At 38.9% G+C, this 143743-nt stretch overlaps 8 protein-coding genes across 21 annotated transcripts in view; 1 reads left to right on the forward strand and 7 right to left on the reverse strand.

Annotated features, from left to right (window-relative positions):
* Nucleotides 1-434: 434 nt before the first annotated feature.
* On the forward strand, nt 435-14695 carry pcsk1nl (proprotein convertase subtilisin/kexin type 1 inhibitor, like). Its single transcript, XM_053503179.1, has 3 exons — nt 435-608; nt 9926-10395; nt 11579-14695. Exons 1-3 carry the CDS (start codon nt 531-533, stop codon nt 11955-11957), a joined length of 927 nt encoding a protein of 308 aa, XP_053359154.1. The 5' UTR covers nt 435-530; the 3' UTR covers nt 11958-14695.
* Nucleotides 14696-15689: 994 nt separating this feature from the next.
* Nucleotides 15690-22206, reverse strand: lhfpl4b (LHFPL tetraspan subfamily member 4b). 3 transcript variants are annotated; one of them, XM_053504477.1, is made up of 5 exons: nt 22032-22206; nt 19499-19947; nt 17642-17869; nt 17045-17099; nt 15691-16045 (listed from the first exon to the last, which is right to left on the reverse strand). In XM_053504477.1, the coding sequence occupies exons 2-4, from the start codon at nt 19926-19928 to the stop codon at nt 17074-17076; spliced, it is 684 nt and encodes a 227-aa protein (XP_053360452.1). In that variant the 5' UTR covers nt 19929-19947; nt 22032-22206; the 3' UTR covers nt 15691-16045; nt 17045-17073. The 3 variants fall into 3 exon arrangements, with proteins under 3 accessions (XP_053360453.1, XP_053360452.1, XP_053360451.1); XM_053504476.1 differs by having other exon boundaries at nt 17636-17869; XM_053504478.1 differs by lacking the exon at nt 22032-22206 and having other exon boundaries at nt 15690-16045; nt 17636-17869; nt 19499-19943.
* A 3617-nt stretch (nt 22207-25823) lies between these two features.
* On the reverse strand, nt 25824-48384 carry hdac6 (histone deacetylase 6). Its single transcript, XM_053504760.1, has 28 exons — nt 48131-48384; nt 45671-45756; nt 44570-44683; nt 43745-43830; nt 43503-43587; nt 41271-41311; nt 41078-41174; nt 40882-40979; nt 39767-39871; nt 39605-39673; nt 38565-38691; nt 38380-38445; nt 37398-37457; nt 37161-37250; nt 36823-36929; nt 36665-36732; nt 36186-36315; nt 35728-35856; nt 34643-34811; nt 34350-34552; nt 33002-33194; nt 32725-32874; nt 31713-31887; nt 31261-31625; nt 31036-31170; nt 28067-28213; nt 27730-27858; nt 25824-26745 (listed from the first exon to the last, which is right to left on the reverse strand). The coding sequence occupies exons 2-28, from the start codon at nt 45743-45745 to the stop codon at nt 26677-26679; spliced, it is 3282 nt and encodes a 1093-aa protein (XP_053360735.1). The 5' UTR covers nt 45746-45756; nt 48131-48384; the 3' UTR covers nt 25824-26676.
* A 9226-nt stretch (nt 48385-57610) lies between these two features.
* On the reverse strand, nt 57611-63038 carry gata1b (GATA binding protein 1b). Its single transcript, XM_053504800.1, has 6 exons — nt 62863-63038; nt 61231-61462; nt 59661-60155; nt 59206-59351; nt 58940-59065; nt 57611-58163 (listed from the first exon to the last, which is right to left on the reverse strand). Exons 2-6 carry the CDS (start codon nt 61436-61438, stop codon nt 57882-57884), a joined length of 1257 nt encoding a protein of 418 aa, XP_053360775.1. The 5' UTR covers nt 61439-61462; nt 62863-63038; the 3' UTR covers nt 57611-57881.
* Nucleotides 63039-69539: 6501 nt separating this feature from the next.
* Nucleotides 69540-75888, reverse strand: cdk20 (cyclin-dependent kinase 20). 2 transcript variants are annotated; one of them, XM_053503368.1, is made up of 9 exons: nt 75842-75886; nt 75612-75694; nt 74929-75042; nt 74401-74589; nt 72797-72918; nt 72513-72575; nt 71600-71723; nt 70684-70839; nt 69540-70349 (listed from the first exon to the last, which is right to left on the reverse strand). In XM_053503368.1, exons 2-9 carry the CDS (start codon nt 75684-75686, stop codon nt 70158-70160), a joined length of 1035 nt encoding a protein of 344 aa, XP_053359343.1. In that variant the 5' UTR covers nt 75687-75694; nt 75842-75886; the 3' UTR covers nt 69540-70157. The 2 variants fall into 2 exon arrangements, with proteins under 2 accessions (XP_053359343.1, XP_053359344.1); XM_053503369.1 differs by lacking the exon at nt 70684-70839 and having other exon boundaries at nt 75612-75888.
* A 2608-nt stretch (nt 75889-78496) lies between these two features.
* hcfc1b (host cell factor C1b) lies at nt 78497-96006 on the reverse strand. 11 transcript variants are annotated; one of them, XM_053504180.1, is made up of 29 exons: nt 95756-96006; nt 93576-93775; nt 90995-91143; nt 90734-90894; nt 90340-90548; nt 89926-90010; nt 89630-89736; nt 89341-89520; nt 88823-89149; nt 88029-88180; nt 87673-87867; nt 87336-87365; nt 86941-87165; nt 86654-86755; nt 86235-86451; nt 86006-86142; nt 85712-85850; nt 85331-85536; nt 83966-85229; nt 83301-83440; nt 82760-83005; nt 82232-82478; nt 81826-82128; nt 81481-81599; nt 81232-81369; nt 80937-81122; nt 80538-80835; nt 80202-80265; nt 78497-79019 (listed from the first exon to the last, which is right to left on the reverse strand). In XM_053504180.1, exons 2-29 carry the CDS (start codon nt 93766-93768, stop codon nt 78980-78982), a joined length of 5859 nt encoding a protein of 1952 aa, XP_053360155.1. In that variant the 5' UTR covers nt 93769-93775; nt 95756-96006; the 3' UTR covers nt 78497-78979. The 11 variants fall into 11 exon arrangements, with proteins under 11 accessions (XP_053360155.1, XP_053360156.1, XP_053360162.1 ...); XM_053504181.1 differs by having other exon boundaries at nt 86247-86451; nt 88817-89149; XM_053504187.1 differs by having other exon boundaries at nt 85406-85536; nt 88817-89149.
* A 3680-nt stretch (nt 96007-99686) lies between these two features.
* On the reverse strand, nt 99687-122310 carry irak1 (interleukin-1 receptor-associated kinase 1). Its single transcript, XM_053504842.1, has 14 exons — nt 121923-122310; nt 118499-118666; nt 116861-116989; nt 116458-116558; nt 114937-115125; nt 114557-114621; nt 114060-114174; nt 112138-112250; nt 110368-110575; nt 109124-109192; nt 108806-109033; nt 108164-108638; nt 104343-104453; nt 99687-101198 (listed from the first exon to the last, which is right to left on the reverse strand). Exons 1-14 carry the CDS (start codon nt 122032-122034, stop codon nt 101131-101133), a joined length of 2151 nt encoding a protein of 716 aa, XP_053360817.1. The 5' UTR covers nt 122035-122310; the 3' UTR covers nt 99687-101130.
* An 8659-nt stretch (nt 122311-130969) lies between these two features.
* Nucleotides 130970-143743, reverse strand: part of mecp2 (methyl CpG binding protein 2) — a 15934-nt gene continuing 3160 nt past the window's right edge. Inside the window, exons 2-3 of the mRNA XM_053504167.1 lie at nt 135897-136271; nt 130970-135119 (exon numbers count right to left, since the gene is read on the reverse strand). Of these exons, the coding sequence (XP_053360142.1) occupies nt 133910-135119; nt 135897-136271 (1585 nt within the window). The 3' untranslated portion in view covers nt 130970-133909. The remainder of the gene's footprint in view (nt 135120-135896; nt 136272-143743) is intronic.

The following is a 143743-nucleotide window of genomic DNA, read 5'->3' on the forward strand; positions in this document are numbered from 1 at the left end:
AATGAATCAATTAATGGATGGATGCATGAATGGATGGATGGATTGATTTATGAACGCTTTAAAAGCTTTTCTGCTACGTGATCGATGTGAGGCATGAACTGCTTTTCCAATTTATTTGCTCCTCACATCTCATCATATTAAGTTACATTTGTATGAACCCGAATCATATTTAATATGTAAACATTTTTCATGGTAGTCTCCTCCATGTTAACTTACACCTCTGTCTCATGCAAACCACACTCACACTTTTTACATGTACCCTTCTTATTCTCTCTCTCTCTCTCTCTCTCTCTCTCTCTCGTGTACTTTCTGTTCTGCTCATTCGGCGTCTCGTTCTCTCCCAAGAGTGCTTTCTCATCCCTTTTTATTTAGAGACAGGCTCCTCCCCTTTTCTTCCTTTCTTCCTCTCCCTCCCTCGCTCTTGTTCACGCTCTCCCCCTCCCTCCATCTGGATCGCTCCATCTGTGGTCCAGGGCTCAGTGACGGCGTATCTCTCTGTCGTAAGGGGCAGCTTCATTCTCGTCTGCAGGATGTCGGGCCCTCGTACCAGCTCCATACTGCTCCTCTTCTGCGTGGCTTTCCTCCAGAGTCCGCTCTTGGAGGCCAAGGTAACACACACATACAAAACACACACACATATACACACATCACAATGGGGTGTTTACAAAGTCACACAAAGTACAATTTTTTCATATGCTTTATCTATTTTGCTTTATAGAAAATTTCTATATAAAATTGACTATAGAATTATGCTTATGTGATCGTAAATTAATGCATTAATATATATATAAATATATTATTAACTATCCTTTTATTCGAACCTGTTAAACAATGTATAAACTATCTGAAATGTGCATGAGTGAATTGGGTTGTAATTGAATATTTATCCATAATCATGCATTTCATGGTACATCTACATACCGTATAAAGGGCATCTAAATCGCCTCTCAGAGCACCTCCAAGCATTCGCAGTAATGATTTAACCATGTGACCATCTGGTCGATGGTGTTCATTTGTGCTGGGCGGATATTTGACCACTATTGCAAGGTGGAAGTAAACGCAGCCACGTCCATCACCAGGCAACGCAGCCATGTCGCCTTCATAAAGTCTGGAGAGATCTGGGAGGAGAGCTGCGTACTTCCAAGGCAACAGAAAGGTTATAAAGCCTATATTTAGAAGCTATTACAGAGAAGGTTAAATATCAATCTCGAGGAGTATTAATGATTAACAATATGTTTGTTTTTTTGCCCGAAAAAATCATGCTGTCTGGATCTGGGAGGATCTCAAATCAGGGAATAACAAACACAATAATGTGTACGGTGTTACTGGGTAGAGAGATAAGAGTGTGTGTTGATTTATGCTGCGTAGCTTAATTGCCATGAGTGTAAGCACAGGATAAGGAAAGACAGCCTGCGTTTTTAGATATTGATGGGTTGTTGTTTTTTTGAGTCTATTGATCCTGGTAAGATGAATGGACATAGGAAAACATAAGGATAATGAATACTATTATCTAACAGCAGACCAAACCCAGGTCATGGATGATGCAAGATTCAATATTTTTCCATTAAATATTATAGAATAAAAAAAAATCCTTATGACCCTTATATGAATGATGATGCCACATATTGTATACATGTCTACATTGTCTGCTACATTATATGACAGAAAGAATTATCTTGTTCTTACAAGTTATTATTTGACCAGATACAGAGTGAGCCAAAAAAATGTATACACACTTCAGGAAAAGAAAAATAGTATTATGTATATTATATAAATATAATATTAATGATAATATCATATATATCAATATTTAACCTATACAAATAAATTTAGTATTAATATATATATATATATATATATATATATATATATACTTATATATATATATATATATATATATATATATATATATACTTATATATATATATATATATATATATATATATATACTATATATATATATATATATATATATATATATATATATATATATATATACGATATATATATATATATATATATCATATGTATGATCGGCTGACTTGTCCAGGTATATATACATATCTGTTCCAACATATATACACACACACACACACACACACATATATATATATATATATATATATATATATATATATATATATATATATATATATATATTGTGTGTGTGTGTGTGTGTGTATGTTGGAGCAGATATGTATATATACCTGGACAAGTCAGCCGATCATGCGGCAGTAGAGCAATGAGCCGATCAAGTGCTTTCATGAACTATTTATGTTCACATCTAACAATGAAATGTGTACAAATCTTAATCTTATTCTTGGTGCCAGATGGGCTGCTTAAAGCATTTCAGAAATTGCAGATCTTGTGGAATTTTTTTGCACATGTGAGTCGTTATGCAAAATGGTGCAAAAAAAATAAAAATCCCAAAAGGAACATTCAGTGCACAGCAGTTCTGCAAGTAGAAATGCTTCAGGAGGTCAAGACAAGGTCCAGAGTGGGTTCAAATAAACCATTCTTAGAACCATGCTGAACAGAAAAGCATCTCAAACCATTGTGGTGTAAATCAGCAGAAGACCACATTGTGTTTCAGTCTTAAATTTAAAGTCGAAAGTTGAAAAAAATTTAAGGCACAGGGTAACTAAAACTGGGCTGGTAAACTCTGGCTGGTCAATGCTAATGAATCCTGATGCAGTCAAAATATGGCATGGACAGCATGAATCCATGGACCCACCCTGCCTTGTTTAGGCTTTTCAGGCTGGTGGAGGGGATGTAGATGGTGTAATAGGAATGTTTTTCTTGGCATACAATAGGCATCTTAACACCACACTCCATTTAAATGCTACGGAGTGTTGTTGGTGACCATGTGAGTCACTTTATAGGCAAAATTTATGACTCCGTACCACCTACATCCAGCGAGATCACTCAAGTAACCCGAAACTGGTTCCATTAACATGACAATGAATTCAGTGTACTGGATCAGTCGCCTTCAAAACCATAACTGTATCCAGTAAAGCACATTCGGGACAAGATTTGGAACATGCATGTAGAGCGAACAAATCTGCAGCAATAATGTGGAGCAGTCAGGTCAATAGAACGTTTCCGTCATGTTGTGGAATCCGTGCCTGGTCCTGAAAGAGAAGTGGAGTCCCACCCAGACGTTCCTAATAAAGTGGTCAGTAAGAGTATTGTCGTTTCTTATCATCTAGTATAAGAAACACACCATTTCACTAAATCATGTCATCAGTGTGACATCTTGTTACGACTAATATACGTATGAGGGTTTATCCTTTTTCATTAAACGATATTAAATAATTAAAATGCGAGAAAGAGGGTAAATGTGCACAGGATACACGATTGAACAGGAAGCCCCGGAGCTGCTGTACAATCTAATTAGCTACAAACACGCCGTCGTGAGCCGAGGAGCTGTGCTGTCATAGCAACAGCTTTCGGTGGGTGCGCACACACATACGCACACACACACACACACATACACGCACAGATACAAACAGTGATAAATGTAGTGAGGTAATAGCTCATGTATAATTGCAGTTCTTCCATTCTGTGTTAAACCAGTGTTCCTCTGGGTTATTTCATCTAAACAGCGAGCTGACCTTTTCCAGCTCAAAAGAAAAATCAATAATAATAGTAATAATAATAATAATAATAACAATAATTTTTAAATATATAATGATAGTACAATCTGTCTCAACCTTGCTAGAATTAATTCTAATCCGATCCTATTCACAGCTGTAGATCAGCAATAATATATCATTTTAAGACAAAAAAAATCAGTGCATAGCCTTTTTTTTTTTTATAATTTTTTTTTTGGTTTTTTGTTTTAATTTTCTTCAAACTTCACATACTCACCCATTGTCTTTACTGGACTGAAATGGTTTTACAGGAACCATTTCACTAAATCACTTCACTTAGACTTATGGCACAAGGCGGGGTACAACGTGGACAGATACACACACTACGAGCAATTTTATTAATGCCAGTTAACCTAATCTGCATATCTTTGGACTGTGGGAGGAAACCCAGCAAGCATGGGAAGAACATGCAAAAAAAACAAATCCTGGAGGTGCAAGGCCACTAAGCCACCATGCCGCCAGCAGCTTCAAACCTTTATAGCAGAAATCTCAGGACAAAATAATTGAATTGAATTCAATTTTATTTGTATAGCGCTTTTAACTATTGACACTGTCGCAAAGCAGTTTTACACAATCAAAAGAATTATTACATTTATATAAAATGTGAATGTCTATGAATCAAAGTGATAAGACTGACCCATATGAGCAAGATGAGGATGACGGCGACAGTGGCAAGGAAAAACTCCCTGAGATGGCAGTAGGAAGAAACCTTGAGAGAAACCAGACTGAACAGGGAACCCATCCTCATCTGGGTGATAACGGATAGCAGGGATCGATCTGCATTATACTGTGTGAGACTGGAAGTTCAGTATAGCAGGAGATGTGTTAAAGTTAATATGGAGTTCAGTTCAGACATCTGGTTGTTTTGTCTAAGAGTTATTTTTATTATAATTTGAAGGCATTTTTTATCACTAATTAAGCCATTGATAGCAGATGGTGTTTTTTAAAAATAATTTGGTTAAATGATTTAATTTGCATTACATTTCTGGTCAAACAAATGGCTCAGACTAAGAATACACACTGTGTATGTGTGCTAATTCACAACGTGGCTTCTACGAAGACAGAACATAAAGCAATAGAAAATGAACATAAATATAGACATAACATTTACATTAAAACCACCTAGGATTTAGGTTCTCCTTGTGCCACAAAACAGTTCTGATGCCACGAGGCCTGGACTCCACAAGACGTATGAAGGTGTGCTGTTGTGTCTGGCACCAGGATGTTAGCAGCAAGGTGGAGACTTCATGGATCAGACTTGTTTCTCCAGCACATCCCATGAATGTTTGATTAGACTAAGAGCTGGTGAAAATCCAAAACTTGTCTGCTAAGCCCCATACATAACAGGCTGTGATGCACTTGGTGTTCTGGTATCTTTTCATCATTAACTTTTTTAGCAGTATGTGCTGCATTGGCTTTTCTGTGGGATAGGGCGAGGCAGGCTGGCATTTGCTCCACACAGGAATAAATGAGCCTTGGCTGCCCTTGGTCCTGTCCCCAGGTTACTGGCATATCATTGATAATAAATGTTATTCAATTCCCCCGGCAGCGGTGCTAGTGTTATGGCTGATCGATTTACATGTGGTAAGCTGGGAAAGCCATCAGACACGGCTGTGGCTGGACACCCACACATTTCGGTCTGTATACATACTCAGAAATCTAAACTTTCAGAAACCATAAGCATTATATTTTTTAACCAAATCTGCATGTAAATCTTTCTATTTGCTGTAGGAAGTTTGTTCGTAACCTGATTTATACTAGCTGTTAACTAAGCATGCACATACTCAAGACAGCCACAGCATGGTTGTTTGGCACGGTGCTTGTGCATGCACTCAGAAATTAATGAGATGCGTCGATATGGTGCGACAACTGAATAAATATTGTCAGGATTATATAGGATCATATGGCGTGATGTCCAAAACTAAATCAACCAAATAATGTGGTATCGCAAATGCCATACTTACAGTATGTAGACTGTTATAGAGTGCTGTTACTATTTCTTAAAAGAAAGAAAACCCTTTAGTCTCCTGTAAGGTCTGTTTTAAGATTTGAAATGCATATCAGTTATAGAAAACAATCATCCTTAAGGCAGAAGTGAGCCTAGTCTGGCTTAGTGACTAAGTATTCAAATCGGCACGTTCCACAGAGACTGCCCTTCTGTCTGTCACTGAGAAGCTCCATGCTGCTAGATCAGCTGAAATGTCATTTATGATCATCCTAAATGATCATCCTAAATCTCTTAGCAGCATTTGACACGGTAAACTACAAGTTTCTCTAGTTTGTCCTTGCAAGCCTTGAAATCTGTGGCACAGCATGGCAATGTTTTGCCTCCTACCTAGAAAATTGGTCGTATGATGTGAAATGAAGGGAATCCACATTTGCCCCATGCAGACTCTCCACTGGTGTCCCACAAGGCTCAGTACTTGGTCCTCTAAACCAAGTATGATGAGGTCATATCTTCGCATGACTTAATACCACTGTTATGCAGATGACACTAGGTAATATCCCAAAAATTTTTAGCTTAAAAGGGGTCAGATCTGTCTCAAACAAAATATGAAGGTTAATGAGTGTACACTGAAAATTGAACTAGGGAACATAGGACCCTGGAAACATAGGTCAAACATAGCAAGCTAATTGTTATTCCCTCTCACAATGAACATCAGGCTTCGAGCTAGCTGTTGAATAGCTATGCAACATAGCAAAACAGACAGCAATCATAAGCAATCATCGTCTCAACGCTTGAGGAAAAGTAACTCATAGCATATACTGTACACTCGCATGATCTCTGTTCCTGCTAATGTCCTTGGGTAATCACACGGATTCACTCAGTACTCTTCTATTGGCTATTGATTTCCTTTGAATCTTTTATTATTAGTTAATTTAAGCAATTTGTATAAAATGTGTAAGTGATGCTGCCATCACCATGTTTCACTGTGGAGATGTGAAAATTAACCATAGCGCTCCTGGGTCACCATTAGCAATAGCTAACACTTTTGTTTCACTTTTAAGGGCTACGAAACTTGCAAACGACTTTATGACTTTGACTTGTGATTGCAAACCATGCAAAAGGGAAACGCCTTCAGATTAGAGGTTGGTACTTTTCTAAAAACCTATATAGAAGAAAATGCCAAAATCTCACCACGTGAATGGTTTCCATAGCAACCAGACTAAAAGAAATCAAGGTCATTATGCATAGGGACCCTTTCTAAACCATAAGGGTTTGGTATAAGACTTTATTTAATTAATTATAAGAACAGACTGAACATTGACATAAACAAAACCATGCACACACACACACACACACACACACAGCACACATATGCATGTCTTGCGAGGCTCAGACGTCATCATGCGCCAGAGTGACTCAACTGTGACTCACTCGCTGCCTCCTTCGCTACACCTCCATACGTCAGTCGCAGAACAATCTATTATCCCTCATCCCGGTTATTCTAAGAAACTCCTTAAAGTCACACACACTTCATTAGGAAATTCTGTGAAAGTGAAGGAAAACAACACTCTCATTACACATAAAATCATTAAAGAAGCTTTCATTTGGTTCGGAACAATTGTATTGATCGTAACTCTGAAAGATCTGAGCTAACTTTGCCCCCAAAGCATTTTAATTAGGAGAGAGAGTGTGCAGAGTGATGCTCGCTCTACCATTTAGTAATGATATAACGGTGCTGGGATGCTTTAGGGACACTCTGCCTTCATCATTAGTCGCCTAACAGTGGAATGGCTGCTCCAGATGAGGCGGACTATAAAGACTCTTAGAAAAAAAGAAAGAAGGACGGAAGGAACAAATAAACAAAAGAACGAAAGAAAGAATGAAGGAAGAAAGAAAGACAGAAAGAAATATAAAAAAAGAAGTAAGAAAGAAAGAAAGAAAGAAAGAAAGAAAGAAAGAAAAAAGAACAAAGCAAGGAACAAATAAACAAAAGAATGAAAGAAAGAAGGAAGGAAGAAAAAAAGAAATGAAAAAAAGAACAAAAAAGAAAGAGAAAGAACAAATGAAGGAAAGAAAGATTGATAGAAGAAAGAAATACAGAAAGAAAGAACAAAGCAAGGAACAAATAAAAAAAGGAGCTAACTAACAAATTGAGTAGAATGAGATCAAGAGATTCAAAACAAGTCCATTAAATAAAACTAAAAAGATCTGCCACTCAGCTCGGACAAAAGTAATGGCACCTTGCTGGAGGTCATGAGGCAGTGGCTGAGCTGCATTACTGCAGGGTTTTAGTGCAGTGAACCAGTAGTGAAGTGACGGTGAACAGATCCTGAATCTGGATCCTGATTGGTGCTGAGAGTTTAAGGGGTTAATATTATTAAACAATGCATTTATTCTAACTCAGTGAGCCCGTTACATCTCTTAGGATTTTATTTCTTATCCTGAGGCTCACACGATTCTGTTAAAAAAAAAGCATTTGCTCATGTAAATCAGATTTAGACATTCGGCCTATTATTACTCAACGTATGCAGTAATATTTTTTTGCCTTGAGCTGGAATACTGGATTAAAGGCACTGAAGCGCTGTGCTGGCTGATGTATTTCAGGAGCTGCAGCGTGGGTGTGTACGATATTGTAATGCACGATGTGTAATGTAGGGTGAGTTTAAGTTTTAGACTCATTGCGTCTGAAGAAAGAAAGAACATAAAGGAAAAGAAAGAAAGAAAGAAAGAAAGAAAGAAAGAAAAATGTATTAATTAGCTGACTAGGTAACTAAACATAAGAAAATGAATGCAAAAGAAGATTAATTAAATAGAAGGCGATAAAAGAAAGAAAAAAAGAAAGAAAGATTTTATAAAGCTCCACTGCACATACAATATAATGTCCGTTGTTCATCAGCTGTATTTTCTAGCCTGAATAATCCTAAGCCATTTTATAATTAGGCAGTATCGTGGTGTAGTGGTTAGCACTGTCACCTTGCACCTCCAAGGGCGGGGTTCGATTCCCGTTTGTGTGCATGGAGTTTGCATGTTCTCCCAGTGCTTGATGGGTTTCCTCCAAGTACTCCAGTTTCCTCCAACAGTCCAAAGACATGCAGATTAGGCTAATTGGCGTTCCCAAATTGCCCGTAGTGTGTGTGTATGTGTGTGCCCTGTGATGGATAGGCACCCTGCCCAGGTTGTCTTCTGGGATAGGCTCAAGGCCCCCCGCGACCCTGAATACAGGATAAAGCGGTATAGATGATGAGTGAGTGAGTGTGTGAGTGAGTATTCTGTAATGACACAAACACACACACACACCACGGGCAGCACTGAGAAGACCCCAGCTGTGTAAATGTTTCAGGATAAAGCCGTCACTTCCATTTAATGAATTTCCTCCGACACTCATAAGAGAGATCCACAGCTCGGTCTCAGCGCTCCATTAGCGTGTATAAAAGCCTTTTCATCCTCTATGAATCAGACGCTCGCTTTAATGCGTCTGCGCTCGTCACTCAGCTCCTCATCCTGCAGCAGGAAACCAGTGCAGCCAGTTACTGCCGCCTTTTATTCCATAAATACTTCAGCTGGAGTTCGATGTGTGTGTGTTTGTAGATTAGATTGACTATTCAAGTGTTTAAAGAGTCACATAGTCTTAAATTTGTGAAGCGAAACTGAAAAATAAAACAAAAATTAGCTCTGGATTTTAGGGATGTGAGACAAAAAGGAAATAGCGGGCGGGTGGGCGTAGGGGTGGGCGATCAGTGGGGCGGGCGATCAGTGGGGCGGGCCTGTGGACAGGCGGAAGGAAGGAAAAAGATATAAAGAAATTTAATGTAATGATTACTGATTGAATGCATTAGCAGTTAATTACAGTAATCTATTTTTTATATTTGTGCTTAATTAGTATATTGGTAGTTAATTACTATATTAGTATTTAAGGTTAATTGATGTATTTGAAATTATCTATTGTATAATAGATAATTGGTGTATTAGTGGTTAATTAATGTATTAGCAGTTAATTTGTGTATTTGAAATTATTAAGTGTATTTTTATTTTATTAGAGTTAATTATCGGTTAATTTGCGTATCAGCAGGTAATTAAGGCTTAATTAGTGTATTTAAAGTTAATAAGTGTATTTAGTGGTAAAAGAAGAGAGGCTCTGTATAAGCAGGTATGTAATAAATATATTAATCACTACACACAGTCTCCTATCTCTTATGGCTGAAAACATTTTTAATAAAACTGCTTTTGTGCCTCATGGAGCAAAGTTAGAAAGAGTTTTATACAAGTCACTTAATATTTTAATATTACTCTCTAACCATACTATCTCTCTCTCTCTCTCTCTCAGCCTCTCTCTGTCATGCATGGGGGAGGAACTGCACGCCTTCGCCGTGACCTGCGTGATGCAATGCCCTACGAGGCTCAGATGATGTCATACCCTCCTGCTGGGTTCAATGGACGGGGCAGCGATGTGTACTACCAGCCAGAGGCCCTGAGAGCGCAGGGATTGGGCCACGCCCTGCATCACCTGGAGAACGACCAGAGGCAGGAGCAGGAGGCAGTCTACCTGGCAGGGTTACTGCGTCTCCTGAGCGAGGCTGAGAATAACGGCCAAACAAGACCGGAGGAAGAGGAAGAGCAGGTGGAAGGTGACTTCCAGGAATCTTACCCTCCAGACTATGATGAGACGGATCAGACCGTGAACATGGCGAAACCCCAGGCACTGCTGGACCCACAGCTCACCGAGGCTCTGCTCAACCGCTATAGGCAGGAGAGGATGATCCAGGCAGGGCAGGACCGAGACCAGGAGATGCTCCGGTGAGAAAAATACCTTTTAACATTTTTTTATTTCTTTATATTATAGTACTTGCTCATCATCAATACTTGCATGGAGGATGCTTCACATAATTTAACCACGATAAGAAACATCTTAAAAAACACCAGAGTCTCCAGTGTCAGCACTTTTCATGTCTGAAAAAAGTAAAAAAAAAAAAAAGTGAGGATTAACTTTTAACAGTGTCAAAAGTGATGACAGGAAGAGGAAGAGAGAGTCACAGGCTTGTGACTGCAGTCGCTTAATAGTTTAGGATTTAAATTCCCATGTACGGTTTTGTCCCCGAGCCTCCATCAGCGAAAGTGGCCTTCATGTTGACCTTCAACACCTATCCTGGTGTAATGAACTTTCAATATAGATGGTGGAAAAAAGCCAAATATCCAAATATAGCTAGTCAATTGATGTGATTTGATTACGCTACAGATTTGCCATGTGCCAGTTAGGCCAATGTCTATACTTGGAAACAAATAGCTTATCTCCCCTTCAAAGATCTTAAAAGCAGTGACGGTCTAAACATGATGGCGATTTCATCCCACTGCCAGAACAGTGTTCCCTTTGGGCCAGTGATTACCTCTCTAAGCTTCCATCAATGAGTTTAAGCCTTTTATAATTCAATTCAATTTTATGTGATGTATGCTGCACTCTCAACAAAGCAGCTTTATGAAATTCCGGATGGTCTCTTACGGTGTATAGCACCCAGATGAGACAGGGGTGTCTTCCTGAGACAACCGATTGAACCCAGATTTAAAAGGCAACCCATTTGACACCACAGTGTGTGATGATAATTCGTTATTCTTCTCCAACCGTAGATTATAGAAACAAACAGTACTAAAATCAATAAAAACAGAGTGTAAATAAGGGACAAGACAGCATCAGTGTCCACTTGATAAAAATGGTTTCTGATCATGCACATCATCAGAAGGAATGCATGAGATACAGTATGGTAATGGTTGTTGTTGTTGTTGTTGGTCTTTTGAATTGTCGCCTGAGCGGACCATCTGAACCGCAAACGCCTTGGCACAGGTTTTATGCCGTTCCTGATACAACCTTCTCATTCTCCTTCTAATAGAGAAAATCTGTTGAAAATCAAAGTAAATAAACATTTACTCCACATATGCATTGAACCAATATTCGCATGCTCATCCTCATTCCTAATGCCTTACCCAGGTACCTAGTGGAGAAGGTCATCTCGAATCTGGCAGCCGAGAACCCATCCAACCATCGAGGCAAATGGGAAGTGGCAGCAGCAGCCAGCATTGGACGTGACAGATCTACTCCTCTGAGACGGGCTAGGCGATCTCTAGACTCCGCCCCTCCAGCCGCCCCCGATGCCGAAGCCTCGCTCCTGCGGGTGAAGCGAGTGGGCGATGAAGACCATGACGATTTTGGCGGTCAGAACAACCGGTCTCCACATGTCGGCCTGCAGAGGATGAAGCGAATCGACGCAGATCTGCCTCCATCTGCAAAGCACAGCCGCAAACGCCGCTCTGTGACCTACGACCCCGAGCTCATCGCTCAGCACATCATCCAGTACCTGAGAAAGTGAGAAAGAGAGAGAAAGAAAGAAAAAGAGGAAAAACAGAAAGATTGCAACAGTTCACATGCAGACAGAGAACTCACTGTTAACTGCTTATGTCTGGCAAACCAATGTATCTGCTTCAGCGCTATAATAAAATCTTAAACACGCCCAATGATCTGTTCTACATGCTAATGCGTATGAGCAAATAACATTTTTATTTATGGGTTTGCAGTAGATGCGGTGATACACTGTGGTTGGCAACCTGTCAGTCCTGGTAGTTCAGATATTGATATTGACATCTCTTGAGTTCCAGTCGAAGACCAAATTCTTCTTTTCTTAAATTTAGATTTCCTCTAAACCTTTAACCCTGAAAGGAGTGGAAGTTTCAAGGTCATCAGCCCCTTTATTGGGATTAAATAATGCTCCACTTCTAACATCACAGGACCTTTTAAAAAACACCCCCCACCATATTAGCTCTATGAGTAGGGTTAATCCCAAATAACCTTCTGGCAAGCAGGTTCTCATCCTCGTCTTGATATGCACCACAAGTTATTCTGCAAATTTAAGTGTTCCTCTCAGCACAATTGATTCAGTTACAACTCTTTTACAATAAAATGTATAGGGTCAGGAGGTTCCCCAGGACCAGGGTTGTGAACCTGTGCCGTAGTAGATACCATCTGGATGTATCTGTTAAGCTGGTGGTCCTTTCTTTTGTTAGGGCATTGGGAAATTGATTGATTGGAGAGTTGTGAGTTCAAATCTCAACTCGCTTAGCTGGCAATGTTGGGCCCTCGAATAAAGCGTTTTACCCCTCCTCTGCTTAGTATTATCTAGTCTCTAGTCTTGTAAGTCACTTTGGATTAAAGCAAAAGAGGTAAATGCAAATCAAGCCCTTGGTCATGAACATATATGGTTTTTCAGACACTATATACTGTACTAGGGCGTAACTTAGCGGTGTTGAGATCTCGACCCATGTAGGGGTGTCTGAGGACATGTTCAACCCCCTCAAAACACAACCAAGCATTATTATGGCAATGGCAATTGGCAATTGCACTGAATTTAGAGAGTCAGCCAGAGTAGGGTGATTATGAAATGATATATGGGGGGGTTGTACGGTCTGTGTGCATGTTCCCCCTGTGCTTGGTGGGTTTTCTTCCAGGTACTCCAGTTTCCTCCTACAGTCCAAATACATGCAGTTTAGGCTGTTTGATGTTCCTAAATTGTGTGAATATGTGTTTGTGGCCTGCCAAAAATTGGCCTAAGTCTCGTGGGATGGGCTCCAGGCCCTCCATGATCCTGTATACATAATGCAGCGGTACAGACTACAAGTGAGTGAGTACAAACAAATGAGCTTTCTAAAATACATTCCCTAGCCAAAACAAAGGTTTTAATGTCCCAGATAAACTTTAGTAGCATTTCACTTATTCTAGCATGTTAGACATTGTGGGATCAAAGTACAGGGTCACCAATGATGCAGCACCCCTGGAACAGAAAAACTTGACAAGCCTTGTTCAAGGGCCCTACAGTGCCAGCTTAACTGTACCAGGGATTGAACTCACAACCTCTTAATCAGCATCCCAGAGAGAAAGACTAACCGAGACACCACGTCAACTTATAGGCAGGATACTTATATATCTGTTCGACCTTCAGAGCTGTGATGACTTGGCTGTTTTTCAAGAGCGACTGGTGGGCTGAACACTTTAATGCTTTTCCATGGTTTAAAAAAATCTGGCACTGAGTTGCGATAGGAATTGAACTGCATGGAAAATGTTAAACTGTTCAGCACGGAGAAGCTTCATAGAATTGTCCTTTATGATGACCTGTGATGTGTGTAATAAATAATATCCAATTTGCCATGGCCGCACCAAAGATAGCATGACCCAGTGGATTGGATACTGGTACTCAGCTTTAGATACTGAGAACATCATTGAATAAAAGATACTTTTAAACGCATCATCAGACCAAAAATCCAACCAGGCCAGGAATTACGACAATGCTTATCCATTTATCGTTGAGGGATGGATATTTTAAAGGTAATGTTCAGAATAAAACACTACAAGAGAGACAGTTTTAACTGAAAACCTTTTATTGATCAAACTACAAGATATCTTGATGTAGTTGAAAATGATCGAGATCACAAAACACACCGGAGAACGTCTTGGCCCCTGCAGCTTTAAACAGCCATGCTGAGCCTAAGCACGAGGGTTGCTGAGAATGTTGTCCATTACGTTATTACTGTTTAAGTATATCAAATTTCACTCAATTCAATTCACCAGCCGGTGAGCCACGAGATAGCAGACCTCTCATGAAAAAAGACCTCTGACGTTAACAGTGATGCAGTGAATCTTTCCCAGAATTCCTTATCTTTTTGATCCCGGCTGGATGTAGCCCGTTAACTGAGCACTGTGTTGGTTGCGTTTGACCTGCGTGTATTACTGACCCCTACTCCGACCATCCTCGCTGTGGAAGAGTCGGTCGCCGTTGTTCTGCTTCCTCTTGCTTCGCCAGTGGCTTTCTTACATTAACGTGCCATAACGCTGGCTATGTTTTACACTTCACCTCTCTGATCACTCAATATGAGAATATGTGCAAGTTTTAAGTCATAATTATTGTTATATGCTTTATGTTTCCTTATACGTGTGTGGTTATGAAATCTTAATCTCATAAATTTTATGCATCTGTGAGCAGCAGGTGGAATCGTCAAATAAAATGAGAAAAAAATTGTGAAATGAGTTGTACAATAAAGATTGGATGTTGGTGTCAAAGGCTTGTGTCGGTTCTTTCGTTATTCACTGTGGAGCTTAAGGCTTGCTTTGTGTCGCTAATGCAATGTGTAATTAACATGGAACGCAATGTTTCTTGAAAATGCACAAAAATACAAAAAGAATAAATTAAGTCATCTTTTAATTGAATATTCACCTTGTACAGTAACTGCAATTTGGAACTGTTCTACACAATAACACTAAACTATATTCATCGATCAAACTACAGTTGGCCAAAACACAGTAGTGGTTCTGATTACATTTGTTTTATGTTATACATATAATACAGAAAATGTGTTTGCCAAAGAAGTAACTTCTAAAATTTACGCAAAATGATTGCAAAGTGACCAATATTGCTTCCCTAAAAATTTCAAGTAGCTAATTTTAGCCGTTTTGAAAAGATGGTTTATACAGTATGTCATGCAAAAATGGCGATTTTTTTTAGCATTATACAATTTTGCAATAATCATTTAAAATGTTAATTATTGATATTTTTTAAGTATTGATACTAAAATTGGTGTAAGCTTGGCGTAATTGTTGCTATTTTAGCATTCTTTGCAAATGTAAGGATTTGTAGTGTCCGTAACCATGTCAACTTCATGTTGCAATATCTTAACAATTTTGCATTTAAAAAAAAATACACTTTTTTATGTGAAATATAAGTTTTATCTGAATCACAGGGCATGAAATTGTATTCAGCAAATGTGTTTCCTATCTGATAAAAATATAAATATGTATGAATATTTACCCAAAAAATAAAGCATGGATCAGAAAATGAAAAGCATTAAGTATCTGAAAATGCACTTTTTCACCTAGGTGAGACACTTTTTAACACCAATACCATGTTTATGTAAATTCTGATTAATGAGATTTCTGTTTGAAAAAACAAAACAAAACTAAATCTAGTTCAGATTTTTTTATATTCATACATTATAGTTAGTATTGCTTAATTTGTTCAACATTCATCTTCAACATAAATCCTTAATATTAAATAGATTGTTTATTTAAAAATAAAATCTACAGTTTAGACCATACAAAAGTACACAGGAGAATACGATGGGACGATGGGTTAAATGAACAGAAAAAACACTAATTCATATCTATGATGACCTCTGTTCAGTTATCAGCAGGCGACATAGAATGAAAAACGAGTGTCGTCGTATTTCCCTGCCTCCACTTACAGCTGGAGTCAGATACGGTTGCCAGGTGACTGTTTCTAGTTTCTATGCAGTTTTTATGTACGTGTCCGGGGGATGATGTCATGATGTAGAGAAGGAGGAGGAAGTGAGCTTTTCTAAATGTTGTCCGTTTTTCTCCATCAGGACCAAGAGATCAGCACCAGATAAAAGCAGGCTGATGAAGGATGATGAAAAAAGGAAAGAGAAAGATAAAATATCACTGAACACATTAGAGAATTTCAAAGCAAGCAGTCAGTGGCCCTTTCATCAGGGGCTCCTACTATAGGTACAGTACAGGTCTCAGGTCGTAAAATATTTATGAAAGGGGCCACTATAGGATGCTGTCTGAGTGGTGGATCAATGGTGGTCTTAATGGTGGTGTTTTTGTTTGATGAAGTAAAAGTGTGATGAGAAATGATTTAGGTGAGCTACAGGCAGAACACGTGAACAATGTGTAGTAGTGAACATGTGAAAAGAAATGTGGAAAAACCACATGTATAAAAACCATGAAAAGAAATTAAATAAAGTAAAGGAATTGTCAAAAAAAGTGAAAAAAAAAAAGCATTAAAATTAATAATGCAGAGGGAAAAATCATATATGAAAAGTAGTAGCGTAAAAAACAAATGAATTTGGAAAATCATGTTCGAAAACAAATCAATTGTAGAAAGTCACACGGAAGTACATTAATTAGGAATAATTACATGGTAAATAAATCAATCATGGCTAACGATGTCCTTATAAATGAACCATGTGGAATGGCACATGGAAATAAATCACAAAAAAACACAATATGAGAAAATAATTTAATCATATGGTTAAATCACATGTAGAAATTAATAATATTAATATTATCATGTGAAAATACATAATGAAAATAAAAAAAAAATTGGGGCATTTACTTATTTACTTAAATTAAATATACAAATTATGACTCATTAGCTACTTAAGTCTGATCAAATGTCTAAATAAATTAGTCACATGGAAAATATATTCATAAAAAACAAAAATGTGAAAATGTAACATGATTCGTGAGATTATTCATTGACTTATTTATGACTTGATTAATTATTCATGTGACTTCTGTAAGTGTACACAGGACGAGAATGGCCAATATTTATGTACAAGAGAGCTGTACCTAATAATCTGGACTCTTATTTTATTTTAACATCCCTACCTGTTGTATCTCTTCATCACCATCTTTATCTACGCTTCCAGTAACAATCCAGTCACTGAGGAAAACAGAAGAGAAGCTTGTCTAAATTAACAAGTTTAATTCTTATTCATTTATAACATTTAGAGTATGAGTCAAAAGTTTGGACACACCTTCTAATTTAATGTTTTTGTTTTTTTTTTGTTTAGTGATTTATTTCTAAAATAACAGGACATTTGGTAATTAAGTAAAAACAGTCAGTTCTTATTTTAGGGCACGAAGGTCAGCTGTTATGGATCAGTTTTTGCAAAAACAGTATTGTGTCACGTGTATTTGCAAAACCCATCAATCCTCATGAAACTGGCTCTCATGAAAACCTTCACAGGAAGGCAAGACCAAAACTTACCTCTACTGCAGAGAAGTTCATTTAGACTCATCAGCCTCAGAAATCACTAATTAGATTAGAGTCGTTATGAAGGCTTTACAGAGCATAAGTAGGAGACACATCGCAATATCAACAAATAATGATAGGCCTTGGAGTGAGTTAAAAGTCCAAACCTTTGACTCGGAGCGTATATTATATTACATAAAATTAGATGAATGGGTTTTTTTTACCCTCACCATCCTTGGCATCATCTGGGAGGAGCGCATCCTGACGGTTGCCCAGGACGAAGGCAAGTGTGGCGAGGATGCCGGCATCCAGCACTCCCAACATGGCCAGTATGTAGGCCCAGTGCACGGTGCAGTTCCCTGGAGAGAAACTCTCGACGCTGTCTCCGCACAGTGCACGCATCTCAGCGCACTCCCACGAATCTGGGAAGAGCACGCAGGCCAGCGCCAGACAGAAGCCTGCAACACAAGAACCCAATCTTCTAATCATCACAAGTAAATCGAATTCATTTCAGCAAACACTAGCTATAGTAAAGCGTCAAACCAGACAGTGTATCTATGACGCACAGAACCATTTCTGTATGTAGATAGTATTACCAGGATAGCATTCTTTCACCTTAGAAATATTCGCAAGTTAAGAAATATATTGTCGCTAAATGATGCAGAAAAACTAGTTCATGCTTTTATCACCTCTAGGTTGGACTATTGTAACACCTTACTGTCTGGTTGTTCAACTAGGTGCATAAACAAGCTTCAGTTAGTCCAGAATGCAGCAGCGAGAGTCCTCACTAGAACCAGAAGATCATCTATTTTGATCTTCTGGTTCTATTTCTGGCATCTATTTTAAAATACTACTATTGACGTAAAAAGCATTGAATGGTCTCGCGCAGCAGTATCTAAGTAAACTGCTAGTGTCTTACGATCCGCCACGCCTACTTCGATCAAAGGATGCAGGCTGCTTATCAGTACCGCGTATTATAAAACTACAGCTGGGGGCAGAGCTTTTTCTTACAAAGCCCCAAAATTATGGAATTGTCTTCCAAATAGTGTTCGGGACTCAGACACAGTCTCAGTGTTTAAGTCCAGGCTAAAAACCTATTTTTTTAATCAAGCATTTTTATAAATAGATTTGTCTTGGGTAAAGGAGCAGATCTGGGGGACTCATGGACGTAGAGTATTATGGTGAACTGGTATGTTTAGATGCTGTCTTCCTCACTCTCATTGATCACTCAGGTTTGTTGACGGTGAGGTGTTTGGTTGCTTTACATCTCAGGAAGCCCTCATGTCTGTGTTTCCTTCTGGCTCTCCCTTTTAGTTATGATGTCATAGTTAGTCCTGCCGGAGTCTCTGCTTGCACTCTACACTAAATATATATTCACATTATACATTGTGTGACTGGGACCATACTTAACTGTTATTTCTCCGCTTCTGCTCTCCCCTCTTCTGTTCTCTCTCTCCCTCTCTCTGTCAAGCTACACATGCCGTTCCTGAGCTGCCAGTGATTCAGACTCCCTCTGCCCCCTGGACCCGTCTGTGTCTCTTTGGGATGCGTCTGGTGTCTGGGGACGGTTTCACTCTACCATGAAGACGGTTCTGGCCTCGACTGATGTTGACAGCTGTTTCTCTGAGGACTTGACTTGGCTGCAGTTGCTCGATAGTTCAGGACTGGAATTTCCCACAAGTCTACCTGAGTCTCCAATAATTAACTGGACTCTATATTAACATCAATTAACATCAACTGTTATACTGAACTGCCTGTCACCTAACACACATTATGACTGCAGATCAATTCCTGCTCTCTGTTTCACCCAAATGAGGATGGGTTCCCTGTTGAATCTGGTTCCTTTAAAGGTTTCTTCCTACTGCCATCTCCGGGAGTTTTTCCTTGCCACTGTCGCCCAGGGACGATCTGCTCATCTTGATTCATGCACACTTACATTCCATACAAACTTAAATAATTCTTTTGCTTGTGTAAAGCTGCTTTGTGAAAATGACAATTGTTAAAAGCACTATATAAATAAAATTGAACTGAATTAATTGAATTTCTGTTTTAAAATACGTGTACTGTAAATACACCAACTCTCTTACCAGCCGTGAGCTGTAGCCAAGCGCAGATCTTGTACACGGTTGCGGCGTTGCAGAACCGAAACAGACACAGACACCCAACGCTGACCCACACCATGGTCAGGGAGATACACACCAGCACAGCCGGTGACTGAAAGGCCGGAATCGGAGTCAGCGTACGTAAGGAGCCTGTGCACTCGGGTACTGGCCAGTCCGACTCCACACACACCTCGAACAGACCCAGGGTTCCAGCCTGAGGTGGCGCCTTACCACTGACACTGCTGACTGGATAACGGAGCTCACGCGTGCCTATCCAGGATGGCTGAATTAGAATGACGACCTCGATGACGGCAAAGCAGAGCGTGCAAATGGCCCACAGGACACCCATTGCTCGTGCGCTCCGGATGAACTCGGTCTGGTAGAGGCGTGCCACCTCCGCCGCATGGGGCTGCATGACTGCTGCTAGAGCAGAGCTAAATAAAAAGCAATGAGATTAAATTCTGATTCTTGCAAACATTATACTAAATACTGTATGCATGAGTGTGAGTGAGGTTTGTTGGATTTGTGCTGGAAGGTAATTCTATAGGATGGTGCATAAAGGCATTCTAAGATTATTAATTTTTGAAAATATATAATTTTGTTTAAAGGACCCATATTTTACGTTAACAGGTCTCAGTCCAAGGGGTCAGGGTAGATCAGTGGTTAAGCCCACCCCGTGTCCACCAAGGTGACACTGTTGGGTCTGCAAAATGCTTAAATGCAATGTACTTTTATTTCTCAAACTCCCTCTGTTTCTCTTCGCCACGCCTCATGACTGCATACTTCCTGATCCATGTGCAGGGAATGTTAGATAAGGCAACATCCCTCAACAAAATTCCACCATTCGGAACAACCTGCGAGATCACCAGCGCAGACATCACTTCATCTGTGCATTAGCCTGGTAGCATAAGTACCTCGGATGCCTGTTGCTGCTACCGTGGAAATTTCACACTGCGGAAATTATAAAACATATACTACTTTCGGCTGCTCCTGTCGAGCAGTTGCCACAACGGACCATACATGATTCGCATACAACTTTAGCACAGGTTTTTCACCGGATGCCCTTCATGATACAAACCTCCCATTTGGGACCGGCACTGGCTGCGGTCTGGACGTTGGAGGGAATCAAACCCGGGTCTTCTGCAAGGCAGGCAAGAAACCTACCACAGAGCCACCAAAGCCTCTGATGTGCAGGGTATTTCAAACCGATCGGAGTGCGTCCTAAGAAACAAGTCAGGGGGAGGGTTTTCCTCATATGAGGTCACATTAGGGAAGAAATCTAACTGGCTTGTTCAAGCTCTGGCTGATACAAAAATGGAAAAAGAACAAAAATCAGGGAATGTATTCTTCTTTTTATATATATATTTTTTGACTGAGCCAGAGCTTAAACAAGTCAATTAAATTTTTCTGATTAGATAAGATGTGACCTCATATGAGGTTTTCATCTGGCCAATACTCTGATGATATACTGTACCACTTTTTTCTGTATACAGGGTCACCAGGTCCTGGAGCCTATCCTAGGAGATTGAGGGCACAAGGCAAGGTAGAGCCTGAATGAGGTGATAATCCATCACAGGACACACACACTACAGAAAATCTGGGAACGCCAGTTAGCCTAATCTACCTGTTTTGGTAGTAGACTGTGGGAGGAAATTGGAGTGCCTGGAGGAAACCCACCAAGCACAGGGAGAACTCCATGCACACAGACCCTGAGGACAGGAGTCGAGCTTAGAGCCTGGGGGTGCAATGCAACAGTGCTAACCACTGAGCCACCGCGCCGCCCTTCTGGCCAAACTTTATATTTACTGCATTGTTTTAATTATTGAAATTGTTTTCAATCATAACACCCTTAAAGTGTCAAAATCTAGTTTTAAAGATGACCAATAATCATATTTGGTAATTGTTGATGGGAAAATTAATTTTCAGTTTGTGTATATATATATATATAGCAGTGCTAAGTTCTGGGTGGAGGCGGGGCTAATTTCTGGGCAGGAAAAATTTTATAACAAAAACCTAAAAAGAAACAAACGGAGATGAAACAAGCAGTTTCAAGGCTGTAAAATATAAATTTTCCAAAATATCCTTAATGACTAACAGTACCTTAAATTTAGTTCAATTTGCCTTCAGACAGCAGAATATTCGTGCATTTCCTTTATCCCTAAAAATCTCCCGCTATATTAAACCGACCAGTGTATATTAAACGCATTATTCAGCTGGAAAGCTGTTCTGTCTGAAAGCTCAGCACACGGCCTGAGGAGCAGGAGATCAGAGAGAAAACCATCATAACAACCTCAAAGAACTCAGTGAAAACAGCAGACCAGCAGGGGGTTAATGACGGGCAGAGACTCATGAGGATGTTTTCAGGTGCAGTATGGCTAGATGACAGAAATGATGATGATGATGATGCTCACAGACAGGGCCGAAGGGGGAAAAAAAATCAACAACCGAGATGTGCATGCTGAGACGAACGAGCAGATGAGATGAGATGGAGATGCGAGCACGGGATGATGTAGATCACCTCTCTTCTCCTCTGGCTCGTCTTCTGCGACACTCTGTCCTTCAGCAGGAAGCGAAAAAAAAACAAAACATCAAAATTCAATTACCGAGAGCTGCATTATCGGCATGAGAGGGAGTGAGACAAGGAGAAAAAAAAAAAGAGAGAGAGAGATCCTTCCCTCCTCCTCCCTGTGGGGTTGTGGTGGCAATGATGCAGGACATTAACAGCAGGCCAACACCAATAGCAAGCGATGTTCCTTCAACATGCACCGAGGGAGGGGTGATGAGGACAAAGAGGGAGGGATGGAGGGAGGGATGGAGGGATAAAGGGAGGGGGGAGAGAAAAACAGAAATGATATTATTCTGCTCTGAGAAAGGATTTTACAGAGAGCACTGGTGCAGGGAAGAATAAATCGTCTTGTCACTGAAAGGGAGAGAGAAAGAGGAGAAAGAGAGAGAGAGGAGAAAAATAGATAGAAAAAGCAGCATCAGCATCCTTCAAGAGGAAAAAGAAGAAAGAGATAAATAGAAGAAAGGTAAAGAATTCGAATAAAAATTTGAAACGTGTTATATTGCGCAATAAATATGTTAACTGTGAACCCTTTAAAATATAAAAGTCTCATAAACGTATAAAGGAAGCTGTTACGGAGAACTCTGCACCATCACCTGTACCTTACTCCAGTACATCTATCCTGAATTCTTTATTTTTCTCCCCATCCCAAGACATCTGGAGATTGTGCCAGTAGACAACCCTGTGAAGATCCTGAGGCATCCAGAGAAGGACCAGCTCCAGCTGGATTCTGCTTCATGATGGTTTGGAGCTACACATGCTGCTCCTGAGCTCCCAGTGATCCAGACCACATCTGTCCTCTGCACCTTCTGACTCATACCCTGTGCTGACCTGGACTTCATGTTAATTTAAAGAACTTCTGTTATATTGTACTCTCAGCTGCATAACACACATGGTGTTATATCATCTCTATCTGTTATCACCCAAATGAGGATGGGTTCCCTGTTGAGTCTGGTTCCTCTCAAGGTTTCTTCCTATTGCCATCTCAGGGAGTTTTTCCTTGCCACTGTCGCCTTCACCCTCGGCTTGCTCATTAGAGACACATTTTTTCCACACATACACACTTCCATAAATTTTCTTTTTTGTGACGCTGCTTTGAGACAATGACCATTGTTAAAAGCGCTATATAAATAACATTGAATTGATTTGACTTCTTGAGTGTCATGTGCGGGTAACGCTTTGCTTTCTTTCGCTTTCTGGTGAGCATCTGGCTAGTTCCAGATCTTGCCTTGGCATCTGCCTGGTGCCCAATCTGCTCTTTTTAATGCTATTTAAGTGAACAGTACCCACTACCTGGAAGCTTTTCTTCTTTTTACAGCCTTTTAAGGATCACTCACATTGAGGTTCATTTTTAGATCCTCTAGAGCCAACTGTTTGAAGGATTTGATGATTGTCAAAAGTTGGCACAAAATGTATACTGCTATAGCACTTATTACCGGAGCTGGGAATCAAACAGTATGTAGACTGGCCCTCTGATTCCATTAGATTTTTGGGCATTGTGATTTCTAATGTAATCTATTTCAATAGACCTGAGGTTTATTGTCTGGTTGTCTCAAACAGTTGTTTCTTACAGGTTTTCTTACAAGTATTGAAAGCGACTACAAGTATCTAATACATTTTAAAATGCTGGTGTTAAGTGTGTAAATGTCATGTCCTGTACAATGTGATATTTTTCTTCACATTTTAGTCCAGTAAGCTGCCCGTAAACTCAGAAGAAGAGGAATCTTGAAGGGGGTATATATATATATATTGTGTTGTCAAAATTAGTGCGTTAACGCATGCGATTAATTTGAAATATTTAACGCATTAAAAAAAATTAACGCAATTAACGCGGTTGCAGTTTTTTTTATTTCCTGTTGTGGCCGACGTGTGTTCAACGTGCAAAGAAGTATGGATAAGACCAAGGAAGGACTTTTAGACGGAAAGTTTCAGTATAAAACTCTGCCGGATGGTTCTGTGGATAAAACAAAAGTAATCTGTACATTTTGCAAAGCCGAATTTAAATTCCAGAGAAGCAATTCGTCTTTGACATATCACTTAAAAGCAAAACACCCCACCGAAACAATCTCTACAGGGCCTCGCCAATGTAAATTGCATTGATTGTTTTGAAATTCAAATGACACAAATGGCACATACCTGTGTTTTTATTTCTGTAATAAATATGGCTTTCAAGCCAACAGTTAATTTGGAGAATATTGATGGTTTATTGCAGGTATGTTGTTTACATGAGAAAATCTGTGTTACAAGTTAAACAAAAATTCCAATAAACAATCATATTTGAATTTAAATAGTTTCATTGTCTTGAGTTTACATTAATTATTTACATTTACATATCCAAAAAGTTTCAGTCTTTTAATTGATTAATCGCGATTAATTGCAAAAAATTGTGCGATTAATTAGTTAATTTTTTTTTATCGATTGACAGCACTAATATATATATATATATATATATATATATATATATATATATATATATATATATATATATATACAGAATTTTTCGATTTTAGACAATTTAACATTTGCCGATAGGTTTATCTAACTAATTTTAAAAGTATGAATCAATTGTGAATTTTAAACCGATCCAACAAATTAGTTTAAATCTGAACAAAAAAAGTTACAAAATTCAATCAGATGCACAGCTCTACGAAGAGGCGTTTAAGTCAAAGCAGGACTTTTTTTTTTATTCTACAGAATACAGATATTCAGATACAGAATAACAGAACAGTTATGAGAATAAAAACTCCCTTTATTTCTCTATATAATCCCCTGCTGCACTAATGGACTTATACAGACTGTATGGAATACAGTCAAGGTAGAACTTTTTCTCAGTAGACCGGAGCCATGATCAAGCTGCCTTCATTACGTCTGAAACACAAAACAGCATATGAAGACTAAACATGTCTGAATTACTTCCAGGAACTCCTTTAATGACCCTAAACATGTGGAAATGGCTTGGAGCGAGGTCAGGACTGTATGGGAGAGGTGGTAAAAACATTTTAACGGTGAAAAGGTTGTACGTCCATGAATGATGATCCTGGTCGAGGTGAACATTCAGTGAGAGAAATGCCTTATTTTTTTTTAAAAATCAACAGATAACTTGTCACCAGCTTGTGCAAGACACATTTGTGTGAACTGTACACACAATCATTCACCAACACCACTCGTACATTAGTGGTATGGGAGTTATTGCCACGTCCCCCGTACAGTCGTGACCTCACTCTAAGCCATTTCCACGTTTGGTTAGTTAAAGGAGTTCCTGGGAGGCCGGGGTTTCAGACACAAATTAGACAAGTGTACAGAGCAAACTTTCTACCTTGATGGTGTCCAAGCACTAGTGAAACCCTGAGATAAGTGCATTAGTGTAGCAGGGGATTATATAGAGAAATAAAGGGAGTTTTTAATCTCATGTTCTGTTATTCTTCTGCACAATACACTCAGGAATTTTGATTCGCAATTACAGCTCATGACCTGCTCTACGAGACATAATGAGCCAGTTAAGGGCTAATGAGTTAATTAAGTCTGGAGACTCTGCCTCTGCAAAGGGTGTCCAAACATTTGCATCTGCTCCAATTGCTAATTTATTAGATTTTTGTCTCAGTCGTTAAAAAAACAAAAAACATATTTAACAAATTAAGTGTTGCATATTTGATGATATGCAAATATACAAATATAAATTGGATTTTATATTGTATATTATGTATGTTTAATAATAAATTGAAAAAAAATGCAGAACACAGAAAATGCTGCGCATATTTAAAGTGTATTTGAGTAAATGAAGTTTACAAAAGCTTTACTCACAATTACAGTTTTACAGACAAAGTTTGATCAAAAAGGTCAGAACAGAACAGAACAGAACCTGGAAAGTAGGAACAGAACAAGAGAACATTGAACGATCAGAACTACGTTATGTTACAGAAACCTCTGCATTAGATACTGCTTGTGAAGTAAAGGAATGGTATGAATTTCGGCCTGTGAATAATCCTTCATCATCATCATCATCATCATCAAGAACATGATTAACAGTGTGATGAACGCTGGGCTTGGTGCTGAATTCCAGACGTCTGTCTGGTGTTAACACTGAGGTCACTGTTTAACCTTCTTCTTTTATTCATTATTAAATTAAACAATCATTTGGAAGCTGCTTCATTTATCTCTGAGTATCAGAAGGACGAGGAAGCTGCTCCTGTGCTGTTTGTACGAGGAACGCGTAAAGAATGGAGAGATTTGTTGAAACGATTAACCTTCGCTCAAATGATCTGGGTTTTGGCACCGGAGCGGCGGAGGAGAAACGCGTGATCTCTCTCACGCTGGTCCGGTGGAACTGCAACAGGATAATGAGGACGGCTCTCCTGCAGAGTGGAGGACGCGTAGGAGTTTGGAAATGAAGACGAGTGTTCAGTGTGAAAACAGTTTCTCACTCACTCATACACACACATTCAGCTGCATCCTGTAATAACTGCTCGTTACTTCCTCATAGATGCATGAACAGGCACAAGCAGACACAAACATTCACACACATACACACGCAAACGCATCTCTCTTTCTCTCCCTCTCTTTTTGTTTGCACAGGAATCTTCTCATCTTCAGTGCTGGATTAGTTGATTGGGGGAATCTCCTCCCCGAACTTAGCAAGATGAGCAGCGTTTTTGGCTTCATACAGCACCTACAGAGAGAGAGAGAGAGAGAGAGGAATAAAGACAGGACATGTGAGACGGAGAGGGAGAGAGAGAGAGACAGAAAAACAAAAAGAGCAGGACAAGGAGAAAGACAGACAGGGCAAGAGACACACAGAGATGGATGTGGAGAGAAAAGTAGTGAGAGAAGGGAAAGAGATGGACAGATGGAAAAAGGAAAAGCGACACGGAGACACATGACGAGGGAGAAGGGACAGACAGACCGAGAAAGAAAAAAGGGACAGATAAAGAGGGGCAGGACAACGAGGAATAAAGAGAGAGAGAGAGAGAGAGTGAAACAGATAGACAAAAAGAACAAGAAGGGATCGAGGGATAAAAGAAAAAGAAAGAAAAAAATAGAGGGACAAGTGAGGGACGAATAATGAGCAAGAGAGAGAAATGGAGAAGCAGACAGACAGGGAGACAAAGAAAGGGGCAGGACAGAGGGGTGACAGAGAAAGAGACAGAGAGCGAGAAAGAGAGAAACAGAGACAGGAGACAGAAAAGAGAGGGATGAAGAGAGAGAGAGAAAGAGAGATATAGAGGGACAGATAAAGTGAGGAACAGGAAGGGAATGAAAGGTGAAGTGAGGGATATATAATAGAGCGAGAGAGATAGAGACAGATAGACATGAAGGAACAAACAAACGAAAAACGAAAAAACGAAAAAACACAAAGAGAGGGATAGAAAGGACAAAATTACAGAAAGAGAGAGGGACAGACAGCGAGAGGGACAGAAAGAGACAAAGAGAGATGAAGAGACAAAAGAAGAGACAAAAAAAGGGACAGAAGAAAATGACAGAATGGCCGAGACAGCAATTGAGATGGAGAGCGAGAGAGAGAGAAATAGACAGAAAAAGAAAGGGACAAAAAATGACATAGAGAGACAGAAAGACGGATAGATACGACAGATGTGAGAGCCTGATGATTGTTTTATTTTTGATCATGTGAGGCTCAGAGCTCATCCGCGCTCACCTCGTTGTGGACGTAGGACTCGCAGGAGTAGCACCACGCTGATAGATCGGCGAAGCTCAGGACCAGAGGGTGAGAGGACATCTGCCCGTGGGCCACCATGTGCTCGTTCACAAAACGCCCACACAAAACCTGCACAGGGATCACACACACAAACGGCCTTTGCTCGACGTATCATACGGCTTCATTTGTTCATTTGTTTAGAAAAATCAATAACAGAACAACAGACAAAATAAGTGTGTAGGTGTGTGAATATTACTTCTCACTCAGTACCACTAAATGGTGTTTTTTTTAAAGGCACAGGCAGTTAAGGCTCGCTCCTACGGCAGAGTCCTGTTACCTTATAGCAGCACAGACAGATCCAGTTCTCGTTTTCAGCGCCGCACTCCTCACACGGCCGGAACACGTCGATGCCCCCTGCTGGCACGGCACGCACCGACTCCAAGTGTGGGCACCAGGCCAAAGGGTCCACTACGTACATCGTGTCCTAAAAGGAGGAAGACACAGGATGAGATCCTGGCATGTAGCAACGATATATGTGACGTTACACACGAATAACAGACCAGGCAAGTCAGATCCAGTGTAGCTCTTATTACATATTTTATCTAGCTTCATCAAAATATTTCAAAAAATCCTCATTTAGTTGGAAAAGAACAATTCTCATTCATATTCTTATCAACATTAATTAAGTTTTGTCATATTATAGAATGGCAAGGAGAGAAAAACCTTTTAGCCTTTAATTTTAACCAGTGGTACTTTATATCCATTTACAGTTATACTATATAATATGCAATAAAACAAGTTTAATAAGTTGCAATAACAGCCTTTTTTTTACCCCCAAAGACAAAAAATACAGATTATCATCTTCAAATAGATCAAAGCATAATCGTCTCCATCTGAAGGCTTTTTTATGTTCCAAACCCTGTTGTTAATTAAAAAAAAAAATCACTTTACAGTTTCTAAATCTGTCCTCATGCAGATCATATGGAACCAACTGTAAGATGTTACTATAGAAACCATACCATTATAAAGCGAGTCTAATTATATAAACTGTGTAAAGAAAATTATCTGATCTTCTGATCAATCATATGGAAAAACTGTTTAAAAAAAGCCAAGAGTTTCGTTATAATAATAATATATTTAAAAAAGAAAAATCATAAAAACTCAACTGACAGACATCCTGACTCGCCCAAATGCTCTGTACAAGAACAACAGTTTAGCTTCACCGCTTATCGTCTTCTGCTGTCTATGTGTCAGACATCCACATCCATATAAAGCCTTCTGGAGCCCCTGGGAATTGTTCTGGCTCTGTCTATGTGCTGTAACACGCTTCGGAGTCATGGACAAAGCAATCTAAATCCCTCCAAATGAACCCATTAACAATCGCTTTTGAGTTGCAGCAGCGTGGTGAATCAGCAGTTATGCCAGTTGTTTATCTTCTCCATCCTCCATAACCCGGCCCTCCAGGGTAATGTTTTTCACCCAGTGTAGCGAGAAAATATATATTTTCAAATTTAGGTTTCGAAAAGCTGCCTAAATATAATATGCAATAAAGTAGAGATGAGGGGTGGGGAAAAAAATCGAAAAATCGATTCAGTTATGGATCGTGATTCTTTTATGTGACAATTCTGATTCACTTTTTTAATATATATATTCTTTTTTTATGTTTGCGTCTGAGGCGAGAAATATATTATATATATATATATATATATATATAAATAATCCTACATGTGGTGCACATTGCCATGGCATCCCATAGGGTAGAAGCAAATTATTTGCCAAGTTTATTTGGAAATAAATAACAATTACGGCAGGTGACAGACAAGATGAGATACACCTCTGTAAAAGCGTAGCTTTTTTGTTTAACGTAATTTACATTTACATTTCAACAACTGTATTTAAAGTTCAAATTTAAATTCAAATTTTATTTGTCACATACACAGTGCAGTGAAACGATTAAGTTATTGTTTAACTAATTGTTACAGAGGCGAGTTCTTCAGGCGGGATTTTATATTGCAAATCTCATTCTCCCATAGGAAATAATGTAAATGCAGATAATCCGTTCCAGCCACCCAAAAATATCACCAATATTACCAATTTCCAACACTATAATCATATTTTTGCATATAAAAACAATTAAAACATTTAGAAGTGACAAAGTAAAATAAGTAAAAAAGTGAAACCTCACTTTATTAAACAAAACTAAAAGCGGCTCTCTTCTCTAACATTCTAGAGTTAGAGTCAGGGTAATGCAAAAGATAAAACTTGTGTAAACTTGTACCATGTGTGAACATTGCTTAATGGTTCAAATCAGAAATCAGAATTTTTATATTTAGTACTTTCATAAAGAAAAAAAGTTTTACTAAAAGGATTTACTAAAAGAATTCTTTAAACACTTTCCTATGAATTCCGACCATTTAATAAAGTTTAGCTCAGTAAGATGTTTTTTGATAAAATTATTCCCAATGATTTATAGATTATTCACTGTTTTATAGATTACTAGAGGTTTCCCGCGACTTCCCCCGCGTGCTATCGTTACCTGCGAATGAAGCGTGCGGTCAACTCGCTGCCGCTTCTTTCGCTGCTTAAATGTTTCTGCAGATACTGTATATTATTACCTCACTACTGTTACACGCTGAGGGACGCCCGCTACACCGGCGGCAGACCAAACAGAATTTCTGTTTTATACATATAGATTCTCTATGATTTACAGATTATTCTCTATGACTTAAGGGAATAAGTGTATAAACAAAGTCCAAGGTTAGGGAAAGTTCGGGGTTAGAAATGGAAACCTAGACCTGAAAGCGTAACAGCCATTAAGGAGGCACTTCATATGCAAAAACCTCAAAGTGACTCACGGAAGAGTAAAACTGCAACTGAAACCTGCCATAGATATGCCACAGTTACCTGATATGTGCTGCCAACAGTTTAGTGTCAAGTTCAAAATGAGTTAAAAGCAGCAAACTGTGTCAAAAATCAGCGGTGACGATTTGAATATTTGCGTTTTCAATTGTTTCAATTATAGTAACAACACAATCTTAAACCTCTATCGGAACTATAATTGAAACAATTGAAACGCATATATTTAAATTGTATACAGCCTTTAAGACTGTGACCTACATTTTCTGTTCATTTACAACCTTGTTTCACATCAAATCTCTCACTGATACATTTTACAAGTTCAAGCACATGTCACACTCTCGTGTGTGCTTTTTTAACTGGTAAAATAACCTGAAATGATAATCTTTAAATATTAAGTAACTCCTCAGGTTAACTAAACTACAGGTAAAGATAAAAGTGAGATCGTACCCCGGCCATGTCCACGGCTCCACCCACGAGCTCGAAGACGGATTTCTTGGTGTAACCGCACGCTCCTTCCATCGCAGGACTGACCTGATCGCACACAGCCCCAGCGTCCGGCGCTTCAGCCGCTTCCGTTTCTGACTACAAGACGTAAAAACAGAAGGCGCTTTTTCATTAAGGAAATTAAACACTTTGTTTATACTTTAAAATCAGAATGACGCTTCGGTTCACCTGTTTCTCCTGCTTGATGGGCGTGGACTCAGCTTTCACATCACCGCCCTCGATCACTCGGACGGGCGACATCTCCGGCACCGCTGAGGATTTCCCCTGGGGGCTGGGCTTCATTTTAGGTCTAGCTCCGCCCACAGGGACAGAGGCGGGGCTGGAATTGGCAGATATGGTAGAGGTGCTCAGGTCGAGAGAGTGCAGACCTTGAGTGAGCTCATCCAGCCCCGAGTCCTGATCAGTAGGGGGCGATGTTGGTGATGTCATCACTGGGGTACGTTGGGGTTGTTGTTGAGGGGTGAACCGAGGAGGTGTATGTTTACCTTTCCCTGCAGTCGTGTGCTTGACTTTAGGTTTAAGACACTCTGGAACTGCGAGAGAGAATAACATAGAGGGGAGAATAAAGTTTTTATTGATGAATTAGTTTCATATTTTGTCTTTTGTGGGCGCGGCCTTACTCTGTATTCGAAGAGATCTCCAGAAGGGAGCGTGTACTCGCAGGACATTGTTGATACTAGTGACAGCGCTGGGGTTAGGAGGGGGCAGAGGAGGCAGGAGGGGGGGCGTGTCACCCAGGAGCATGCTGGTGCACATGGCCATGGATGTGGAGATGGAGTTGAGGTTATAACCTCCCTGTATGGTTGGGAAAAAAGGACAAGACAGGCTTATTACATTGAGCTTAAAAGAAAAAAAAAAAATCAGTTCATTCATGACAGTCTGATTTAGTGACCATAGTTTTTAGTGCTCTATTAAGATTACAACTTGTCACATTGTACAACGAGCGGCGTTTAAATCAAACCGGGATCTGTGATGAAGTTCCTGGTGAATAAAGGTGTAAAACTGAGTATTTACAGAACAGTGATGAGACTCTCAGTCGAAGTAAAGCATCTGAATGGAAAAAACATTTTAAAGACGTCCATAAAATAACGATCCCGGCCGAGTCGGCTCGGAGACGTGAACATTCAGTGAGCGGAACTCATGATCCTTTAAATTCTCTTGATAACTTCTCGCCAGAATGCCCAAGAGACGCATCTGTCTGTGTGAACTGTACACACAATCATTCACATTACAGGAAGGTGGCTTGGAGTTATTACCACATCCATAGTACAGTCCTTACCTTGCTCTAAGGCTATTACATGTTTGTGCCATTAAAGGAGTTCCTGGGAGGCCAGAATTTCAGACGTGAATCAGACAGGCAGTCCGATCATGGCTCTGGTGTACTGAGATAACTTTCTGTCATGAGTGCTTTAGTGTAGCAGAAGTAAGGGATTGTTCTGTTATTCTGCACAAACAAAAGTCCCGGTTTGACTTGAACACCCCTCACCTACATTATATAGTATCACAATATCAATATTATGTTGTCATACTGCAGAGCTTTAAAATATTCGGTGTTATGAAACAGGTTTAATTAGGTTGTGTGTGAACTGAAACACAGTGTTTTGGTAAAAAAAGATCAGAATCATCCCTCACCTCTAAGATGATGAAGACTCGTCCGGCTGCTAGACTCATCAGCTGGTGTGTGAGGTGGGCGTAACACTCCGGGGTCACATCGTACCTTCCTAACGGATCACCCCGAGCGGCATCGAACCCGGCCGACACCAGAACCAGCTCCGGGGCAAACTGCACGCCGCAGCACAGAGATCAGAATTCCTTTAAAACGCTATTGACTAAGAAAGGTAATCGAGGTGTGTGTGTGTGTGTGTGTGTGTGTGTGTGTGTGTGTGTGTGTGTGTGTGTGTGCGTTCACCTCTCGTGCTATCGGCATCACCACATGGTGGAAGGCTGCTAGGTATTCCGGGTCGCCCATCTTGGCGTTGTTCCAGGGAATGTTCACGTTGTACCCCGCGCCTTTCCCTCGGCCCACCCTGTCGCAACCGGCGTCCTCTGAGGAGGGGAAAAACGTGCCGTCTTCGTAGCGATGAAGAGAGATGTAGAGCACACTGCAAGGAGAACGGTGCGGTCAAGTCGACGTACTGATCCACTTTTACACACATTTAAGGGGCTTCTGGACTCGTCTACATATTTTTCGAATTCAAACAAGTTGTCATCACGATGTACGCTTGCTTCGGGACGGAAATCGGACTTTGGATTTAAACTCCGCATCAGCGTGGTGTTCTTTCTGCTCCAGTAAACCACGTCACTTATTCAATAACAAGTTCATTAAAGTTAATTATCAACCTGAATCAAACAGGTACCGAGTATAAAATAGAGAAATCGCTATTTTGACGTGAGAAACTTTTCTTGTGTTGGTTTTAAACATGTGCTACAGCTCCTGCTCACAACTCCCTATATTAAATAATTATGATTTTACGCTACTTCAGCGAACAATGTTGTGTCAAATTCATGTATGAAGGTGCTCCCAGGACCTCACTTTCCCAATTTAAGTCCTGCAATATGGCTGTGCCATCAGGTTAGAAAAAACTTCTGGTCTTTCAGTACATGCAGGTCGTCAGCTGCCTTCATTTTATCGCCACATAGCGTTGCTAAGCCTAGACCTGAGCACCTGAAGCAACTCCAGATCATAACACAATCACTTCGTGCGCTTCCCTTCTTACCCTGACACGGCCTTTACTCTGGAATAGCTTCAATCTGGACTCATCAAACCACATGACCTTTTTCCAATCGCTCCAAAGTCCAATCTTTAAGCCGATGAGTCTCAATAACAAGTGGTTTTTCATTGCGCGCACTTTTACTGCAACTTTTTAAATCATGCAACTTCACTAAGTGTTTAAGTGATCTCCAATTAAGGTTTTTTTTTCTGGACACATGGAAGAGCACCTTTTCGTGTATGTAACATACTTACAAAAAAAAAAGTCCAATCATGAAGCTCTGACACCAACTCCTTTTATAGGGTGCCAATACTAATCAAATAGCTCATTAGTCTTGTTCGTCTTAACCGAGGGATTGCTTTTTGGTTGATTGACAATCATATGAAACAAATATATAAAAAAAAAATATATATATTTAAATTTACGCTAATGTGTGAAGTTAAAAATAAAATTAAATTACTCAATCAAGTGCCAAATATTTAAATACCAAATTAGTGAATAACGAGGTCACTTGAGACATGCTGCCTAGCAGTTATTTCACCCCACCTGTCATCTTCCTCAAAAATGTGTTGGGTGCCGTTCCCATGGTGCACGTCCCAGTCGAGGATGAGGACACGCAGGGCATTGTGGGTAATGCTCTGAGCGTAGCGGGCGGTCAGGGCAGCCGTGTCGAAGAAGCAGAAGCCGCAGGCGTGGTCTCGTTCTGCGTGATGCCCAGGGGGGCGTACGATAGCCACGCCGTTCCTCACCTACACACAACCACAAAGCCATCAGAAATAATCCGCTGTAGTTTATATACATACATATTACAGCTGTGTACGTATGTATGAGAGACCCACCTGACCAGTAAGGATGGACTGAGTTACATTGAAACATGCTCCAGCCGCCAGCAGTGCACACTTATACGTCTCATTACTGATATAGATAGAATTATATTCGTTCCCGAGCTTGTTCAGGTCTCTGGACTTCATCTGCTCAGTGCTCTTTAATGTAGCGATGTACTCTGGTCTGAGAGTGAGGGAGAGAGGGAGAGGGAAGGAGAGGGAGAGGAAAAGAGCACGTGAGAGACAAGAAAACGTGTCCCAAAAAAGCAACACAAGCAAAGAGGAACATTCTGTCTATTAGAGATTAGGGGCGGGAGACACCAGTCACCTCCCGATACAATATTATTATGACACCAGTGCCAAGTCAATTGAAAATGGGGTTCTTTAAGTATCACGATTGTATAAATATCCTGATTCGATTTTATATTTTTCCCAGATTTTAAACCTTTAAAAAAAAGTTAAACGATTAATTAAATGCATCCTGTTGTTTATAACATTAGTTTTCTAACAACCGCAGCATTTAAACAATACAAACCAACTTCAAATACAAGAGTTTAACATTTAACGTAATTAAATTAGACAAAAAGATACATTTTTACTGAGCAGCAGTGAGTGTCTCGGTCATGCGATGAAAATGTGTAAATAGTTCAAAGAGCGCCACCTGTAGGATTATATAGAAACTGTGCCGTTTTACCTCCGCAAATGTCTCCAAAGTCTCGAAACTCAGCGTGCTGTGAGCACGCGGGCAATGTGCAGCTTCTAACGTGAGCACGCGGATCTCCAAACTTCTAACTCACACGATTTAAAAAAAAAATAATGCACTTGTAGTGTTTTGAGACTTGTGTAAGTGTGTGTAATAAACATTGTGAGGGTTTGGACAAAAAAAGGCAGATCGTCGGATTTTAATATTTAGATGTTTTCTAACTGTAAACCAGACTCTTCTGGTCACTGGCCGATCAACGTATATTCTGGAGTCAGTGTGGTGATCTGCGAGTCAAAAAGAATCACGATACATCAAAATAGTTTTTGCCCCCACCTCTACCAAAGATTATTACGTAACTATTCAGTTACATATCGCACACAAATTTCTCATGTTTTACCCGTGACAAAGTCCGATCTCCTCCTCTGTGGCTAAACGAGCCGGTATCCGCTTGCAGCGGTCCACCAGCCCCAAGGCCTCATGGTAGGAGAAGATCCGGAATATTCTCTGAGGGTGCTCGGGGTGATGGCTGAACACAAAACACACACACAAAGTACATTATTTTCATTTTATTTATTTATTATTATTATTTGATAATACAGAAACAAAATGATTTCGAGATTAAGGTGAACTTATTGATTTTGTTGTGTGTCTGAAATTGTAATGTTTAAAACAATCAAGTTTTGGGGAAAAAAATTTTCTTTTTGCGTGAAAAAAAAAGTTAATTCATATTCGAATGTATTAAAATACTGAACATATGAATAAATTACATTCAGCTGCAATTTTTTTTTAAAGAGAAAGAATTTCACAGCCCTGCTATGTGCATGTTTGTACATGTGTGTGTTTGTGTGTTGTCACCTGTCCCACATGTTGTGATGCTCCATCATGCGCTCGTCATAAACGAGTCCAGTGTCTTTTACGGTCGATTCCAGTTTCTCCACACACACAGCTGAGGGTAAGGGCTCTCCCTCGGAAAGAGGGCCTCCCTCTAAGAGAAACCGCACAGAATTACAGGTTTCATCTACTACAGACTGGTTTACTACAGTTGGTTTTGAACACTGAGTAAACTGACAGATTTACTATTCTTTAAAAATCCTTGGTGGAAACTGGATGTTCTCAGATGGTCCTGAGTGTCCAACATGCTACGAAACCTAAGTCAGGGTTATGGCAGAGCAACAACGTAATTATGGCTGCACCAAGTAATGGCTTCGGCAGGCTACGGTAGCACCTACTACAACTCTGATTAGGTATGACGAGCTACAGCACCAGCTACGACATGCTAAAAACTAGCAGGCGCCGTAGCAACATTGTATTCTAGATCCTGTTTTCGGTCTTACCCAGAGTCTGCAGGCTGGTCCAGAACGGATACAGAGCGGAAACTGTCTTGGAGATGGACTTTAGAGCACTGGAACAGAGAACACAGGGTAAAATACACCGGCCGAGGCATCATGTGTTATGGAGACATTAGGAGGTGGGCGTCTCATCCATGTCTCACCTCTCGCTCGGAGCACCTGGGGAGTTCAGATGAGGGCAGGGGTCACCCAAGAGTGACCTCAAACTGGCACATGCCGCCTCTGCTGATGCCTGCAGGTTATAGCCTCCCTGATCAGAGACGTGGAGAGACGCAGAATGAGCACGAGACAAATAATTCACTTAAAATATGTTAACACTCATTTAGTAAAGGTAAAAAGGTGCACAGGGTTCAAATCTAAGTATCTCTTTCTCAGAAACATGACAAGTTCAGATTTCTTTCTCCAAATCTGCTTTAAGTCCGTTTGATTTTGTTTGACATTAGAGAACTGACATTAAACACATTAGTGAGAGATGCTGTACCTCCAGGGCGAGCACGATCCGACCCTCGGCCAGACCCATCAGCATGTGAGTGAGCACTGACAAACACTGGGGACTCGCACACATCTCACCCTAAACACACACACAATTCAACAGCACTGTTACACTCATACTCCTATGTGATAAATATGTGACATGCATATGGGATCTATGTATTTATTTAGTTCTTTATTGTATAAAGTAAGGAAGAAATTATGTCTTTAAACAAGCAGAGCAGACCTTTGGATCACCAGCCACCATGTCAAAGCCTGCGGCTACGAACACAAGCTGAGGCTGAAACTGTAGAACACACACACACACACAAATCAGCAGTCATAGAGCAGGGGGTCTAAAACTTTTGTGAGTCAGGATTATGTGGTGTAATAAAATAAAGCAAAATAAAGTTAAAGAAAAGTTACTTTAACACTACGAGTACTTTTTTTTCTTGTATTGTACGCAAAAGAAAGTTTTTTTCTAATTAAGTAAAGCAGACAAATAAAAATAATGAAGTAGTAAAAAAAATGAACAATTTATTCCAATAGTGAAAATATATAAGTTTTAAAAAATTATCCATGTATTTATATTAATTTATTGTATGTAAGCAATTTTAATTTATGGATTTTAATTTACTCTTTATGCAAAAATAAATAAATAAATAAATAAATAAATAAATTCACTTAAATTATAAATGTAAAACATCTGTATCGGACTAAAAGCACTTTTATAATAAGGTTTCCTATTATATCTTAATTTTTTAATACTTTTATATTAATATTAAGAAAATTCTTGCTATTTTTTTCTTATTTAACAGAAAAGATGATTTACTTTTTTTAATAAAAAAATAAATAATAATTGATCCTAGGTGTAATCACTATGCATGAAGGAATTTTTTCTCCATTTTTTGTATTGAGTTAAAAACTTTTTCTTTTTTTTTAAGCTTTAAAAATAATTTTATATAAAAGTAGATTTTTTTTTTTTTTTATTGTCTGCATCATGAGTCAGGTGTCAATATAATAATATTGTGTTATCAATATAAAATCAATATTTTAGCCCTGGACATTGATTTTTTCTTTATAAACACAATTAGAATTATTTTATAAACATCATTATATTTACAATCATTACGAAAACCTAAGAGGAATTAACTGCCACATTCTACAGTGATACTTGTAAACAAACAACAACAAAAGAACAGAAAGTGAATTGAGGATGCTCTTGGTACCTCATAGGCTACAGGCAGCAGGATTCTCTGGAACGCTGTGACGTAATCTCCGTCCTGCATCCCTGTCTGAACACCAACACACACAAAGATCCAAAAAAACTGAATAAGCTGCTCATTAGCTAATTCACTCTGCACAGCTGTGTGCGTGCGTGCTTGCTTGTGTGTGTTTAATAGGTCTTGGTGACCTTGTTCCAGGGAACGTGGATGTTGTAGCCCTCGCCTGGTCCTGACCCCACACTGGTGCTGTCTCCCTCGGGCAGGTGAGGCCAGAACGAACCCTCCTCATACCGATGTACGGAGAAATACAGAACACTACAACGAAAAACAAAGAAAGAATATACAGTATAGAACATCAGATCACAGTGAAGTTATAGCATACTGGCAACAGACATGAGTTTACACAGGACAGACAAATCATTATCATGGGATCTTAAACTTTAAGCACTAGATTTAAATATTGTTGTTGAAATTTTATCCAATAAAGTTTTAACAGAGCTAAAAACCGATAATGTTTTGCATAATATTTCTCCGTAGGTCAAGTTTAGGGTTTAAATAACTTAAGTAATTCAATTACAAAAAATGATCGAGGCAAAATCTTCGGCCTCGAATAATTAATAATAATCATTAATTATGCGTTATGTTTTGCGCAATTATTTGTTTGGCGTGATACAGCGCGCTTCCAGATGCAAGCCGCCGGTAAACACCAACAAAAAAGAAGCGCTACAAAAAGACGCAAACAGTTACTGTGTATTGATTTGAGAGAGCGTCCTGTTGCGGGCTGAAAAATGAAAGGGATCATAAAATTATATTCAAATTTATTTTAATGTGTGATACTTAGTCATTTATAATAACAACTTTAAGCTATTTCTTGTATTGTGAATAATGACAATGTTTATTTTTTAATAAACAGCTGTATGCATTTAAAAATAAAAGTAGATTTTTCTAAAAAGAAAACCAATTAATCTTTGTTTCTAATATATTTTACATAGCTGTTTAATTGAGCAAAAGTAAATTTTATCCGATTACTCCGATTAATCGATTACATTTTCGGTAGAATACTCGATTACTAAAATATTCGATAGCTAGTCAGGTTTATTACCGTGTACACCACAAAAGGACACACTTCATGCAGTTCACAATACTAGACATTAAATTCAGCGGCTTTGTTTTTAAATGAGGACAAAGAGACAAGGGCCGTATTTTTGACAGCCTTGCTACTCTGTACCTGGGATCCTCCTGGAAGATGCGCTGGAACCCCTGACCATGATGCACGTCCCAGTCCACAATCAAAACCCTGCAACATAAAAACCACGTCCACACACATTATATAAGTGTTTAAACAAAAAGCTCATCACAGTGTATAACCCTCCAGGAGAATCAGTCTTACCGCTGGACACCGTGCTGTTTCTGAGCGTACCGTGCTGCCACTGCGATGTTATTAAACAAGGAGTAGCCGTTCATTACCTCGGCCTGGGCGTGATGTCCCGGCGGCCTACGCCGAAAAGGATCAATCACAAAGCACTGCTTTAACCAAGATAGTGAACATATGCACTGATTCACAACTGCAAAAGGAAAGCTTTGTGAGTGTAAGACACTATAGAGGAATAACAGTGGCATGATTAATCAGGAGAAAATTAATTGCCCTTTAAATTATGTGCAGCAAATTAGTTTTGGAATTAGAGTCATAAAGAAACATTAAAACCAATCGATCTGTGGGACAAGGCTATGCTAAATGCTAATTAATTAAACATTATTACTCTGTTTAGGTTTATTATTATTATTATTATTATTAATGTTCTGGTTTTGTTCTAATTTTCTGCAGAAAAGAAAGCCACTTTTAATTTTATTTTTAAAGCAGCAGGTACCAAAAACAATCAATTAAGATTAAGTGAGGTTTAATGTCTATTTATTTTATATTTTACATCATTTACGTGTCTTTTCTAAATGTTTGACTGTTTTTATAGGCAAGAATATGATTATAGTGTTGGGAATTGGTAATATTGGTATTATAATATGGATTCTCTGCATTTATATTATGCAGAAATACGGAAATTTCTGCCCTAAGAACTCGCGTCTAGAATGAATTACCTTTGCACACAGAGGTACCGCTGAATAGTGACTTATTAAAAGCCACCAGCATTAAAGTCATAAGAGTCAGTATGACCCAGTGAAAGCGTTTAGCCACTGAAGCATACATGTACATTTGGCGTACATCAGAGAAGAGTAAAAGGCTTCACTAGGCCTGTAATGGCAATCCAGATTGTAAGAAATTACAATTTACTTAGTTTGAGAGGGGAAAAAATTAAGTAAAAAAAAAAGTTAGCTATATTTTATGAGCTAAAAGTGAACCTAAATATTAAAAGGTAATTAAAACTGAAAACTTTAACCCCCAAAAAACTATGATCAACAGTTGGATTTAATTCAAATAAACAAATAAATACTGTATTTATACATTTTAAATTTAAACAAATAAGTGACTGAAACCGTGTGTCAAAATGTCACCTGCACACAACGAAGCCATTGCGTAGCTCCGACGTCATCACCTTGTCGACCAGCTGGAGGACAGAGCCGGCCGCGAGACAGGCACATGAGAAAGATTCCTACACACACACACACACACACAATACACACAAACATAACACACCCGAAAATGAGCCCACACCTCAGGAGAACAAAAGACGTGTGTGTCAGGCCTTACAGGATGGAGGTAGACGGAGTCGTAGCGATCAGAGACGCACTTCAGCTCCTCCTCCGTCATCTTCTGGGTGGACCTCATGAAATCAATGTATTTCTTCCTGTCACGCATAATTTGCACAAATCAACACGACACAGAAAAAAAAGACCTGGTCCTTTTAGCACTATTACTGATCGGACATTAGCAAAAGACTCACGTGTGAACCAGAGACAGTTCCTCGTCAGACGCGTCTCTCGTCTGAAACACGAACAGAAGTAAATGGAGAACGTGTAGCCAACAATTTATAATGACATAAAATGCACCGCAGAAGCAACCCAAATGGAATCTTCTCAAAGGTCAGAGTCAGTCACCTGGCCTCAACCCTATTGAGCTGCTTTTCACTGACTGAAGACAAAACTGAATGCAGAAAAATCCACAAACAAACAGTGACTGAAGGCAGCTGCTGTAAAGGACTGGTAAAGCAACTTAAGAAAAGAAACTTAGCATTTGGTGCCAAGTATATTGGTCTTGTATAGACGCTATGTCTAGGCGTTCCAGATTTCACCTAGTCACTGACTACACAGTCTTTGCATTCAAGTAATAAAAATAATAAATATATTTATGATAATATCAGTTTGTCCAATTACGTTTGAACCTTTTTGCTGAACTTTTAAAAAATATATTTACTATTGGATTAGTTTTGACAAATATCTGCTATGAATTAAATGTAAATACACTGGATTATCCTGAAAAGCTACTCTTTAATCACATCCTGATTGATACATTTCAAATCCATTCTGGCGCTGTACAGGGATACAGAATTGTATCCTCGTCCAAAAAGATATAGACCTGACTGTATGCAGACATCATCTAATGTTTTGTCATATTATAAATCAAGCTGTATTACACTAATAAATTTTTTTTTTCTGATTTACACCAATGGGAAAAAAAAGTATGCACAATGCCCAACAGTTATTTTTATTCATTTTTTATATATATATAAAATGTAAAAAAGGTTTTTCTGTATAAACCTTATACACAAAATTAAACAACTAGAAGTATTTTTGCCGACCTTAAGTGGATGCTGGAACTATAAAAATCCTTGAAAATCTTATCTCACACATGATTAAAGTTTGTAAAAAATATTCATATATTTTTTGTTTAAAAAAAGGTTTCTCTATAAATTTGGTGATAAATATTAATAGTTAAGACCTGGAAACATTGATTTGTATATACAGTGGAACCTCGGATTGCGGGTAACGTGGTTTGCGAGTGTTCCGCAAGACGAGCAAAGACTTTTTATAAATTTTGACTTGAAAAAAACAAACAAGTCTTCGTTTACGAGCATCGAGTATCATGTATCACTCATGCGGTTCTTGTTTTTTGCGGTTTTTCTTGTTTTGACGCCAAGCGTCACGTGACCACAAAAGTTAGCCAGCGGTTTTTCTCTCTCTTGCGCTGCGGAATTGTGGGTAATCTTGTCCCCTGCAGGGTCTTAGTGCGCGTCTCTTACTGGTACTGTATAATCAACATCCATGACCACGTGTGCACGTAAAACATCTTTTATTTTGTGTTTGTAAGCGTGTGTGTACAGCACGCATGTTCTGTTCATTTTAACACACGTGTGTGTGCATATAAAGCAAAAGCAAATCTCTTTAGAGGGCAAAGATCCATTTTCTTTCTCCCTCTCTGTATCAGCCTGTCGTTAGTCGTTATGTGCGGCACATGTAATTTGACACTGTGCTCCTTTACACACACACTGTCTCTCTCTCTCGCCTTTACATCCCTGCTCTGTCGCCATTCTTTGTAAATGTAAAATGCAGGTTCATTTGTTTCGTTTTTTTACTTCACAGCAGTGATTCGGTTAGTATGCGCTCACGCGCTCATTAGTGATGTTCCTTGCAGGGTCTTTCCTGTTGTGTGTGTGTGCACGAACATCACACGAACACACACACAGCGCCTGCACGCATAAACGGAAACACGTACCTGTCGGGATTTTTTTAAACTTCTTTTTAAAGGTAAAGTGCAGGTTAATTTGTTTTATTTTTACCTTATATTCATTATTTTTATGTAGTTTTTTTGGGCTGTGGAACGAATAATTGAGTTTCCATTATTTCTTATGGGAAATTTAATTTGGTTTATGAGTGTTTTGGAATACGAGCCCACTTCTGGAACAAATTATGCTCATAATCCAAGGTTCCACTGTATACATTATTGAAATTGTAGTTTAGAATATTGTAAGTAGTAGTAATATTTATTTTAAGTATAATATTTTTGTTCGTATACAGACATAGATTTACTTTTTAACATAAGAACAAATTTTAAAAAAAAATCAAAATTCACATGACAGAAAAACATACATCACATCTATTATATATTATACAGTAAATCACATATCAATACTGCAGTACTACAAATACTGCACGTCAGCAGCAGCCATTATTCTCACCTCCACAGGCACGCAGCGAGACAGCAACCCCTCTTTCTCCATCATCCCCACTATAGTGGTCACTCTCTCCGGGCACTCGGGGTGACTGAAAGGACAGTAGGGTTTATATTCACATATTCATAAAGTATAAGCTCAGAGTCTAATCACACAACAAGATATGAGTGTGGTCTGATATCCAGTCTAATGCATTACAGTTGTGTGTTTCTGTATCTAACACATTAAACACTGAGTGCTGGCGTCACCTGGAGTCCCACAGGCAGCGATAACGGGAGAAGACTTCGGAGTAAACCAGGCCAGTGCCAGTCACCTTTGGCTTGTCGTGCAAATTCTACAAACACATCAACACAACACACACCCAAACCTGTTTAAATGCATTAAAGCTTAAGTGCTAACTGAATCCTGCATTCTATTAAAAGATCCTAAACAAACAAGCATAACAGTACTGTGCAAAAGTCTTGATTCCACAGTGATTTCTTAATATTTTGCATCCACATAGCCGGTATTTCTTGTATTTTAGTATAGTCTTGGGGAATAGTTCTCCAGACATCCTGTAGGACAGTTTCGGCTCTCATTTTCAATCCAGTCGTGCACCTGAGCAGTTTCTGGATAATGTTTTTTGTTTGTTAAGCCACTCAGTGACCTATGAATCATTCAAGCATTAAAAACATCTAACTTAAGGCATGAACCAGTGAGAAACTGGTACAGATGATGACAGATGATCAGTTCGGTGATGAGTATACTAATGCTGAATGCTGAGTGGTTGGAAAAGACAAAAGGGGAAATGAGGTCGCTGCTGACACAAACAAAACACACTTTGTAGTATATTGCATAAATAATCTGTCAATCAGATAAAGTGATTAGGTCAATCAGCAGGTCTAATAATGCTAAATAATATGTCTAAACTGTGGAAAAGCTTTTGGTTTAGTCTCCTCGCCTTCAGTCATAAAGTTATTATGTTGTTATTGAGGACCAGAATATAATTTACAACAAAATAATAAAATTTATGAAATAAAAAAGTTTTAAAAAAAGAAAACGCTAGATGAAGAGATATGCACAGATATGCGTACCATGCTTTTGAGTTTGTTGGTCATCTCCTCTTCTGCTCTGCCTCGGTCCCGTCTACCTTTATTTCTAGCCTCCTGGAGACCTCCAGGTTTCTGGCTGCGTTTGCTGTTTCCACGCTAACAGACAAGGACACGAGTTAATCACAAACCAAAGCCACATCAGACTAACAGGGATTAGAATTTGAACCCCAGCAGTATCAAACTTTGACTTTTTGAATATTTGTGGAAATAAACGACGGCTGTAGGGCAATGAGAGGGTATGATCTGTAAAAACTTCTCCCTGAGATAATACTGATATTTTTTTATTATTTAACTCTCATTAAGATACACAGTGTAAGTTTTTTTATATATAAAATAAGTTAATTCTACTCTCTTCCTCGAGGATCTGATATTAACGTGTTAAAACTAATTTTCAACTCCAAACTGTTTGTTTGTTTGTGTGTGTGTGTCTGCATCATAGATTAGTCTAATAAATTCTTGTTTCTTTATAAAGACCTGTTGTCTTGGTCATGTATTTTAAAGTCTAAACATTTGCCCAGATCTAAAGTTACCTTGCTCATAATTGCTAAATACTAGATTTTGCGCTATCATCGTTGGCCATGTGATAAGCAGAACTGGTAAGATACACTAAATTGTGCTAAACGCTAGACGGGTAGTCGAAAAAGTGTACATTATACATTTTTACTTAGTTAATCAAATTAACCCGGATCGTTAAAGATTTGATACACCTCTGACCCAGAGCTAAACATTACATATTAATGGTGAAGAATTAGGAAGTCATTCGTTGTCATTATTATGTAAACCCTACAGTCTGTTTGTGTCTCTCCTGGCACCAGTGAGCTTATCGAAGGACAGCGAACAGACAGAGTGACTTATTTATTTATCTATGAAACTTTAAATCTTTACACATAGTCACTTGGCAAAACCTTCAGCAGGATCGTTCAAGAACATCCTGAAACCCTGCAGTGAAAAATACATCAACTGTTTTCAGTACATAAATCAAGACTAAGCTCATTAAATGGCAGTCGGAGATTTTGTTCAAATACGATAAAGGATATATAAGAACGCAGTTTAGTATTAAGTAAGACAATGAAAGTTTCTTACCTTGCCAGAGCTCTGTGGTGTTTTTCTTGGAGAACGTTTCGAACCCTTAGGAGTTTGATCGGACGTCGAATCCATGCCAAGGCAAACTGTAAATGAGCAACCAATTACATCTCGATTAACACCACAACCTAATTCCTCTGTTGGGGTTTTATTGTGGCCATGACTTAGGAATGTGTGGTAATGTGTGTTTATTTGTATAGCGCTTTTAACAATTGTCATTGTCGCAAAGCAAGTTCACACAATCAAAAGAATCATTTAGGTTTCTATGAAATGTGAATGTGAATGAATCAAAATGGTCAGATTGCCCCTGATGAGCAAGCCGAGGGCGACAGTGGCAAGGAAAAACTCCCTGAGATGGCAATAGACGTCTTCACTTCTTAATTTATCTTCATCCTCAGAGTTCTGCTTTAATGGGACCAAACAGGTGAAAGTCTATAGTGAGGATGCTTTTCCACCTCAGAGTGTCGACAGTGTCGGCAGAAGTGTGCGGACGTGCATCAAGATCACAACACCCTCGGATATCAGTCTTCAGCTCTTTAATAAGCGTCTTACTGTAACGAGCACTGTTGATTGTTGACCCTTTTTACTGATAGTGTTCCAATACTTCTGGCCCTTTAGAATCCCAGAAAACTGTAAACACTGATGAATTGTTCAGCTGATGGTTGACTTTTTTACTTTTTTCCAGTCGATGATTGAGGATGTTTCTGTTCCATACTCAGTCGTTTACTCTCAGACTCGTAGTGATGTATCCATGTCTCGTCACCAGTAACGATTCTCTTTAAGAAACTGTCACCTTCCTTAGGAGTATGGCTCCACATTGTGTTCACAGATATCCAAACGCTTCTGTTTGTGCTCCTCCGCGAGTTTTGAATCACTGCACGTTACTTTTTTTCTGTACAAATCACAAGCCTGGCGTCCATTTTTACTTGCACCACAGTCACAAATGAACTGATGTAACATGTTCATACACACCTGCACAGCAGTGACTGGAAAGACAGTAAGACAGCGCGGCCAACAGACGCTTTAATATACCCAGAGTGCGGATACGAATTTATTTATTTTAATTCACCCTCGTAATAATTAAAATAATGACAAACTGGTAATGACATCATACATGTCCCAGATGTGACAGGATAATTGTTGTTTTGGAGTTATGCTGCATGTAAGTAGTATCTCATTCTCATGCCTTAATAAGTCATGGTCACAACATATGATCTCATTCCCACGCATTAACAAGTCGTGCCCACAAAATATATATATACTGTATACCAGTGTCATATTGATCACTATTTTACTTCTCAGTAGACAAAGGCCAACCCTGCGAGGATCCTGAGGCATCCAGAGAAGGACCAGCTCCAGCTGAATTCTGCCTTATTATGGTTGGAGCTACACATCCTGCTCCTGTGCTCCCAGTGATCCAGATCCCATATGCCCTCTGCACCTACTGACTCATCCCTAAGTTGAACTGGACTTCATGTTAATTTAAAGAATTTCTGTTATATTGTACTTTCAGCTGCATAACACACATGGTGTTATATCATCTCTATCTGTTATCACCCAGATGAGGATGGGTTCCCTGTTGAGTCTGGTTCCTCTCAAGGTTTCTTCCTATTACCATCTCAGGGAGTTTTTCCTTGCCACTGTCGCCGTCACCCTTGGCTTGCTCATCAGAGACATTTCATTCATTCATCTCGTTATTATCTAGACACATTTTTCTCACACATACACTATTTATTATTATTATTATTATTTTATTTTATATATATATTTTTTCCTTTTTTTTATTATTATTTTTTAATGAATTTTTTTTCGTTTTTGTAAAGCTGCTTTAAGACAATGACCATTGTTAAAAGCGCTATATAAATAAAATTGAATTGAACAATTTTTTTTTCTTTTTTTTTCCATTGCTAACTCCTTTGTTTTTTGATTGTCCATTGTTAACTCCTAAGTTTCATTCATTCATTGATCTTCTATACTGCTTGTCCTGTATTCAGGGTGGCTGGAGCCTATTTAAGGAGACTTAGGGCATGAATCGGGTTACACCCTGAACAGAGTGCCAATCCAACTCAGAGACACACACACACACACACACTCAAACTACAGGCATCTTGGGAACGTCAATTAGCCTAGGCTGCAGATCTTTGGACTGTTGGAGGAAACTGGAGTACCCGGAGTTCTATAAAGCAAGGAGAGGACATGCAAACTCCAAGAACACAGACCAAAATCAAACACTTAACCCTGGAGGTATAAGGCGAGAGTAAGCCAACCAGTTAACCAATCTGTCGCCCTTGTCTAAGTTTGTAAGAAATGGACTATAATAATAATAATAATAATAATTATTATTATTATTATAATGCATACAGTTTGTGTTCATGTTTATGTGTCAATGTTTAATAGAAAGATCAACATTTATACTCATAAGTACACACTTACACACACACACACACTCTGATCACTTACTGTTTGTTTTGTTTGTTTTTTTTCCAGAAAAATGAAAATGTCTAGCTTGCTTGTCTTGCTTTCCCTTGTGTTTCACCAGCTCCTCCAAGAGAAATATGATTTAAAAGCCATTTTATTATTAAACAGGAGTGTAAACGATTTTGTCTGATAAAGTTTCCATTGAAAAATAAAACAAACACGAATAAAAATCTAATCAGTTAAATTGATTAAATTGATAAGCTCAGTGTCTGTGCTTTCTGCCTAACGCGCTCACACATCTCTAACCAAAAACTAGATGTCACAAATCGCACCATTAATCCCTAATAAGGACACGGAATGTGTATAAAAGTAAACCCTACAGAGTGCGCGTATGTAGTGAATATCTGAGGTTTTTGAACATATATTTGGGCGCGTAATGATGACGTTAAACGCGACCGTTTACACCGCTAGTCATGTTAAAGGGGAGTGCCTGGGTTTAAGTCAATTTAATATATGTATTATGTTATTGTTATTTTTTGTTATATCAGATAATGCTTCAGGTGGTATAATTTTACTTTTTAAATAAATAATTGTTAGATTTTTTTTTTATAAAAACATACGTTTACTAAAACTGTTCTTATTTGTGTTGGAATGTTAAACCATTAGCGTTAAATTACTGATATACCCTTTAATATCTCCAATTTCAACCAAAGCAGACATCTAGTTTAGCGTTTTATAAAGTTGTATTTACGTATTAGTTTTTTTAAAACGGGTTTTCAATTTCGTCGTTTATAAGCCCCGCCCCTAATCCAATACTCTTTTCTGATTGGATAAAGACAAGTTCAAACTGCGCGCGCATCTGATTTTTGTTGTATTTTTTTTACTTTGTACAATTGCTGCAAACCCACATGTTCGAATGCACTATATTATTCACTAATACAGTGCTTTGTTTTTTACCTAGGTTTGATCCTTTCTATTTATATAGGCTCATGAACTCCCACAATGCACTGCAAAACAAACAAAATGCACTTTTGAGCATGTCATATAAATGATCTGTCTATTACATAAAGTGATATGGTCAATGAGAAAGTCTATTAAAGCTGAATAATAAGTCTATATATATATATATGTAACAGTAGACAGCATCATCATCAGCTTTTATTTCATAATGTGAGCGTGTCACAAGTGTTCTTCACTATAATGGACCAACTTTTTCCAACCATCCAAGAACAGTTTGAAAATGAATAATGCCTTTTCCAGCATGATGGAGCTCCTCGCCATAAGGCAAAAGTGATAACTAAGTGGCTCAGGAAACAAAACATAGAAATGTTGGGTCCATGGCCAGGAAACTCCCCAGGCCTTAATCCCATTGAGAACTTGTGTTTAAAGAGCCAGATGGGCAAACCCAGAAATACTCTTATCAATGCTTATGAATTGGCTGCCATTAGTCAAGATGTTGCACAGAAGTTGATTGACAGCATGCTAGGGCAAATTGCAGAGGTCTTGACAGAGGAGAACTAACACTGTAAATATTGTCTCTTTGCATAAACTTAATGTAATTGTCAATAACAGGCTTTGACATTGGTGTACTGCTTGTAATTATACTTCAGTATACCATAGAAACATCTAACAAAAATATCTAAAAACACTGGAACATCAGAATTAATATTTGTGTCATTCTCAAAACTTCTGGCTGCAGCTGTAGGTAGCGTCGTCTACGGAGAAAATGGGTGCGTCAGGCCGAGCTTATAGCTATTGAAACCCTCCAGGTTTCTGACTGCAGAGCGTCTCCGGCGACGGCACATATGACAGCAGCGAGTTGACTGCAAACTCCATTCGCAGGTAATGGTAGCACACAAGCGTCTCATCTCCTGCCCTGCTTTGCCTCAATCTACCTTTATTGAATAAGTGCTTTGAAGTTTTTATCATTCCTGGTTCACTAGGTTACTAACTAGAAGTACCTTCAATTAACACAGTTGGAAAGGATTTTTATTTATTTATTTTTTTTGGGTGGTGGTGGTGGTGTTTTTTTTTTTTTTACCCAAATCGTGAAGAAACAGATCTTATTAATTTGGGTTAAAAAAAGTCTTTAGTCATAACTTAAAAATTGTCAGTGACTCGTCTGTACGAAGTACATTCCATCACCTAGGTGCCAGAACAGAAAAAAGCCCACATGCATGTCTACCTCAATTCCTAAGAGATGGTGGAATCAGTAAATGTCTAGAGGCAAAATCAATGATTAAAGCAATGTGATAGTGTGGAGGAATGAGAAACATCTGTCTAACAACCAAAAGCTAGACAGATTATTAGAAAGATCTAGTTAGATTATTGGCGCACTAAGAGCATGAGTGCTTGTAAAAATCCCTAAATGTATGATAATTTCATGTCATAATTTTTGGTGTCATTGCTTAACAGTGTGGATCTCATTTGGTACCAGCCTGGTTTTTAATTTTTTGCATGTAACTCACATGTCATCACATGTCACAGAAAACAGACCCTAGATCTGTATTAAATAAGTCAATCCATATCCCTACTGAGGTCTCATCAGACAGAAGCTCAAAAACAGTTGTTTGAAGAGTTGAAGGCCATTGCAGGTCGTTCGGTAGACCTGTGAGTTTGCAAACTCAGTGTTGGTGGTGAGGTGATTAAATGTTCATTGTACGATCATTTTCCCTGTAATGTGATTATTGTCAAGTCAAGAAGGTTTTTATTGTCATTTCAACCATATACAGTACACGGTGAAACTAAAAAACGTTCCTCCAGGACAACCAAGGTGCTACATACAGTACAACATTAATTAACAACATAAATTAATAGAATCTACGAACTATGCAAAAAGACAGGAAATAGAAAACATAAAGTGCACGTGCAAGTGTGCGAACAAGAGCGACAATACATGACAACGCGATACTCTGTGATAATGAGTTGAGGTCGTGCAAAAAAATTGTAAACATTACTTGTTGAAGAAGGAGCAAAAAAAGTTCTTGTAAAAATAATAACTAGTAAATATTGTGCAAATACTTTTTTAAGTATAAGGAAACTTTAAATAAATGAATAAAGTGAAGTGTAGAAACTGTACATGTTTTATATCAGTAGTATTTGTCTTTTAAATAGTACTGTGACAGCAGTGTGCATTAAAAAGTGCACCCACTGATGTACCTGTGGCTTTTAAATTCCTATTTTAAAGGTTACTTTGTATACAGTACAGTAGCAGTACAGGAACCACCTGAGCGACAAGGAAAAAGTGTGTAGTTCAGTCCCCGGAGAGTGCGTGAGAGATTTCCGCAGTTTGAAGAAATGCATGAGTGGATGCTACTATAAATATAACTAAACAACTTGCTGCAGTTTCTAAAAGATAAAGTACACAGGAAATGTCATCGTTTCTTAGAACTACATCCTTTATTCAAAGGATTCAAGGCCCAACCATAACCCTGGGTCCTTCAGTCCAGTAGGTGGCAGCAGTGCACTGTAAGTTTTTTAAAAGTGCCAGGAAAAAAACCAAGAGAAAAACATGACCAGTGAAAATCACATGGACAATTACTCCAGCACCAAGTTTAAAAAATGTTGATTATTCACGGTGTTTATAACTAACTATTATTATAATTTATGTTATAGATACACTATATACAGTAATCTGACTTTACTTATGTTGAGAATATTAGGTTATATGTATACATGTTTAAGAATGTAACACCTAAGCAAAAGACAATGATAAAATTTGAATTTAGTTCTACACCTACATCAATAGTTGTCCTTTTTTTAAATAAATGACCAACGAAAATGATTAATTTATCATTCATAATAGAAATGGATCCATTTGAAAGATTTGATCAATAATATACAGTAAAACCTCAGATTGCGAGTAATGCGGTTTGCGACTGTTCCGCAGGACGAGCAAAGATTTATACATTTTGACTTGGAAAACGAGCAAGTCTTGGTTTACGTGTACCGAATATTATGTATAACGCATGCGCTTCTTGTTTTGACACCGAGGGTCACGTGATTACAACTGAGCCAACGGTTTTTCTCTCTCTTGTTCTGTGGAATTGTGGGTAATCGTCTCGCCTGTTGGGTCTTAGTGCATGTCTCTCCCTGGTATAATCAACATCCGTGCACGCGTGTACTGTTTACTATAACACTGTAACTACGTGTGTGTGTAAAACATATTTTATATTGTGTCTGTATGCGTGTGTGTACAGCGCGCGTGTAAAACAAAAGCAAGTCTCATTAGAGAGGTTAAAGATCCATTTTCTCTCTCTGCTCAAGGCTCAGTCTGCTCTTAGTGTCTGAGTGTGCGCACGTGATTGTACAACTGTGCCACAAAACACACACACACACACAGACCCCTCCTACTTTTGCCTTCACAGATACACACACTCTTTCCACTCTGCTCTACACAGAAACACTGCTCTGTCGTGATTCTTTTTAACGGTAAAGTGCAGGTTAATTTGTTTTATTTTTAGTTTACAGCAGTGATTTCGATAGTGTGTCACTCAATCGAGTGTCATTAAAGAGATTTTTAAAGAGATGACTGCGCGCACAAATGGAAACACCTATCTGTCAGGATTTTTTTTTTTTTTTTAAAGGTAGAGTGCAGGTTAATTTGTTTTATTTTTAATTTATGTTTGTGTTAATTGTTTTTTGTAATTATTTTTTTAGGCTGTGGAACAAATAATTTGAGTTTCCATTATTTCTTCTGGGAAAATGTTATTTGGTTTGAGTGTTTTGAAATACTAGCCCACTTCCAGAATGAATTATGCTCGTAATCCAAGGTTCCACTGTAATATCCATTTGCTCAGTGTCATTATTTTGTACTGATGAGTTCAATGCATGCTACAAAAGGTCAAAAGGTCAAACAGCCAGAAAAGAGTGACTGCTTACCAAGACAACAGAGAGGATAAAAGAGAGAGGGATGTAAGTAATCACCCACCACATGTCAGTTTGCATGGCCGTGCATGAGCATATTTGTGTTTGTGAGTGGGTTTGTGTGTAGCGAGAGAGACAGTGTATGTGTATGTGTGTGTGTTTGGTGTGTGAGAGACAGGCGGGGTTGACAGAGCGAGGGGAGTGCTAACGGTCGTGCCCATGCGTCCGCCGGACCTGGCCTGTGGTTGCTAATCTCCATGTGTCATTCAGTTCCATTTCCCACTCATTTGGCCGCCCAGATAAAGCCGGTGCACTCTGAATGGAGGAAGCCAGCAACAGAAACCAGAATAAGATGTGACACGCGTGGCACCTCGAAGAAGAAAAAAAACACCTATAGTGGCACATGACATCGACTGATGCCTCCTCATGTGCATCTCTCCTTCCCTTCTGCATTTTTTTTTTGTGACTCCGGAAAACCAAAAGCTGCCTGCGTTGCACAATGGGGCACCAGTTTAGGCCTGAGGAGCAGAGCTGTGTGGTTGTTGCTGAAAGAGTAAAACAGATGGAGGGAGGCAGGGGGTTGAGGGGAAGAAATGAGGGGGAAAAACACTTCTGTATCTAAACAGGGTTTTAAATTGTATACTGGTTGTTTATACGTTGGTACAGTTTGTCCATGGAGTCTGGGATGCTCCACACCTGGTGGAAGTTGCTATTTATAATGGACAGCCTAGTGATGAGAAACTGGAAGGTTTAAACAGGTTTAAAAGAAATCGTATGGAAAGGAAACACCAGATATCAAGCAATACAATATTACCATGATATGATGAATGCCGGTTTGATTTGCATTGCAATTCTATTAGTATCGCAATTTTTTTAATGACCCAATTTTATTTTTATTTTATTTTTTTTATTTTAGTACAATTCTGAAAAAACTTTACAAATAATTTGCTCCTGTCACACAGGATGTGATGCCACCAGTCAATGTGTAAATAGTTTAGAGTGCACCCTGCTATATGCTTGTAGAGAATTGGCAACCTCAAATGCAAACATATATAAACTTTTTAAAGCATTAAAGAAAAAAATCAATTGATTCATTAAAGAAATTATAAATCTGGAGTCTGTGCAGGGATACATGAGCTATCAGACAAAAACGCGATATGTGACTAAATCGATTTCCTCCCATCTCTAAAGATCAGTCTTCCTCTCCTTTCAGCAATTTATTCCAGAATTCTCTTAAATACCATGAACATTTTCAAAAGCAGCCCGTCACTTACCTGTATTCGATCCCTCTCTCAAACCTTAGCTCAAACATGATTATTTTTCAGTGGTTAACATTTTTTTGTTAGAAGGACGTGAGGCAAACATTGGCGTCCATGGAGTCTACATGATTTTAAAGAAAGTTTAGTTAGAACCCAAGACTTCACGACTTCATTCACAGGTATAAGTGCAGCGAGTTCAGGACCAAGGACAGCAGCAACATAAGGGGACATTTCAGGTGGTTTTTGTCCACAGAGACACCCTTTATGTGCCCAGTGATGCCCAGTGGGTACTCATATAAGACCCTGGTATAATCTACTAATGGTGGGATGAGTTGTATCCCATTCCCTACTTTCTATCCACATAGGACAACATTTTTCCCAACATCAACAAGCTGTTATGTGACCGCACATAAATAGCCCTTATTTTACCAGCGGCAGACCAGAGCTGATCCCATTCTGTTCAGGAAACACACAGGATAGGAGGTGGACTCCAAAGCTGGGGTAAAAGGTGCAGGTTTGGGTGAAGGGTGGACTTAAAGTGCATTAGCCAAGTCCTTTAAACTCAAGAAGAAGCCCGAACATGAAAGCCCCATAATAAATTATCATTTATTTTCATCACCAGGACTTCTTTAATTCCTGCCCACTTTGATTCATTGTAATTTTCCACTCATACATATTATAGATTTACATTATATTACACCTGTTGCACTTCCACCTTCTGGGTGGAGCACATGGGACAGGCTTCATTGGCCTTCCACAACCCACAACCAGCATATGTTTTAGCAAGATAACCGATTCATGGTTTTCATGCTAAGCACAAGCTGCACATTCTCGATAACCTTGAAGGGAGCGTACATTATCGGATCATCCCAGACATCTACCAGATCAGCCAACCAGGAGGTCAGAAATGAGCACTGGATAAGCTAAAAACAATAATAATAAACTAGACTGAAACTGTTGTGCTGTGCAGAGGGTTAGATCTAATGTAGGTCTCTAACACTCTAACAGGGACTGCTGGAGTTTAAAAATATCTTCATAACAGTCTCTAATCATATGGACCTCATTCTGATATTGTATCCAAATATATCTAAATACTGCAGTTATATTGTACGAGGTCAAATCTATCGGCCTTCATGGGACATCTGTTTTATTTCCTTGGTTACTAGGATGAAAAAAAAAACATATAGGGATAAACTTCCCAAGACCCTGCATGAAGATTTAATCTGTGCCGTTATCTGATCTGTAGATTTACATAAAACTTAACTTTCTGGCTCTTTACTAGTGTAACCAACTACACAACCCCTTTATTGGATAAGGCTGTTAAAACAAAACGGTCCCAGTGACACCCCAGGCGGTCCTTGGTACTGGGTACTGGAAGAATGGACAATGTATGTTGGCAAGATTATCTGTGCAGAGTTTTATAAAACTCATGTTTACTGGACAACAAGTCATCGTAGTCGTGATTGTTCACTGCTTATCTTCTTTTAATGGTGTATTTGTACAGGATGAATGTCTGAAGATAGCTACGTAAAAAAATGCCTTACTTCTGTTTTAAACAGATGTTATCTATTTTTATGCATGTTGAAAGCCTTTTTGGGGAACTATAAAGATATGGAAACCTCAAATTAAGTAGTTTGTTTGCCTTTTTATTGCATAAATGTTATTTTTAGCTCACTGTACAAAGAAATTTAACTATATGCTGTAAAGGAAACATTGCATTCTGCAGAACATGAAACAAATGTGCATGGGAATATCTCCTGGTGTGATGTGATGAGACAGTACAGTATAATGTATTATTATTGTTGTTGTTGTAAATAATCATCAGTTTCTTTTCAAGGTAGCACTAGTAAACAGTGTTGCTCACAAGGCACTTACCGGGGTCACTGATTAATTTGTTAATCCAAGGGGTGTTCAAGCCAAAGCGGGACTTGTGATGAGATTTCTGGTGAATAAAGATGTAAATGCGTCAACATTCACAGAAGACTTCAAGCACAGTACGGTGATGAGACTCTAAGCCGCAGTAAAACAGTTAAACAGTGCTAATGTCTTAAAGAAGGCCGTCCATACGTCAGTGAAGATCCCGGCCGAGGTGGCTCAGAGCTCACTGCAGTCGTTCAGCGAGTGGACATTCAGTCAGTGGAACGTCTGATTCCTGAAAATCGACAGAAGATTTGTCGCAGAAGAGACTGTGGGAACTTGCACTGCCACTTCCCATGTACAGTACAGTCCTGACCTCGCTCCAAACCAATTCCACATGTTTTGGGCTATTAATGGAGTTCCTGGGAGGCCAGGGTTTCAGACATGAGACAGGCAGTCACATCATGGCTCTGGCATACTGAGAAAACTTTCTACTAGTGAAACGCTGGAGTAAGTGCATTTGTGTAACAGGAGATTATATAGAAAAATGAAGGGAGTTCATAAGTGTGTCATGGTATTCTGCGCAATCAAAAGTCCCTGTTTGATTTGAACACCCCTTGTTTTATGACAAATATAATTAACTAAGTTTATTAGGACGTATTATCAAAATAACCGCTGGACCTGACAGGACTGGTCAAAACTGACAATGAGAAATCCTACACATCTGGCTGTATTATTATTATTATTATTATTATTATTATACAGTGTCTTTAGACAGCTTATGAGGTGTACAGTAGCTTATCTTTAAACTCAGTCAAGCCCTTCGACACACTCCCTCCCTAACTTCCTGTTACAACAGGAACTACAACAACATAATGTACAGAATCAAATCACAGCTCTCACGGTTTTTCACGTTCACTCGCGGCAGAAAAACTAGAAAGAAACTGCTGTTAAAGAAGTAACGCAATACAGAAGAGCGCGAGAGGATTTTCACACCGCGGCAACGAAGGTTAGGCCGTTGGATATGAAAATGTATTATCGACTCAAGCCTCCGTGCTGTAAATGCGGCTTTGTTCTGACGTATCCATGACAAGGTTTTTGTTGTTGCACCCTGACTGGATTGGAACGTCCTCAGTGCTTCATGTGCTAAATGGATCTTTTGACTCATGCACTGTTTCCATAAAGCCACAGATTTGAATCTGCTCAGACGTATCACTCAGGCTCACACCTCCTCCGCGCTATGGAAAGTGGCAGATTTGCGTACACACCGTTCGAGATCCACACTGCCGTCAATTTAGAGTTTCTGCACAGACAATGGAGCTACTGACAGTCCTAACCACAAAAGGGGAAAAAAACATTGGAAGTTTTGTCGTGTTCAGCAACACGGTTTTATTTAAATTGCCGTCTGGTTGTGCCAGGTGCATTTATTTATATTGTGTCTAAGTGTGAAAGTGATTTGTCTGTGTGTGTGTGTGTATTTGTGTGTGCATCGATCCGAAAAACAACATTTGCATGATGAATTGCAGAAATAAAATGCGTCTTCATTTGTACAATTTATTCACACCACCACAAGGTATAGCCAGTGACCAGCATCAGTAAGACCAAAAGTTATAGCAAAGAAATTGCTTTACAATAACGTACATATATGAATAAAATACACTGTTATTTTCTCACATTTCTCTCCACACGTAAATGAATATGAAACTCAATACATGATATTTAAAAAGGAAAAAAAAAAAAGGAAATTCTCGGAAACAATCGAATTCACTTTGTGCAAGTGTGTACACCAGGAGAGTCCGTTTTTCGTTCTGTTACACCATGCCGGAAAAGAGCGCCGCAGCAGCAGGGTGGTACGGGTAGGAAAGGTGAGACGGGGCGTGGAGCGTAGCGCCGGCGCCCGCGGGGTGGACGCCATGTCCATAGGCGCCCAGAGAAAAAGCGTCGATGGGTTGCTCAGACCCCGACGCCTTCAAGGGTTCCGAGAACGTCTCGAGCTCCATAGCGGCGTTCCTCCTCCCCTTCCTGCTCTTACTCGACACCTTCCTGTTACGCGTCTGAATTCCGTCCTTCTTCATGGTCAGGGGTCTGTTCACCTGATGAGGGGTTTGACAGGTAAGAAATGTTTTTAATATGAGTGGACAACTTTGGATAGACATTTCTGATCAGACGGTGTTTGACATTTTGTGACATTACGGACACGTCGTCAGGAAGTTAACCAATATCATCTATTTCCATTGCTGCTCCTGCTGCATCACACTCAAACCGAAGGGATCATGGTTTTTGCACAAAGACGTCTCGAAATGGTTAGTGACGCTGTAAGTGACGGGGCACAAAGTAGGGGGTTAATGGTCTTGCTTAAGGGCCCAACAGCAGTAGCTTTGATTTGGATTTAACCCTTCTGGTCAGCAGTCCAATGCCTTAACCACTGAGCTACCCACCCCAGCTTGGGTACAGGTGGCTGTGGCATCACTAGGATTCGAAACACACAGGTGAAAGCTAAACTGGGATTAACTCTGAGTATATGTTATGTGGAAACAATGAAAACAAAGTAGAAATTGAGGTCTTAGTATTATTGTGGAACATCTAGAGTATCTTGTGACACGACCTTTGTAAGATTATCTCACATTTCTTCATTTCTTTCCCAGCACACTTATTAACATCCTTATAAGCCTCACTACTGGGACAACTCGAGCAACATCCAGAACTCTATAGTGTCTAATCTCATCTTGCAATGAAAATCTGTTTCCACTTGATATGACTAATGTATAGGGATGAATACCGTACTCTATAGATCTATCTATCTGTCTAAGCAAAGTCAGAAATCTAGGATTTTTCACTTCGTGGAGGAATAAAAGAGAGGAGCTCTCACATTGTGAAGTTTAAAGTAAAGCCCACAAGCGTTGCAGACGGGCTCCCCGCTGGCGTTACGTCTCCACAGCGTGGTGGTGCTCGTCTGGCAGTTGGCACACTGCGTCCCTGCCCTCTTACTCACAACCTACAAAAGGTGAAAAGAGAAGAGAACAGAAAGATATAAATTATAAATACTCCGCCATTAAAGATCAATTAAACAGCATATTCATTGCCTGCTCTCATCAGCGCTTCATCCTCTGATAATTCGGACTTGAAAAGACGTACCAGTCTCTTTCTGGGCCGGATCAGAGGTCTGTTTTGTCCGTTCATCTTGTGGTACAGTCCGCAGGCATTGCAGAGGTAGTGGCCCGTACCATCACGTCTCCAGAGAGGGGTCGCGGTGGCTCCGCAGTTCACACACTCCCGCGTTTCTGAGACCGAAAGCGAAATATTAATAAAAGGAAAATAATAAATGATGATGGAACAGAGATACTGTTACACCCCAAAGTTGATTATTTTTCAATAAACCCAAAGTGTTTTATTCCTCTTATACTGTAGCAATTTGCCAGCATTTACAATTAACAAACCATGTAAGCAACCCAGAATATATTTAATTTATAAAACCATGATTTTACTGTCACTACTGATTCATTCTGGCTGATCAGAATCAGTAAGTGTGTGTGTAGCTGTGGGTGTGTGTGTGTGTGTGTGTGTGTGTGAGAGAGAGAGACGTTTCTCACCCGTGGGAGAGAGAGTCATCTTGCCTCGTAGTTTCGGAGAGAACGAAGAGGGCGAGTAGAGACCAACGCCGCCGAAGTCCTGAGCTGGGCTGCCGTAGGAGCCGTAGTGTCCTAGAGAATGTGTGTGAGTGTGTGTGTGCGCCTGCGGCGACCCGTGATCGTGCGGATACATGCCGGCGACGTGGTTGATGGTGTAAACTCCCCCCACACCCTCAGTGCCCGCCGCAGGACTGACCCTCTCGCCTTTCACACCATCCTTGCAGTCCAGGCCGGGTGGGTGGAGCTCGGAGCGAGGGGCTCTGATGGAGGACAGAGGGATGGATGAATGGAAAGGAGAGGAGGCGGAGGAGCTGTGGGGGAGCACCGGGGTCCTGCTGAACGTACCGCCATGCCAGGCGGAAGGGGACGACGGGTACGAGCTAGACAGGGAGTGAGTGCCGGAGCCTTCCAGCCAGGACAGGCCACTTAGAAAAGGAGAGGAGTAAACCTGTCGCACTGCACAGACAGACAGACAGAGAGAGAGAGAGAGAGAGAGAGAGAAGGAAGGGAAATCACCAACAAAGTTTGTTTTTGTATGTAAATGTATTTACTTCGTCCACTGATTTACTGGCATCCTTCTGCAGATCATTTCTGAATTTCACGTAAGTAGATTTTTTTTTCATACTTTTTTCAGTTCAGTAGGTTTTTCGCGCTGTTACACTACTGTTAATTATCTTTTACCTGCCGGGCACTTACATGAGAATCACAAACAGGTCTACGATATAAAGGATCATATCCTACTCCAACTAAAACGTTCCTTCTCGTTGTTTGTTTTTCCCTACAGTTCTGTTTCTGAACCATTTAAAATGACCTTCTCTATAATTCGACGTTTTAAACTCTCAGTATCTGAAGTCCCTGAAGTTGTGGTGTGAACAAAGAACAGATCTGAAAGAATCCCCTTTTGGACATGATTATATTCGAGACAGTAAAAGCACCGAGGTCATCTGCAGCAGATTAACCTTAATGAAGAAGGTTCATTTAGAAAAAAGTTTCATATGTGAAAACCGTATGAGCTTATTTGTTGTGATCACATTCTCTCTCTCTCTCACACACACACAGTGGAAAAAAAATGCTGAGTCGATCTGAGAATACTAGAAAAACGGCTCAATGTGAAAACACCCTTGGAGGATCGTAAAATATGCTGAGTCATAAACAGACCAAGTATGAAAAGTGTCTAAGAATACCAGCATGCTAGAGCTACGTTCGGGGTATTAATAAACCCTCTTTTTGGCCACTGCAGGTGTTTCCGCTGCTCTTCTTCAACAGCTCTAATGTAAAACATTAGAAGCAGAATGAACCAGCAGATTTGGTTATGAGTTCAAGTCCCACCAGTAAAACGCAAGCACCTCTGTAGGACCATAGAAGAAGAAACTTAACTCTCAAATGCTTACTGGTGTTGTCTTAAAATCATATGTTAAAAATTTTTTTTTTTAAGTTATCTGTTGTTTGACTTTACATTTCAATCCACTGTATAAAAAAACAGCATTAAATTGTTAAAAGAAATAGTTGTGTGTGTGCGTCACCAACTAACCAGGGCTCTGTCTGTATGTCGGCGTGCCGCGGCTCTGGACGGCGTTAGAGAACAGAGAAGGCAGGCCGCCACATTCAGCCTCGATGCTGGAGAAAGTCGAGTCGTCTTCGGCGTGAGACACAAAACTGGCGTCAGACGGGTAAGTGGGCAGAACCTCGCTCGGCATCAGTGACGACGACGCCCAGCGAGACTCTACGGTCGCCTCCATGTTCGAAACTCCTTCAGCTTCAAACTGTAGAATAATCATAATAATTAAATATACACATCAGATATCATATGTCAATTCACGGCAGGAGGTCGATTTATTTTCTACAGCATGAGATTTGGAAGAAGAAGTGAAGCTGCAAATCCAGTCATTATAATAACTTATCTTATCAACCCTACTCTACACAAGCATCAAATACTGAGACTTACAGTATATGGCAGATTATTATTATTATTATTATTTTTGAGAATGGCATTACTGATAAAGTCAATGTTTTTTTCTCTTTTTTTTCTTTTTTTTTTTTTTTTTTTTGGAAGGAGCCTCCAGTCAGAGTTAAAACTGTTTTTAAAGTTTTCCAACACAGCAAAGTCATCAGGACTGAGGGCTTTGTGGTTTTCATGGTAACATGCCAAGCTGCATTTTCTTGTCTGATTAACTTGGAAAAAAAAAAACACAGAGGATGGCATGGGAGGGACTAGTGTATAGCTGGTGTAACAGAAAAAACTTGTTTCTTTTAAACATAAAATGCATAAAATTATGAAATTATTATGTGACGTGTCAGTAATACAGTAATAAAATATTTAATTAATTAACAAATTTTTGCGATATGTGACGAATAAAACACTTGAAAACGGGCTGGGCCGTAATAATACAGTAATAATATCAATATTTCTATATCACAACACTGTCATGTTATATTTCTTACTTCTTATGAGAAATTTTGAAGATTTTGAGGAAACAAATCGAGCCACAAAATGATTTTCAATAATAAAAGATAGATAACAGATAAAATATAGAAGGATGAGTTTTATTGAACACAGCTTTTTTTTTAAAACATAGCTTTTTTTTTATCTAACTGTGCACATTAATCAGCAGTCCATGTATTTATTTATCAAATATCAATATTTATAAACAATCAATAATAGTTAATACAGATTAAAGATTAATAAAACATCTAAAAAAAATACAAGATAGAAAAATGAGTATTATTTTTAAAAAAATGCATAAACATAGATTTTAACTTTTTTTTTATCTAAGTGTGAATATAAATCAACAGTCCATGTATTTATACATAAAATATTAATAGTTAGCAGCAGTTCATCAATAATATCAGTCATGGTTAAAGACTTAAACTGGTTAAACTGCAGCAACCAATATTACATATAATACAAATAATAAAATCTAATTCTAACAAAAATGTACAGCAAAATAATATTTTTTTAATTAATTTTTTCCAGTCTCAGATATACATATATAATATTAATATAATATATATATATATACATATATAATATTAATATAATATATATATATATATTTTTAAGCACAACTCATTTGAACTAATTCGACATTAGTAATAACAGTTAAAACAGGTTGCAAAAATACAAACTAATTCAGATCGCCTTCTACATGTCGGTGCTCCTTACCTGGCTGTATTTCGGCGCGGGTGATCTCTGTCCCTCCAGGTGAGCGAGCGAGGTGAAAGAGCTTCAGTTAAGACCAGGCGTTGCTCTGAAGTGCTGCTGGTCCGATAAGAGAAAGTCAGGGTGGAGTGGTGGAGGTGGTGGTGGTGGTGGTGAAGGCGAGGGTCAGAAGGGAAAGGGAAGGCGGGGGCACGGTGTAGGAGGTAATTTTAGAAAATGTTCTTCTGGTGAAGACACACCTCCTACACCAGTTCAGAGAGAAGTGACAGAGTAAAATTCGTTATATTCTGTATTAATATAAATGATTGTGGAACTTAGAAGAAGCGTCCCTTTTGTCTGAGATGATCAGCAGACACAATTATTTTTTTTGTTTTAATGAAGAGCTGTGACTCAATGAGCGAAACACAAGCATACAGTTGCAGATCAATTGGGCTGAGTTTAGGTGCAAGCAGTTATAATAATGGAATTCCATCCCATTCCATTGAAATTGCCTTATTATGCTGAAAAAAACGTAGCTCTAAATTTACACATGTATTGTATGTTTACGAAATTTAGAATATCGATCAAAAAACATCAAGCAACCACATCTTAGTCATGTCTTGTCATGCGTTCAGTTTTGGGGGCAGAAATGGTAGTTCAGGTTCTTATCAAGTATGAGATATGACCTCATTAACAGAGTTGTGGTTGCAATCACAAATTAGGATGTGCACCAAACGGAAGTGATACATTTACCATGTGTGTGTGTGTGTGTGTGTGTGTGGTATCTACAGTGATGGACTGTTCAATCAAGACTGTTTTTAAGAAATCTTTACCATGTATTAAGGGCGTTCAAGTCAAACCAGGACTTATGGTTGGCCAGAATAAGAGAACAGAGTTAGCTAACTTTATTTCTCTATATAATCTCCTGCCACACTGATGCACTTATCCCAGAGTTTTCTGGCAAAGCTGGTTTGCCAGGACCGTGATCAGACGGCCTGCTTTAAGTCTGAAATGCTGGCCTCCCAGGAACTCCTTGAATGTTGAAATGGCTTGGATTGAGGTCAATACCTGGCAATAATCCTAATAATTCCTGTAATGAGCAAGTGGTGCAGTAGGCGGCAAAAGGCAGAACGCCTTGGGGGATCATGCTTTTACGCCTTCATTATAAGTCCCAGTTTGACTTGAAAGCTGATCATACATCAACTTTAAACTAATTCAGTGTTCAATACACCATTAATTCTCATTTTTTATTACTATTATTAAAAGTGGGAGTCCGTCCATGCCAACATGGCTGACATTAACACACAATAAGATCTAACCAGGTTTAGAATATCAAATATTTATTAACTCCTTTGAATAAAATATAAGACATTATAAAATACCAGATCTACTGAACACTGAGTATTTATTTAGAATCTGAATCAGAAAGAGCTTTATTGCCAAGTACATTTGCACATACTGTACAAGGAATTTGTTTTGGTGACAGAAGCTTCCAGAGACGAAAACACACACAAACACACACATACAAAAAAAAATAAACAGTTAACAACAAATGGAATAAAATGTGGGGTGTTATTAAATAAATATCTGTGGTATGTATTGCACCTATTGCAGATATTAATATTGCACATATTTTTATTGCACAATGGGAAGAACATTTAACTGTTAATGAGGTAGACTCGATTTTCTTACTAACTTTTTGTTAAATATTTGAGATGTACAAATTTGGTTATTAGTACCTTAACTTTACTGTAAGATTTACATTAAGGTGTTTTTCAGCAAAGTTTTTATTATGATTATTATTTTGCATGCCATGCGAAAGGCCCGGGTTCGATTTCCAGCCAGTGCCCAAACCCCAGACACTGGATGCAGTGCCAGTCCCAAGCCTGGATAAAAAAATGGGAGGGTTGTGTCAGGAAGGGCATCCAGCGTAAAAAAAACCTGTGCCAAGCTTGTATGTGCGGACCTGATAGTCCGCTGTGGCGACCCCTTGCCGAGAGCACCCGAGTGACCAACAACAGGATTATTATTTACTTAATCTTGCTAATACTCCTTGGGTTTTTGGTAATAGATGTTATTTATACATGTCAAGTCAAGTCAATTTTGTTTGTTCAGCGTTTTTAACAATGATCGTTTTCGCAAAACAGTTTTACAGAATGTATATAAAATACATTTTAAAAACAGTTAGTTATCTATTTAGAAAGAGTCCAAATTCAGTTTCATGCCATTATATCTTGATACATTTATAATCATTGATGCAAGAAAGTGTTAAGACAGCTCTTTCTAGTTGCTGGCCGAGAAACGAATGCAAGGCCCGGATCACGTCTTTAAGCCATAACACTAAGCACATAAATACTTTTCATGAGACGAGGCTTTGTTTTAAAACAAGAATAAAAAAGTTTAAAGGCAAACCTGGGATACTGAATTGGAAAATAAAAGAGGTTTGAGTGACCAAAAAGCTGATAAAAGATGTAAAACACAGCTTTCTATGTACCACAACTGAAGCAGTTAAGATGAGAGTTTGAGATGCAAATAGTGAGAAAGGCAACAATCGTGTGGAAAGATAGGCACGCCGCATCCCCACAGCTCACACACTGAACGCAGGCATGGAGGTGATTTGTTAATCAAAGCGAACTGTTCCAGTTCCCTTTGTTCATTCATTTTTCATGGAAATTAGAGAAAAGGACAGAGGGATCACTGTGGTGAGGATGAACCAAGCGCAGGACTGTTATAATGATTAAAATGAACAACAGACATAATTACAGGCAACACCTCAAGCAGCAGTTGTTCGGCTTTCCTCGAAAAGCAACAAGCTGCGAAGCATGTCACATCATTTAAATCTGTGGCTTTTTTAATGAACTAAAAGTAGCAAGATACAGGCAATATGCACTAGCAGACCTGATGTCCTGCCAGGTGAGACTGACTTGATAAAATCAAGCAACCCTATTCATAGTAACTGGAGCAACCAAACTGGTGGCACTTTGCATCGTACAGATAACAGGGGGCCGTTTCCTCCAAGGCTTTTGAACAATGTAACGTTTTGGGAGGGGACTTTTTTCCCCATGGTGTTGCTGAACAGACGAGACCTGGATGATACCGGCCTTGTCATTGTAGATGGTCCAGACAGAACCGCCTGAGTGAATTTTGGCTGTTTGCTGCTGAACTTATCACTGTTGAAATCTGCAGCTTGTATATGGTGATAGTAACAACCTCAAACTTTGGTCATGCATTTTAATTTTTTTTGGTGAATCTGTAATAATAGTTAGAAATGTCTCAGTTTGTAGTGCTGCTTTTATGAGGAAAACCAAAAGGAGTCAGAAAGGAAAAGTGTGCTATTGTAACATTTATTGGTTTGGTATAAATTACTATTAATACTATTATTTGTTTATTTATTACTATAAATAGAAGTTATTTATATTACAGACTACATACTTCAAAGACATACTCATGCATATGTTTGCTTCCTTAAGTGTAAAAGTATATAACCTTTACCCTTTAGGTTTATTACGGTTTTACTGGTACTAAAAGAGGTCATTAAAGGGGTCATTAACTATAGGGGAAGACCGGGGCATGTTGTCACACCTTCCACTTTTTCCTGTACTCGGCTTATTCTTCTGTTTTTAGTAGTAATTGCACTGCTACACATTATGTATTCCTGTGTCATGATCTAATTTAGTCATGTGTAGTTTTGTGTCGCACCATTGTCCTGGGGGACAGTTGTCTTGTTTCACTGTGTCCTGTACTACAGTAGCTGTATTTGGCTCAAATGATATTGAAAGCCTCTTGACTTAGGCTTGATTCATCACAAAATGAAAGAATGAGTTCTCAAGCACTTTTATTTATTTTTATTTTTTTGTATTCCGATATGCTCAAGGTAGCTTTGAGCCCTTTGCAGTTGTTCCTGTGAACATTTACCGAGTGGAACGTCTGATTCTTGAACAATTACTTGTTGCCAACTTGCGAAAGAGACTCTGTGGAAACTTGAATTAAAATTAAAATAAAGAACATGCTAATTTAGTCTTTTTTTTCTAAATCAGAAAGCACAAAAGTAGAAATTCTACAATCAAAATGGACAAATTGTCCGTCCATCTATCACTATTAAACAAATTATTCTTGGGTTTCAAATCACATGCTTATATTCCAGTTACAGTTTCCCTATTAGTGTTTGTTGTTTTAAAGCCTGTATGCTGTCACTATCCAACCTCCAATCTCTGGCCTTGTTCCATCATCTTTTAAAACAGCTGCTTTAACTTGAATGATTAAGTAATCTGGCACCGACCATAATAAGATTATAATAATTCACTTCCAATCTAAAATCTGTTACATTAAAAAAATTATGAAAAAAGGAGCTGCTGTACAGGTTCAGGTTTACTTCAGTGGCAATAATCTGTTTGAGTCATTTCAGTCTGGGTTTCGTCCTAAAAATAGCACAGAAACTGTCTTGGTGAAGGTCATCAGTAATCTCTTGATGGCTGCTGATGCTGGATTCTTAACTGCTCTTGTCCTGCTTGATTTGAATTCAAGCCTTAGACACTCGCACGTCTTGCACACCATTTTGCTAACCACTTAGCTGTTACTGACATCATAGACTGTACCCAAAAAAATTAATAAATAAAATTCTGCTTTCAGTCTCTCCCCATTATCAGTGGTGTTCCTCAAGGTCCTGTCCTAGGCCCCTTTCTGTTTCTTATCTATTTTGTCCATACTGGTCACATTTTTAGGAAATTTTATATACATTCCCATTGTTACGCAGATGAAACACAAGTTTATATGTCCACAAAGCCTGACTCCATGCTTCCAGTCGTGTCTTACCAATTTATTAAATCAACCAAAAACTTGCTTCTCCTGCAACTTCCTCAAATTAAATAGCAATAAGACAGAGGTTCTTCTTATAGATTCCTCTTTCCAAATCTAATAATTTTTTACTTTTTACAAATGGTTCCACAGTTTCTCTGTCACCAAAGGTTAAAATGTGGGGGGAATTTTCAAAAGCACTTTTATCGTTTGAAACCCAATGTATCCAGGTGATGTTACTTTCATCTCCGTAGCATTGCTCATCTCCACCCATCCCTTACCCTGTAAACCTGTGTCATTCTCACTGGTCACCTTATGCACTGGCTATTGTAATTCACTTTTATCTGACCTACTACATGAAGTCCTTCATAAAATATTATAACTTGGATTTCCCACATGCATCATGTCACTCTCTCCCTTTAACATCTACACTGGCTCCTTATCAAATACTGACTGTAGGTCATTTAAAATTCTCGTCATCAGTTCTAAAGCTCTCTATAACCTTGCTCCATCGTACTTCTCAGAGGTCACCCCTTCTCATACACTTGAAAGCTCCTTTTAACACACCTGGCCATGACGACCATCGGCTATAGCACTGTTAGCCTCGTCACTCCCTGTTTCTGGGGCCTCCCTCTCAAAAAACATTCATAAGATATGTGTTTCTGTAGTAATCGTGTCGTAAAGACGTATCTGTTCCAAATTGCATATCCCAAATGATTTTAAGTTCCCGCTGCATCCTAACAACATTGAAAAACGCAACCGGAACGTGGGACAAATTGAAAATGTCAAATTGATACTACTTTCATGTGCCTGTCAGGTTTTCAATTTGTCTATCATGTTGTTATTAATTTCTCATCATGCACATCATGATCCAGTTCAGCTCGAACCAAGTTATTACTATGGCTGAACAGGTCGCACCATCCTCTTACAGGGAGCTTCTCACGCACTTACTATGCGTTGTCATTATGTCCAGGGAGATGGAAAATTCCACAACAGGCGGAGTGCTTTTCATCACATGAAGTGATGGTGTGAGGAATGCATTTACCCAATAGTTTTTCATATGTAGTGGAAACCAGGGCCTTCAGTTCTACTCAAATCAACTATTTTATATAATTTTTATTTCGTGATAATTCGCTGTAAGCCTGTCGTTGTTATTGTTATATAATCAGTGACCTTGGGTGACTTTTGAAGAGTAGCTATAAATCTAACTTAGTAGAAATAGTAGTATCACTGTGTATAAAATCAATAACCATTTTGCAGTTCCTGGAAGCCTGTTTTTAGTTGTATTTTTTCATCTAGTGACTGTGGGACTTAATCTGACAGATGTATATAAGACAGGGTGAATAATGCTGCTCACATGGCCAAAGTCTTAGAATAGTGGTGTCCAATCTTCTCCAGAAATGGCCTGTTCAGGTCTTCATTCCAACCAAGCAGAAGTCACACCTGATACACCACTGAAATCCAAGAACAACAAATTAAACAGGTGAAATCAGTTGTGACTTCTGCTTGGTTGGAATGATGTAGTGAAGATTAGACGCCCCTGTCATAGGACAATGTGATACACTAGCAGTTCGCCCCCTATTGCCTATGAAGCAAACTGCAAGTAAAATACGATGACAGCATTGACAAGCATTCGTCTTCGCCCACAATATTTTTCTCTAATGAAATACATTTCATAAAAAAAGTTTAAGAGCTGAGCTGCTGTCCTGCATCTGGGTTTGAAAAAAAAAAAAAACTAGTATCAGGAGTCTTAAATGAAGAATTTGGTGAGATCTGGTACATAGGAATAATTCAGTAAAGCAGATAAAAACAATTTTTATTATATATATATATATATATATATATATATATATATATAATAATAAATTCAATTCATGTTTAAGGAAATCAGACTGTTCAATTTTTGGTCTTCACAAATCAGATAATTACAGGCAAAAAGTCATCATTAAAATAAATAAATAAATATATGAATGAGTTCACTAGAGTTAACTGAGTTATGTTTGCAAAAAGAAATATTCTCAACAGTGCTGGATATTCTCCGTTAAGTTTTTTTTTTTTTTTAGACATGATGGTGCACTATATAGTAAACAGGGTGTGGTTTTAGTCATGTGGTGGCTGTTTGCTGTTATCTAAGGCGTCGCTCTAATTCTATGAGCCACCTCTGCTGAGGATTATGAAATGCTGGCTTGGGTTCAACAACTCGCTCTGTAAAGTTTATATTGTGAACTGAATGCACAGACGAAAAACAATTTAAACAACAAACATAGGAACGAATAAAAAAACAGAAGCAGAGCCAGCAAATCAGCAGTTGTGAAACAAACACTAAAGAATTAGAGTCAGTCATGTCTAGTACGTACGATCTGATCAGCATTACAACAGCTATGGCTGTTCCTTAGTGAGCTGATGATTTGACAATCGCAATGCATATCATTAAAGTTATAGGAAAGGAAATAAGTATCATTAATATTCAGGAACAGTCAGCTTTAGCCACCTGTTCCTGTGCAAAGAAGTCAGTGAAGCGGGTTTTATAAACACCCCCAGGCGTGTGGTTGGATAAGACTGGGATCCACCAGACTTTCGTGCAAAGGCTGTTCCACCGAGAACTCGTAAGGGGTCTGCAGGCGCTGACGAGAGTGTTTCTCCCCGCGCTGAGGTATGGGCAGCTCCGAGTGATGGGCAGGGAGTGGGTCTGTGAAGAAGTAGGAATGCAGCAAAGCCTGCGGAGAGAAGGAAGCAGCAAGAAGGGACAGAGCGAGTGTAATAAATACAGTAATAAATAAAACGTAGCTCATGTTTCAAGAAAAAAAAAATCATTTAACAAACAACTATATCATACATAAAGATAATGTTATTGTCACTGCTGTTGATGTAGGAATTAAACTCATATACTATAAGAAAACCTGACATGGTGTCTTCCAAATATCTCTGGAAGCCTTGTGTACTACACAGCAGTGTTTATTCTCCCGACATACAGTACACACATGATACACACTGATTTACTACAGGGACAGATCTTTACACATTACAGTGAGATGTCTCATGAGATCACACCTGACTGGCACTAATCCTCTGTTTGGATGGATAAACGAGAAATTTCTTCAGCAGATCGACGGCCTGCGGCGACGTGTCGGGGACGATTTCCTCCAAAGGGATCGGAGGGTTATCTTTAAACGTGATCTTGTTGTAATCGGGCAACTCTGTGATCTCCTGTGTGAGGAAAAAATAATTATTAGAAAGAGCTACAGCATCAGGGCAGCACTGTGGCTTAGTGGTTAGCACTGTCGCCTTACACCTCCAGGGTCCGAGTTCGATTCCTGGCCAGGTTCGATTCCTGGCCAAGTTCGATTCCCCCCTCCGTGTGCATGGTGTTTGCATGTTCTCTCCGTTCTTGGTGGGTTTCTTCTGGGTACTCTAAAATATGCAGATTTCGTTGATTGACGTTTCCAAATTAGATGCAGTGTGTGTGTGTGTGTGTGTGTGTGTGTGTGTGTGTGTGTGCCCTTCAATGGCTTGGCACCCTGTCCAGGGTGTACGCCTTGTGCCCCAAGTCTCCTGGGATAGGCTCCAGGCCCCCAGTGACCCTGTATACAGGATAAAGCATTGTAGATGATGAGTGAGAGAGTGAGTAAACATCTGAGCAAGGACCCAACAGGGGCAACATAGTGGTGCTGGAGTTTGAAGCTGGGACCTTCCAATCAGTAGTCCAAGACCTTAACCACTGACCTCCCTTGAAGTCCATTGTGATGGAGGCAAAATTGTGACCCTGTTCAGTTATTTATGAATTGGATTAAATATGGCATAGCTGGTTTAAAACACTGGGTCTCAGTCTGATTAAACTCATAAACTGAGGATGATATTAAGCTCTATATAGACATGCCTGTGCATAAGTTAACAGCTCCCTCTTTTTTCCATATATTGTATGCAAAGAGCCAGATTTGTATTTTAGTGTAGTCTGGAGCTCACCCACCGGCCACACTTTTTGGTTGGGAGTTCCCAGGACACGGAGAACACAGCACAGCTGCTCGATGTCGTTCTCTCCAGGGAAAAGAGGAGAGTTATTCAACAGCTCCCCGAAAATACAACCCACTGCCCTGCAACAAGCACACGGCAAAAAACACAGGTCAGGGGTTAGAAATAAACAGCACCGCCCTAACTAAAGACTCCTCACTAACAGTTTCTGGAGGGGGTGGGGGAGTTGTGGAATTTGTGAAACTGTCACCATCTAGTGTGCACTTCAGAAAATACAAATAATAATAATAATAATATAAATATGTCCATGGTGTGCACTTGGAAGGGAGGTAAGAAGCAAGGATTATATGTTTTAATGATGTAACGATGAGTTTCTTGTTTTAAACATATTTCAGCATAAATATTCATGCCTCAGTACATCATGCAACCCCACTTTCCCTTATTCTAATATTAATGATATATAATTATAATTATCACCCGTAAAAATGTAACTATCAAATATTTAGTGATATTTGAAGGTGTATATTTAAAGACTGAAAACAATAAATTGATTTTAAAGATATTTTAGCAAATCTACAGCTTACAATGTTAAAATGAAGTTTTAAAAATTACAAATTGTCCCTTTTAAGTTTTATTATTAATAATAATAATAATAATAATAATAATCAATGTGATCATCATCTTGCTCGTAAAACTCTAATCTGACAAGCAAGGTCTTAAACAGCTGTTAAAATTATTGTTTTTTTCTTCTTCTTCTTCCTAAAATTGATTTTTCTAGTGTATTTAATAAATAATAAACCAGCAACAGCTGTTTACATTTACAAATGGCTCCTTTAATGCATTTTTCTTGAGTGAAGAATGTTTCTTGTTAAACATGTAAAAGTGTGAGACAGAGTGTTATATTATCATACCACAGATCCACTCCTTCATCATATTTTCGAGCACCGTATAGAAGCTCTGGCGATCTGTACCACCTGCAACACAACAACATACAACTTTCACAGCCAATGCAGGATTTGGATTTTTGTCAAGAATCCATTTTCAGCTTTCATCTGCTGGTTCGCAAGGATTCAGCAAAGACAACCAGAGATCCTGGAAGTGCTTCTGAGTGAAGCTATACTGAATAATCGACCAGTAGAAAGAACCTGGTTAAGTCTCAGGTCCGAGTGTACTGATAAATGAACCGAATAGTCACCTTGTGGCCACCTGATGACTGTAAAGCCTCTCTCCCTCATTGGAAAAAAGCCTCGCCAGACCAAAATCAGCAATCTTCAAATGACCTGTCGAGCTGATTAGAAGGTTTGCAGGCTTCAAGTCCTGCACAAAAAAAAAAAAGGACAATTTAGGCATGTGCTGTTAGAAAAAAATAAGAAATGACAGAGTGATGTGATAAACCAGAAGATACCCTTAATACCTCAAAGTATTAGTTTCCAATAAGAGAATGTTCTAAAGTGTTTTTATTTTTATTATATCACAGAAATGTAAAATCAGTTACCAATATTATTGATTATACAATGTGAAAGTGAAAAATTACAAAAACTTGTCTTCCATCCTAGAGTTTCTTATGTCTTAAAATTGAAATGGGATCTACTATGCAAAATTCATTTTTTAACCGTTATTAGATATTTATATGGGTCTCCAGTGTGCATGTAAAAATAAAAAAGTTCTTCTTCGTTGTTTAACGCCGGTCAAAATCCAGTCGATTGCATTTCCGCCACCTGTAGGTCTGTAGGTCTCATTCTCCCTCGGATCTTCCCGGCCTCCTAAAGCCAATTGTCTGGTCCAGCCTCACTTAAAGAAAAAAAGTCAAATGCTTCCTTTTCTGATCTTGTCTTGTCTTCTTCTGTGTTACAAACTCTTCCTCTACTTTTATCTGGAACTTTAGCCACATACACATACTTCTCCTGCTCATTACCGTTCTGTGCCTTTGGTTGGCATCCTGTAAGTTGCATCAGCGCCACCTGTAGTTTTTTTTTTCCCTCCCTTTCAATTCCCTGTGCTTTAAAGTCAACTTTCCAGTCCAGTCTTTCTCAAAAAAAAATGTTTTTTTCGAAATTTTTAAATTAAATGCTTCCTTCTCTAATTAGTGACTCTTGATTCTCAGGAAACAAATGTGCCTTGTCTTGTCATGTCTTCTTGATGTTTACCAGCTGTTGCATTACCACCAACGCCTCTTCTTGATCTCCCTCATCTTCTTACAGTTTAAGTCCTCTTTGCTAGCTCCGTCGCACTTAAGAATCCCGTCAAATTCTTTCTTCCTTGCCCTGTTTCTTCATTTTCTAAAATACTTTTTACAGCATACTCAAGGGTTTAAAAAAGTCTAATAGATTCCCTCCCCCATTGTGACCCTATATTAGAAGAGCCCCTTCCTCGGTTTGTTGCTTACGTAAATGTATCCTATTTACATAGACACTGAAACAGCATGTTCAGGAGAGGAGTGAAATAAAGGGAGTCTAAAGTATGAAACAATTACATAATCGCAGGGGTATTTCTGCTGAAGCATTAACACACACAACTCTGAGACCTGAGTTATCTTTTTAAAGAAATAGTAAAATATGGGACCTTTAAAGGACCAGTTTGGTATGTAACTGTTACAAAGTACTAACGATGTAAACTCCTTCCGTAAGAGTTATATAATAAATGTCTGTCAGTCTGTGTGTAGATGTTGATATTATACTACATTAATATCATGTGATCGCACTTATTATTACATCTAATGCCGTGTTTAACCTAATACCACTCCAAAAGCCTGACGTCTGACACGACAGCATTAATCCCAAAAAGGTTAAAAATACATACCCTGTGCATGATGGAGTTATCATGACAGAAGGCCACCCCCTTGAGCAACATCATCATGTATCCCTTGACCTGAGACTCGGTTAGGGGCCTCTGAGAGTTCCGGATGACCTCTGACAGATCTGACAGCATGTACTCAAAGACGAGTACAAAGCCAGTACCATGTGGGAACACATCCATCAGCTTCACTACCTAAAAGGAGGAAATACATCAGGAAAGTAATTAGGGAAAAAAATACAGAAAAACAGAACTTTATTAATAATTTTCACTGGATTTAACTTAAACTGTCATTGCAGCACTGTAGGTATTTTAACCAGATATTAAATACTTGTATGTACGCAGCAGCTTCATTTATTCAGTGTTCGTTCAATTTACACTAAAAATCAGACATTCTGCAACATAATCAAGCCCAAGACCATAGATTAAGAGATCACTATACTGACCTGGACTAACATGATGAGGGCGAACACTGAATGGTTTTAATTTATATGTAATATAAAGCCAAATATTTAAAGGAGTAAGCACACTCACATATGGGTTATCTTCAATTTCCTGAAGTGCTTTAATTTCTCTTAGTGCTTGGTTGGGGATTCCGTCTTCTAGCTTGCGTAGAGCCACTTTCTTTAATGCCACCGTCTCTCCTGTCTAGAAACAAAGACAACAGAAAAAATTAAGATAACAACAGAAAAAGCTGATGGACTGTATAGTTAAATGGTAAATAAAATGTCCTGCACAGAGGCAAGTGAAGAATAAAACAGCTGGAGAACACTGCTGTAGGAGCGTCAGACAGAATTGTTTATGTTGTTGCATGAAACTAGCTAATCCCCCATGACACTGTATACAGGATGAAGTGATAAAGAAGATGAGTGAATGAATGAATGAATGATGTGTCTGTTTACTCATTGCATGTCTGAGATGATGTAGTTAAGGAGATATTTCTCGCGACCTGGCAACCCTGATGACACGGGACACGCTAGGATCAAGGACGGGGAGTTATGTGATATTGCAAATTGTGTAAGAATGTATAAATAATAAAGCATGCACCACTGATCATCATTTCTTTTCTGTTCTGCACTGCATTAAAGACTAGAGCTCGCGCATCAAGGTGTGCGCGTGAGCTGGCTCGCGCTTTAAAAAAAAATCCATTAAAAAACATAAAAATAAAAAACACAAAATACACACTATGGTATATATTAAGTGTGTATACTGTTTACCTCGATGTGTTTTGCTTTGAAGACAATTCCATGCGCTCCTTCACCAATCCTCCCGAGAATACTGTACTGATCCATGGCGCGCGCTAATCCACAAACAAAATAATAATAATAAATAAGGCTAGCACAGCGCTAACTTAGCTTGTTCGCGGTTTCATATCAATTTATATTTAAACAAACGTCGAGATTTTTATTAAAATATATCCGAAAACATGTTAAATATATAAATATACACGTAATGCGTTGCTGAAAAACAAGCAGCTAATCCAGGGGTAGCTAGTTAGCTAGTTAGCTTGCAGCGTTTCCATGGAAACAAAAGCACGGCGCTACGGCAAGCTGTGTGGGCCAATCGTCTTAAAAACTGGCGTTTTTACACCACAGACCACCACAACTCCAATAAATTAGTGTTTAGTTACTAGTAGAAGAGTTTGTAGAAATTGTTAAAAGATTTTAGCTCAAAATAATCTGGTCAGATTTAATGTAATCAGTCAGGACATAGCATAACAATCTCACTGAACACAAACTTTTTCACAAATCCACTGCACAATAATAAGCACAAGAGCTTTTAACTATTTTTAGAGGATTGTTTTTACCTTATTTTCTAGATGTAACTATCTGTGGACTGCTGGATCTTGTGTATTTCCACTCAGCTTAGCTTTTCTAATGAATATCTATTGGTGCAGGTGTTTGTTTACATTGAGCAAGTGGCTTATTTTAAAGTAAATAATTAAATCCAGCACATAACTGTTCAGAACATCAATTTAATCACCATTTTTATTTCACTTACCTTCCAGGGTAAAACCAGGCAGATATCCAAGTACATTCTGTCCAGCAGGCGATTTGAGACGCGTCCACAGTTTGACGCATGCGCAGTACGCTGTAAAAATGTGTGCTTTCTAATCTGGCACAGAACTGCTCATAACTTCACTTCTTCTCAACATTTTGATTTTACTCATGGGGCAAAAATCAATGTATGGTCAGGTTTCATTAAATTCAGTCCAGCCTGTTTTGCGTGATGCTGTGACAGATCCGACTTGACAGACATACAAATTCTTCAAGGACTGGTTTCAGGTTCTCCGATGTATGAGGCAAAGATATAATTGAAAGAGAGAGTTCTGATCAATGTACAGACAAAACCTTTCTTTTATTTATATCTTTAAAATGGTTTATCATTGGAAAGAAGCAATGTGTGCATGAACAAAATTGAAATCCTAGGTGTTTTTTCCCCCTATTTCTGATCTAAAAAAAGAAATGTAATATTTTTGCTGTTTTTTTCTATTCATTATACACATCCCAAAAGTCAGGCAAGATGACAAATGAACACAGAGACAGGTTTCCATTACTTTTATATGTCAAGACACAAAAGCAATCAATAGATGACAACATGTAAAAACATTTGTTACAGATAATTATATAAAAAGGCGGAGTTTTGTTTTACTTCTTGCTACGTGAAAGAACTAATTTACAACTGAGTTCGAACGCTGGCTGTGCCGATAATCCATCATCGTTTTTCACAAATTGTCAGAAAAGCAAACCATTTTCCATTCAGACACATACCGGTCCACTTTTCTCACACACCATTCTAGAAACCGGGGGATCGTAATGCAAAAAATTACAATTCAGAGCGAGCACGCTGGTCCAGGATCGGAATCGAGCGTCATCCAAAACCGAACACAATGAACAAAACTGATCCTGCATCATCAGCACTCTCAATCCGATACTGTTAATCCATCTGTACCCTGCACCCCGAAACCATCTGCGAAAAAAATAATCAACTGCCCCATGATGAATGAAAATGCTTGTGACATTTTCCCCACAATGAGAAAAATCCCAAGTTTTGTTTCTTAAACCTCTAACCAGCTCACACACAAGGATGAGGGTAAAAAACACAAATCCACAGAAACTCAAAAAAAAAAAAAAAAGAGCAAAGTTTACAAACTATGGACTAGTGAAAAGGTTAACAGGAAGGGAAAAAAAAGAAAAGAAAAAAAAAGAACCAAAGAAGAAACAGCCTTCCAGGAACATACTCCTTTAAATGATCAACAATATACAAGTTGGGAGGAATAGAAATGCATAACAGAAAAGAAAAACCTATATGCAGTATATGCTAAAGCTTGTTTTTCAGAGGGTAGTCTTTTTCCAAAGTGAGTAGAAAAAGTTCACTTCAATCTTTAATTTCTGAAAGATTCCTTAAAGGTGGGATGTAGAAAAGTTCGTGGCGCAGACGGAGGACACAATCCGCAGCCACAGGATCCCAACAAGACGACTCAGGACTACAGGAACAAGCAGGAAAAAGTGTTTGTGTTTTTAAAACTGAGCAAACGCACACAATAAGGGGAACATTTAAAAAAAAAAATTGAAGGAAGAAATTACAAAAATAAACCACACACAGCGAGCAACTGCGCCACTTCTTACTATTTATGGGATCCCCCCTCCCCCCTTTCTGTCTTTATACAAGATACATTTCAATGCAATAAAAAAAAAAGAAAAAAATTCCACACGCCTCCCCATCTACAAGGATCGGAGTCCTTACATCTTCGGTACAAAATACAGTCCTCCAATTCCCTCTTAGCTATGAATGAAAACACAGTGATGTAATTAACAGGCTACTGGACTCTTGGATTGAATATACAATTACAGATGTCTTAAAATGAAGTGTTTTTTGTTTTTTTTGTTTTTCTTCAGAAGCATCACCAAGTGCTGTGTTGTTGCTTTTTCCCCCCCTCTCCCATCCTTCAAATGGATTTCCAGGTGTAGCTTCATTGTCGGGGTTGTCCCTCTTCAATCACCGTCCAACATCTGTCTGTGAAATATACTGAAATATACAGACTTATAGAAAAGAAAAGAAAAAAAGAAAAAAAAAAGAATTGGCAGAAGAGCAAAGTTTTCTTTTTTTATCTATTGCTTGTAAGATAAAAAAAAGGAAGAAAAAAAACATGAAGGCAGGGGGAAAGAAAACCGATAAAAAAAAAGGAAAGAAAAAAAAATAAACTTACAGAAAAACAATATAGTTAACTTGACTGAATGCTGCCATTGGAAATTTATCACACAAAAACTTCCAGGACGAAAAAGCAAAAAAGAATGTGCTTTTAACGGTTTGTCTGAAGAAGAAACATTTATAATACGGTTTCATTTTTAACACAGTTGAAGCGATAAGGCGTCCATGGCACCAGGATGTCCAGTGATGATTGGGGTAGGGCACAAACAGATTGATCTTTCTCCTCTCCCCCTCCCCCCACCTACTGTCATTTAACATTAAGTAGGACGTGGTAGGGGAACGTGGTTTAATAAGGCTGGGAAAGGGCGTTCAGCAGGAAGGAGTTCGGTCAGGGGTGTTGGTCTCGAAGGGGGAGGGGGCATGTCAAAATCTCTCACTGGTCGGCTCTGGCCTTTTTGGGACCGGTACCTTTCCTGTAGAGAGTGAGACGAAGGAGAAAGAGACAAAAAAAAAAAAAAAAAAAGTTAGTATGAAGAAACAAACCAGAACAGGGTATGTCCAGTTTATACATTAACTATAATACCCCTTGTCTACCGAGGCGGTTACGTAGATAATTCGACAATCAGACAGCAAAGAACACTTTTCTGGGCTAGAACAAAGGACTGCTTACGCCAGGGGCTGTGGAACGGGATCATCATGACTGACGAAAAATCCCCTATCTTTAAACTGGAGTAGTCTTGCAAAGTCAGGAGAACTGCACGCAAAGCCGTGTTAAAGTTCGCTATAGTTGAACCTAAACTGACGCATTCAGTGACGCTAGCCCATATAAACGTTCTTAGGAAGTTCCCTACTAAACCGGCCCTGAACCAGCACTGGTGCTTGACACAAACTAGCACCAGTTTCACTTTGGTAAAAAAGAGGTATAAGCATGACTAAAAGGTGACATGTTTAACTGGTCAACATGCTTAACCACTAATGATTAATGTTCTGGAATAGAACAAGACAATTTGAGATGGTTGCGTGTCTTAAACATAAAAAAAAACAAAAAAACAATTTAGTCAAGTCAGAGCGTAGGCTCAGCCATGATACGGCATGCCTGGAGGAGACAGGATTAGGACCCTTCATCATGGGCCCTCAATGGAAACCTACTAAAGCTGGGGCTTAAATCACTGACCTCCTGAACAGTAACTCAGTGCCTTAAACCTCTAAGCTACCACTACCATAAAAACATACCTAAAAGGTCAGGATCTGTTTTCCCCATCATCTCCTCTGTAAATTTTATCTGCTCGTCATTTTTTAGATGTTTGTTTTGATCCAATATAAAAACTGACCTATTTAATTTGTTTATTTTGTTTAAACTTCAGCATTTATCTCATAAATGAAAAAAAATTATCCACTTCTGTTTCCTTCACCAGCTTTTAAAATTCTCCAAACATTTAAGCATCTACCATGTACTGTCATCATGCATTTGTGCATGAGGAACCGTAGTGATAATCAGTAATATCCCTCATCTCATTCCAAATCAGTCACCACGAGATGCTTAGTTGTCCTCAGAATCTCAGCATTTCATGAGTTCACAACTGAATCATTTTGAATGAACCCAATACGGTTTATACCCCAGGTGTCTGTGCATTTCTTTAAAATAAAATACTTACGTATCAGGAGATGAGACCGGTCTTTTTGCCGCAGGTTTGGCAGCAGATCCATCTTTACTGGTTTCTAGAAAATATATTCATGGCTTAAAAACAGAGCATACTACTTCATATTCACGCACATACAACATATTTTAATTTAACATACTTTTAGACTTGCTTAATGGGTCAGTATAAATACAGCATGCACAATATTTCTAAACTTACTCTGAACATAAAAGAAGCACAGTCACTGTAGACTATTTACGCATTAGGTATGTTTTGTTGGTTATTTATTATTTAGCTTTTTTTTTTTGCACTAAACATTCCTTGACTTTAGATTTCATTACGGCAGCTCACCTTGTAGCCACCTGACTTGTGTGGCAGGGCCGTAACCCTTCTCGTTGCGGGCGGCGATCCGGAAGATTATGGCGGGTTTCGTGGTGTAGTCGATGTGGGCGTTGGACAGGCTGGAAGTTTGGACAAGGCAGGAGGGATTTGGCCCACAGTACACCCGCATGAAGGCCAGCTGAGCCGGGGCAGATGCCTTCGCCTCGGTTGTCTGAGAGCTCTGAATGGCCAGGTAGACGGAGTACTCGATGATCTTCCCTGACGTCACAGAAGGAGGTTCCCAAGTGAGGTGAGCGCCATCGGGGCTCTGATTCAAGAGAGAAAAAATTTTTATTACGTAATGAGCAAAAATACAAAGAAGGAGAAAAGGTTTTCTGTAGAAAAAACAGCAGACGTATTCAAGCTCACCTTGCTGATTTTAATGGCACATGGCGCGCCAGGGAAGCCAGGCAAGCAGGTCTTGAAAGCCGAAACTTCAGAGAACGTTCCGCGACCACAAGCATTGATTCCAGCCACACGGAACTTGTACGCGGTGCCAGGAGAGAGCTCCACTTTCTTCATTTGACTGTAGTCTGGTATGGCTCCAGAATCATCCTGCAATATGACACACGTAAGGCAAACTTAACTCACGATATATACTAGCATGATGCAAATTGAAAAGAAATCTGTAATTCATAGCACAAAGAGAGAAAATCTGACTCACGTCAGTAACCTCAGAGTCATCTGCTGGGACATAATAGTGTGTAACGACCATGTTGGTCACCTTGACTATTCCAACATCAAACCACTGATTTTCTTTCTTCACTGGCGGTTTTGCAACAGCAGGGGGAGCTCCTGGCTTCTGTTCACACCAGACAAACAAAAGAACTTGAAACGCTTTCAAAACTCTTAACACAATTAAAGAAAATGTAGAAAAGTGTGTATGTCTGAGTAAATGGACTAGTTAGCTCACCCCAGCGACGGACTCGATGCCATTGGCTACTTCAGCAAGTGCAGTGGCAGCCTGTATCTTGGCAGGGCTGGCGACCACCATGGGCTGGACCGGGGCAAGTGTACTCGATGGAGCCAAAGCTGCAGGAAAAGAACGTCGTTCAGATTTAACATTTTGCAAAAAGCCTAGAAATATCTTCTTAAGGCAATTTGTTTCATTTTTTTTTATTAATTTTTTTTATTCATTCCAAGCAAACAAGTGGAAAGCACTGGGAACACAAGAGAATTCGTGCATGTTCCCATCTTTCCTAGTTAAAAAGATAACTGGTACACTATAGTTTTGAATTGTGTGTTTTATTGCCCTCACTTTCTGCAGAAGTGCTGGGTAGAAGCTGAGCCACAGCGGCGGTTACCGCGGCGGCAGCCATCTCATGGCCGTTGCTCTCGGTCGTGGGGTCGTTGAGGCTGTCTGCGGGTGCCAGGCCCTCAGTGGGCAGAGTTGCTGCACCCGAATCGGTCCCGAGCTGTTGGGCAGCGACTGCTGCCGCCGCTGCTGCTTGAACCTCCTGGAGTTGCTGCTGCTGCTGGACCAACGCAGCCAGTTCCTGTTGCGTCAGTACGATGGGGATGGTGGTGGTCTGCTGACCGTCATGTCCAGAGTCTCCTTCATCTAAAAATAGATATTAGAAAATAACAGTTTAGCTCTGGTGCTCTTTCCAGAGTTTGTGCAACCTCAACTCAGAATGCTTAAGCTGCAAGGTGAGAATACTCACTGAGCACGGCCTGTTGGGCTGCCTGCAGGACAGCCTGTATGGCGAGCGCCTGGGCTTCTTCTGTGGCAGCGGCCTGAGCGGCGGCTTCTGCCGCAGCGGTCACGGCCAGTTCCTCCGGAGTCAGTCCCGTCACCATTAGCGTGGTCTGCTGCCCCTCGGCTGACATCAGTTCCTGAGGCAGTGCTAGGGCCTCGGAGTCCTGCCCTGCCAGAGCCACAGCCTCAGCTCCCTCACCACCTTGCTCCATCTGCACAGACAAAAACAATTAAACATAAATGAATTAAATAATTATAATAAAATCAAATGTTTTAATAGTACAGTGATCTGTCCAATGTAACCAGACAATACAATCAAGTAACATTTAAGACAGTCTGATTATTTATATATGATTATTTGTGTGGCGTTGGTTTTTGGTAAATAAACCTGGATTATTATATAATTAATAATAAAATTATATCAACGAAACACATCCTCGCTAGGTGTATAATAATATATATTTAACAAATTTCCACCTCGCTCAACCCTTACCTCTGCCTGCTCTCCCTGGCCCGGCTGCGCTTCCATGGCAACATGAACCTGCAGCATGGTGCCTGCGTCCCCGGCAGCACCCTCCTCAATAGCGACAACTCTGACTGCTCCCTCTTCACCAAGTTCACCCTCGGTTTGCATGGGCTCCTCGCCCATCGCCACTGCCTCAGAGTCTCCCTGCTCCATCGCCTCGGCTTCACCAGAGCCCTCCACTACAGCAGCGGAGCCTGCCATGGATGAGATTTCCTGGGAAAAAATAACAAAATTAAAAAAAAAGAGTCAGGTTTGTTTATGGTTATTCTTCATAACCATTAGAACAGGGATGGATTAAGCCTCTATAAATAAACAACAACAACATAAGACAGAAAACAGTGACTGCTAAAAATTTGTAGAATAAGATTTGCTTTAAGATAAATCAATTGATAAATTGCAATCTCTTCTCTACTTTATTTAACCTTAACAGAACAGGAAATGTACTGTTTAAGCAATAAACATATAAAAAACTTTTTTTACAATGACTAAAAACTGATCCCAGACTTACAGGAACAGAGGGTCCTGGGGTGGGCGTGGACTGTGTCACTGTGGTGATGGCTCTGCTCTGAATTGGTGGATTGGCAGGTTCTGTCGACGAAGTTGCCTCGGCACTGGTGCCAGCATCTTGTCCATTTCCACTCTGTTGCACTGCAAGGCAAAATACAGTCTTGTCACGAAAGGTGGTCATAATACATAAAGTTTATGCAAAGAGACTTAACTGATGAAATACTAGCAGAGATAGAGAACGTTCCGTGTCCATAGCTAGACAATAAGGCGTGAATTTTATATCAGTGTATAAGGAACTGTTACATTTTTTTTAAATAAATAAATATAATAAACATTTTGGCTACTAATGCATTTGTTACAGCACAAGTCAACCTGGAGATGGATATACTGCAAACACAACTTGATCTTCATGAGAAGTCGCCAGATTCATCAGTGATCCGATTAACTTTTCAAAGCCTCAAGATAGATCTGAAGGCTTAGGGTTGACATATTTAAAAAAAAAAAAAAAAAAAAAAAACTTTACACTAACAATTTGCCCTCTCCCAAAGTCTTTTTTTTTTTTTTTTAAACAATAACAATTGTTATTAACAATAACATTAAAAAGCAGTACTGTCCTTTTAACAGAACAAAAAAAATTAATCCTACAAAACTTTAAATCGACCCTACCTGTTCCATCAGCTGACTCGAGGCTGCTGGTGGCAGTAGTAGCGGTGTTGGTGGTGCCCGTCTCGTGAGTCTCACATGGTGGGTTGGAACACACCCTCTGCACCATGCCATTCTGCCCTGCTCCCATCGTGGATGAAGACTGCGTGGGTGTATTAGTGGTGCCAGTCTCGTGGGTCTCGCATGGCGGGTTAGAACACACCCTCTGTACAGTGTTGGTCTCCGCACTGCCCATACTGGAAGATGCCTGTGTAGCTGTGTTGGTGGTGCCAGTCTCGTGGGTCTCGCACGGCGGGTTAGAACACACCCTCTGTACAGTGTTGGTCTCCGCACTGCCCATACTGGAAGATGCCTGTGTAGCTGTGTTGGTGGTGCCAGTCTCGTGGGTCTCGCACGGCGGGTTAGAACACACCCTCTGTACAGTGTTGGTCTCCGCACTGCCCATACTGGAAGATGCCTGTGTAGCTGTGTTGGTGGTGCCAGTCTCGTGGGTCTCACACGGTGGGTTAGAACACACTCTTTGTACAGTGTTGGTCTCCGCACTGCCCATACTGGAAGATGCCTGTGTAGCTGTGTTGGTGGTGCCAGTCTCGTGGGTCTCACACGGTGGGTTAGAACACACTCTTTGTACAGTGTTGGTCTCCGTACTGCCCATACTTGAAGACGCCTGCGTAGCTGTGTTGGTGGTGCCAGTCTCGTGGGTCTCACACGGCGGGTTAGAACACACTCTTTGTACAGTGTTGGTCTCCGCACTGCCCATACTGGAAGATGCCTGTGTAGCTGTGTTGGTGGTGCTGGTTTCATGGGTCTCACAAGGTGGGTTAGAACACACTCTTTGTACCGTGCTGGTCTCCGTGCCCATGTTTGAAGACGCCTGTGTAGATGTGCTTGTGGTTCCTGTTTCGTGAGTTTCGCACGGTGGGTTGCTGCATACCTGCTGCACACGGCCCATGTCGGATGATGCTGTGGTCGTCGTGTTGGTCGTTCCGGTCACGTGAGTCTCGCAAGGCGGGTTGGAGCACACGCGCTCGGTTCCGATCTTGGCGGACGCTGTAGTGGCCGTGTTGGTGGTACCGGTTTCGTGGGTCTCGCATGGTGGGTTGGAGCAGACCAGGGTTACTTCGCCTGGGGCGTCGCCTGCTTCGGCGCCTGTGGTGGAGGGCTGTTCGGAGGTGGGGGAGGCCAGGATGGACACGGGGAGGTCCTGCTGCGCCTCCACGCCGGTCGGGGTGCTTATTAACGTCACCTGAGTGGGCTGTGTAGCTGCCTACAAAAATAAAGCAATAAAAATACATTTATATGAACCAATTACTTTTCATATTAGGACATCAAAAGTTAAGAGATATTACTTAACAGCAGGCGTGGTACCTGTATGGCCACTGTAGGTGCAGTGGTCAGGTTTGACTGAGCTGCAGACACAGTGATCGCTGTAGGGGTGATTACCTGGCTGGAGAGAGTGGCGATAGTGCCCAAGGTGGTTATGGGGGTGGCCAGGCTAGCGTTGGCAGAGGGAACGTTGCCCCCTGCCAGGCTGGTCGAGATCGTTCCGGTCACAGTGCCGAGAGTAGTTACTCCTACACAAACACAGGGCAAAAATGTTATAAATTGCCGTGATTTGGGAAACTTATGGTAATTATCTACTTAACAGAAAGTATTTCTTATAAATAAATGGAAATCATCAAATGGAAAAAAAAATAGCAGTAAATATAAATAAACTGAGCTATTCAACGTTTAAGTCCTTTGCGTTACCTGTGGTGCCTTTAACCACCAGCGTGGTAACTGTGGGTTTGACAGCGGAAACAGTACCAGGAGAAACAAGACGTACACCACCCATGGGCACAGTGCGAAGAATGGTGCCAGGCTGTCCTGGCGCTCCCTTCAGGACCACCTAAAAATATATATATTTTTAAAGTTGTTACAATTAAAGTTGACTGACACCACCATAATCGGACGTGCTAATTACTAATAAGGGGGTCTGTCTACTTGACACCTTTGGAAGCATTAGAGTTAAAAATGACATTGTGGGTTTAAAGAGGACCTCACCTGAGTCACGCCCTGCTGGCCAGCTCCAGCAGCCAGTTTTGGTACTGCTGTGATGATTTTCCCTGGTGTGCCCGGTGTCACCATTTTGGTTGTGATAATTGTGATGGGAGACTTTATACCAGTGCTACTGGTAGCACCTGTTAAAAAAGGAAACATTTTTAAAGGCACCTTATTACATTAAATAATTTTTTACTCCCCAAAGTTAGCAAAACTAGTTGACAGAACTTGCCGTAAGACGAACCTGCAGCTCCCTGTTGAATAGCGGACATCGGGATGGTCTTGATGATGGTGGTGCCAGGCTTTGTGGTAGTGGTAGGGGAGATGCCCAGAATGGTCGGTTTGGTGCCAGCGCCACCTGCCTGCGTGGTAGTGATGATGGTGGTGGGTTTGCCGTCTGCTGAGGTGACTAGCTTTAGTATGGTGCCTGCAGGTAGAGGGCCCTTTGTCTGGGAGAAAAATGCATTAAAAAAAATTAACAAACAGCAGGCTTATGTTTATATTTGTATAGTTTGAGTAAGCCCGATACACAAGGCCGAAAAATATACATTAAAACAAACACCCCACTCATGCACATGGTCAGGATTGTTTCTATACAATTATGATATACAAGTCTTAAAACTCTATAAAATAAAACCCTGGTGCGCCGACCTGTATGATCTGTGTGACTGGGCTGCCAGCTTGGCCTGTCACTGCAGCACTCTGTACTGGTTTAGTCTGGACCATGGACATCACCTTGCCCAGGCTAGAGATCTGAGGAAGAAAGCATAAAAATGAAACCAGCTGCAGACATTGGAATCGAACTCTTCAAGTAAACCTATACACAAACTCACTGTCCATATTTAAGCTTCTCAGTAAGAAGCTTGATGATACATTATGCACTACCTCTATACAACAACTAGCAAAACATTCACTTTCTCTCAGTACTCAATCCTCACCAGCGTGCCGCCGCTGCCCACAGTGAGCGGGCTCTTGACGAGTGTGATGGTTTTCGTGACTCCTCCCACCACGGTGGTGACCACCTGGGCCTGCTGGGCCACAGTCACTGTGCCCGATTTGTGCACCGTGATGATGGGACGTGTTGGCGTGTTGGGGGTGGTGATGGTAGAAGTTCCGGCCTGAGCTGCGGCTGTCTTTAGCAGGCGGGTGGCTGGGTTGCTCACCTTAAAAGAAGAAGAAAAAAAGAAATTCACTTGTAAGACTGAACTTTTTCCAAGAGATCTATTTGGCATAAACTCAATTAGCACAATTATCTGTAAATAAGGCACTGTTAAAGGTGCTTGAAAACACAGGATCTTTATATTACAACTTAGCATTTACTTTAAAGTTTTACTTTTGTCATGTGAGAGTAGCCAAGGTATGTCTGTTGAGAGGAACATTGAATCCAAGCCAATGTGTCCATGGGGTAATTGAAAAAAAGGAAAAAGATAACCAAGATTAACTTAAATGTAAGCAAACATACTAAGACAAACGTGCATTAAATTTAAGCTAAACCAGAGCTTTCTTAGTAACAAGTGCTCATTGTTACGATGCCCTGCGATGCCAAATATTAAATCTTCCCGTTGCTGCAAAATGATTTACAAGACGTACTTTAGATAGTATAAATTTTATATTTTTTTTGGTCACGTTAAATGTTTTAGGCTAAATTAAAGCTCCAAAGGGGCACTCACGGTCACTGGTGAGGCGACCTTCACTGCAGCAGGAAGAGCCGTGGAGCCTGGAGTAACTGCAACTGTTTTCACTATGGTGGCTCCTGCAGGAACGTTTAACATGGTGGCTGCTGTTGAAGGAGGGATTTTCTGTGTCGCAGCTGCAGCTGCGGCCAGTGCAGCCATGCCGCTCATCTGAGGGCTGCTCCCAATCGGCTAGAAAGGGCAGGAAAAAAAAAAAAAAAAGGATCTTTAAACCCTAAATTAAAAAATAAAGAAATAATAAAAATGGTGGAAGCAAGTAGCGCTACAGATACTACCGTGAATTTGGACTACCATCTGCAAGCTGCTCGGTAATATAAAGAAAAACAACTTACTGTTCCTTGTGCGCCCTGTGCAGGAACGACCATGCGGACTCCGGCGGGAAGTGATGCGACTGTGACTGGAGATTTTCCCACTTGATTGGCCTGACGTACAGTGACGACAGACGCCCCAGCAGTGGACTGAGGTGCTGCCACTTTCAGGATGGCTGCAAAAAAAAGGGAAGGATGAATGACCAAGATTAACTTACATGTGAGCAAACATACTAAGAATTATTTTATTTTTTTTAAGGACAAACATGCATTTAACTAAACCAGAGCTTTATTTGTAAAAAGTGCTCACTGTTATGATGCCCTGCGATGCCAAACATTAAATCTTCCTGGTGCTCCAAGATGTTAGAATTTACAAGATGTACTTTAGATAGTATAAATTTCCGATTTCATTTGGTCACGTTAAATGTTTTAGGCTGAATTAAAGCTCCAAAAGGTGCACTCAGTCACTGGTGAGGGGACCTTAACTGTAGCTGAAGAGTAATGGTAACTGATAAACACCTTTATTACAACATGACCATTAATATTTTTATGTCAAAAAGGTGAAAAATCAACTTAAACATCAGTTCGGTTTAAAGCCAGCTAGGCATCTCACACCTTAGCAGTCTAGCTTTGTTGTTAGACATTTTCTGTAATCAACCAGCTATGTTTTTTTTTTTTTTTAACCCAGTTTGTTCAAGTTAACTTTGTCACAAAGTTTATTGTTGAGTTTATTACAATTTGCTCTTTATACAATTCTCTCTCACACACACACAAAAAAAAAAAAAAGGAATAAAGTTTCTGGTGCTACGCACTTTTACCTGGACCACGCGGCGAGGCTGCAGCGAGCGGGCTCCCAGGCATGGACGTAGTTGGTGAGGGCACCTGGGGTACCAGGGTAACCCCAGTGACGGGAACAGCCTGAGTGGCAGGGGCAGCTGCGGCTGGGGCCGGGCTTTTCGGCGAGTTCAAGGGCAATGAGGAAGTGGGAGTGACGCTGGGGGAGGAAGCTGACGTCGCCGCTGGAATTTCGTATTTCTGCAGCTGCAGCAAGTAGGCGTCGGCAGTGGGCACAGCGCCCCAACTCACCTCCAGGGAACTTGTGTTGGCACGAACCAGCTGGACGCGAGACGGCGCCAGAGGGCGGTCTGTAGAAAACGTGCACGACAAACAAATAGTTACACATAAAACAATCTTTATCCTAATATTTTTATTATTGGTAACTATGATCGATTCATCACCCTTGATCTTTAGGAACGATGATCAAAATAAAAGCTTTAATTATTTAATCCATTTTGTTTTTATTAGCAAGATAAAAAAATAAATAAAAAAAACTCACCTGTCTCCAAATACCAGAGATCTTTGCAGCACACTTGGTTGTTCCAGGCTTTGCGGTAGCCGTCTCTGCCACTCCAAACATACAGTCTGGAGTTGATGGCTACGGAGCAGTGCCCTGCCCTGGCTCGTGGGATGTTGTCTTCCAGAGTGTCCATTAAAATAGTCTCCCATGTCATTGCATCTAAGCAAGAGAGGAAAGAAAAGAAAAAATAAATCTTTGTTCTTAATACAGATAAAGTATGCTTCAACTATTACAAGGTTAATTCCATCAGGTCTGTATTAATCCATACCCAGATTCAGGCATGCTAGTGTGTTTGTACACTTCCATTCCTTTTCATGTGTAGCCACTTTCACGTCATCCATCACCAAGGGCACCCATCCGCCAAACACATACATCCTCAAGAGAGATGGTGATGGTACAAAGAGACAGATGATTAAATAACAGGTTTGTTTAATTAAAAAAGGCAATGCGTTCCTGGGATTTAACTCAACTACTTAACGTAAGCATTGATGGTCTAACTGCACACTGTATAGTACAAGTCTTTATTTTTATAAACATTGAGAGAAATGAGCTGAGAAATCTCACTTGTTTGTTATGGTGGTGGCAGAATGGAGACTGCGAGGGAGAGGAGCGGTGCCACTTATTGCTGGCTTGTTCCAAGTAAGTGTGTCTGTAGGACACAAGATTTGTTAATGAAACAATTATTCAAAACTTTATGCCCGCAAGCGGAGAATGCGCCAAGACTTTGAGCTGTACATTATCTTATATCGATCTATCGTAACAACAAATTTAAACAATTGAGTAATTTTTCTTTAAGGTACAGGATTAGTGTTTTTTTTTAATTGCTGTAACTGTCAATTTGTAACAAATAAATTGATTACTCCAAAATAATCAGCAGTCTCTATCCATAAAAAAAAAAACCTAATAAATAAGATTTTTAAATCCTTACACAATCTTGATATTTTATAAATCAAAACTTTCTTTAAAACTTCCCCTCACCTATATCTAACGTCCAGAGGTCTCCGAGGCGGCAGCCGCTCATGCCTCCGTAGATAACGAGGCGAGACTTCTTCGAGGTTTTCTCTGTGTAGACCACAGCCGTGTGGCTCTCGCGTGGTGGAGGAAGCACACCGTATGTGATGGGGATGTCCCAGCCTGCCACGTTAGAGCCCGGGCGCAGCTCGAGTGTGTACAGGTCATTTAGGTATCTGAGTGTGCATCGGGGGAAAAAAAAGTAAGCACTCTAGGTTATCAGGTCCAGAGTTAAACACTTTTTCTAAAAATAGGAAAAAATATAATTAGGAAATGCAGATCGAGCGTTTTTTTTTTTTTTTATACGACCTGGAAATTCTGCTTGGGTTCGCCTCATTATGATTTGATACAAGTTGCCTACCTTGGAATATTGTTTTTGGGATCTTCACTGTCGTTGGCGAGTCCGCCGAATAGATAGCATTTGTTCCCGACAAGAGAGAAGCTGTGACCCAGGCGTGGACAAGGAGGTGGGCCGTTCTTTGGAGCTTTAGGTTTCAGTCGTTTCCACTCCCATCTACTGGCCTGGTTAAAAATATAATAATAAATAAATAAAAAAGTTGAATAAATTTTCTCCAAAGCGTAAATTTATTGTAAAACAACATTTTAAGGATGAGAAACATACCTGTAGCTCGTAGAGATCGTTGCTGTATTTCCCGTACTCAACCATTCCTCCAAACACCAACAGCCGGGTGCCGTCACACACGAATCCATATGCAGCACAGCCGGGTGGCACATCACCTCGGACAGCCGGGATAAACCACTGATTAGTCGCTGTAGAAGAACACAGCACATTAAAACAGGGTGTTCAAATAATCGACATTATAATCAGCAGTAATAAAGCGGTAAACAAACCAATAAATTAATAAATAAACTGGAAAAGGGCCGTTCATTTTTGAGGCATGTGAAAACTTGTTTGTCTGTTTTAAAAATCAAGACTTAGTTAAAGTTTCAAATTCTTCAACTTTCTAGTTTAATGTTGCTACGTCACCCAATGCTAATAAGCACAAAGACATGGATTTATCATCCGCTACCATAATCACATCATCTACTTCTGCATTTTGTTTTTACAGCAACAGGTCACACAGAAGGCTTTTAAGTAAAAAATTCATGATGAGCGCACACGTTGTAAGAGGAAATTTAAAATGGGAGAGGGAGCCATCTGAAATATCACTTTGCCTTATTCACTGCTGAACGATCATCTGTGAAATCTAACACTACAAAAACTGCTTCTTGATGTAACTGAAATTTAATATTTCACTTTAGGTTATGGCAGAGGCCCTTAAAGTTCTTGAAGCTATTTCTGAACTTAAGATCAACAGATCAGATGAGATCAGGTCCACGTTTCTCATTTAAACAGGCGGTCATGTTTTTGGATTACACTTGAGGGCAATTTGATTCAAGAAACCAGTCATATAAAACTATAAGAAGGGTGGGAAAAAATAATAATCATAATAATAGAACAGCTTTGATAATGATTGGTTGTGATTATCTTATTTATGGACCAGAGGGACCCCTGGGATTTAATTTAAGAACCACTGTCTTATGGGTATAAATTATCCTTTACTTTTTTTTTTTTTTTTTTTTTAAGATGTTTAAAAAGATTTAGGCCAACATGCCACTATAGCATATTAAGAAGAAATGCTCTAATTGCTCTAACTAATGAAATTGCATTTTGCTAAAGTTAAACTAAAATATGAATTAAACCATTATTATACTATTATAATAAATAAACATACTATAATGACAATGTTGAAGTCAAAACTTTATAATGTTAATCACCTGCTTGTAATTTGCCTGTGAACATTACTTTTTGTGCTTTTTTGCTATTAAGTATAAAGTGCTCCTGGTCCATTAAGACAAATGTAGATCATATTTATAAATAAGACTCTGCAATAAAGATAAAATTATAAAATTGTTTGATAATAAGGAACCTTAGATCATCTCTATAAAATATGTTTGGATTCATGCTTGCATTTCCCATCTCTCAAGACTGGTTTACAAATAACACTGTACAGAACACAACGCCTATACAAAATATTAAAATGGCACAAATATGTACTGGGCATAAATATACAGCAGATGCCCTTATCCAGAGCGACTGACATTTTTATCTTGTTATACATCTGAGCAGTTGAGGGTTAAGGCATTGCTCAAGGACCCAACAGTAGCAACTGGGTAGTGGTGCTGGGTTTAAACCTGCGACCTTAACATCAGTAGTCCAACACCTTAACCACTGAGCTACCCCTGGCCATATCCTAGTATCTGAGCTCATGTTTGTTATTAGAGGGTGTCCCAAAAGTTTTAATGTCTTCCAAAGTCTTTTATATATAAATTATAGTGTGTGTGTGTATGATAGAAATAGCAATGTATGTTAAGACAAGTTCATCATGAGCAGAACAGACAACCCTGTGCACAAAAACAAATCACACAGAATATGTTTTGCTATAAAGCTCTACTTTGGCCTGTGTATGAGACTTTTTGCTCCCCCTCATACTGTAGATTAATCTTCGCTTACACCGAGCACACTTGTTAGGAATGGAACTTCCACCTTTTGCACTCATCTTGTATGTAAACAAACACTTTACAACCCATAATCCATAAGAACCTGGGTGATCACTTTCTCGTACTATTAACTGATCAGTTGTGTATTACTGACTAAAATTTCATGCACTTTTTTTTGTAAATATTTACAAAAAAAACGTGAGGATGCAGAAAGGGGGCGGGGTTTGTTGGCGCAGTGACGTAGCCGCTCTATTATCCCGCCATTTCTGTTTGCATTTTTTTCCCTCCATTCTCGGTCGTGCAGAAGGTAGCAGGCTGCCTGTTATGGCTAGCTCAAACACACACAAGCTTTATAGCACTAGCTGCAAGCTAACTAAAGCTTTGTTAGCATAAAAAAAACATTAGAAATCTACATAAATATAAAAAATAAAAATGGGTAAATTATGTACAACAATCCCACTAGAATGAGCCAAACGAATTAGTTTTTTTAAATATATAAATTATATTAGGTTTTTATATATATATATAAAAAACAGCGCTTATTTTCTGTATTAGCTGTAGTAAACCAGAGAAGGGTTAGTTGTTAGGCTAGGTTAGTTAGCAAAGCTAGCGTGTAACTCAGGTATATATTTATGCACAATTTTAATTAATGATATACAATTAAAATTTGCTTGCTACAACAATAATAATAAAGCAAGTACCTGTGTTGTACACGTGAAGTTCGTCCACGATTCCTTCGTTGCCGCCGCCGAAAACCACCATGAGCTCCTTAATGGCGACGGCGCGGTGGCCGTGACGAGGCCGAGGCACCGGGCCCGACCAGCCGAGTACACGCTTCCACCTCGGCTGGAGCACCGTGCCGCTCGATGTCGTGTTGGTACCAGAAGAAGTCATTTTCCCCCTTTAATTATTTTAAAATAAGAAGGAGAAAATAAATTAATCAAGCAATCATAAACTGCTAAGTTGTTCTCGCTAAGCTAGCACGCTAAGAAGCGCGTAAGGTTGGTTAGCACGCTAGCTAAGCGCCAAAAAGGCGGCGAGTGGAAAAAAGGGGTGAAGAAAACTTTAAAAAGCACTTTATTAAAATAAAATGATGCAAAAACTAAATTAATATCTATATATTAAGCATATTAATAAATATATTTTTTAAATATCCAGCTGCAGTTTTACCAAAGCAGACGCTAATTCTTTCAACAGGATTAGCAAAGACGCCTAATACAACAAAATAAAATGTTTTACCTAATACAAGATTTTTTTTGCAACAAGAAAAATCAGTCCGTTCCAGGTTTAATCCCCATATATATATATATAAAAAAACACAAACCAGCAATATTTGTAGTAATGCGGATAAGAAGAATAAAATCTTCGGGCTCCGCTTAGCCGCGTCAGAAGAAAAAAAAATAGCCCGCTAACGTTGTAATAGCGATTAACAAAAAATAAAATAAAAATAGTTGAACGATTTGTTGTTTGTTTTTATAAAAAAATATCTTTTCAAACTTATTCCAAATAGTCAAAATGTGAAGTATTAGATGCTAGCTTAGCTTAGCCTAGCCTAAAAATCCCTCTAATGGAAGCCGCCATTTTAGCGGCATACCCTCTCTGCGACAAAATAAAACAAGCCCGCCGGCTCAAGCGACAAGGAGGAGAAGAAAAAAACCCTCAAAATCCGTGATAGTTTATTTTAAACCTGTAAAAATTCTAATGCATCAAGTGCAAATTCATATCCAGACGCGTTCCGTGGAGAATCCGAGAATTAAAGTTCCCATGTTGTGTTGTTAAAGATGTCTGAAAGCGAGAGAAAAGCCGTGCAAATTCCCATCGGGTGCCGCCATCTTGTAGCTTTGGGTTAGCAAAGCCGGTGGCTAATGGGAAAAGATAATGCTGCAGCTACTTATTAGCCGAGCGGCTACAATGCTAAAAAGGCTAAATGAGCTAACCAGTCGAGAGAATAAAAATAGAAGCCCTCTTAAGGAAAGAAAAAAAAAACAATAATAAAGCACACCTGGTTTAATATTACAATACATTTGTAGTTTAATAGGCATCATATTGATTAGCTGATTTAGTGATTAAGTTATTTAAGAGCTAAGATTAAAATATTTATATAAATATTAAACGAAAATGGGCGGTGAACAAAAAAACCTGTCAATTTCCATATATTTTTTATTTTAATTCATTATTTCTATAATATAAATGTTCACTGTATGTTAATTACCTCAGCACAAAATTCCTTGTAAATTGCTTAATTTATTCTCGAATTTGTAAAGCATCATTTTATTATCGTTATTTTACAATTATAATTTTTATTATGATTATCATTCCCCCTCCCGGAGTTTCTATGGGAGCCGCCATCTTGTTTCAACAAAACCAGCTAGCATAATGCTAATCGGGTTTTTCCCCCAATTCTTTTCGTCTTTTCTCAAGATGCAAACATATATCCCAAGATTTACTTACATTTACATCCCAAAAATAATGTAATTCCATTCAGAACTGCGAGTTAAACAAGCACAAATACAAACCCTGCAGAATGCTAACTCGCTCAAACTAAGCTAAGCTAGCTAACGTTAGCAAGACTAGCTTTTAGGCTTTATGATAGCTAGTGCAACCGCTAAGCTATATCTAGCGCTAGCATAAAATGTTATGCAGATTTTTTTTCCCTTCCCGTCACGACAGAGAAATATTACATGATTTTGTAATTTGTAGTGTGTTTTTATTCATCATGAAACAGATACGTTTCTGCATTTCCCCCCTCAAATATTCGTTGAAATGTTTCGCTAGCTAGCTAGCTTCCCTTAAGAAAAATGGCGGATGTACCGTTAGCCGTCATCAGAATGGTGCAAAAGTATTCACGCTCGCTCATCTCGAAACGTGAACAAATACTTACTCGAGACTTCCGAGAGTTTGTTATTTAAAAAAAACGAAAAAAAAAATCGAGGGAGAGACTCAGTTAAACGAATTCAACCCCGAGTGTGTGTTTGTTTTCTGTAGATATTGCTAACTCTACATCCTTTCATGCCGCCCAGGAAGCCGCCATCTTCTTGACAAGCCCCTTCAGTAAATAAGCGCCGTGGCTGCTTTGCGCCTCGGTAGCGGCAGCAGTGCGGCGGCTCGGACGGTGAGCGGCGCTCGGCTTCACTCCACTGACAACTGTTTCACCTCACAACCATCTACCGACCAACTAACTAACCAACAGCTGCTCTGCTCTCCAAACATCTAACTCTCCAGATGTGGAGCAACTTACAGTGCAAATATCCGGTTGTGTCTCCACATTGAGAGCACTGTTACACCTGTATCTATAGATACACACCACATTGGTGCTGTTTGACTTTACTTTTATTCACACAAGTACTTAAATGTTCTCTGAAAAAAAAAATGTGTAAATAAAAAAAACAATTACTTCTATTTATTTATTCAGCAGTGTAGTCATTGATACAGTGAAGATTTATGTAAGGAGTCTCCAGTTCCAATAACCATCAGTCTGTACTTTGAAGTTTTTCTAATAGATATCTATCTATCTATCTATCTATCTATCTATCTATCTATCTATTAGAATGTGCAACATATAATTATAATAAATATATAATTTTTAGAATTGTACTTTTCATTCCAATTTTTCTTAGTGCAGTAAAAATCTTTCTTTATTCTTATCCTATCTTATTTTTTTCTTTTAAGGTCACAGTCAAATGTCATATAAGCGTTTCACTGCATATCATGCTTTGTATGATTGTGCATGTAACAAATAAAATAAATAAATAAACATTGGATTTAAATTTTCATGAATATATTTTCCATTCATTTGTGCAGTCACTGATAGGTGAAGTTTTCTGTAAGGAGTCTCCAGTTCCAATAACCATCAGTCTGTGCTTTGAGGTTTTTCTAATAGATAGATAGATAGATATCTTAGTATAAGTAAACTTTGCACATTCAGTGTAATTTATATATTTATCTATTTCTATTTTAATGATGTTTTATTGTAACTTTGTAAATCTGTAAATTTGTAGAATTGTACATTTAATTCAAATTTTCTGTGTGCAATGTTTCTTTTATTACAGTAAAATCTTTCTCTCTTCATGTTCTACCCAATCCTTCCTTTTAAGGTCAGAAACAGTCATACAAGCATTTCATATCGTGCAAGTAATTTATTATTCATATGTGCAGTATTGGTATAGTGAAGTTTTGTTCAAGGAGTCTCCAGTTCCAACAGTGTAAAACAATCAGTGTGTAGTTTTTCTCCTAGATGGATAAATAGAAATTTTATTAATCCTGAAGTAAATTTCAAGCATCCAGTAACAAGGATAATACAGTAATACTATATATATATATATATATATATATATATATATATATATAAAACTGTGTCTACTCTTAAGATGTGGGGCATCTTACAGCACGATAAATGAGTGCAAATATTCAGTTGTGTTTCCACATTGCAAGCACTGTCACACCTGTTTTGCTGTCACTGTTGTTTCTCCTTTAACTCACACAAACACTCAAATATTCTCAAAAAAATGTGTTAATTAAATATAGGCTGACACACACATCATTTCATGGCATACTTCATGTTTCACTCATACTGCTGCTGCTCATACCCACACACCATATCTTTACCCTTTTATATATATATATTTTTTAAATAAACATTTCTCACTATAAATACACTTCACATATTGTGTACTTTATGTATTTATATATTTCTAATTGTAATTTATTGTAAATTTGAAAAAAACTGTACATTTGTTAAATTCCATTCCTTTTTATTCCAAATCTTTAAATGTAACGTTTTCTTGTAGTACAATTTTTTTTAACTCACTCATCGTCTATACTGCTACATACCGTCTATACCATGCTGCGGGTGGCCTGGACCCTATACCAGGAGACTTAGGGCAGGCAGCTGTGGGAGGAAATCAAGTACCCAGGGGAAACCCACCAAGCACTTGGAGAACATGCACACTCTTTGCACACAAACCCAGAGGCGGGAATTGAACCCTCAGCCCTGGAGGTGAATTTGAGTTTTGGATTTTTCATTCATTTATCTGTGTAGCCTTTGATGCTGTTAAGTCTTCTGTAAGGAGTCTCCAATTCCAGTCTCCGATGGGATTGGCCCCATGTCTGGGTATAAAAGAGGAATTAATGAATAAATTTGCCTAGGCGTAAATGAAAGGGTTGATCTAAACGAATCTTTAAGAAGCATGAAGACATCTTTCAGTAGAAAGGATTTTTTAAATTCCTAGCTGTTTGTCTCTGGGAGAGTCCACCCACACTGACCAACAATCTGACCTCTTTCTCTTTCAAAATCAGACATTTCTTTGGAATTGTCACTTCTAAGCATGCTTAAAGAGGGGTCTATTCCAATCTGAAAAGAAGGAAAGAAATCATAGTCCTAACAATGGCAACACATTATGGTTTCTATTTGCACGTCTGTGTAGATATAAAATAAGAAACGCTGGAGAGAGAAGCCTGTTACATTAAATGTAAAAATAAGCAGATTGAAAAGTATGACTTTAAAAATGCTAGAATTGGCTCATTGGTGCTGGATAAGAGAAATAAAACACTTTCCTTATTTTATATAACACTTTATATTAATACATTGTGATTAAAATATACCCAAAGTGTTTTGTTCTAAGGACGTCATTTATTTAGTTACTGAAAATGTCTTATTCAATTCTGGCAGATGTACGAACGACAAACGATAAACCCTACATCCAGTATAACCTCTGCATGTACTTCCTTTAAAGGCTTGGGAAAAATGACTCATAACATGATGGGTTATTATTAGGAAACTCATGATGTGAGCAACTCGTGGTGCATTGCAAAAAAAAAAAGTCTTTTAGCAAATCATTACATCATGTAAGTAAATAAATATAAATAGTCTGTGTATACTTTATATCATGATTTTCTAAAGACAGAGACATTTGATATGAAATACATATTAGGTCAAGATTTGTTTTTTACAGTCTTGAAAAATATCCAAATATCTACCGTTAAAAATAAAAAATCACCACTATTAAGAATGATGCTTGTATTTAAAACGAGTGAATCCCCACAAGTATCCATTACACAAATAATATACATTTTCTTCTTTCTTAAATCAGACAGCATGGTGACTTATTGGTTTGCACTGTAGCCTCGACACCTTCAGGCGTGGGGGTTGAGGGTTAAAATCTTACTTCCGGTCTGCATGTGTGGAGTTTGTTGGGTTTCCTCTGGGTAATGTGGTTTCCTCTACAGTCCAAACACATGCACTGTAGGCTGATTGGTGTTTCCAAATAGTCACAAGTAAATTTGTGTGTGTTTGAGCAAAGGATTAACATTAAATCGGGGGTGTACTCTGCCTAGTGCCATAAGTTCCCTGGGGAAGACTCCTGGCGCCGACCACGACTCTACATAGGATGAGCGGTAATGAAGATGGATGGATGTTCATTAATTGATTTATGGTTCTAAATGGAGGCTGAATGATAAGACACTGTGATACATCAACACACTCAACCAATAACTGGTTGTATATCAATCCTTGTTTTTTTCTTTCTTCATAGGATTCCTCATTTCTTTTTTTCCTTTGGTTAATTAACCTGTCTTAACTTTAATGCATTTTTTTTTTCTGTTAAGAAAACCTCAATTCCATATTATAATACATTATGCATTGCATTATGTCTTTAAGAATCACAATATGGCATAGTGTGCCACAATGCCAAGCCCTGAAATGAAATCTTTATTGTAACTTAACTGATGTTAATATATAAATAAATAAAAAAATGTTATTAAAACCATCATGATGAAACAAGTATAAAAGGTAAAGCACTCAAACACATACGGACTGGTATTTTACACAATGTTAATATCTTTTATTTTTTCCCTTCACCAAAATTCATTAAAACCCAACAGGAACGTACCATGTCAGACAGAGAAATTAGGGGCTGAGCGATCTGACAATATAATAATGTCGATAAATATCGTGATATTTAAAGCATCACAATACATTACGTTTAGTCTTTTTAGATATCATTAGTATCATTAAAGGATTTTTAGAAAATTGTTAGAAAGCAGCTTTTTAGACATATTATTACATTTTCAGTGTTAATTCTAAGTTTTTCTAGATTTTTAAACAAAATAATACCACTGTTCTGCCAAAAGAAATGAAAACATGTTGTCCACTGAACAAAAGTGAATATCGTACTGCATATACCGTGCTGATATTTCTGACTTATCACACACTTCTGGCAATTCTTGCCCAAATATATGTAAGTCAGAGTTAAATGTAAAACACTTGGTTGTGGATAATGACACTGAACCGAGTTGAGCTCCTACAGAAGATTGCAAGAGCGAAGACTTGTTTATGACAAATGCAATCCCTTGTGTAGTTCCTGTAAATGTACTCTTGCACTAATGTAACGTTTACATGATTTAGCTTATGACTTATTGGGCTGGTCAGCAAATTCTGAGCCACGACGCGAGAAGGGTGAGACAGAAATGGTCCGACCGAAAAAAAAAAAAAAAAGAAAGAGTAAACTGTTTAACTGCAAGTCTGTGGTCAAGGGAAATCATAAAGCCAGCATTCATGACAGGAAAGGTGTTGAAATCACAGCACACTCAAGAAAAATAATTTTTCATTCAAGTGTAATTTAACCCATCAAAATTTTTTCTTAAAAAATGTAGATTCTATTCACTTCGACAACATTTATACAAGTCTTTCCATTCTAAACCGATCAGACGCATGTTTTCAACTTCATGAAATGTGCAGTCACAGAATCAAGGCAGCCAAAAAAAAAAAAAAAAAAAATCCAGCCCAAGAGCAGCCAGGCTTGGCTTCAAAACCGTTTGCCTTCACTGAAATTTCAACATATCGACGGGTATTACTGCCAGTGATGCGGTTTGACTCATTCTGTTCCGTACCAGTGTCCACTTTCAGGACAGAAGAACCAAAGACTCGGTTCCAAAGACTTGTGATCTAAAAAATGTAAAGGATCCAGGATTTAACTTAAAGTTCTTCATATTATTCAGTGTTCTCTTTAATTCTACATACCTTCCTGATTTATACAGGAAACATCGTCTTGTGGTTAGCCAGCACATGTTTGTCCATCCAATTTTTACAATTGTTAAAAAAAAAAAAAAAGAAAAGAAAATTCATACGGTATTAATAAAACTGTTAGTGGTTCACCATTGTGGTATTGAGAACATTTGGTGTTGGGAAATCCTGACCAGCTAAGCTCGATTTCCTCTCGAGTGTTGGAATAAGTCAATAGATATATCAGTTTCATAGGTTTAGGCTAGACTGCTAGCGAACTCGTCGCTCTCTTCAGGTTCCCGTGGTTGTCTTGGCAACTCTCCATCTGCAACAGATGAAAATAATTCATTAAAAAATTATGCATTAAATCCACCAAATCCACAGTAAATACAGTTGTAGAAAACTCTTTAGATTTAAAATGAAAACCATCAAACTATTTGTCTAAACATTTACTGACTACAATTTGATTGTAAACTGGTTATTCAGTACATTCAGGTCGTCAGCTGACTTTATTCATTGCCACGTAACGTTGCTGAGTCTAGACCTGAGCAACTGAGTCAAACCCAAATCATAACACTGCTGCCTCCAGACGCTTGTACAGTGGACACTATGCAAGATCCACTTCATGTGCTTTCCTTTTTACCCTGACCCCCATCACTCTCGAATATGCTCAATCTGGACTCACATGACCATGCTCCCTAGCAAACTGAACCCTTTTTTTCCTGATGAGTCTCACTACCAAGTTTAAGTTCTCATCACATTGTGTGTGTGTGTGTGTGTGTGTATAGAAATGCTCTAACTTTTCACTATTAAACACAGCTCTTTTTTTTGCCATGCGACTTCAAGAGTTTAAATAATCTCCATTCATGTTTAAAAAAAATATTATTTTTTTTACAACCGTATGTTTTTTTTTCAGCACTATCCCTCCAGGTTTAAAATCTTTAATTGTTTTCTCTTCTTACTACATTTTAAAAACACTTATGAAAGTGTGCCTTTTTTAGCGAGGTAGTGAACTTCAATTAATTTTCAACAGTCAAATATCAATGGTATTCTTTAATTCAAATAATGTCACTTTTGCACTGGTCATGTCATGATGTAGTTACTAATTCAGCTCAATAAAACTAAAGTGTTTTACTGATAATTCCAATATTTCGTAAGGGTTAATAAATGGATATTCGGGAAGATCAGAAAAAAAACGACTTTAATGTAACACATCACTCGGGACTTTCCAGCGTTCCTACCGTCCTCAGGGGCGTACGCGTTCACGTATTTGATAGACATCTTATCTGCAACAATAGACTGGAAGTGTGATTCAATCCGACTCAGAGTAGATTATATTACATGTAACAGCACAGTCTCAAGTGTGTTATTCTGAACTTCCCTTTTTTTAGGTTGCGTTACAGTCAATCATTTTAACTCACAGGCACAGTCTGTCAAAAGGTTTATTTTTGTCCATCATCTTTTTTTTATTTGTGAGTTTTGTATAGAAATATATAGAGGTACATGTACATTATGTAAAAAGGTACAGATAATTGTATAGGATCTGTCAAAGAAGACGATTCCTGCGCACAGCAAGATTGAACCATCGATCACAATGAAGATATTTTTCAAAATTTTTAGTGCATGCTTCTAAACTTTTTATAAAAGACAGGAAATTCTGGTTTACGCAACCTGTGAAAAAATGCGTCTTTTTCCATGTTTGTATTTACGTCGTATGGGCTCTGAAATATTCACAAGAAAAGTTAGTTCCTGGTTTCACTTACATTACAAACAGTTGATGAATTACAAACAGGATTACTGAGAAGCTGAAAAGCGCAAATTCCTCCGTACTGAATGCTTTCACGCCTTACAAAACATCATTTTTTTTTACAAAGAACCGACATTGCGAGTTCTTCAATAAATCTAACTCTTCCCTTTTTTACTTACAACGCACATTTCTTGTCCTTGCTGTGTCTTCTCAATACTTTTTTTTCCCCCTAGCTTGATCATATACCCTGTTCTTCTTTATTAAAACATTTAATTTAACGATTATGTGGAGCATCTGTCATACAAGTCCCTGTACGAGCTGTTACTACAGAAACCATAATGTATTAATATTGTATAACCCTTGTTGTTTGTGTTATAGCCAGGAGACGTTCTGACCAATCCAAATTGAGAATTCATCCAGTAGTGCGCTCTCTCTTTCTCTCTCTAACCTTGGTTTGATTTAAAACAGCTTCCAGATTGCCAAATTTGTATTAAAGTCATTTGTGTAGTAACTCAACCGGTAAATGGAACCTTGAAATAAATGCCCTGTATGAAAGCAGTATTAGGTATTAAAAGCAATACAGCGCCACATCTCAAAATGGCCAAGAAAAATGTGGACGTCTTCTCTTGTGGGGAACTAAAAAAAAAAAAAAAAGAAAAAAGAAATCCACCCAGCCGTGATCCAACATCAGCTTACGGAGAGAAATGTGGATCTTCAACAACCTAATACAGGTGTGATGGTTAATAATGCACCAGCTTCTGGCTGTATAAATTACCATTTAAGCATTATACAGTGGCATAAAAAAGTATTTGCCCCTACCAGGATTTTTTTTGTTTGACATATTTGTCACACTTAAATAATTAAGATCAACAAACTAATTTTAAAACTACACAAAAATAACCTAAGTAAATACAAATTGCAGTTCTGAAACTATGAAGTTCTGATTTAAATCTTATTGAGATACTTAAACAGGCCATTTACGCTCAAGATTTCTCCAATGTGGCTGAATTGAAACAATTCTGCAAAGAAAAGTGGGTGAAAATTTCTCCACGAAAGTGGATGTGAAAGACTCACTGCCTGTCATCAAAAACACTTGACTGCAGTTGTGGAAGACGGGTGGCACAACCAGTTATAAGGTTTAGGGGTTAATTTGTTTTTATTTTTTCCTAAAATTTGACAGGATCAGGCCAATTTTGGACAGCTTTCGTCTCTTAATGAGTAAAATCATTACGATTTAAAAAACTTTTTGTATTTACTCGGGATATCTTTGTGTAAAATTAAAAACTGAATGTGACAGGTCATCTGGGAAAATCAAGAAGGGGGCAAACACTTTTTCTCAGCACTGTACTATGTTTATAGTTTGTGATTTGGGATATAGCCCCAAGCTGTTTTCTCAAAACAGATTAACAGTGTTGATTGTTATTTGTTATATGGTTCGTATCTAAGCCATGCCTTAGATAAGCTTCTTACAAAGAAGCGTCTCAAAGGACAAATTCATTGGTCCGAATTTAAGCTTCCATTAAGCGCTGAAACCAGCCCTCCTACACTCCAGGGTGATGACTATAGGCTGCATTGTGCCGAGACTTTCCTGCAAAATGACCATGTGACCTTAGTCATGACATCATCTGGAACAGACGTTTCAAGCGATGTAAACGCTACTGTCCTAGCCAAGAACATTTGTGTTTCTATCTCAAAGCTATAATTTCAAGCAAACCAACTTACTTGATGAACCCCCAGACGAGAAGAGGTCCGAGGACAGGATTCGACCTTCCTCGTAAAGTGCCATTTTCTCAACTAAGCGCCGTCTGACCGGATTAATAATAACTCTGTCATCTGCAAAGACATAAGAAAACCAAATAGTGAGCACAGAGCAGATGTGTCAGAAAAAACAAACAATATGGATGAAAGTTTGCAAACACCAGACCTTCACATCACATTTCCCCTCCTGAAAATATCACAACCAAACTCAAAGCGCACAACTGTAAAGGATGTCCACTAAACACCTTTGGGACGAACTTGAACGCTGACCGCACCCCGAGTATCCTGATTCACCATCGGGAGCACTTTAATCTGATCTAACTGGTGTTCTTCTACCTAAATAAAAAAGAATCTCCACAGTGATGCTCAAAAAAAATGAAAGGGAAAGCCCTCACAGGTTATTATAAAAGGGAACAAACAGGGAACAAACGCCGCGTTAACGCCCATCAGATGTCCACATCCTTTCGTTCATTTAGTGCATGATGGTGGAATGAGATAACATATTGCCATCCTACACACATTCATAATTTTGTTTTTGTTTTAACAGACCAAAGGGACATCAGTCTGATGCTGAGTCTCACAATTTCCCCAGGTCGAAGTTCACCTAGAAAAAGTAAACTAATCCCCTTTTTTTTTTTTGTTTGTTAGTTTTTTGCCAGGTGAATGTTTTTGCATTTGGTCCGGTGTGTGCTTTCGGCTGAAAACGCAGAAAAAGTCTACTTTCCAGGTGTCTCCTGTATTGCTGTGTCAAGGAGACAGAAACAACACCTGATCCAGCTAAACCGCAAGTAAGTCGAAAGAGTAAGAAAGTCACAGCACTAAAAAGTTAGCTCTTTCAACAGCAGACTGAGTTTGAATCCTGATCAAACGCACTGGTTTCAGCACAGGATGAGCGTTTCTCTCTTTCTCCAGTCAATCACAGTGGCCCTAACGCTGTCTTAACGCTGGCCTGTGTAGCAGCACCAGCAGCATGTTGAAAAGAAACAAAGAGTGCTCATTGGTAGAGCACCTTTTCGACATTGACAACAAAATAGATTTTTAAATAATTTATGACACTTATAAAATAGAGACGAGACGCACAGTGACTGGAATTGACAGTTTTTTTCTGTGCAGAGTGCACAAGCTTCTAAAGGGGCTGCAACAGAAACCCCTTTTTTATGGCGTTACGTTATGAAAAGTTGCACAAGTTAAAAAAAAAAAAAAAACTTCCAATCTACCTTTTTTCTCACACCTCTGCAAGCAAAATTTGTCTCAAACCAACTCATTACGCATGCTTACACCAGTCGCAGAACCCGCGAGCGCTGTTTAGTCTCGTCATACACGCGTAAGAAGCTGCATGTAATCGCGGTAGAAGCCGCGTGCTCAGAGCGGCTCAACATGAGCTCAAGACTTTGTTGCCATTTAAAAACGTCACCATTTCGTTACAATCCTACAGGTGGTGATCTGATTAATTTAAGCTAAATTCTAGACTCTTGTACATTACATTAGTTTGTGTTACGGGCTATGTTTTATTACTGATGCTAAATTCAGTTGTGAAGCTGTTCAGTGAAGCTATGGTATACATTTTTAAATACTTATAAAAGTTTTAAAATAGAAAAACAAATTGTAATATTGAACTGTAATATTTATAAAATCATGATATTCAATTGAATCTGAATGTTTATAAAATAATAATAATTACCAAACCGCACTATTAAATAAATCTGAACCTACTGTAGGTATCGCGATAATATTGTATCGGTGATTCCTGTCTCTCGTAAAACAACAACAACAACAAAAATAAATAAATAAATAAAATAAATAATTAAAAAATAATAATAATAAAAATAATAATAATAAATTCAATGATGAATTACAATTCTTTTGACTGGCAAATTTATCTACTGCTACACCTATCCCTAAAAAAATATTGTGAAAAAAATAATTTGGGGATAAGTAGCAGTAAATGAATTTGCCAGTCAAAAAAAAAAATCACCTGCAGGATTATAAAGGAACACTTTAACCCAACAAATTTTCCTTTATAATCCCTCAAGTAATGCGTTCTAAACTATATATAATTTTTTATTTATTAAATGATATATTAGATATATAAGTCCCACTGTGAGAGAAATCTCAAGAAAAAAACAAGAGAGAGAGAGAGAGAGAGAGAGAGAGAGAGAGAGAGAGCAGGGGTCTGATGCTATTTTTTTTAGCATCAGACTCCTGCTCGCTTTATTAAATCGACCGCTAAAGCATCTGCTTCTTCCAAAGGGCATAAACCTTATCTAGACAGGATTAGTGTCTATGGGTATAAGATAATTTTACACATCTCCTGGGAGATAAACCTCTCCAGATGGCAATTAAATTAATGTGGGACGAGTGATCTGTTTTCCTACGGATGTAGAGGTCCAGGTGACACCGTCTTATGTTGTGAATAGGGTTATAGATTCACTGCAGTGCTTTTTTATAAAAACAATTATTTATTAAAGGTTTTTGTTGACAAATCATTACCGTGTATGAAGTGCTGTTATAGCTATAGAGCAACCCACTGGTCCATGAAGTCAAGATCATCGGTTTATGATTAATAAGGTTCTGGTCAGTCACAGTGAAACGACAAAGCCTAAACTCTGGATTAAAACACAGAGGACCGCTGTCCAAGGGCGTCATGGTCTCTAGTCCTGATCTCGCTCCATCGTACTTTTCCCTGTTTGGTTTGATGAAGTATTAAAAAACTAAACGTGTCTAATCTAGATTGAAGTGCTGTGTAACCTTTATTGATTTGTTTTTCTTTGTAAATGTCAAGTTTCATACTAAAGCCGATCTCCACCCAGCCCCTCCTCCCCCCGAACCACCAACCCCCCCCACCCCGCCGGACCATCTATTACGCCACACACCAGTCCCGGTGGCGGTATTTCAATACCTGCAGATAAACGGAAAAAAAAGTAGAAGAAAAATCAATGCTTTCAGAAAACTTGAAAGGTGCAGTTCCTCGAATGACCACTAGAAGCAAAAGTGAGTCAGTCCCCAGAGAGAACTTTTACAACAGAAATGAACACGTTTGCAGCGTCGTACAAAAAAAAAAAACAACAAAAATTTAATTTTAGTCTCCATTGCTAGATTTCTCATTTATGAGACCTGTATGAAGTTGAAGTTAATGCTAACCTAGCTAGTTTGTGCTCAATGACGTAAGCTTAGTTCGTCCAGTTTTTTAACAGAATATAGCAGAAACCTGGATATATTAAAGTTTAGAGAATTTAACATTCTCAAGTTTACACACGACCAAAAGTAAAAAAAACAAAAAAAAACCTGAATTGTCAGAATGAGTCAGAATCGAGAACTGAATTAAAACGAAAACTATTAATTGAACTGAGTCACTGTAGATTCACGCAGCGGCGGTAAGTATGGTTTATGGCGATTCACGGTAAGTTTTGGCCAATTTTTCTGCATGAAAAATTTATTTCGCCGGTTACTCATGGTGGCTCGCCGCAGATCAAATCATGTACAGTAGGTGAGATAGGGGTGAGACAGTTCCAGGTTTTAAACACCTGCTCCATCTTTATTTAAGGAATGAAAACCAGCGGCGCTTTAGTCCGTCCCCTTCATCTCCTACACAGGTCAAACTAATCAGATTTTATCAAAGTCTCATCTCCGGTAAAACTCAACATAACTCTGCAATGATTTCTAGAGCTCAAGAAGTCAAAGTAGTCAATTTTTTTTATATAAAAAAAGAAAATCTTGTTAATTTGAACGTTATTCTTCTTTCCAACCCTTATCCACCCAGGGTTTAAAAAAATAAAGCTATTTACCTGAAGTGACACTCAGTGGCATCGGCGTGACTATCGAGAAGCTGTCTGACTGCGAGGCCCTGATGTGGGCGTTTCCCTCAGGCCACGGCTGAGGCGCCATCGCGTTTCTCTGCGCTGTGCATGGTGGTGAATAATACTGCGAATAGCCTTGACTCTCGTCCGATTCGCACGGCGCCCGGAACGAGGAATAGCGACTGTCCGATGGTCCTTCCCGCCGTCCCGACTCGGGGAGTTCTGAGCAAGTCACTGGGGAAGGGGGGCGTGGGAAGCTGTGGTTGTTGTGCGAGCAGCAGAAAGTGTTCTCCTGAGGGCCGAGCCTCGAGAACTGATGCGAGAGAGAGTCCACGGAGCATAGAGGTTTTGGGCTGGACAAATATTGATGAAGAGGAGGAGAAGGAGGAGATGACAATCTGTCCGTGACGGTCCCACTCAAAGCCTCCAAGCCTTTATGCACGTCCAGGAGAGTATCGCAGACCTGGAAAGTAAAATAAAAATAAACGTAACAAATATAAAACTTAGGGAATATTGAGATATCAATGACCTAGTTTCATAAATCTGATCATTTTATATTAATTTTTTCATATTCATTTCCGGGTAAGGAACACCACAGGCAGTGCGGGAAAAAAGGACGTTCTGTCCCACCTCAGTCATGGGAGGCCTCTTTTTTCTCCGGCGGTCTAAGCAGCGACAGGCCAGCTGTGCAACTTCTTTCGACCCGTCAGGGCCAGACGTTCCTTTCGACATCAGCCAAGGATCCAGATGCTTCTTCCAGATGTTTTCGGCTGCCTGCGAGTTGGAGAGCTCTCGAGTCGTGTCCTTCCTTCTGCTATAACTTCTCCCGTCGTCTTCCAGTTCGGATACCAGGTCTTTCTGCAGGAAAAAACAAAACAAAACAAAAATTTCTTTAGCGCTCTGAGTAATATCTGAAGTATACGAGTTATTAATGTAAAAGCTTCTCACCAAGTAAACATTCTTGGAATGGCTGCTGGTTTCTAAAGCTTTTCTGCCCGTCAGTACCTCCAGCAACACCTGAAGAAAAACAATTTTATGAGTTAGGGGTGAGTCAAAATTTATCTGCACTCCAGCTGTAAAATTTATCTTAATCGACTTTTAGAAATAACATAATTTTTCCGACATAATCTCCTTTTTTTCTAATATACTTCGTCCATCTCTCAGCAAGCTTTTGTATTTCTTCATTTAAATTTTTTTTTATGCTGAGCTGCAAGCCACGAATGCACCGCAGTCTTCACATCTTCATCAGAAATGAATCTTCGTTTTCGTAGGGATGCTTTCAAGGAACCAAAAAAAAGGTGACAGATCAGGATGATAGAGCGAGATCAGGACTATAGCGAGGATGCTTTAACACCTTAAAACATAAAAAAGGTGTTGACAGTGTGGGTAGAAGCGTGCAAGCACGCATCGTCATGTGAGATCACAACGCCCAATCACAGCATACTGCTCTTCTTTCGCAGTGTTGGGGGACTTAACCAATTACATTACAAAATTACTGTCTTTAAAAAGTAATCAGTTACATTACAGCGTTAATTTCTGATAAAAGTAACTAGTTCAAGTACTTTTCCATTGCAGAAAAAAAAATCCTTTGTGACTCATGTTGTTTTAGTTGTTTTGAAAAAGTAACTAAATAACTGAGTACAGTGAAACCTCGGATCGCGAGTAATGCGGTTTGTGAGTGTTCCGCAAGACAAGCAAAGGATTTTTAGAAAATTTTGACTTGAAAAACGAAAAAGTCTTGTTTTACGAGTACTATCATGTATCATGCATGTGCTTCTTGTTTTGACGCCGAGCGTCACGTAATCACAACTGAGCCAACGGTTTTTCTCTCTTGTGCTGCGGAATTATGCTCGTAATCCATGGTTTCCACTGTACTTAAATGGCGGACCTAACGCGTTAGATTACTCGTTACAAAGGAACTGATGTAACACATTCACACCTGCACTGACTGGTAACAGAAACCCGAAATCTGAAAAGTTTTAAAATAACCAGACTGTAGATCATTTTTGACCTTCTGTCGTACTTACATGTTAAATATATTTACAATTCGGGACCAATAGTAAGTATTTACAGGTCATTTCTTTTTTAATGTGTAATCTTTTTTCAGAGAAATGCAGTCTTATCACGCTGCAGTTTATTATTTGATCTCATATCGATTTATGAGCACTAATCTCTGACATAGCGGCTCGTACCACTCCGAAGCTATAAACGTCGATCTCCATGCCCAGGTGGCCGTCCTTCAGGTACTCGTCGGGCAGGTAGGCCAGCGTGCCACGCACTGTAGAGGTCTGAGCCACACTGCTGGTCTTCCCTGGAGTTCGGCTAGGGTTACGACACAACCGCGCCAGACCAAAGTCACCCAGTTTCGGTTCCAGATGTTCCCCTAAGAGAATGTTGGAGCTGGATGAAGAAAAGATAAGTCACCGTTGTTATTATTGTTATTATTATTATTATTATTATTATTATTAATAACATTATTATTTTATTTTTTATTTTTTCCCCACAACTATGATGTCATGACAACAAGTGCCATGTGAGTACTTCCTTTCCTGTGGTTTAGCATTTTACCTAGTCCGCGGCCTGGTCCTTGTTTTCCATTTTCCACAGTGAGGTGCATAAGTATCTGAACAAGGACAAAATTTTTGCCTATGTACACCAGCACAATGGATTTTAAAATAAAGCAAATCGGATTTTGAAATAGTCAAAAGTAATTGGACAAACTAGCAATCATAAATAATGGGATAGGTTTAAATAATAATCCGAAGTCTGCGTTCAAATTACTCAGATTTTTTTATTTTTTTTTTTTCAAAAATTTCGGGTCACCTTAGCATTAGTCGGCTAAGGTCCAGAAGTAAAAAAAAAAATGAAAGCAAGATGCCTCGCTTCAGCTGTTTTAACATTGCTAAAGTGCTGCCAATCCTGATGTCAACAAGCACCTAAAGCACACGGATAGCCGGAAAATATGGATTAAAGACTCGTTGGCTACAAATTATGAGGAGTGTTTTTCTTTCACAAAAGAATGAATTCTATGATCATCACTTTTACAATTACATTTTGCACTTATCAGACTCCCTTATATTTTATCTCATTATCTACATCTGAGCAACTGAGGGTTAAGGGCCTTGCTCAAGTGGTAGCTTGGTGGTGGGGTTTGAACCGGGGACCTTCAGGGCAGCAGTCAATTATCCTTAATCACTGAGCTACCTTACCCATTTTAGTCGTCTTCTGTGGCCTTCAAGGCTTTCTATTGTTCCTGAGCTCACAATTCTTCCTCTGTAAGATTAGAAGTGTTGAATTGTCCTCTTAAAAGTTTCTGCTCTCTCTCTCTATCGCTCTCTGATATGTTTGTTTCATTTTTCAGCCTCCTTCAAATGCATAAGTACCTCTTCGGATCGATGATCAAACTAATATGACTTTCATTTGCTGTAAAATAACTAAGAAATTGGTCATGACTGTTGATCAGACAGTTGATCCTGTTAAAAATGGAGGGACTGCGTAAAAACAAAACAAAAAAAAAAACCGAACTGTCATTCCTTACCAGTTTTTATTTATATTTTTTTAAGGGGAATTTAAGCTGAAAGTCTACACTTCAACCCCTTCTTGATTGCTTCACAATTCAAGTTCGGATATTTTGGATATGAAAATCGGCACTGTCCAAATATTTGTGGACCTGACCGTATATAATGTGTGCATAATTGTAATGCATGAAATTTCACATTGAAAAGATCTACCTACTTTACTTTATTAACCCAATCGATTCATTTATTTCCTTTTAATTATTATTAATTTCTTCAACTTATACTCTACATACAAGGTAACACTATAAAGTATCTTTAATTTTTTTATAATAATAATAATAATAATACATTAAGGAGCAGAAACACAATACGATTATGCGAAGAGAAAAGTCAGACCACATGATACAGAACGTCAAGATGCTAAAGCACGATGAACATCCGTACCTTTTGACATCTCCGTGGATGAGCGCAGGAGAGCAGGAATGGAGGTACTGAAGAGCTTTCGCCGAACCCAGCACCACTTTTACCCGCTGCGACCAGGAGAGGGCAGAGACTTTCTGAAAGTCACGAGCACACCCAGATCAACAACTATAATTAGCCCTCATTAAGATCAATCAGAGTGATGACTTTCCAGAGCTGTGTAAAGGAATACAGACTTCTCACATACGCGGTTCATACACGGCTTGTGTTATCTATATCCCATACTTAAAAACACAGAAATCAAGACATTTTTAAATCAATAAAATGCTACATGATGTTTTGTCAAATTACCGACTATTAATTAATGCAGAAATCTTTATTATCTGACTTCAAAACATCGTTTTAAAATCCTGTATCCTGTAATCACTTTCTGACGGAAGATTTTAAATGTCTGTTTATCATCAGCAATACAAATCGGTGATAAGGAGGTGCTTTACATTCAGTTCTACAGAATTTGAGCTGCACGTGTGACATTCAAAAGGGACATCACATCGCCTATCTGTCACTTCCCAAAAATAACCAAGCTGCTATTTTTAGTTGCACTGCAACACTAGAACATTGTTGAAGTTTTTTTTTTTTTCATTCATACATCATGTTCCTCATATTCTCTCTCAGTAATGAGATTACATTTCATCACCTGTGGTTTCTGTTGTTTTGTTTACTTGCCCCAATCTGATTGGTTATGAGATAAAAAGTAAGGAAAAACAGTCCTTGATGTCACACTGCATTTTTCTAACTAACTGAACTTTTATTGATCTGGTTTAAGGAAGAGATCTACAGATAAAAATCTCCATTCACTCCAGTGGCATAGAATTTCCAGAGCAAAACTGTAGAGGGGGGGGAAGGAAAGCACCAAAAACACCAAGGTAGGTGTTGGTAGGTAGACAAGTAGACAGGTATATGCGCACGCAGACAGACAGACATACAGACAGACATCTGTCTATTTGTCTATCCATCTATCTATTGAACTGTTTCCATTTGCCTAGCTACCTACCTGTCTGTCTGTCTGTCTGTCTGTCTATCCATCTATTTATTTACCTCCCTCCCTATATGCTTATCTATCTATCTATCGATCTATCTATCTATCTATCTATCTATCTATCTATATATTTACCTACCTGTCTGTCTATCTACTTCTCTTTCTGATTGGCTACTTGTCTACCTTCAGACAATCAAATGCCTATCTACCCATCTATCCATCCATCTTTTGATCCGTCTCCCTGTTTACCTACCTCCCTACATGTCTATATCGACAGACAGAGAGACAGATGGACAAAGATAGACAAATAGAGAGACAGACAGAGATAGAGAGACAGACAGACAGGGAGACAGACAGACAGGGAGACACAGATAGACAAATAGAGACAGACAGATAAAGAGACAAACAGAGACAGACAAATGGACAGAGAGACAGACGGACACAGATAGACAAAGAGAGAGACAGACAGACAGAAAGAAACAGACAGACAGATGGATAGAGAGACAGAAATACAGACAGACAGATGGATAAAGAGATAGAGATAGAGAGAGAGACAGACAGACAAGACAGAGAGACAGACAAATAGATAGATGGAGTCCCTTATTGATCCCCAAAGGAGGCTGAAGAACCCAACATGAAAACCGATTTCTTTCCTCATATCTCTGGGTGCTGAACCACCACATGCCATCTTTGAATTTACCAACAAAAAAAAGAAAAAAAAAAGGAAAAAAAAACAGCCCGGACATGTTATCTTCTTGTCCCTTGAGCCTGGTCTACTTTTTTGCCCACTTCACTTTGATTTGCCTGGTTAAACCTTAAACCTTATCTTAAACCACAATAATATATAATCTGTGAGTAAAGTGCACCTCAGCAGGAAAGGCATTTTGCAGTGAACACAATGGTTTACCTCACAGCACAGCCGGTCCTCCAGAGAACCACTGGGCATGTACGCGTAGATAAGGCAGTAGGTTTCACCTTCCACGCTGTAACCACACAAGTCCACTATATTCGGATGTCGATATCTAGGAAATCAAACAAGACCCCTGTGAAGCGTTCATGATACTACACAATATACACAAGTGCAAAGCGCGAAAGTGTGAAAAACTCCAATGACCCAGTTTGAAGTAAAGGTTACTGACCACAAAAAGGGGAGGTGGAGAGGTAGACCTTTTTTTTTTTCCCGGGACTAGCTCTAATGTGGCCTTCATAGAGGACAAGGAACATTTCAGCTGGGAAATTCCCTCTCTTAGTTTGTGTATGACACACAAAAAGACTTTTATTGAAAAAAATCTGTGACTAATGGCACCTAAAGCAGTGTGAAATGGTGAAAAAGGAAAGTGCCAGACAACAAAGGAAGGAAGGAAGCAGCTGCCAAAGCAAGCATGGAAAGAGAAGGTTTCTTACTGTGAGAGTCTTTCCACCTCTGTCCTGAAACTTTCCTTCACCACACTCCATCCCAAATGGGAATCCTGGTGAAGACATTAAGAGGGTCTTATTAACAGACAAGACACGTGGCACCGTCCAGACAACATACTGCTGAAAACTTAAATGATAAAAGGGCTTAAATAATTTTTTTTTTTTTAAAAGGGGGTTCTTAATTCTGATTGGTCAGAAGGTGTTAATTAAAAGATGCTAACTTCTTTCAAGAACGTTTTTCAAGTACTGAACGCAACTGTAATGGATAAAAAGTAATTGTAGCTTGCTGATCAAATGAAATATTAACACCACAACTTCAAGTGTTTTACTCGTTATTTATCGTCTCATTCGTTTCTCCATCCACTTGCCTCTTTGAGCCTCTTCACTGCAAAGTCGGTGTTCCTCATGGTGGCGCGGTACACGTGGCCGAAACCTCCCTCTCCAATCTGCCTGGCTGCCGAGAAATTGTCCGTACCTTGCTGTACCTCGTGAAACGGCCAGCACATAACACCCGGGGTGACCCAGGGCGACTGAGCGTCACAGCTCCCGCAAGGATGCTGCAAACAGAATTACAATCTTATGCTGAAAATCAAACTAACACCAAATATTACTAGTCCTACATTGGGATAACGTAAGACTATTTCTCGTAAGAAAAGGGTGTGTCGTAAAGCCGAGGCAATACCTCTCAGATAACGCATTCTTTCGCACGCTTTAAACTCTCTCTCTGTTGCACTCCTTATCCGAACACACCATTTCAGTGTCTGTGTAAATAAGCTCCTGCTGAGCCACGCCCCAACGGGAAAGCTGCAGAGTTGAACGACAAGTCAAGGGACGGGTTCCCTTATATGAGGTCACATTAAGGTGGCTTGTTTAACCAATACGAAAAAAAAACCCCAGAAAGAACAAAAAGCCAGGGAAAGGAACCCGAGGTACATCAATCGCGGCTCTAGCCAAATCATGTGCGTCTGTAAGCTCGTGCAACCGGAAGGAACGGATAGCACTATCCTCCAATGTGTTACGCCCCTCCTTGATGATGAAGTGCAGTAATGACGGGTGGGAATTGGCTATAATTAAATTCGGGAGAAAATCACCAAAAAAAAAATAATTTTTTTAAACCCCACAGGAAATTAATTAAAAAAAATCTGAATTTATTTTCTCATTCTTAAGTGTTTTTTTTTTTTTTTTAATAACAGGTCCACTTTGAAGTTACAGGAATATAATAAGATCTGATTTTCTTGGCCAGTTCCCATCCACTAGTTAGGCAGTGTTTACCCCGCCCCGCGCCCAAAAACATGTTTGGTTGACTAGCATCGCTATGATTAACAAGGGGGAGCCAATACCCCCAAGACTCCCACCAAAAGAGGTCAATTTTGGTTTTCTTGGACTCCTGGGTTTGTGTGTGGCATCATCGGGGCACTAATAAGTAGTTGGTTTCTCAGCTGCCATGAAGAAGGCGCAGGTTTGATTCCCTGCCAAAACCCCAAAACCAGCCAAGGCAAACCAAGCCGAAAAAAAAACAAAAAAAAAAAAACAGGGTTGTGGGTATTTAGTGTCTATTGTAAAACCTTTCCCAAGTCAAACATGCAAATGGGACGATCTGCTCCGGCAACCCCTTAACAGGAGCAGCAACAACTTTATTTAACCGTAAATTATTAGTTTATTCCTAAATTGTATTTCCATGACAAGTTTTTTTTTTAACGGTTAAAATAATTATGAGATTGTCTTCTTTAATTACACGTGATGCTGCCTTCAACTGCGTCCAGAATAAAGGGCCGTTAAGAAGCAGCTGCTTTCTAAATAGGACACGCGGTGCGACGATGTCGGAGCCTCCGCGATAACGACAGTCAGACTGATCAGCTACACACGCCGGACAAGCGAATCGGATTTACCTCTTCTTTTTTTCTTCCATTGGAAACTGTTGAGGCTGGACAGGGACACAATCTGGTCAGATCAGGTGGTGGAGGTCCAGGTTTGGGTAGCAGCTTGCTCTCTAAGGACACAAACAAAACCAGAACACTGCAGCAGGCTATAAAAATAGACTTGAATATATAAATAAATAAATAAATGAACAAAAACAAACAGGTGAAATTTATAAGAGAGGAGATTGTTCCTGCTGTAAACTGCAGGCTTAAGAAATGTAGCTACTGATCCATCCTGACTAATTTATTAGTATTTAATAATAATAATTATTATTATTATGATGATGAAACTAATGATAATATAGAAAAATGTATTCATCGTGATATCGATATATACTGCTCAAGGCTTTGTGCACAAGTACGGCGGCGTTACCTAGAATAGGGAGGGATCGGGTGACGTCTTTAGAGGCGGTAAAGAGTGATGGAGAGGGTGAGCTGCGGCAGGTGAGGCTCGGCGATGGCACGGAGCTCGAGACAGGGCTCGGCTGTGAAATATGTCCCACTGTATAGACAGAATAAAATAAAAAAAATAAAAAAACAACACAGTAAGAAAACAAAGTTGAATAACATCCTTCTAGCCAATTATACCGCCCGGTGATTTCCCCCCGTCCTGTCAACCTGCCCCGACACGTCTCTGTGTGTCTGTCTAATTGCTTCTAATCAATAAAGAGCGAGGCCAGCCATCTTTCCCTGTCTTTCCCTTCAGCCAATTATTCCCTCTGACTCTCAGCCAGGTAGGACCGCAGCTTCGTCAGCATCGTCATCTTATTTATTACATTCCATTTACTACACATTAGATCTAATAAAAGCATCAGTGTTGAAGTAGAAATCAGGAAGTGTTCATTTTGGATGTGCAAAGGTCTTAACACGATGCTAAATATGTGCTGCGGTGAAACGTTCGTTATAATGACAGCTGAAATTATGGGAGATGAAAAGGATAATGAGGAAGCAGGAGCAAAAAGGCAGAGACTGAAAGGTTTTTTTTACGAAACTCCACCATGAGCTAAAAGAATATTCATTTCCATTTTAAACGGCTTACATAGTCTGACTCTAGGACCAGCAAATAAATATGAAATGTCTTATCTCTTAACATTTACAACACAAAACATCCACACACTACCAATGATTATGAATTATACAAAAGGTAACCGGTTACAAGGTCATGCACAGTCCAAAAAATAAAAATAAAATTCCATGCAAAAATTCAATGCAGCACGAGGAAAAAAAGTCAACACTGTCTCCATCAGAACGGCAAAGAGGTTAAAGCCACCAACCGGACCTTCAAACCCACCCTCCAGAACCCAGTCTGCTTGACCACTCATGGGATGTGCTTGCTGCGACTCACAGCAACCAAATTATCCAATGCCAACCTTCCGGCAGAGGTCTTGGCCTTCTGGCCAGGGGTCAACGCTGCCCAGGCCGAACAAGACAAACCTACAAAATCCTGGGTATAATGTTTAGCCCGTTTTACTTGCAGCTTCTAGCACATCAATGTTAAGAACAGGTACTTGCTGCTCAATAAATCCCACCCTTCAATAGGTGTCAATATAGGGAGAACACAGACAGGTACTGTACAAAGTAAATATACAAGCAGGAAGACAGACAGAAAGATAGATGGATAGATAGATAGACAGACAGACAGCCACAAGGTTAGTTAGACAAACAGACAAAGGCAGGTACAAAGGAAGACAGACAGGTACAAAGGTAGATATACTGACAGGTAGACAGACAAACACAAAGCTAGACATACAAATAGGTAGACAGACAGGTACTAAGACAGGTACAAAGGCAGATATATAGACAGGTAGACAGACAGAAAGACAGACATAAAGGTAGATATACAGACAGGTAGACAGACATAAAGGTAAATATACAGACAGGTAGACAGACATGCAGACAGATCGAGTGACAGACAGACAGACAGATCGAGTGACAGACAGACAGACAGACAGACAGGTAGACAGGAAGGTCCACAGGAAGGCAGTTAGAGCACTGCTGCCACCCTACTCACATCTAAGAATGATATCTCGAGGTCTCAACAGTTGCAGATCCTCCAGGAGGGTGACGAGATTTCCAATTGTGGCATTCCTGTTCTCCCACTTGTTCATTAGTGTGGCCGTCCGCCTGCCGCTCTGCTCCACAAGCCGGAGCTCTGTCTGATCACATATTACTCTGGAGGCTGGATTGATAAAAACAACAGAAGGGGAAAAAAAGATAAACTTTTTTGACTCAGGCAATGTTGCGAAAACATTATAATGAATCACTCATTCAGGAAAAAAGAGTGCTGACTCACACACATGACTTTCCTTTTCTTTTTTTTTTAACTCTTCGTAGTCTAACACTAACCTACGGCCTGTTTAAAAAAATAAATAAATCTTGGACAGATAAGAGGTCTAGATTTTAAATGATTCAGTAAGGTTTTAATTCACATCTATATAAATAAATCTTACACACTTAAGTAGAACCCACAACCTGTCTTTAGGTGACCGTGAGTCAGTGTCTCAGTTTCACAGATGGTACTGTTGTCTATGTTACTGTAAACCGGCGCTGTGGAACAATATGGTACCAGTTAGTTTCACATTTACGTTGAGCCGAAATAAGAATATTGCTTGAATCTATATATGGTGCGTGTTGAGTGAGTTGAGTCGATGAACTGGTGTCCATGTAAGGTGTTTTCCCACCACGTCGCCAGTTTCCCGGGAGAGAGTCCGGATTCACAGTGACCCTGACCACTTACTAATGATGAGAGAATGAATCCGGACAACACTAAGGCAGGATTTTTCCACTGGCTTCTCTCTCTCTAGTACTTTAAAACATCAAAATTATCAACCTGTTTTTTGTACATTTGAGTCTAATTAAACAGTCAGACAGACCGATAAATAGATAGACAGATAGATATAGCAGGTACACAAAGTTGATATAAATACAGACAGACGGACAGATTTATTTGTAGACTGGATGTGCCTGTAACTTAGTTTTCGAGCAATTTAATTGCAAGCAGTTGTTTATTCAAAAGATTTCCTTTGCACACTTATAAGCACGTATTAAAATTGAGATGAAGTAATGATTTTTCTCAAGGTCGATTTTTTTTTATGATACATGAGCATTTTCCAATAAAATTTTAAACTATTATATCCTATCGCCCTGTGGGCCGCTTGTGATGAAACAAAGCCTACGTACTGTATATGTTACCTCAAATACGCCGGTGAAACCCCCATTAAAATTTGTTCAGTGGTTTGTATGTGATGCGAGCACAAACAAACAGACAGACAAAAACTCCAAAAACCATCTTGATGTGTTCTATTACTTATCTTATGTACCCACAAAATAATTCTTTCACAAATATTTTCAATGTACAAACATGAGAAATGTATTTAATTATTATTATTATTTTTTAATCACAAACATTAAAATTGAGACCAATAAATTAAAGACGATGTCTCAGCAACATTTTCATAAGGCAAATTATTTTGCCCTCTCCGATACATCATACACACCCATAAGTGGTCTTTTCAGTAGCGGTGAGCAGAAAAGCATCTCGGAACGGCCAACGTGTGCAGATGTGCAACATGAGGTTTCACACTCCTGTCAGTCTAAAACAGGAATCTGAGACTACATCGGTCAAAGGCTCACGAAACCAGACAGTTTGGAAAGATAAAAAAAAAGCACACACACACACACACACACACACACACACACACACACACGTAAGCCCTCGGATGTCTGTTTTTGACTGAAAGAAGTGGAATGTGATAAGCCTTAAGACCCGGCATTCTACAGTGCTACTAAAGAGTAGTGATTTGTGTTATTATTGTTAACACCATTCTGTCTGCTTTATAGTCACGCATGACCTATTTTTTCCCCCTGCACACACACACACCTTTTGTCTTTCTGTATATAATCTCTAAACGACTCGTGTGTGAAAAATCCCAGCAGATCAGCAGTTTCTCAAATGCTGAAACCAACCAACATCCATGCCACGGTCAAAGGCACTGAGATCATTTCCTCTGTGATGTGAAACTCTTGACATGTATCTGTGTCATTTGTTTGTTGCTTTGTTTTTTTTATCTGTGTACATTGTAACTTTCTGTGTGCAAAAGTGCATAGGTATGGGTGTTCCTATTAAACTAACCTGTGAGTAAATATGTAAATATGTATTTTCAGCTATTTTAATTCTAAATAAAATTAAATGAATTAAGTGAAGGCAAGATTCATTCACCAAGTGATAAATAAGTTTAAACACTGCCTAGTTATTAGTGCACATCTGGAGGCTACTCTTAGCTTTAGATGAGAATATACCCAGGAAACACACACACACACACACACTTATGGCCAATTTAGACATCTAGACAGACAGATGAACAGACTAAGAGACAGAGAAAGAGAGACAGAAGGATAAATAGATACAACAGTCGATATACAAACAGGTAGGAAGACAGACACACATATAGATCCATCGATTAATAGATATATAAATAGATGTACAGACAGGTAGACAGACATGCAGACGGACACACAAGGTAGACATACAGACAAACAGGTCTATAGATAGACAGACAGGTACACAAAGGTAAATGTATACAGACATGCAGGCAAGTGTAACAAGTGTACAGACAGACAGGTAGACATGCAGACAGACAAGTGTATAGACAAATAGATATACAGATAGATAGATAGATAGATAGATAGATAGATAGATAGATAGATAGATAGACAGTTAGATAGATAGATAGATAGATAGATAGATAGACAGTTAGATAGATATACAGATAGATAGATGGATAGATATACAGTTAGATAGATAGATAGATAGATAGATAGATAGATAGATAGATAGATAGATAGATAGATAGATAGATGCAGGGACACACACACACAAACACTGACGTGACCACTGGTTGTGATTTTTCTTTGTAGTTGTTACAACTTTCACATGTTCTTTTCTCGAATTTTCTGTACATTTGCTAGTGTAGTTAGCTCTCCTGGCTAGTCATGTCCAGGTAAATATTTGTTTATCTTTTCACCACGAATGTTCACTTACAAACTATCTAATGGGATTAAAAAAAAACTTTATATTTGTTTATACCAACCAGAATTAAAAGGCTAACCTTGCTCAAGGTTACATATACTGTATATTTAAAACAAAAACCAAGAAAGCTACATACGCACAGCTAATAATGCTAGCTAGCAACCAAGCTGGACAACTTTCACTCAAGTTCAGGAAGTCGCCTAGTAACAACAGCACGAGCAAAACTAAACCATTAACAACGAGCTACACGATGCGTTTCTTTTACTCTTTATATATGTCTTTCGGAGTGGGGACATGATGTAATAAAATGAAGCTTTCATACGAATATTTGAAACAAGTTAATATATTATGATATTAGTGTGTGTATAAATAAATAAATAAATAAAAAGAAAGAAAGAAATCTTACCAAATCTGAGCCAGTCTGAATCCGGGAGTGAATCCATGACTCGGGTGAACTCGTGAAACGCAGCCGCGGGCAAATTGTACAGAAATTCGCTGTAAAAAGTCCGATTTGACATGTCTACGGTGAAAAAACAACGAGTTGAAAGAGTTGAGGAGTGTGTCCGAGTACCTAAACAAAGGTAACGACGTTTCTAAAGTCGCTCATTTAGCGCTGTAAGGGGGGAAAAAAAGACAGCAGCACACTCCAGCAGGGCTGAGGGAAAAGTGAGTGAGTAAGCGAAGTGTCGGCGCTCAGCCTGAACTCGGGCAGGATTTCTCATAACTAGTCTGACTAAGTGGCTAAAATTTCTGCTTTTGTCAAGGTGTTGGCCTCTAGTCCATGTTCCTGTCATGTTTGACAAGTACATATATATATATCTCTCTTTTAAAAATATTTTTTTTGGTCAGGTATAAAGCTGTATTTAGCCAGCTTGTTCACACTTCCCCTTTTCTCTTGTGATACAAAGAGAGAGAGAAAAAAAGCACATTAAGTTTAGCTTTCAGAAGAACAAACTGTATATGTCACATCCAACAGTATGTATTTAATGATTTATCTATTTACTAAATAATCCATTTAAGGATTTTCAATATTCAGTTAAACCCTGTGTGACATCCAGTCGTTTCAGGAGAACCCACAGTATCTGATACTCGACATACTTATACAAATCTATATAAAAAGTTCTAGAAGTTCCCCCTTATGACATCATAAAAGATTTGCATGACCACTGAAACAATGTTCTAATTTAGCATTAGCAAAGTGTGTTCCATGAAGAAGGATTTGACATGTCTAGGTTTAAAAGAATAACGAGCCGAAAGGGTTGAAGAGTTTGTCCGAGTACCTGAATAAAGGTCTGACAAGTATTTATTTATTTATTAATAAATAAACTTTTACAAGCCCGGGGTGTGACGTCTAACACCGTTGTCTTAAAAACATTTTTATTAGGTCTTAAAAACCTGACTGACATCAAGTCGTTTCAGGAGCACCTACAGCGTGTACAGACTTATACATACAAACTGTGTAGATAGATAGATACAGACAGACAGACAGACAGACACATGCACTGACGTGACCGCTGGTTATGATTTTTCTTTGTAGTTGTTATAACGTTAACATTTTCTTTGCTTAAATTTTCTGTGCATTTGCTAGTGTAGCTAGCTCTCCTGCTGTTCACCACAAATGTTTTATATATATATAATATGAGTGAGGGAGTTTATATATATATATATATATATATATTAACATCAAAGTGTGTTCCATGAAGAAGTAATATTTATCAGTATGTATTCATTTATTTACTAAATAATACATTTAACAACTGAAATCATGTCTTATAAATAATCAAATGATAAAACCTGAGTGATATCAATTTGTTTTAGGAGAACCTATCCAATACAATACATACTTATATTCCGTGTATGACATCACAATATAATTTGCATGTCCACTGAAACAAAGTCCGAAATTACCATATCAATATCAGTGTGTTCCATGAAGAAGGAATATCTCTATTATTATTTATTAATTAATTTACTAAATAATACATTTTACAATTGGGGTGATATCTAATACTGTTATCTAAAGAAAATCCTCTCTTTTTAGGTGTTTAACCTAAGTGACTTCAAGTCATTTCAGGAGAAGTGTGTCATTACAAATGAATTTGTATGATCACTGAAACAAAGTTCAAAATTAGCATATCAATGTATGTTTCACGAAGAAGGAATATCTACAAATGAATTGAACATGTAGTTTCGTTTTTCACCATCAAGACTGGCCTAAAAAATCTGGTTCCATATACACAAATATATCGATACAGAATATACAAAAACAAATGTTCTTAGAAATCTTTTAAAACTCAGATGGCACATATTCATGCCTGCACCACAATGAACGATTTTAAAAAACCTAATTGCTTATATAGAAGTTCTGCAGTGTGGGTCAACAGAGGAGGCTTCAGACATCAAGCTGTCCTTTTAGGTTTTCGGATGTCAGGTAAAACCAAAGTTATTATTGGTTTTAACATGGCAGAATATGAAAATATGAAAATGACGGTGCAAAAATGTTAATCTTACAAAATGCTCATATTTTTTATCATTTTTAAACAAAGGAAAACACCCATAAAATCACATAACTAACTATATGTATTGTTGCTTTTCCTTTGCCTGCGTGACTCATTCTTACATTTTTTGCTCAGTCATGTTTGTATAGTTGGTAAAAATAAAATAAAATTCAGTTCCTCATATCTGCTAGGTTGTGCTGAAAAAAAGGATACGTTACTCTATATTGCACAATCCCGACCCCTATACTTATTAAAACATAGTCAAAAAAAAAAAGGGCAAAAAATGCTTTTGCCTTTAAGAGCTCCGAGTATACATGTCAGCAAAATTTCTTATTGATGTTGTTACACCCAGATATGATTTCTGGCTTATTCTGATACACATCAAAAACTCCAAAGAGAAAGGTTGCCTAGTGTTAGGTCTGGTTTTATTTGATCTTCTGTTGTTAGCTGCTGAAAGTCATCTCCGTGTAAACTAAAAATATAAAATAAAAACAAAATTAAAAAATTTCTAATTTCATATTGGGAAAAATGCCAATAGATCCAGAATATTATATCTATCTATCTATATATATTTTACACAGGAAGGAAACTATTGAAGATAAACTGTTTCAGTCATTTGATGCCGTGCTGTGACCTTGCCCCTTTTTGGATCAGTACCAAAATCTATTAAATTGAGACGGATGTGTTTTTTCTGCAAGTTGGCAACACGTTATCCATTGATTTTCAAGGATAAGGCGTTCCACTTGCTGAAACTGCAGTGGGCTCTGAGCACCATGGCCAGCATTGTTATTCACAGACACATCTTTAGATATACTAAATTATTATAATTATATTATATAATTGGCACTTTAAATTGTGTGTATATATATATATATATATATATCACATTATCTATACCTAGAAAGATATCATTGAACCATCAAATTTGTTAGAAGAAATGTGGCTAAAGAAAAAAAATCATGAATGGAAATCACTTAAACATTTCCATGGTTAAAAAATCAAGTAAAAACAAGAGCTATGTTTAATAATGAAAGTAAGAGCATTTCCATAAACCGTGCACAAACACACAACTCCCAGGATTGTAACTAAACAGAAAAAAAAAAAAAACATTGTTGGTGAGACTAATCAGAAAATTTTTTTTACTAGAGGGCATAAATATTACACTTTGGAGCAATGAAGCTGGTCATGTGGTCTGATGAGTTTAGATTGCCCCTATACAAGAAGGATGGGCGCGTCAGGGTAAAAAGAGAAGCTCCTGTATAGGCTTTTGGATGCATTTTTTTTTTACCTTTCTGGTGTCCAAGCATGAGTGAAACCCTGGAAAAAATTCATTAATTAGGATTATATAAAGAAATAAATATAGCTTTTATTCTGTTATTTTTACTCTATTATTCTGCACAATTACATTAGTCCTGGTTGCACCTTGTGTGTGTATGTGTATAGCATAGCTGACTATCTCTTTTTGAATTATTACTATTTAACTACTTTGACAGAATATTATACGTTGAGATTTACTATCTGTACCATTAACTAGTAGAGCAATCTTTTAATAAACCTTGTTGATCGTAACTACATGATCGTAACCAAGAGGTAAAAATCAATATCACACAGGGCCTGCTGTATAATAGACAAAAATATTATAATAATACATAACACATACATACATTTAAGTTAAAAGTATGCCTTCATTATACTGTAATGTTTCAGATTGGAACACTTTGGTCTTTAAAAAAAAGTATGAGTGTGTGTACATATAAATGAGACATATTTATGGTTAATTTCAACAATACAATGCTTGTGTTTTAAAAGAGCAATCTCGTCCTGGTCGAGTAGTGGCTTCTTGTCTTGCTCCAGTCTGGAGCTTAAGATCCGGGCTGCACCTGGACACAAACTGGAACAAACAGATTTACATTTATTGCTTACTTACAGCATTGTGTACACTAGTGTTTTAGAGCAAACTACTCCTTTAAGACTGTTCGTTCAAATAATCATCAGGACCATCGTTTGCCGAGTCAGACTCGTGAGACTGGGATTAAACCGAATCCTCCTTTATCCATTGTTATTTCATCAAACAGTATTTAAGCTCAGGGTGTACAGGGAGAGGCTGGAGAAAGCCAGAAAGTCATTAAATTAACCCTAAAGCTGTACAGATATCCAGAACAGTAGAGGTAAGTAAGGTCCTAGGTTACAGGTTTCTTTCTATGCTTGTGCTTTTTCTCTACATCGAATTCTTTTTTAATGAACCTATTATAAATCACATTTTTTTTCAGCATTTGCAGGATGCTGATCAGACAATAAAACCTACCTTCCAAACTCGCAGAATGCTGGATGTACAGTAGCCTCTGGTCTGTAATCCTTCCAGGAGTTTCTCAGTGTTTGATCCACGACACAATTTCATAGAGTATAAAATAAAATAAAATACCCAAGAGATTATATCCTTAGATTTAATTTAGAAAAAAAATTATATTAGACTAAGTATTTTTTTAGGTTGTAATCCCGAATTGTCCATTCACAGGATAAAACATTTCTATTATAAATATAACTTATATAGCAAATGACGATAAGAAAAAAAAATTACAATAAAAATGGCTTTGGAAAAAGTGGTCTTATGATTTTTTTAATATACAATGGAAACTTGGATTACGAGCATAATTCATTTCGTAAGCGGACTCGTATCGTAAAAATTGTGAAATTAAATTGTCCCATAAAAAATGATGGAAACCCAAATTATTCGTTCCACAGCCCAAAAAAATAAATACATACAAATAATTAACACAAAATATTAAGTAAAAATAAAACAAATTAACCTGCACTTTACCTTTAAAAAGACCTTAACCTTTTCTGTGTAGAGCAGAGAGAAAGAGTGTTTGTGTGTGTGTCTGTGAAGGGGAAAGTAGGAGGGGTCTGTGTGTGTGGGGGGGGGGCATGGTGTCCAATGCCGCACACGCACACAGACACAAAGAGCAGCCTTGAGCAGAGAGAGAAAGTGGATCTTTTTTTAAAAAATGTTTTCTCCTGATTTTCTCCTTAAATAAATCGTGTCCAATTCCTCCCCGTCACTAGGTGGCTCCCACATTAAGGCTACTATTACCACTTAGTTGGGAGGGCCGAAGACTATCACGTGTTTCCTTCGAACCACATGACACCAGCCAATCGCATCTTTTCAAACTGCTCGCCGGCGTAACACACTCGGAGAAAAAAGCTATCCCCCCCTTCTGCGTGCACGAGCATACAGACACCCCTGATTGGCTGTGGAGCCGTGATTAATGTGGGAGCACAAAGTACTTCTCATCTCAAGCAGCTCTCTCTGGACCTCCAGCTGTGAGAGGCAACAGCATCACCCGGGAATTGAACCAGCAATCTCAGGAGGATAGGATGAGCACTTTACCACTGCGCCATGAAATATGTTTTACGCACACACACACACGTGGTCACAGTGTTATAGTAAACAGTACATGCGTGCACGGATGTTGATTATACCAGTAAGAGACGCGCACTAAGACACAGCAGGAGAGACGATTACCCACAATTCCGCAGCGCAAGAGAGAGAAAAACCATTAGCTCAGTTGTGATCACGTGATGCTCGTCGTCAAAACAAAAAATGCATGCGTGATACATAATACTCGGTACTCGTAAACCAAGACTTGTTCGCTTTTCAAGTCACTCGTCTTGTGTCTAGCGGTTAAAAGCAGAATGTACAGAACACCTTGGAAATGACTACAGCATAATTAGCAGACACTGAGAAAGCACTGATCGTATCTTGCTGAATGATTTCAGATCCGTATTGAGCTGTCTGACTCTCCTGAGGGACGGCACTTCAATTCAGCGCCTTGAGTATTCTTGAATCAAGTTTATTAAAAGGAGGCAAAGTACTTAAGATAGCTTTAAATGTTTCAAAAGGGTTTTCACAAAATTCTAGCTTAGAAGTTTCAATGATTCAGGGAGTGGACATGGAGTAAAACATGTATAAAGCTTTATGCATGAAGTAATCTTAAAAAATGTTTTTTTTATTTTTTATTCAGAACTAGAAATATGGTATTTTTAAAGTATGAGAAAAGTGTAAAAGAAAGAAAGGATATTCAAGTTTCTATTCAAGAATATATTCTATTTCTAGGTCACAAAAAGGTCAGATTTATTATTTTATTCTTTTAAATCTTCTCTCTTCCACTCTTGAGCCACATGTTGAGATGACAGAACTGGTCAAACATCAGGTTTCGGCACGACTGCACGAATGTTTGGAAGTATTTTTACGTTTCCCTCAGGATGTTTCTGATGGAATGAAAATTTGAGTTCGGTAGATAATTAGCAATCAATTTCCCACCAGACCTCTGGATGGCCCTGTATAATCCATTTTTACTTTCAATTCATGCAAAATAATTTTTTTTTAAAGAATACATTTGCAAGAGACCTTAGATTCCTCAGCGCCCCGGGGGGCAGGTGAAAGAAATGTTTTAGACAAGCAGAAGGTAAATGTTGTTTACTGTTGTGTATCTGTTACATACGGCAAACAAATAATACAGTAACACAGTACTATAAAAGTAGACACAAACTATACTTTTTTTTCACTTTCAGGAAGGCAAGGACTTAGAGCTTGGCAAAATGGTGAGAGGAACCACTGACACCTAGGCTGTAGGACTGTTTGGTTAAAATAATATACCTTTAAGATACATATAGTACTACCCATCCCTTTTTTTTATTTCAAACTAAATCAGAACAAAGGAAAAAATAAAACACTTCAGACAACGGTTAAAAAAAATACATACATACTAAAACAAACCAAAAAAGAAGAAATTAATTCATTAACGGGTGTCCTGCCAGGAAACATACTTTAATAAAGTGCAGGTCTTTAATTCATCATCACATCAGTCATGGATGTACTATTCCTTTTTCCTTTCATAAAATGCAAAACGGCGCTTGGAAGATACCATTTGAGGCAGGCGTTTATATATATATATATAAAGAAGATTAACTTCCCATGTTAAAATGGAGAACATTTCCCAACTGATACACTTCATCCAACAGGAGACACATTCAACGTAATAATAGTAATAATAATAATAATATTCTATTACCTTCTACACAGTCAATATTGCCCAGGTACATTTGTCCTAATTTATTCCAAAGGTGGTTTTTCCTGTTTACGAAAAAAATAAAACAAGACAAACAGATCATCAGTCTCTATAAATCCTCGACACAGCCAAAGCACTGAATACCAACGAGAGGCAAAAACACAGGACTCAGGAATAAAAATACAACTACCGTATAAAGTTCTATTACTGAAACTTCAAGGCACAAGACTATGTTAAATAGACCATGAATGTTCTACCGATGAAGACTCAAAGCTGAATGTGTGGTTTTATTCGACCTTAGTTCTCCGTCCGCGTATTATCTCAAGTGCTATAAGTGAATTTGTATTTCAGGCATTCCTTATAATTCAGCTTTAACCTTGTTTCTGTTATTTTTTTTATTTTTATTATTTTTTTTTTCAAATATATAACATCGTACACAATCTAAAGACGCAAAAAAACAGACAAAATAATAATAATAATAATAATAATAAAATAATAAACAAAAGCAAATAAGGTCTACTAAATATAACTATTGCTCTTAAAGGTGAAATAGGCTACTCCTAACATTGGCTTCTTTTTTTAAAAAAAATAATAAAATGAAAGGATATCACTAAAATCATATCACAGATAATAATAATAATAATAATTTAGTCGGAATAGGTATGCCACGGCATCGGGGACATCTGAAGTAGGAACAGCTTTAGGAACAGCCCATGCGGAACCGCCGTCTTGGATCTGAGAACTGGAATTAAAAAAAAAAAATTTAAAAAACCTGAAGAACGTAAAAACTATTCTTGTCCAACTTGACAATTTTTTTTTACTGTTTTTTTTATTCTGTTTTTTTGTTGTTTTTTTTGTTCTGTGTCCATTTTTATTTAGTTTTTTTTTCTGTTTAAACCGAAGTGCACAAACATACAAGTGACCTTGTAGTTTCGCCAGAGTGAGTGAGTGAGTGAGAGAATCCTGCGCTCAGACTTTTTGGCCGGCTCTCAGAGAGGAGTGTTCCAGAGAACAAAAAAAATAAATAAAAAACTAACCGAAACATCGTTACGAGGATTAGTAAAGAAGGGCAAGCAATGTACTAACTTCTAATGGCAATCATGCATATTGATACATGTTCACGTACATAGCATGTCGGTTTTGGCTACAGGGACACGAGGACATTCCATAGCATATTTGTCTGCCAGAGGCACAAAAACAGATAGAATAAAAATCCTTTCACGTTCTCTTATAGGACTCCTGTTTATGTGTGTGTGGTGGTGTTTTTTTTTTTCTTTTTTGACAGTGGGCATTAAGTGCTACAAAAAATAAATAAATAAATAAAAAATAAATCATCACTGTGTAAGTGGACAGTTACATGGATACATCATCTTTATGGACACACAATGAGCAGTTGATGAAAAATGATAAAATGGTACAGTTAGGATTAATGAAGATTCTGTTTTTCTTTAAAAAAAAAAAAAAAAAAAAGACCAATCAGCCCGTCTTGATTAAACCTCTTCTTGTTGTTTTTTTTTCTTCATTTTTAAATGTATATCAAAGGCCACCTTGGTCAGATTCCCGAAATGAAGGCACTGCCCGTACTGTGGCAGATCGCTCTCTCTCTCTCTCTCTCTCACACACACACACACACACACACACACACACACAAACAAACACACACACAGACAGCGCTGTAGATATTTACACATTATTTACCGTTTTCTTCATCCTTGCTCGACACCGTCGTCCTCAAGCCTCCTCTCTCTTGATTAGTCAGACCAGGGACATCATGTACACACACCTCATATACAGTATAGTACTGTAGGTCACGTGCGTCATAGTCCACTGGTTAAGATCTCTATTCCAGCAGATCGCATGGACTCGACATCCTCGACATTTATTTATTTTAATTTTTTTTCCTTAAGTTGTGATCTGCTGGAACAGATAAAGCTAGTGGGATCTGAAAATGCTTGGGACCTCAGTGATCGGAACCTCAAGCGGGTAACCATGTCCGAACGCAACGATGGATGCCTTCGAATCAATCTTTCTGATTTTTAAATAATTATTTATTTTTTTATTCTGTGATTTATTTCATAGCCCTTTTCTTTAGAGCACAAGCGCTCTAGTTTCTCTGTGTCCTCTTCCCCACTGGCTAGGGTCGAGGCCGAGAGGAGGCTAAGGGACGAAGACTGTTGAGCAACATTTCTGTACGTTGACCTTTGATGGAAGAAAAAAAAAGAAAAGAAAAAAAAAAGTCATGTCGTCTGGCGATTGTTAAATTCGAAATCGAGCTACACACAGTCATCTAGAGAAAGGGAAGTTTTCTAACATCTTTAAGATCCCTGGTAATGAAAACACTCACTTATACTTAAAGCACACTTCATAAAAATGACTCGTGAGGAGCTCACGCTACAATGTGGTTCTTTAAATATATTTTTAAAAATATATATAAAATAAAAATAAAAAAATACAACCCAAAAAAAAAGGAGATAAAACTGAACAGGAAACGAAGAGCTGATTTGACCTTCGTCAGCACGGATGCAGAATCTAAAGCGCTGGAACGAACGCTTCGATCACTATAAATCCTTCTTAACCTTCCTTTAAAAAAGAATTTTTTATTTGTATTTTATTAAAAAAAAAAAAAAAAGAAAAGAAAAAAAAGTGGGATGTCTGTAAGTTATTACCCTTTAAACGTCCCGGCTACGGTAAAAGCGCTGCTTCAGATGAGGGGAGTTAACGACTCCTGGTAACGGCCTCCACTTGTACATCATTGGCCATTATTATGCATTTAAATAAAATAGACGAGATTAGCCTTTGGTCAGGCGTGGTCTCTGTAAATCATTTGAGCGCCTCACTACAATCATCATCATATTGACACGTCTTCTCTTGTGTCAGTACCTCACGGCTTTGCAGGAAAAAGGTAGAAAAAGAAAAAAGTAGAAGAAAAAAAAAGTCAGCTCAGAGGAAAGAAATGAGGAAGGATATACCTCACATCCGCTGTGTGTCCGCAAACTACACTACGCTCGAAAAAGAACATAAAGCGGACATGAAACAGAAATGCGTGACTTCATGTGCGACTTCGAAAAGCAGGGGGAAGCCCTGCTATCTCTCCAACCTCATTTCAGCTAGGATACGAAGACGAACTTGAAAAAAATTTAATTAAATAAAAAAAAATTACATGACACTATATCTTTTGCGGATTTCTTAAAAAACATGAATGAATACCTTGTGTGAAAATGTTCTAATTTGTTTCTTTTTTTTTTTTGCTTTGTGTTAAGCCATCCTGAAATTCCAGACGTTTCATCACTGTAATGACATTTTAAGTGTAAACACCAAGGACGGGGAAAAAAAAACCCAAAAAAACAGGGATTCTGAAGTTTGTCAAGTTTTTCCCTCCAATTATCTTCTCTAGCATCAAGATTCGGATCTAACTGACGTCGGAAGAGAAAAGAAGAAAGAAAAAGAGAAAGAAAGAAAGGAAAAAAAAACGTCCCGTACGAACCCGTGCAGCTGTCTTGTGAGAGGAAGTCTAGCAAATATATCGCGCGTGCTGCGTTCTCTCTCCGCGCCGACTTCCCTATTTGCTCTCTTCACCATGACGAGGAGGAAAAATAAATAAACCAGCGGCTAGGTTTCCAAACACACGCCAGCTCTGATGTGTTCAGGAAAACACAAGGCCACCGTTTTCAATTTCACTTTATGTTTGCAGAAGGAGGGGAAAAAAAAGCTAGAAAGTTAAATAAGGGGGAACAAAAAAAAAAGAAAGAAGAAGAAACAACAAAAAAAAAAGTTTTAGAACGTACTGCTTCGGAATTTTATTTCCGTTTTTGTTCGATTTTCACATGCTTATTTAGGCTGTGCTTCGTTCCCATTCGCTTGTGCTCGACCTTCTTTCCCCGCTTAAAAAGAGGATGAAAAAATATCTAAATGAATAACAATAAAAAAATCTTACCTAACTGTATTAAGTCTGTTATCTGGCACCGCTGAAACAGATAGCGAGGTTAAACCGTGTTACGCGGCGGCAAAACGTTCCTCTCTACGTCTCAAGAATGAGAGAAAGGCGGTCACGTTCAGGACTTAACCAGTCTTCTTACTAAATAAAAAAGGACGTAAATTGAAAACCCATCTTCTCTGCATGCGATAAACTGTCTCTCGAGTTTTGATTCGAGTTTTAAAAAAATGATTGATGGCATAACAAGTGCATTTCATTTTTTTTCTGTCTTTCCGTTTATAAAGAACTGACATTCTTCATGCAGTTATTCAGACTGCCTTCTTCTCACAGTCCCTTCTATCATACGAAGAATAAGAAAAAAAAGGCGGATGATTCTATCAAATCAACTCTTATTTATAAACACGTTCGTGAGGCGTCTGGTTCTGGCAGGGGAGCGGTTAGTTGTAAATCAGCTTCCCACTGAAGTGTTACTTGTGCATTCATTACTATCTCGGTGTCTCGCTATTTCCTACAAGCTCTAATGAAGCGATAAAGATGTGGTTCCTATGATTTATCTATATATATATATATATATATATAACTAAAAGGATAAAATGAAACTGGGCAAAAGGAAAAAGAAATCTGAGAATTCATTCACGCCTGCGATTCTGTCATCGCTCTGCATCCGACTCACAACGTCCGACACAACAGCTGCCTTTTGTAAGTACATTTACATTTTTCTGGATTTTTTTTTTTCATTTCTTGTTAAAAAAAACAGAAAAAAAACAAACAAACGAACATAGAAAACAAACAAAACAAAACAACTCCTCCCTCTGTGAGTGCCTCTGTTCCTGCGCGAGAACACAGCCGTTGCTGCTGATTGGTCAGTTTGTCTGAATGTCAGTCACGTCCTTCAGCTCACGCGTTCGCTCACAGGCGTCCTGGACTCGACTGTTTCTTCTCGACTCGGCCTGGGCACGGCGGAAGGAGGAACAATGTCTCTCAGTTCCTTTCCGTCCCCCGTCACAGTGCCATGCTGCTGCTGCTGCTGCTGTTGCTGGGTTCGCAACTCCGTCGCTGCCATCTTGCCTGAAGTGTCTCTAACTGTGTGACTGTCGGTTCGGGCTTCCTCCCGGCAGGCTAGCGGCTCCTGTCTCGACCTGGAAGTGCTCAAGTCCTGGGGCTCGTTCTCCACCGGGGGACCGCCGTGCATGGAGTGGCCGAGGGAAAGCTGGTGAGCCTGCGGGGTGAAGATGGACGGCTCCATCAGGGGCAGGTGGTGTTGGTGATGGTGGTGATGATGGTGATGGTGGAGGTGTTTCAGTTGTTGCTCGCGCTGATCTCTTTTTTTGTGGACTTTGGGTCCGCTGCTGCTGCCGTTTCCGGAGTCCATTGCTTCCTTATGCTTCCGGCTCGAGTGCTTGTGAAGTTTCTGTCCCATTTCGGACTCTGCGCCGGTAGAGGGCGGCGTTTGACTAGCGGGCCTTTTTGCTACGCCGCCCGGCGCCTCGGGTGTGGTCGTGGCAGACCCTTCGGCTTCCTCCATAGTCTCCCGTGTCTTGCGCTTCTTGATGGGAAGCGCCTTCTCCTGCACTGGCTTGGCCGCCAGTTCCTTCTGCGCTTTCTTCTTGGCCTCCGACGTTGCGATGGCCGCGGCAGCATACGCCACGCTCGATCCGGTCCCTCCCGCTGCAGACTGAGAGGCGGCCGCCGGCTTCCTACCGCGTTTCTTTGGCGCGCTGGGCGGCTCTTTTTCCGCTTTCCTCTTTCGTCCAGGCCGCTGCTTGACGACGGGGACTTGCCCTGAGGGGGATCCCGTCTCTGTTTTCGGAGCCACGAACGGCATCTTGACAAGGAGTTTGCCCGGACTCTTTTCAACCACGCGCTTCACTGCTACACCCTCCGTGGTCTGCCGTACTTTTCCGCTGCCCTTCGGCCGGCCCCTCCCTCTGCCGGTGGGCTTGGCCACTTTGGGCTTCTTCGGCGGTCTCTTCTCCCTGCGTGATGGGCTCCCGCGCCCCGTCACCGTAAAGTCAAAGTCATTGGGGTCTGTGGTGGTGTCACCCACCTTTTGGAAGTACGCCATAAGCTCCACTTTGGAACGGAAGGCTTTCCCTTCTGGGCTGGAAAAATAACAAAAAAAAAAAAAAAAGTTTGCTACACATTTTTTTATCTCAAACACACGAGTAGAAAACATGCTGAGCATGTATTTCTTGCTGATCCTTAATAAAAACTTTTTTATATAAATATAGAAATGGTACAGGGGGAAGGGAGGAACTGGAAGCATTGGTCCGTGCTGACTTTTAAACTCCCAGGGGATATGTATTAAATCTGTCGTGGCAAACCGATCAGTTCGACCATTTCACGCATCCTGTAACTTGATCAAATCACAGCTTTACAATAAACCATGTGGGCGATCGATCAGCAACAACGCAACTCTTGTTTAGGAGGGAAAAAAACAACACCCAAACGAAAGCATTACAAATCTCTGTGCAGATTATTTAGCCTGATATTGAATTAGACACTGTGATGTAGAGCTTGTGAGCGCTATAGTGCAAGAAGTTGCTGCACCCACGCTGTTTGTCTCAGCACTCCAGAGCCCAGGCAAGCCTGATCTGACCTATATCACAACGTTACATTTTCACCTCCTCCACTTCTGCTTTAGAATAAGAAAAGCCCCTGGATGACGAACCAAGCTAACCAAAGCTGTCTTCGAAGCTGGTATGCATGTCTGCTCTTTCACAACCAATCTATATAAACCTGAATGTCATTTATCATCATTATCGGTACCACGTTAAAAACATTTTAACATTAAACGAGAACAGTCTTGGAAATAGTGTAGACTAGTTTACGATGTATAATCAATCTGGCGCCAGCACAGCCATAAACGTTCTACTCACTTGATCAGGTAGACGTCGAATTTGCCGGCCGATCGTCCCGACTTGCGCTGTTTGAGTTTGCGCGTCCAGCCCTGAGGCAGCGAGGGGTCATCATACAAAGGCCCGCGGTCCCGGATGATGGATCGCCGCTGCTTGGCAGAGGAAGAAGCTTCCGGAGCGCCGAGGGCCGCTGCGGGCTCAGGGGCCGAGGGCTCGGATTGACCCGCCTCTGCTCTGTGCCCATCATCCCCTTCCTCCACCTCCTCCTCCTCCTCTTCTTCTTCTTCGACGGCAGGCTCAACTCTCCCCACATCCTGTTCCAGCTCTTTTTTGCTCTTCTTCTGTTTTTGGGTTGCTTCTTTAGAACCCTCCTGGTCCTCCCCTTTTCCGTCACCTCTGCACACAACACGACAGGAAAGACTTGGAGTTAAAGAGAACGAGATATCGAATACGAAGTGCAAAAAAATAAAAAATAAAATCAGCTGCATATCTACAGTATGGAGGATTTGACACTTCTGAGTTCGTAGAAACGTGTGTTTGATGTCACGTCCTGCACCGCAGCACTGTAAGACTGATGAAATAATTAAGGGGGGGGGGGGGGTTATGAACCGAAAAGAAATCAGTGAAAGTAAGTATTTGTAAGCAACAAGTGGAAAGTTGACAAGATGTTGAATTTCCCCTTTTATAAAAACTAGAGACAGCGAGACCAAATTCACGCGCAATCAGGCAAAGAAGTGCAGGGAAATCACCAGCTGAGTTGGTCCACCTCGCTCGAGTGGAGTGTGAAGATTCCACAGCTGTTGTGCGAGGGCGAGATTACTGCACCTTCCCATGAGTGGAAGTGCTGGTGGAATCTCCCTCAGGGTCACTGCTGGCACTTTCTGTGGCTAATTTGGCTTTTTTTTTTCTTGTTTGTTTGTTGGAGAGAAGAAAGAAAAAAAAAGCCACAAAGGCGCACGATTTACAACTCAAGAATGTGTTTTTATAATAATAATAATTCACTTGATGAAAAGGAAAAACAGGGATTATATTTTTTGTTTTATCTGTATCATAAAAGTATAAATTCTAGATTCAGTTTCTTTAGAAAGATGCTGAATAATTTTCTAGATCTTTCCTGTGCCTTGCGAATGTTGAAGGTAAGGCTGGTGGTCCTGGAAGAACATTTATAGGACGTTGTGGTTTGTAGTTTCTCTGTAACATGACAAGATTTTTTTGGTTTTGTTACTTTTAAAAGAGATGCAGAGAGAGAGAGAGAGAGAGAGAGAGAGAGAGAGATAGAGTTTGGTGAGGGAATGCTGGTTTAAAGTGAGATCGCATTAAATGAGAACAGGAAATAGTGGGTTTGTCAGAAGTTTCGCAACGTTAAACACAACTATAAGCGACTAAAAGGGTGCATTTCTTTTATGTGTAAATTAATTAATATTAGCATTAGAGAGGGAAGGCGGGAAAATATCTATCCAGTTATGTATCAAAAATTTTTATGTGTGTGGCGATTCATTTGTCACGATATTGACTTTAAAATCTTTTTTTTGTGTTTGTTTTTTTATTTATAATAGAGATGAACTAAAAGCTTTGCAAGACCAGGGCAAAAGAAACACATTTTTAATGCCGTTAAATTTTTTTTAAAAAAAGCCTCCGATCTGCCTTCATCTCCAATCTCTGTGAGCGAATTAGTGTCAAACCCACTCATTTCACACGTCTCAAAACACCACAAGCTCTAATTTGTCGAAAATAGCATGCAGCTCACGTGGCCCTGGCCGCTCAACCCTGTCACTGTCAAGTTGAATTTTGAGACTTTGGAGGCATTTGAGGTGGTAAAACATGGCCGTTTCTTTATAATCCTACAGGTGGCGCATTATTTACTCATTCTCATCCCATGTGGTAGGAGAGAATTATTTTCCAAGTTTGTGTAGAAATAATAATTATGGCGGATGACACAAGATACGTGCTGCTCAGTTAAAATGTAAGCTTTTTGTTTGATTTAATACGAAGTTAAATGTTAAACTCTTGTATTTAAAGTTAGTTTGTATTGTTTAAATACTGCGCTCGGTTTTTTAAGTGAAAAAAATGTGACAAGATAAGGAACAGGGTACATTTAATTAAACGATGAAGCATTTTAAATGTTAAAAATTGTAACAAAATTAGGGTGGAAAAAATTTAACATAGAATCGTGATAATTATAAATTGCAATTTAAATAAAATCGGAATCTATTTATCATCATGTAATAACATATCTGGTGATTTCCATCGCTCAGAAGCATTTGCGTTTTGCTGTGGTGAAACGTGAATAAAACTGTTGTTCATATTGGAAACGTCCAGACTCGGATTCCTTTTCGTATCGTGCCAACCAGTTGTTGATTATTTTACAAAAGCATCAGTTTTAAATTCGTTAAAAATTACACATCACAGCATACAACTTGAGAGATAACTGTTACTGTTCTAAGCAATGTCCTTTTCATTTTTAATTTAAATATTTAAACATAAAAAAAAACTGTCAGTTCTTGGGAAAAGAGATTCTCTTCAAAACTGACAGTTACATTGTATAACTGAAAAGTTGCTTGAATTTAAATTTAAAATCCTGAGGTAAAAATCTCTTCTGCATTAAAGCTAAAGGGCCGAGCCGTTACAGCAGACTCAGAGCGCTGGGAAAAGAAACCGAATATTAATCATTTAATAACGAAGAACATGGCAGCCGCCATGGCGGGCGGGATAACGACCTCAGAGGCTCAGATCTCTTCCTACTTGGCAGCGCGAAGCAAACGCTCGTCAAAGAGAAAAGCCCACTCAGGCCTCTAATACTCCTGCGTTAATCTCATGGCCTGTTCGCTCAGTCTGGGTTTGATCTCGCTCTTGCCGTCCTCGAGCATCCTACAACAAGCAGAGGAGAGGAGAGGAAAATCCCTTCAGGTTTATAATGCGGTATTGGATCCGTAACGCTTCATATGATGTGTTCGTCGTGTTACACGATGAGGTTTAGTCGTTGTAACCAGTAAGTAAGGAATACGTTTTATTCCTCATACACTACAGCGATATAAGAAGAACAGATCATATTGTATCATGATTCAGCAAAGGCATGATGTACCCGAGTCGGTTCACAAACTGCATGCATTACAGTAAAGTCACATAAAAAAAAAAAACAATACAATTTATACAATAAATATAAACTATTTCTTTAGATTTTTTATTCTTAATACTCAGATATAGAATTTACTTTCGTTTAAAATTTGCTTCAATGTTATTTAAATATATTTTTCTTACCTGCATGTATCATATTATTAAAACATTTTAAAACACTATTTACCGCTAAAAACTTATGAAAATTTTAATTAAATAAAAATTTCCATTCATTTTTTAAAAGAATTTAAAGTCTTATTTAGCTCCATGCTGTGTTTATTTTTAATTTAAATAATAATTTATTAATTAACGTTCAAATAAAAACAAAAATATATTAAAAACACATGACATAATATCTCAGGAAAGTTGCACTGTGGCACAATTCACCATCATATCGATATTATTCGATCATATCAGCCCGCCTCAGCGTCCATCAAACAAATTAGCTGTCACTATAGAAACAAAAGCTTAATTACATCATGCTGATACGGAACATTACGGTACCGTCTAAGTGATGCAGTGATAGATTAACAAACAGCAACAATACGCTGGGTTGTAAAAATGCGACTATATGCACTGTGATTGACACTGGATGCCAATAATTATGCAGTTGCACACCAGACGTCCAAATCTGCCCAACCTGTATAGTTCCTGAGTTCAAATTAGGGATCTCAGAAGAAAAAAAAAAATCATCATTCTTTTAATAACTCCAAAATCTTTTTATTTTTTATAAATTTTTTATTTATATATGTTTACATTTGAGGTAGTGAAGCGTTGCAGTTTGTTTATAATTTTACAGGTGGTTTGCTTTAAACAACTGGCAGGCAGCACAATTTGTTTAGAATTGTAAAAAAAAAAAAAATTCAATTCTGAAATTTTTTGAAAACATGATATTAACTGAATCGTAATACAAATCGAGGTATAGTGATGATATAGCATTGGCTGGTCCCTTGTGATCCACATTCCTTACTTATATACGTAGTTTCATAGATATATATATTCCTTAAATACACTACCGCTCCAAAGTTTAAGTCACTTTCTAACTCCATGGTCGTTTCTGATTTTTATTTCATCAGAAAACTGCCGAAGACGTCCAAAATATGGAGTAATGCTACTTATCCTCAGTAAATCCTTCATAACGGCTCTAATCTGAGGTGCTGTTTGTTAATTGGTGATTTCTGAGGCTGGTAACTCTACATGAACTTCTCCTCTGCAGCAGAGGTAAGATTTAGTCTTGCTTTCCTGGGAAGGTCTTCATGAGAGACAGCTTCACCATAGAGCTTGATGGGTTTTACAAATGCACTTGACAACACTGTACTTGTGAGAACTGTTCCAGAAAGGCTGTCCTAAAATAACAACTGACTGTTGTTGTTGTTACATAATTACCTAATTCCGTATGTGTTATATCATAGTTTTAAAATCCCCAGTATTGTCGTAGAATGTAAAAAAATAAATCACTAAGCAAAAACAAGGAAATCTGCAAGAGATCCCAAACTTTTGGGTGTTAGTGTGTTTAGAGAAACCTGGTCATGTGACTACACAAGATGCTGAAGCCAGGCTGATGATTTTCCCACCAGTTAAACACTTGATTTAAGCAAAGTAAAAATTTTGGGAGAATTAAATTTATAATATTTAACAAATATAAATTTGTTTAGTAATTATTAAGATTTAGTAATCCTGTATTACGTTCCCTCTACAACATTGAATCCGCTCATAGTCATCTTTCAAAAGTATTTAATTTTGCACAGACAAGACTGCACGTCGTTTATGCTCATTTCATTTTATTTATTTTTTGTTTAAAATACTAAAATAAAAAAATCGAGTCAAAATGAAATTCCGACGCCGGTATCGAGAATCGAATTGAAACGTTATTCGGACATGTACTGTCACCGCCCCACAACATGGCACGCGGTCGCAAAGTTGTCTTACAACACACTTTGTTAACAGATCCATTCAGTATCACTAACTTACTCTATAATTATCATTAATCACAGAAACGAGCTGCTTATTGTTTCTCTTTTATTCTTTGACTTCTCAAAAAAAAAAATTCCCAATTTACAGTTTATTGCTTTAAAGAAAACTGATGGAATTGATAAGCTGCACATGAAAATGTCTTCAGCTGGGAAGTTTTTTGTTTAATCACAGATATAACTGGGGGGCGGGGAGAGGGATAAATAAGCCTTTTTTACATTTAAAGTTTAAAATTAGGTCCCCCCCCCCCGCTTTTTTTAAAGGCATGATGAATAAACTGCACAACTAGAAATGTTAAAATTGTACAGATCAAAAGGGATGTTCTTCTGTGACCAAAAGTGAAAGTGCAGCAAAGAGGGGAAATCACCTAAACCGAGCGGCACGATACGAAACGCACAACCGTTTCTTATCACACACACTTTCAGAACCTGAACCGTTTGGTTGTGACACTGCACTTTATTAAAGCCTCGAAAAGATGACGAGGTCGTGATGAGGCTGTAATGTAGCGGCTCTCTTGTTTGTCCCATTAGTACCACGAACGTCATGGTTCACCACATACACACACACATATAACATCCTTTTTTTTCCCTAAGCCATCACACCGTGTGCTTTGTAATAAAATCCTTCAAAAGTTAAACGTCCTTGTGGTCGCCGCTCTCGTGGGAAGAATTCCTGTGCAATTTGTAAAACAGTTACGCGTACGCTTCCTCAAAAGCCCGGCTTTGCACCAGTATTGATTGTCTTGCAATTTCATAAAAATGTCATCCCATGTATTCGGACAAATAAATACCACAGGCTGTGGCCAAGTTGCCACATGAACCATGCAACCAGAGAACATCAAGTGCTATGCAAATCAAAGAAAGGGCTCAAAAGGTACTCAGTGTACCATTAAGCCAGCTTTCATACATGTTTGCCGATCCGGAGCCAACGTGATACTTTCGGTTGCTGGTTTGTTGTTCGGCTCGTGTTTCAGAAAATTTAACTGATTGAAACATATGTCTAACGTTATCCAGAAATATGACGATGGGAAAAACAAAAAAAAAGGTCAACTCATACAGATTGCATTAAAAACAAGCACAAAAGCAAGTCCGTTCTTCGGCTCAGTTTAGCAGATCTTAAATCAATCAATCAATCAATTAATCAATCAATCAATCAATCCACGCTGCTCACCACTTATTGAACAAAAAGTTATAGAGAGAAAAAGACAAAAATGCCTTAATCACAATAGTGTTCTCAGGATTTTGGAAGCACTCTCAAACTAGAAGTCAAACAAGATAACCTGCAATTCCCAGGTAGACTCGTAATTTCGACAGTAGACACGATTGATTTGTACGGTGCTCAAGACTGTTTGCTCCCCACATACAGCATTAGTATTTCCCCGTACACAGGTACACTTGTGAATTTTCACTCTCTGAAACAGCAGGTGGCGGTATGCACCTAGTTGGATTCCGGGCCGCAGTTAAACACAAAGAGAAGAAGAGAACAAGGAAGTCGATTCCTACTTGACGTCTACGTTATTTAAGCATCGTTAGCTCCTACTTTGGCCTATTACAGCATCAGGTTATTAACTTTAACAGCACTGGTATGCAGCTCGTTCTGCAATATCGTTTTCATAGTAACAGCCCTACAGTCCCTTTAGTATGAATACCATATGATTGGAAGGAGACTCCAGTTTCGCTTTGTTTAACTAATAAATAAAAGTCTGACATAGAGAAGTCCAAAAGGGAAAAAAAAAAAATGCAAGTACAAATCTAAAAAAAATCGTCGATCCTGTAGTGTTCGTAATAATTATGCAAGTTTTTTTTAACTGCGTTTAGACCTATATATTTAAAAAAAAATGGCAACAAAAAAATAAATAAATACACTTTTTAAAAACTTAATGTTTCCAACATTCTGAAGTGATATTATATCGCATTTGCACTTTCCTTGTCTGGTCGGCTGAAGCATTTCGCATACTTGTCTAAAAGCGTGCGAGGTTCTTAATAAGTTAGCAAATGTATCGTCCCGGATCCATCAGAGCGCGGATACTGGAATCAAGAGAACGGGATTGGCCGTTCCTATCTATTAGCATCATTTAAACGATTATGTGATCTACACAACAAAGTGCAGGACCTGCGAAAGAAAAAAAGTTAGTCCAGCATGCAGGAAGTGGAAGAGAAAGATAGAGAGGGGGAGGGAAAGAAAGAGAGAGATAAAGAAAAAAAAAACAATGCACAGAAAAATGCAACATCTTTTAAAGCTCCTCACTATGATACGGTACAATAATGAGCAACCGTAAAAACCACAATCTGAACCCGTGTGAGAGCGTCATGCTTGTCCTTCCTGTCTTCTCGATTTGGTCACACTGCAAAATTCATAAAGCAAACGTAGCCAGACATACCGCTTAGGAAGGGAAGAGAAGGGACGCAGCAGCAGCAGCAGCACTGTGCTTGTGCTAGTGTGTGAGAGTGCGTGTGAGTGAGTGCATCACTCGGGTCACATCAGGTCATTGTAACTGCTCTGTACACTTCCTACCCAAACTCTTCTCTCTAAAACAAAATCTCTCGTAACGTGTTTACATACATGCGGTTTTGGAAATCCCAGATGTACTGCATGTAAAAAACAGGATCATTGCATTTAATGCAGTTTAGGTAAATCCCCAGCCATGTCTTTTTCTCTCTCTCTCTCTCTTTCTCTCTCTCTGTGTTTCTCTTAATCAAACACACATACAGCCTAAGTGTAAGCTACGAACAGGAAGCCAGCCCAAGCCTAAATCTGAAAATCTGTCTAATGTGTCAAGTCTG

Source organism: Clarias gariepinus, chromosome 9, assembly GCF_024256425.1.
Source record: "Clarias gariepinus isolate MV-2021 ecotype Netherlands chromosome 9, CGAR_prim_01v2, whole genome shotgun sequence".
Classification (NCBI taxonomy): Eukaryota; Metazoa; Chordata; class Actinopteri; order Siluriformes; family Clariidae; genus Clarias; species Clarias gariepinus.

What these genes read in the sequence shown, in the direction of transcription:
- pcsk1nl (XM_053503179.1), top strand. Translation starts at nt 531, where the DNA reads ATGTCGGGCCCTCGTACCAGCTCCATACTGCTCCTCTTCTGCGTGGCT. An exon ending in GTCCGCTCTTGGAGGCCAAG is followed by an intron (nt 609 to 9,925) that starts GTAACACACACA and finishes TCTCTCTCTCAG; the next exon opens with CCTCTCTCTGTCATGCATGG. An exon ending in CGAGACCAGGAGATGCTCCG is followed by an intron (nt 10,396 to 11,578) that starts GTGAGAAAAATA and finishes TGCCTTACCCAG; the next exon opens with GTACCTAGTGGAGAAGGTCA.
- lhfpl4b (XM_053504478.1), bottom strand. Translation starts at nt 19,928, where the DNA reads ATGCAGCCCCATGCGGCGGAGGTGGCACGCCTCTACCAGACCGAGTTC. An exon ending in TTGGCTACAGCTCACGGCTG is followed by an intron (nt 17,870 to 19,498) that starts GTAAGAGAGTTG and finishes CTTGTGTTGCAG; the next exon opens with GCTTCTGTCTGGCGCTGGCC. An exon ending in TGATGCCAAGGATGGTGAGG is followed by an intron (nt 17,100 to 17,635) that starts GTAAAAAAAACC and finishes TGTTTTCCTCAG; the next exon opens with TGACTGGATTGTTACTGGAA.
- hdac6 (XM_053504760.1), bottom strand. Translation starts at nt 45,745, where the DNA reads ATGGATTCGACGTCCGATCAAACTCCTAAGGGTTCGAAACGTTCTCCA. An exon ending in CCAGGTGCTCCGAGCGAGAG is followed by an intron (nt 36,733 to 36,822) that starts GTGAGACATGGA and finishes TCTCTGTTCCAG; the next exon opens with TGCTCTAAAGTCCATCTCCA. An exon ending in AGTCCATCCTTACTGGTCAG is followed by an intron (nt 34,553 to 34,642) that starts GTGGGTCTCTCA and finishes GGTTGTGTGTAG; the next exon opens with GTGAGGAACGGCGTGGCTAT.
- gata1b (XM_053504800.1), bottom strand. Translation starts at nt 61,438, where the DNA reads ATGGAGGCGACCGTAGAGTCTCGCTGGGCGTCGTCGTCACTGATGCCG. An exon ending in GATGACTCTCTCTCCCACGG is followed by an intron (nt 59,352 to 59,660) that starts GTGAGAAACGTC and finishes TTTCGGTCTCAG; the next exon opens with AAACGCGGGAGTGTGTGAAC. An exon ending in TCCGGCCCAGAAAGAGACTG is followed by an intron (nt 59,066 to 59,205) that starts GTACGTCTTTTC and finishes CACCTTTTGTAG; the next exon opens with GTTGTGAGTAAGAGGGCAGG.
- cdk20 (XM_053503368.1), bottom strand. Translation starts at nt 75,686, where the DNA reads ATGGATCAGTACAGTATTCTCGGGAGGATTGGTGAAGGAGCGCATGGA. An exon ending in TCAAAGCAAAACACATCGAG is followed by an intron (nt 75,043 to 75,611) that starts GTAAACAGTATA and finishes CTTTGTTTCTAG; the next exon opens with ACAGGAGAGACGGTGGCATT. An exon ending in AGTCATCAGGTGGCCACAAG is followed by an intron (nt 72,576 to 72,796) that starts GTGACTATTCGG and finishes GTTGTGTTGCAG; the next exon opens with GTGGTACAGATCGCCAGAGC.
- hcfc1b (XM_053504176.1), bottom strand. Translation starts at nt 93,768, where the DNA reads ATGACTTCTTCTGGTACCAACACGACATCGAGCGGCACGGTGCTCCAG. An exon ending in TCTCTGGTATTTGGAGACAG is followed by an intron (nt 89,150 to 89,340) that starts GTGAGTTTTTTT and finishes CGTTTTCTACAG; the next exon opens with ACCGCCCTCTGGCGCCGTCT. An exon ending in CCGGTCTCATCTCCTGATAC is followed by an intron (nt 79,020 to 80,201) that starts GTAAGTATTTTA and finishes CACTCTCTACAG; the next exon opens with GAAAGGTACCGGTCCCAAAA.
- irak1 (XM_053504842.1), bottom strand. Translation starts at nt 122,034, where the DNA reads ATGTCAAATCGGACTTTTTACAGCGAATTTCTGTACAATTTGCCCGCG. An exon ending in TCGAGATATCATTCTTAGAT is followed by an intron (nt 116,990 to 118,498) that starts GTGAGTAGGGTG and finishes CTGTCTATACAG; the next exon opens with TGGGACATATTTCACAGCCG. An exon ending in CAGTGAAGAGGCTCAAAGAG is followed by an intron (nt 114,622 to 114,936) that starts GCAAGTGGATGG and finishes TGTCTTCACCAG; the next exon opens with GATTCCCATTTGGGATGGAG.